Source organism: Mustela lutreola, chromosome 3, assembly GCF_030435805.1.
Source record: "Mustela lutreola isolate mMusLut2 chromosome 3, mMusLut2.pri, whole genome shotgun sequence".
In the NCBI taxonomy this organism is placed as follows: Eukaryota; Metazoa; Chordata; class Mammalia; order Carnivora; family Mustelidae; genus Mustela; species Mustela lutreola.
In genome coordinates this window covers 9,111,127-9,213,799 of record NC_081292.1, presented here as the reverse complement: position 1 = coordinate 9,213,799, position 102,673 = coordinate 9,111,127, and the positions used below count along the sequence as shown (strand labels likewise).

Sequence of the window (102,673 nt, the reverse complement as noted above, 5' to 3'; positions counted from 1 at the left end):
ACTGCATTAATCATATTAATGTGGTGTGGTGAGGCCATGTGCAGATCAAAAAAGAGAAACTGTTAAAACCCCAGGTAGAAAGTCTTTGAACACAGCCATAACAATTTCTTACTAAACACATCTCTGGAGGCAAGGGAAACAAAAGCAATAATGAACTATTGGGATAAGACAAAAGCTTCAAGATAAAAGCTTCTGCACAGCAAAGGAAACAACCAACACAACTAAAAGGCAACCTACAGAATGGGAGAGAATATTTGCAAAATATGTATCTGATTAAAGGTTAGTATCCAAAATCTATGATGAACTTATTAAACTCAACACCAGAAAAACAAAAAATCCAGTCACAAAATGGGCAGAAGACATGAACAGACATTTCTCCAAAGACGTCCATATGGCTCACAGATACATGAAAATATGCACAATGTCACTCGGCATCAGGAAATACAAATCAAAACCATGATGAGATATCACCTCACACTGGTCAAAATGGCTAAAATTAACAATACAGTAAACAACAGGTGTTGGCAGGGATGTGGAGAAAGGGTAACCCTCTTATTCTATTGGTGGAAATGCAAGCTAGTACAGCCACTCTGGAAAACGGTATGGAGATTCCTCAAAAAGTTAAAATTAGACTACCCTATGATCCAGAAATTGCACTTTTAGGTATTTATCCAAAGGTTACAAAGATACAGATTCAAAGGGACACACTGATGTTCACAGCAGTTTTAGCCAAACAAGGGAAGATCCCAAATGTCCACCTACTGATCAATAAGTAAAGAAGATGTGGTACACACACACACATACACACACACACACATGCACACCCCACGATGGAATATTACTCGGCCACCAAAAAGAATCAGCCACCAAAAAGAATGAAATCTTGTCATTTTCAAAGACACAGATAGAGCTAGGGTGTATTATGCTAAGTGAAATAAGTCAGCCAGAGAAAGACAAATACTATATGGTCTCACTCATACGTGAAATTAAAGAAAGACAACATGAACATATGGGAAAGGGTGACAAAAGAGAGAGGGAAAAAAAACATAAGAGTCTCTTACTGATAGAGAACAAACAGGGTTGATGGAGGGAGGTAGGCAAGGGATGGACATTCAGGAGAGCACTTGTAATGATGAGCACTGGGTATTGAACCACTGAATTCTACTCCAGAAACCAATATTGCACTGTATGTTAACTAAAATTTAAGAAATAAATTATCAGAAAGGATGAATACCCAACTTTTGTAGCAACATGGACGGGACTGGAAGAGATTATGCTGAGTGAAATAAGTCAAGCAGAGAGAGTCAATTATTTCACTTATTTGTGGAGCATAACAAATATCATGGAGGACAAGGGGTGTTAGGAGAAGGGAGTTGGGGTAAATTGTAAGGGGAGGTGAATCACGAGAGACTATGGACTCTGAAAAACAATCTGAGGGGTTTGAAGTGGTGGGGGGGTGGGAGGTTGGGGTACCAGGTGGTGGGTATTATAGAGGGCACGGATTGCATGGAGCACTGGGTGTGGTGAAAAAATAATGAATACTGTTTTTCTGAAAATAAATAAATTGAAAAAATTTAAAAAAAAAAAAGAAAAGATATAAATAAATCAAAAAAGAGACACTGCAAAAAGTAGACCCACAGCTCCCTGGGAAGATCACAGAATGTCATGTGGGGTCATGTGGGACACAATGGGGTCAAAGAAGAGGCAGAGAAAGAGGAAGGACCCAAGGGTGAACACCATTATTGTGGGCTCCTTAGGTGGGAATGGGTGAAGGCAGGGCAAGCAGGCTCTGGATTAGCTAGTTTAAATAATTTCGGTAGGCTCCAGGGCATTAGGCTGTCCCTGTTGGTCAACCTGGCCAACTATTAGGATGGGTGTCAAAGCCCAGAGTATGAGAGAGCCATGAGCAAAGTGGTTGGGACTGTGGACTTATGTGGCTGCTCAGGCAAGGACGCTCACTAGCCTCTAGCCAGGGTCCTGAAGCTAGGTCAACATGACCTTTATAAACCATTGCATGACTCAGGCCTTGACCAAACCACCTCCCCTTTTGGGGTCATGGCTTCCTGATCTTTAAAGAATGGACTCAAAGGCATTCAAATTCCCTTGGAGTCTGAAGTGATTCACTTTGATGAAAATGCTTTCTGTTGTCATTTGCAACATCTGCTAGAAATCCAGTGCTTTCCATCTCATAAATGCTGGAATTCTAATTTAATATTAACAACAACATTCAAAATATTGCCAGTATTGTCTGGGATGCAAAACACAATAAATAGGACATGGATATTTGATTTTTAATACAATATCTGGAGCCCTGGGCCACAAATCATGCACCTCAGCATGATTTTCCCACCTAAAGTACAGATTGCAGCTCCAAAAGCTGAGTCCTGGGTTTTCATTTGTTTTCTTACTCCCCAGGGATGTGCTCTTCCCTGTTCGATGGATTCTCCTTTTTCAGGGATAATGAATGTCATTGTCCCTTCATTAACTCATTCAACCACCCAACACACATTTACTGACTCAAATCCTATTTATCAGGCACTGTGTAAGCACCGAGTATGTGAAAAAAGTCCTGAGGCTTTTGGAGACATATCTTGAAAGAAGTTGCTGTGACTGATATCGAAGAGGTTACTGCCTATGTTCTCCTCTAAGATTCTGATGGATTCCTGTCTCACGTTGAGGTCTTTTGTCCATTTTGAGTTTATCTTTGTGTATGGTGTAAGAGAATGGTTGAGTTTCATTCTTCTACATATAGCTGTCCAGTTTTCCCAGCACCATTTATTGAAGAGACTGTCTTTGTTCCACTGTATATTTTTTCCTGTTTTGTTGAAGATTATTTGACCATAGAGTTGAGGGTCCATATCTGGGCTCTCTACTCTGTTCCACTGGTCTATGTGTCTGTTTTTATGCCAGTACCATGCTGTCTTGGTAATCACAGCTTTGTAGTAAAGCTTGAAATCAGGTAACATGATGCTACCAGTTTTATTTTTGTTTTTCAATATTTCATTAGCAATCCGGGGTCTCTTCTGATTCCATACAAATTTTAGGATTATTTGCTCCAGCTCTTTGAAAAATAACGGTGGAATTTTGATCAGGATGGCATTAAAAGTATAGATTGCTCTAGGCAGTATAGACATTTTAACAATGTTTATTCTTCCGATCCAAGAGCATGGAATAGTCTTCCATCTTTTTGTGTCTTCTTCAATTTCTTTCATGAGTGGTCTGTAGTTCCTCGAGTATAGATCCTTTACCTCTTTGGCTTACCTGGTTTATTCCCAGGTAAGATATGTCTCTAAAGGCAAAGGAAACAAAAGCAAAAATGAACTTTTGGGACTTCATCAAGATCAAAAGCTTCTGCACAGCAAAGGAAACAGTCAGCAAAACAAAGAGGCAACTCACGGAATGGGAGAAGATATTTGCAAATGACAATACAGACAAAGGACTGATATCCAAGATTTATAAAGAACTCCTCAAACTCAACATACACAAAACAGATAATCACATCAAAAAATGGGCAGAAGATATGAACAGACACTTCTCCAATGAAGACATACAAATGGCTATCAGACACATGAAAAAATGTTCATCATCACTAGCCATCAGGGAGATTCAAATTAAAACCACATTGTGATAACACCTTTCACCAGTTAGAATGGGCAAAATTAGCAAGACAGGAAACAACATGTGTTGGAGAGGATGTGGAGAAAGGGGAACTTTCTTACACTGTTGGTGGGAATGCAAGATGGTGCGGCCACTTTGGAGAACATTGTGGAGTTTCCTCAAGAAATTTAAAAATAGAGCTTCCCTATGACTCTGCCATTGCACTACTGGGTATTTACCCCAAAGATACAGATGTAGTGAAAAGAAGGGCCATCTGTACCCCAATGTTTATAGCAGCAATGGCCACGGTCGCCAAACTGTGGAAAGTACCAAGATGTCCTTCAACAGACAAATGGATAAGGAAGATGTGGTTCATATACACTATGGAGTATTATGCCTCCAACAGAAAGGATGAATACCCAACTTTTGTAGCAACATGGATGGGACTGGAAGAGATTATACTGAGTGAAATAAGTCAAGCAGAGAAAGTCAATTATGATATGGTTTCACTTATTTGTGGAGCATAACAAATAGCATGGAGGACATGGGGAGATGGAGAGGAGAAGGGAGTTGAGGGAAACTGGAAGAGGAGGTGAACCATGAGAGACTATGGACTCTGAAAAACAACCTGAGGGTTTTGAAGGGGCGGGGGGTGGGAGATTGGGGGAATAAGGGAGGGCACGTATTGCATGGAGTACTGGGTATGGTGCAAAAACAATGAATACTGTTACGCTGAAAAGAAATTTTTTTAAAAAGTCCAAAAAAAAAAAAAAAAAGTCCTGAGACACCGTGCACATCCTCAGTGATTTTAACATCTAGGTCAGGCAGCTATTCATTTCAGCCAACACGTTAGGGACAGTGAGAGAGATAGAGTGGAACTCCAAACATTCTCACAATTGTCAGTTTGTCCCAAAAGAATAGCTACGCAAATTTCTGTATGTATAGGAAGTAAGAAAAACCTTCTGACATTGTAGAAAAAAAAATTGTGAAAGAAGTGATGTATGACATTCGTTTTATGGACCCCCTTCTCTTTTGCATCTCTTTGCAACCACCCCACACCCTCCCACCTCCTACGTCCCCATGGCTGGATTACTCAATTTTAATGTGCCTTTCCCATGGGGGAGCTATCTCCTGAACTCCCGCACTTCCTCCAGCCATGGAAAAATTTACCAAGCCCATAGTTGGTCAACAATGTCCTGTTGGGCAGACAACTTAATTAAATTAAAAAGTCAGACTTGAGTCATCATTGTGATCTTCAGAAGACTAGTCTTTTCTTCTAAAAGTTCGTTTGGGGGGCACCTGGGTGGCTCCGTGGGTTAAAGCCTCTGCCTTTGGGTCAGGTCATGATCCCAGGGTCCTGGAATCGAGCCCCACATCGGGCTCTCTGCTCTTCTCTGCTCTTTGCTCCTCTCTACTCTCTGCTCCTCTCTGCTTGGCGGGGAGCCTGCTTCCCTCTCTCTCTGTCTCTGCCTGCCTCTCTGCCTACTTGTGATTTCTGTCTTTCAAATAAAGTTCGTTCTTTCTTTCTTTCTTTCTTTCTTTCTTTCTTTCTTTCTTTTCTTCTTTCTTTTTCTTTCTTTTTTCTCTCTCTCTCTTCCCCCATCTCTCTCTCCTTCCTCCCTCCCTTCTTTATTTATTTCCCCCTCCTTTCCTTCCTTCCTTCCTTTCTTTCTTTTCTCACTCTCTTTCTCTCTTCCACTCTTTCTCTCTTCCTTCCTTCCTCCCTCTCTCCCCCCTCTCTCTTTCTCTCTTTCTCTCCTTCTTCCTCCCTCCATCCCTCTCCTCCTTCCTTCCTTCCAATACACAAAGGGAACCTGTATGTCCCTGTGTGACAGGAGGGGAACCGGTGCTATTCGCTGGGCATGTACTGTGCATAGAGGCCTGGGATGGGCCTGGGGAGTTTGCTGATCTTCCCAGCATCCTGATCAGGTGGGCACTCTCAGAGAATGACAGAGTGGGAGATGGGGTTCAGAGAGGAGAACATTTGTGAACTGGGCAGATGCAGCCTTTTCAAACTACATTAGCTTTAAAGAGGGCATCAGTTCAGCTAGGGAAAGACAAGTGGGATTAGCAGATGGAGCAAAGGGAATCAGTAATTTCTGGGAAGAACTTTATTCTGTGGGACTCAGAGTTTTGTTTTGTTTGTACTTGATTTTTATTTTCCCATACGTTTCCTTTTCCTCGGGTTTTCATATTTGCTACTTTAACAGGTTCATAGCCCAGATACATAGACTTAGCACCCTGAGCCTCACAGCTGCTTCTGTGCCTGGAGCCTCCCTTTCCCAAGTCACCGTGGCAAGGATTTCCTCCTGGGTGACTCGCATGCCTAGGAAGCTCATGTCCAAACCCCCCTTCCACCACATCTTCCACTCAGGGTCCACCCCATCTCCCAAGCCACAAAGGTGGAGGTGTGCTGGGCTCCTGCCCGCCTCCCTGCCTCTGCCTCCACACCCAGTCACCCCCTTTCTGTGCCCACCCTTCCTCTCTACCCTCCAGCACTGTCCTAGCTCTGGTCCACATAGCCTACCACTGGGATCCCTGTAGCCTTGCTCCACCCCATGTCCAGGAGTCCAGGGAGAGGCTCCTTAATGACTGGTGTTTCCATTTTGGTAAATGTGTTTTCCTTCTAACAAAAGCAAGAAGCAGACACTGGCATGAGGATTTGCATGCAGATGAACTTGGAGGATGAATTCCCAGGAGAACCTGCTCAAGGAGCAGGGGAAGCAGAACAGGACTCAGAAAGAAGCCCTGCAGGGGGAGGCTACTTCAGGCTGAGTCTCCAACCTGATCCCACAGGAAACTCTGAGGTCTAAGGGGCACCCAAACCGTCTGTACCACCAACTCAAGGAGCTGGGCTTCCCTATCCTGTGTCAGTCAGTCCTTGGTTTGGGACCAACGCAGAAGTAGAGGTGAAGACACAGGGAGACCAACTAATTCCCTAATGCCCCACTTGTAGGTGGGGGAAGAGATGGAGCCCAGGCAAGATGACTTTGGGCCCACAGCTTTACCCTCACCACGTTAGCCACCTGCCTCACTGACACGAGGGTTCTGACACCCAGTGCAGCCGGCGGGGTTCACCTAGGAATAATTGGAGGGTAAGAATTGGAAAAAAGTTCTCACTAAAGTATTTTCCATCTATGACTCCATTTGCCAAAGCCCTCCAGGCAAGTACTGGTATCCCCTACCTGACATGAGGAGTTCAGGGTACAGAGAGGCCAAGTGACTTGCCTGAGGTCTCACAGCCAGGTAGTGGCAAAGTCACAGTTCAACCCCAGGTCCTCTGGCCCCATTTTAGGACATGGCAGGCAGCACAGAGTACAACCCAGAGAATGATGCTGTGGCTGGTGAAACTCTATGCTGATGAAAATTGGGGTTCCATGTCCCCCTTTAGTGTTTCCCTAGAACACCTCAAAACACCTTCTCCTCTCTCCTTCTTCCAGGAGCAGGAAGTGGTCTGGCTAAGTGTGGTCTGAGTTCTAGGGATGGGAATGGGTAGATCCTGGGAGCTTGGAGTAAAAGTCCCAGGAGAACAAATGAGTAAGGTCATGTCCCCCCAATACCCCATCATGTGCCTGTTAAAAGGAAAGTCAGAACATATCTCTTCTTTGCTCTAACCCTCATGGGTCTATTTTACTCAGGGTAGAAGCCACATCTTTGTGAGGACCTCTATGGCCCTATATGGCCTGCACCCCCGACACTCGCCACTACCTTTCCCATCTTACTTCTTACTCCACCATGCCCACCTGGCTCTAGCCTCCCTTGCCTTCCTGCTAGGCTTCACACAGGCTCAGCAGGGGTCTGCCTCAGGGTCCTTGCCCTTGCAGAGGCAAGGGGCGCTCTCTACCTGGGATGCTCTTTTCCCAGATAACCACTTCATTCTGGTCGTTATTTCTGAGCACTCCATCTCAACACAATCTCCCCTATTACTTCCCATTACTCCTCTCTGCTTTAATTTCCCATTTCTACTGTAATTTTACTTACTTATCTTCATGATGTGTCCCACCTCCTGCCCTCTGCCCTTCCACCCTCGAAGCTCCCAAAGGGCAGACACTATTTCTCTCTCCTTCACTCACCGCTATATCCTCGTGTCTAGAATAGGGTCTGGCTCACACGACATCTAAGAGGTTTGTTGTCACAATGAATGAACTGTCGTAGGGGGTCATGTCTGTGGTGTTTCCTGCCCCTTCATCCCCCAGCAGGGTGAAGAGCATGTGCTTCTGCATCACGCAGACTAGGCTCGGATTTTAAGAGTTAATGACCCTGTGGCCTTGAGCCAAGAATTGCATCTCTGTGATTGAAAGCCTCATTTTTAAAGTAGTGATTCTTATTCATATCTCACGGGGTCTTGGGGAGACCAAGACATGAAACACTGGTACATGGTATGCACCTGAGCCCTGTGGACTATGTGGTGGGCTGTCTGAGGATCCAGGTTAATTTTAAAACCAGGATAATTTTTAAATCTCAAATATTCACAGACCTGGGTACTTAGCCTCACCTCTGAAATTAGCCGTTAAGTGTGGAAAGAAGCTAGCTGGCTGGTATTACAGCATGAGGTCTGAGATGTTGCCTTAACAGATAATTTTAGTAGACACATTAACAACATTTAAATAGAAATTTGGGATAATTAATGAATAAATGAGAAATAGCAAGTGGAAAAACTTACCCTTTTCTAGGTTTTCTATCCAAAGCACCTTAAAAAACCCTTTGCATAGATAGTTCTTCATATCTGAGATCCAGTTTCCTCCTGACCCCCTCTGTACATTTATGTTGATTTAATACATATATTCAGTAAGTTATATGTAATAAAAAGCCTACTCATAGAAGGGGGCATCACTGCCCTCTCACTGGCTCATTTACCCTGCTTCATTCATTCACTGAACAAATGCTTATCAGATACTACATACGTGCCTGGCCCTGCGCTGGACCCTGCAGGGTTGCAGAAGTAATTAATAGATTGCTTTCATAAAGCTCACAATTTAGAAAGGAGAGATATAAAAACCTGCATGCAAATACCAACCATCTAATACTGGAAATGGTCCAGAGAGCTACAGAAAAGGAAGATGATAATTCAGACAAGAGGAGAAATTGCTTCCAGGTTGAGTCATCCAATTACACGTGATCTTCTTTGACAGAAATAACCCTCTCTCTGCTGGCACCGTGTTCAGTTCCAACAGAATGAGAAGAAGGAAAGCAGAGGATAGTTAGCAAACAGGAAGGCCTCAAGCTTCCCCCACCATGCTGGCTCCTCAGCCCGCTCTTGTGTGGGTCACTGTCATCCTCCTACACGCTTCCCCCAGAGCCTTCTCCAGTTCTTGTCTACATGGTTCTTGGACACAACTGGCCATCTCCTCCATGAAGCTGGTCTTGCCTCAGCTTCTCCTGGTTTGATCCCACCCCGTCCTTCATCCTCTGGGGTCTTCAAATCACCCCCCTGAGATTGTGCCTACAGACCAGGGTCCCTCCCGGTCCCCCATCCTCGGTGTGCCTCTCAAGAAAGAAATCTCTAAGATGACAGAAAATACTGCTTCCTCCACCGGACCATTTATCTCATTAACAGCAGTAATAATCACAGTATTTGTATTCCAGAAAATGCAGTAAGATAAGACTCGGGGCACAGAATAGTGTAAATGGCTCCCTTCTGATGATAAGACAGGATGTATACCTAGCCATCACTTCCCGCCCAAAACCAGGGAGCGTGTGTGCTGTGAGTTCTAAAGGGTGCTTGTTCGAAGGAGGCAGAATGTGTAGAGTTTACTGAGTTTGCAGAGTTAGTTGCACTCAGGTGCAGCTCTTCCAAGTCTAAGGGTATTTAACATCCTGCCGAGGACCCAGGGTGATCCTGGAAGCATGGAAAAAGCAATACCTTACACTGAGCGAAGTTGAAATGCTGAGATTGCCATGGCAGGTGGGGAAGACTCAGGAGAGGGGGCATGCTGAAAAAGATGGACTATGTCTATGTTGTGGAAGACCCATTCAGAGAGCAAATCATTTACCGCAAATGTAAAGAATGCTCGTTGAGAGGGCACTAGCATCCCAAAAAGTGGGAGATCTCTTTGGACCAGGGCCAACACAGGAGGGGCTATGAAAGGGCTTGACCTGCAAATAACAATGGGGATGATGGGATCTTCAGGCAGTAGAGGCCAGCTGGCAGCATGTAATGAGGAGGTGGTAACTACTACAAGGGTCCAAGCAGGAGGGCCTGACACAGAGGGCTAGGGAGACTGTTAATGCAGTGGGGCATCCTTGGGGGCAAAACAGATGGGCAGAGGATGAGAGCAGTACTCAGCCAGTAGCAGAGGAAGAAATCAAGGACCACCATCTGGTAGCTGAAGGCGAGTCATTTCTCCTACTAAATTCCCTCCTTTCTAAGTTTCTCCTTAGAAAGAGAAGCCCACCAGGATCCTGAAGGACTGAATCCCCAAACATATTTGGAGAAGTAGATCCAAACAGGGTGTCAGGAGGACTGTAGTATGTATGTAGATGTGCTGCCACAAGTCCTTTTTCCAGGAAGAGCTTGCTGCCCATTATGGCGGTGTGGTCACATAAACCCTCCTACTAAAGTTTGCTCCTTCAGGGCTTGACTGAGCTACCTCCCCAAGATCACACTTCTCCTAGGGCTGCTAGTGACCAAGGATGATGGTCATCCCACAGTTAACTAGTCCTGGTGAGTCCTCCGTAGCTTTCTCACATCTTTATAAAAGTCCTCTGAAGAAGGACTTCTTGAGTTCTATTTTGAGAGCTCGCTGACTCTGATCAATGTAACGACCCGTACGATGGGTACATCCACGGAGACACCCAAAGAAAAGATTCGGGGGAGGCACATTATGAAGTTCAGTTTTATTTAGCAGGTCAGCGTAAAACCAAAAAAGCTCAGATTACAAACATAAACACAAGGCTGTATTATGTATCCCGCTCGGAGGTTTCTGAAAAATTTCTGCATGTGTTCTCCTCAGCCTGTAGACGGGGGCATTGTATTCTCATTCCAGGCTGCCGGCTGCCTGTCTTAGATGTCACCCACTGAACATGGCACCGACTGGCCATCATCAATCAGCCTGGAGTCGATGTCTTTTCAACACTGCAGAGCCTGCCAGGCTCAGGAACGCATTTGTTCTCTGGGGGCTTCCAAAAATATTGACAGTTCTTGGAAGAGATTCAACACTAATTCTGGGGACTTTCTCTTTTTCTTTTCCATGGTGACAGCTTTCCTGACAGCATGAGGCCAAGCATTTCGGCTGTTTAAATGGTGATTTTTTCTTTTTTTTTAAAAGATGATGATCTCATCCCTGTAGCTCTGTCTGGGTGGGTATGAGTGGCAGAGACATCTCAGATGCCAGGCTGTGTAATGAGCTCTCAGGAGGAGGATGAGCTCATCTGATTGCTAGCATGACTGTGGTCTTGGGGTCGGGCTGCCTTCTGTGTAGCCATGGCATCTGGTTTCTTGCATATGGGCACCTTTGCTTCTGAAGATGACACAGCTGGCATTTAATTTTCCAGCTGGTCATTGGCAGCTCTTCCCAGTAGAAATGATACTTGCTTCAGATGCCTTCTCAAGAGATGCTAGATAATGCCATTCATCCAACGTGCCCTTTACTGTCCCGTCTCCAGACCTTTGCTGTTTCCTCCACCTGGAGTGACTGCTCTACCATCTCTGCGTGTCCAAATTCTAATTATTTTTTGATCGCCATTGTCACCATGCAGTCTTCCCACAGTGTTGGATTTAATATTCCCCTTATCTGAACATCTGCAATATCCTACCTCTGTGATAATTTAGAAATAATATCTGTGTAGCATTTCCACTTTCTAGGCACTTCCCACTCACAGTAGTAATCCTTAAAACCTAGGATGTTATCCCATTAGTTGTTGAAGGCTTGTCCACTGTGGCAATCATTGGTCCACCGAAATTTGCAGACCTTCTCTTGGCACATAATAGAGTCGCACTTTCCTGCTCTTATGAAGTTAAGTGAAGCCATATGGCTTGTTTCAGTCAGGAAAACAAAACCGGTAAGTCATCCCTGGGTTAAAGCTTTAAGAGTCAGGGTCTTTTTTACTCTAGAGCATGATGACAGCAATGCTGGAGTTCATGGCTACTCTGACAGCCTGGATTCATTGCTGAGTGTGGAGATCACAAGGTGGGTAAGGTGGGTGCAGCCTTGGAGATGCTTGTGGGCTAGTGCAGAGTCACTCATGCTAGTGCATTTCTAGGGCTAGTACATGGAATCCTATGTTTAAATGAAATAACTGCTATAATGGAAATATTTTCAGAATTCTGAAAAGACCCAAAACAAGGAATAAATGTTAGCCAGGTACCAAAGTAAGAGTGGGCTATTTCGAGAAGCATGCTAAAGGTACAGAGGCAGGAAAGGAGCTTGAGATGACAGACAAGATAAAGTAAACAAATGGCCTCCCAAGGAGATCATAATGAAAGCTAACACTCTGGTGCTTTTGTGAATGTGTTTCTTTATTACAGTGTCTCGACTATTAATGGCACAAAGGAAGTACTGAGTAAGTGATCGTCCCCATGCCTCCCTTCCCCTGTCAAGCTCTGTATTGTGTTTGAGGTCAGGGATGAGGGCTATCTTCATACTGTCTCTAGAGATGTTGTACAAGGAGACCTGGGTCTATTCTCCCCAACAGCTTCCTCTTGCTTCTTTAGTCAATGCCCTGGTTTAAAACTGTCAATGGTGCCCAGCTACCTTCAGGAGGAAGTTCACTCTCCTGGGGAGACATTCCAGGTCATCCCCAGTCTGTCCCTGAGTTACCTTTCCAGGATCCAAGTGCACTGCATTCCTATAGATGTATGTGTCCTGAACTTCTAGTTCTCTGGGTCTTTGTTGATCATTCCCCCATCTTGAAAACCCTTCATTCAAAGCCAAGGCCATCTTTCAAAGTCCAGCTTAAATCTCGTCTCCTAGGTGGAGCCAGCCTCTTCCCTGACTCTCTGCCCTTTCCACTCCTGCAGACTAAACCTCTCCTCTCTGTTACTGTTCTTTGCTCTAGTTGTTTCCAAAAAGGTTTTTTTTTTTTTTTTCCTTTCATTTTTGGCAGTTTTCCTATGATGTGCTTAGGTGCAATTTTTTCCTTTTATTTATCCTGCTTGGGATTTGTAGAGATTCTAAGATCTCTAGCTTGATGTCTTTGGTCAGATTTGTAAACTTCCCAACCATTATCTCTTTATGTAGTGTTGCTGCCCCATTCTGGACCTTCTGTCTTTATGGGGCTCTGTTACCCTGTCTTTTGTATTTACTTGTCTTTTCTCACTTTTCATTTGATTCTCAATGTCTTTCCATTTACAAGTTCTCCTCTTGGCTTGATTTAATCTTCTGTTAAAGAAGTCCATAGTGTTTAATTTTTGTTACTATATTTTTTTGGTTCCAAAATTTTAATTATCTGATAGTTTCTGATTTACTGCCAAAATTTGCAATCTTGTTTTTTATCTTCTAGATTATGTATCTTTATTTTATGACTCCGTTATTTTTATCACCCATGGTCTGTTTCAGTTTCCTATTTTGTTTTCCATTCATATCAGCTTGTCTCCTGGTGTGTCTGGCTTTTTATTGAGTGCCGTACATTGTACACAAAGCAGACAAGAGACATTGCATGACGATGATCCCCGAGAGACAGGAAGCATATGAGATGAGCCCATGATTGATCCAGTTTTCTGGCTTGGAGAACTTTTTAGAAGACTGCAGGGGGAAATGAAAACCAAAAAGAACACAGAGGTTTTGGTGATCTGGAGCTGCTCCTGTGGGCAGATTTTGTGGAACAGGCTCTCACAGAGAAGAATGGAGCTAGACAGATAAGGAGCTCCGGAAATGTGCACAGGGTCCACTGATGTCTGACCGAATACTAACCTGCCCTTGCACAGTGAATCTCTTAGGAGGGGATACGTGCATTTTGCATGTGGAGAAATAATTATGATCACAAGAGGGACCTAAGTACAAATGGCCACAGATCCTCACACTCTGCCTATTGACCATTGAGATCGGCTCCCAAGCCAACATGCCCTTCTGGACCTGTTTTGTGTATGTCTTGGGAAACTTGGACTCAAAAGGGTCTCTCCTCTACTTGACATGTCTCCTCCACCCCCAAGGCTCTTGTCCCTTTCTTTGCTGATCTAGGTATAGGCCACAGTGTGCTGCAAGCAAACAGTTAGCTGAGGAATCAGTGTCTCCTTGCTGGCTTGCATCAGTTTTTATGAGTGATTCTTTTGGCTCTCTTTCCCTTGGCTTGGAGAATGGGAACCCTCCACATCTTCTATTCCCTAGCTGACAGATAGGTGTGGAGCAGGACAGGCAGAATGTAACCTCTCCATAACATTCCTGTATCTTCTCCTGTCACCTCACAATTCAGTTTCGGCGGGGATCAGAGGAAGTCGCAGTAGGAGCTGTCTTGCTGAAGCGGTACCTCTCTAAGCCACCAGGCGGTGTCTGTTGAGAATGGAAGGTCTTCTGTTTTCACTGGTGCCCTTAATTTTCATTCTAGAAAGGAAAATGAGGTCCCATTCATGCCCTAACAGCATCCTTTTACATATATATCATTTTCTCTGTATTCCATTAGTTACTAATTGATTTTTAAAATCACTGCAATATAGATTAAGAATATACCAAAATACAACGTCACATCCTGCCTCTTAAGACTAATATTTTAATAGAATCATTTTCCATGACTTTTCAAATTCTTTCCGAAAATAGTTTTTGACAGCCCTAATTTACTTAACCCTTTATCCATTAGATATTAGTTGCCTTAAAAAAAAAAATCTAACATTTGTAAGTAGGGCTGTGATGAACATCTTCAAACATAAGACATTTTTGTGTGATTCTGATTATTTCCTGATATTAGATGATCAGAGTTAGAACTTTGAGGTCACAGGGTATCAACATATTTAATATTCTTGCTACCTCTGAAAAATGGCCTTTCCCAAAAGGTTGCAGCAGCTGACACCACTCCAGCACCAGGCAGGAGAAGCCCCTGGGACAGGTTTGAAAAGGAATCAAAGACACACGGGTTTTCCCTGTCCTCAGAGAGTGACATCATCTCTTGGTGTCTCTGCCAAAAACAATTCTCTGCTGGGTGGGCTGTGAAGCATGACTGTGTTTAAAGCCAACGAAAGGCTCTCTGAAAATGGGATTTTATAGTTTTTTCAAGTGAGTGGGAGGCCAGTTGGCTCTGGATCTGAGCTACAAAGATTTTTTTAAAAACGAGACACACATGAGGATTTTCTCTTTACATCTAAAACCTCCAACAGAACAGGAAGGCACTTAGCACTAAATGGTGGTTTCCGAACTGGGTTCAAATCCTGACTCATTAGCTAGATGAATGTCAGCATTCACCCCTGTAATTGTGTTTCCTTCATTGTACATTGAGGTGAATAATACCTCTAAGTGTTAGTGAAGCATAAAAAATAATATCTCCCCCTCAGTTCTCTTCCTTGAATTCTGGACACCAACTGCCTACCCAGCCCTCCTTGGGTCTCCAGTAGCTCTTTACAGCTCAGCATGCCCAAGACCAGGCCCACCTCACCCCTGCCCAAATGATCTCTCCCCGCTCTTCCACACCTCTGTGTAAGTGGACTTATCTTTCCTGTTTCTCAGACACCCCAAAGCCACCTTAGACTCACTCTTTCTCTCTGTCTCTCTCTCTCTTAAACACACACACACTCCATCTGCAAATCCTGATGTGTCTCTCCTGAAAATACACACAAGATGCAGTTACTTTTCTCAACCTTCCCACCACCCTTAATACAAGTCAGCATTGTCTCTCTCTGGCTTGTTACCACCACTTCTAACAGGTCTCTGGCTTTTCCCATTACCCCAACAAAGCAACCAGGGTGGACCTTTCGAAAAGTCTTACACATCGCTCCCCACTTTCAGCTTCCTCCCCGCCCACTTCTGTCTCACTCAGAATGAAAGTGAGGACTTGGCAGAGCCCTGTGAGGTGCCGTATAATCTAGCTCCATTACCTCCCTGACTGTATCTCCCCCTGGAGTGTTCCAGCCATGGACCCCGCCCCACCATCACTCCTCCAAGTTCATTCCTACCACAGGGCCTTTGCACTTACTGATAAATCTACTTAAAAGCTTCTTGAGTCCACTCTGAGCCTAGCAAGACAGTTTATTCTTTGCCCAAATGCCACATCATTTAAAATGTCAGCCCCCATGGTGCCCTGTAGGCCCCACTCTCATTTATTTCACTCCATGTCTCTTACACCAAATGGTTAGCTTATTGCTTATTTATTTTCTGTCTCCCTTTAGTGGAATATAAACTCCCTAAGGATGGAGATTTTTTCCCATTTTGTTTATTGCTATATCCTCAGGCTGGAACACAGCAAGTATTCAATCAATATTTGCTAGAATAAAGTATAGCGCACGCAGTGATACTTAATACATGTTAGTTATTATTATTCTCATCTTTACAATATTAGATTAGCCTCAATTAACTAAATACGTCATGAGGATGTGCTGGTGAACTCAGTTTTCTGGTTTATTATAAATTAAGTCATTGCTGATGAAAGAACACATTTAAAATTATATTTTACAAAATAAACCTTTAAAAGTAAGGACTGACTAAAATGACTTTTACTTGATGACTTACCATCCAAGGCTCATGGAATAGCCTCCATCAGGTCTAATGAAAAAACAATAACAGTTCTTGAGCCCCTTTCTAGCAAGAACTACTTCTGCCTCTCTCTTCTCTGGAGCTCTTAACAAAATCTTACAGAGGGACAGAATAGTGGGGAAGACATACTAAGGGAACACTGCTCACTCAATATCTAAGAAGCTTGATTTTTCCCTTTTGATACAAGCAGATGCTGATAGTGTTCATATTTGTGCTGTGATGGCTGAGCTCCTGATGCATCATCACTATCACCATCATCATAATCTGTCATATCACCATGTCACTATCACCACCACCATCACAATCACCATCACCATTATCAACATCATCACTACCTCATCATCATCATAAACGCCATCACCACCATCACCATCATTATCATCACTAACCTCTCCACCACCACCACCATCATCACCATCATCATTACCGTCATCACCACCATCACCACCACCACCATCACCATCATCATCACTATCACCATCACTAACAGCATCACCACCCTGCCACCATCGTCATCAACATCACCACCACCACCATCATCACCATCATCTCTATCATCATCATCAACATTATCAACATCATCATCATTATGTTGATAACTAGTAGTTATTAATATGCTTACTATGTGCCGGTCACTTTATGAGCCTTTAATTCTCAAACTAACTCTGTTAGATCACCATTATTATCAACCATATTTTACAGATGAGGAAACAGAGACTCAAAATGGTAGGTAGAATTTCTAAGATCATATATCCTGTAAGTGGCTCACCAAGGATCTGTCTCATCTTTGTGGGAACCCAAGTCTGCCAAGGTTTTTACTGTACAATAGCACTTCCCTCAGCTACAACCTTCTTGTCAATTATGTGGTCCCTCTGTAGCCTAGAGATGGATGTTTCAGGTGTTGGACAGATGAACCTGACCTGAGTTTGCTTTACACCTGACCTGAGTTTGCTTTATTTTATAAACATCTGAATGAGCAAATTTTCTCAAATGGGATTTTTAAGCCTCGTAAAGCTTTTAAAGACTGATATTGGCCACTTCGGGAATCACTGGAGTTTATACCAGTGAGGAAATTCACAATCCAGGCTGAGATGCCTGAAGACTTACTTAGAGAGAGTTCCGCTTGTAGGCCCCGTTGAGCTCCTTTTTGTTCCCCATACTAGCACCTCTCCCATCCAGCACAGGGTTCCTGGCAAGTTAGACTCAGCACCAAAAGCAGGGGCAGTGTTTCCATGGTGCCAGGGAGTTGTCCTGACCTGTCCATTAACATAACTCACAATTGATCTAGTTGCTTGGAGACACAACGTGCTCTATTTAAGAGGTGAGCCAGGGACAGAATGATTCCAATTGGGAACAACTAGCTCTGGAAACCTCACACCCTGTGTGTTGGAGATAGTGCAGCTCGTGGGAGCACAGTGATCGGAAGGACACTGGTAGGCAGGGAGGACTTCCCTTCTCTGACCCTAGGATTCTGCTGATGGCTAATGCAGACCTGCTGATATTTCTGCTGAGTTCCCATTCTTGTCTGAAGTCAGCAGCAGAGGGGGTGCTAACTGCATTCAGGTAACACTTCAGAAGGTAATTTCACGCCCTGCCTCAGTGCTGATGAGGCACTATTAATTTGGGGACACTTTAACACCACTTCACTGTGCCAGCTTAGCAACCTGGCTAATTAATAGAAAAAAAAAAAAAAAAAAAGAACAAGGAGTTGACTTAAAGAAACATTGCAATAAAAAATTAAAAAGTCACTGCAAATGTTTTTATACAAGGAGAGAGTTTGGGATTCTTTATATGTCAGTGGAAGTAGGGTTATGATATCTTATTGTATTATCTTATTAATACACAAATATGGAATCTTGAATATTTTTCTTATAAATCAGTATGGTAGAGTGTAAAAGAATCATGTACAGTGGGAAGTGCATGGATTTGAGATAAGACAGATCTGAATTTCCATCCAAACTCTATTCTTACTGAAACAGCATGAAGTCCTTCAGTTCACCTCAGTGAACTCCACATTCCTCATCTATAACTGCAGCTAAGACTTCCAATACAGCAGGTTATTCTGATTGGAGACTGCTGTATATGATGCATTTAGTGTTGTTTTGGTCCCATAGGAAGTTCTTTTTTTTTTTTTTTTTTTAATTTACTTGACACAGAGAGAGATCACAAGTAGGCAGAGCAACAGGCAGAGAGGGGGCGGGAAGCAGGCTCCCCGCTGAGCAGAAAGCCCGATGCGATGTGGGGCTTGATCCCAGGACCCGGAGATCATGACCTGAGCCGAAGGCAGAGGCTTAACCTACTGAACCACCCAGGCACCCCCACCCCCATAGGAGGTTCTTTATAAACAGTCTATAAATGGTAGTCAAATGTCAGAACTCTTCAGACTAGAGAAGCATTCTGCATGTGGAGTCTATGAATTCAGTTTTTTGGACATAAAACACTCCTTAATACCTTCCTGTACCAGGAATTAGCTGAAACTGCAGTCAAGAAGCTTGCTGGGTTTAAGTGATGCTCTGCTGGGCATCGGGGCGTCGGCTGGTCCACAAGAGAACCAGGCTTTCGAGTCCAGAATATCCAGCCTCTGGAGGTTTTTGAGTAGGGCAATGATATGAAATATAGAAACTCTGAGGTCACTGCGGGTGTTGGGGATTCCCTCAAATTGTTTATTATGAGCCAAGCTCTGTGCAGGCTCTGGGTAACCACTCATGGTTAAGATATGGTCCAGCTCCCAGGGAGATGAGGAGGAAATAAAGTGGAATAATTCAGAGTTCAATGCACACTAAAGCTTACAAACACAATAACCTAAAGCAGTGAGTCCTAACCACGAAGGGGATGAGGAATCTTAAGAGAATGTACTGTGTTAGGATATGTGGGGGTTAGGATGGGTAGCACCTCTCTTTTTACTGCCTCAGTTCAGATGCAATGAAAGAGAAGCAAGAATGGACAAAGTTTTCCCTTGAACAATTTTCAGTGGGAAATGATTCTCCAGCCCAAGAGTGGAAATATTTTCTCTGCAAAGGATCAGAGAGTAAATATGGTAGGCTTTATAGGTTATGAGAAACCATGAAGCAGAGCAAAAGCAGCAATGGTCTTTGTGGACAGTGAAATCTGGATTTTCTATAATTTTTTCATATCATGAAATGTTATTTTTTCTTTTGATTTTTTTAAAGCATTTGAAAACATAAAACCCGTTCTTAGTTCACAGTTTGTACAAAAAAGGTGGTGGGCACTTTTGGCCTGTGGGTTCCAGTTTGCAGATCCTTCCTCTCTGCGGCGTCCTGGAGAGTCACTAGCTCATCAAGGTGGTGCCCTCAAGTGGCCAAACACGGCTGGGTCTCTGTCTGGCCAGCACAAAAAATGGCAACATTAACAACAAAAACAGTGTGAGAAAATGTTTATACATATAAAATTTTGCATAGAAGATGTATATATTTATATTTTATTTATATTTATATTTATATAAAATACACAAGTGCATTTTATGAGTGTTGGTGTGTGTGTTACTTGGTTCCACATGACCTTCTTATTCTTTTCTTTGGTAGAGACAATTATAGTAAGTGTTTAATTAAATAAAGGAGTGATTTAGTTCACATTTGGATTGAATTTTAATTTGGACTTTATATGTCTTTGTATTTAACGAAGTTCCCCAGGCAGGAAACATCGTGGCAAGAGGCATAACCCACATGCTATCTGGGATGTTAGGCATCTTCTCCGACGTTCTGAAATAACACAAATTGCCTGCTTCTCAGCCGTCTATTTCTCCCTCAGTGTCCTTCCTTTAACAGCCAGGTCAAGTGTTCATAGTATGAATCAGGCACTGAAGGATATAAATGAAAAACGCAGGTCTTGAATGAATTTGCAACAGGCTTTTTCTTTAAGGAGAGATGGGCATAAGAGCTCCTGCCTCTTCACGCCCTCCCCATTCATAAGGCCAGGCCTGGAAAGCAGCTTTGACTGGGGACAGTTTATTTTTGATAGTCCAAGACTTCCTGTCCTCTAGAAAGTAAGGTCTTAAAGGAAAGAGATCGTGTTGGTCACTGGTGGCCCCAAAGGATTGGAACACTGCTTGCTCATACTAAGGGCTCCTCATATTTATTGGGGAAAGATTTAAGTGATTACCAGTCTAGACTTTTCTGTTTCTAGTTGGCTGAATTTATTATTATTTATATTATTATATATTATATGTTATATATTATATGTTATATATATTTATTATTATTATTTATATTTATTATTTCTCAAATTCTCTAAAAGCAGCATAAAAATGAAAAATTAATATTGACTTATTGATCTGCCTTCCCTTCTCCCCTGACTTAGGATCTAAGATTTCTGAAGAGAGTTAATCACATTCTTCAGCTCATTACACATCATTATCATGTTGTTCATACAAAGCCTCTATATAGTATGTTTCATGTATGCATGTACGTGTGTACATATGTCCATATGCATGTGTATCTGTGTATCTATGTATGTATGTGTCACAATTATTTTCTCTGTCATCCCATGTCCCTAGACCCATTCCACTCCCCCACAGCATCTAATTTAGTTTACTTAGTTTATGCCTTTCAAGCTTTCTTCCTAGAATTTATTTTGGTATATGTGTGTCCTTCTAAAAATTGTGTTTCATTGAATGTGTTATTAAAAAAATTTACAAAGATCCTATGTGCTTTGACTTTCAGGCTATTTCTTACTTCTTTTTACTTGATTCTAATTTTCAAGATCTATGCCTCCACACATCCATCTAGTTCATGGGAAGAATGACGTTCGAAGCATAGGCATCATTTTATTCGTCCGTTTCCCTGAATGGTGGGCTCCTCCCACTCTATCCTACAACAAACATTTCTTTGTGGACCCAGGTGTGAGTCTTGCTGGGATGCATGTTGGAAGGATGACTTCCAATATAATTGATCAGGCACCTATTTTGATGGGCTGTTGCTCACAGGGTACCAATTGTTAGGTGATTCGACCATCACCCTCTCTGCACCAAGAGCTGCAGACAGGTTTCCAGAGGAGAGAGGGTGTTCCCATTTATCCACCTCTTTCTGGCAGTTAATAACAAGTTTTCTTATCTCCTTGTTTAATTGGTCTCTTCTGATTGGCCAAGTGTGCTTGTTAGTGTTTAGATTTTGCCTTCTGTCACTTTCCTAGTCTTTCTTTTCCCCCCATCAGCATAAGTTCTCCATGTCTTTTAGACACTAATCTCTTGTTTCAGAATTTCAAATAACTTTGGGTAGGAGATGTCCTGTCGAAAACATCTTTACCCATCTTGAGATCCTAAATATATTTCCCTATATTTTCTTCTATCTGTTTTATAGATTTATCTTTCACCTGCCCATCTTTAATCCATTTGGAATGTATTTTTATGCTGGGAAGTAGACACACCCATTTTTTTTCTTCCCAACTGAAAATCCATCTTTCACCCATTTTTTTGTGATGCCACTTCTGTCACATTCCATGTTCCCCGGGGTCTATTTTTCATTTCTTTCTTTTGTTGCTATTCCTTTGTTAGAATCACAATACTTTTATTGTATTGTTTAATATGCATTTATGGTTATGGATTAAGGGAATATCTTTTTATATAGTAAGGTAAGTCTGAAATTCATTTTGATTTTTATTTTCCAATTTGTCTTGGCCATTGGCTGACCCCCAAGTTCTTATATTATTTTCATTGGAAGTGAATCAAATTAACTATTGGGGATCTGAAACATTTGTATGTGTCATCAAGCCATCCATGCACAATGGTGTAGACAACCCTTTGGTAAGAATTTCTTTTATGTCCTTTGAACAGAAGCAATTTATTTCTCTATTCTATTTTTGCATGTTCAGGATAATTCCTAGGTACTTTATAGGTTTTGCTTCCAGATGGCAAACTTTTGTTTGTGAATAATAGCTTGTATTCTATTTTACTTTTAATTCACTATTACTGATGTAGAAGGACACTGTTAAAATTTGTATATTGATCTTAAAATTGGGAAGCTTTACTGAACTTTTTTGTTCTAACAATTTGTCTTTCTCTGTTAAGCCTCTACAAAAATAATCACATTGTCTAAAAGTAAGGATATCCCAATACCCCTTATTCCTTTTCTTGTCTTTTTTTTTTTTTTCTTTTTTAATCAGAACGTGCAGGAGCATGCTGAATCAGAACAGGGTAGGAAACATCTGTTTCTCCTCCTGAACTTAAGGAAGTGCATACAAATAAATGATTTTCACTAAGTATCATGATTGCTATAGGTTTTTAGTGGGGAAATCTTATCAGGTTAAAGAAATTCTTTTTCCTAATACCTATAGTTCTAAGGGTTTTTTCCTCTTCAAAAATTGTATACATTAACCAATAATCTTCGACAAAGCAGGAAAGAATGTCCAATGGAAAAAAGACAGCCTCTTCAATAAATGGTGCTGGGAAAATTGGACAGCCACATGCAGAAAAATGAAATTGGACCATTTCCTTACACCACACACGAAAATAGACTCAAAATGGATGAAGGACCTCAATGTGCGAAAGGAATCCATCAAAATCCTTGAGGAGAACACAGGCAGCAACCTCTTCGACCTCAGCCGCAGCAACATCTTCCTAGGAACAACGCCAAAGGCAAGGGAAGCAAGGGCAAAAATTAACTATTGGGATTTCATCAAGCTCAAAAGCTTTTGCACAGCAAAGGAAACAGTTAACAAAATCAAAAGACAACTGACAGAATGGGAGAAGATATTTGCAAACGACATATCAGATAAAGGACTAGTGTCCAGAATCTATAAAGAACTTAGCAAACTCAACACCCAAAGAACAAATAATCCAATCAAGAAATGGGAAGAGGACATGAACAGACATTTCTGCAAAGAAGACATCCAGATGGCCAACAGACACATGAAAAAGTGCTCCATATCACTCGGCATCAGGGAAATACAAATCAAAACCACAATGCGATATCACCTCACACCAGTCAGAATGGCTAAAATCAACAAGTCAGGAAATGACAGATGCTGGCGAGGATGCGGAGAAAGGGGAACCCTCCTACACTGTTGGTGGGAATGCAAGCTGGTGCAACCTCTCTGGAAAACAGCATGGAGGTTCCTCAAAATGTTGAAAATAGAACTGCCCTATGACCCAGCAACTGCACTATTGGGTATTTACCCTAAAGATACAAACGTAGTGATCCAAAGGGGCACGTGTACTCGAATGTTTATAGCAGCAATGTCCACAATAGCCAAACTATGGAAAGAACCTAGATGTCCATCAACAGATGAATGGATCAAGAAGATGTGGTATATAGACACAATGGAATACTATGCAGCCATCAAAAGAAATGAAATCTTGCCATTTGCGACAACATGGATGGAACTAGAGCGTATCATGCTTAGCGAAATAAGTCAGGCGGAGAAAGACAACTATCATATGATCTCCCTGATATGAGGAAGTGGTGTTGCAACATGGGGGCTTAAGTGGGTACGAGAAGAATAAATGAAAGAAGATGGGATTGGGAGGGAGACAAACCATAAGTGACTCTTAATCTCACAAAACAAACTGAGGGTTGCTGGGGGGAGGGGGTTTGGGAGAAGGGGGTGGTATTATGGACATTGGGGAGGGTATGTGCTTTGGTGAGTGCTGTGAAGTGTGTAAACCTGGTGATTCACAGACCTGTACCCCTGGGGATAAAAATATATGTTTATAAAAAATAAAAAATTATATTTAAAAAAATTGTATACATTAAACTTCAACAAAATTTTGCTATATTTATTGCGATGATATAATCTTTCTTTCTTACATCTATTAATGTGAATTAAATAGATTTCATAATGTAAATAGATTTCTTAACATCTGCATTCCTGAATTAAAGGTTGCTTGCTAGCAGTGTGTAATTTTTAATACAATGGTATTAAATTAGTTGATATTGCATTTAAGTTTTATATCCATTTTCATAAATGAAATGGCTCCCTATGTTTTGTGAACTATCTTTATCTGGTTTTGTATGAAGATTGTTCTAGGTTGCATATTAATAAGCACTTTTTTTTTTTTTTTTTTTTTTTTTGCAGGGGGACCAACTGAGATGATAGAGATTGTTTTGTCCTTTGAAAATTTTATAGAATTCTTATAAAACTGCCAGGAGCTCATAAATTTGGTGGTGGGGAAAGGAAATTGTGTAGGGAAATTAAGAAAAGTCTCTCAAATTTTCAAAGTTTTACTGGTTACAGATAAACACGATTTTTTAATTTTTAAATGGATTTTATTATTAAAATGTTTATTTTTTCCAAAATTCCAAGCATATCGGTGTGTTGTTTCCTTAGCATTTTATTGAAAAATTTAAATTTCTATCTTTATAGGTCATTATTTTCCCCCTTTTCCCCTTTCATTCTATATTTTGTTAATTGACATCATCATTCTATTTATTTTCCCCAGTCTTACCAGAGTTTATCCTTCAAGTCTTTTCAAATATACATACTTCTCTACTGTTTGTTGTTTTTCATGGATTCATGGATTTCTCTTATATCCTCACAATCCACTTCTCTTAATTATTGAGTTTCTCAGTTGTGTGTTTTCTAGCTTCCTGAGTTAAATTATAAGTTGTTTTGGTCTTTGACATTTTTCCATGAGTGTACTTGAAGTGCCAAGAAAAATTGAGAAAAGTTCTGAGCTGGGTAAATACGGATTGCTGGGTGGTCTGCCAGCACAGCTTCCTGGGCCATCGCCACTGTCCATCGTCTGATCCACAACTGCGCAAGTCGTAAACAGCTAGGAGTCCTGCAGGTGATGTCTGGTGGACTGCGACTGACCGCTGCCCGGCGGAAAGACCTTGTGTCTGTCTGTGAATTCGTGGCAGCAGAAAGACCAGTCTTGTGTCTTGTCTGTGAACTCTGGGCAGCAGGACCTTCCCGCTTTGCTGCTACTGACTCGCAAGTTCTCCTCAGGACCAGTTGGGACATCCTACTGGCTCGCTTATTAGTGAGTTAAGTACAATCTTTGACATTCATTTATTTATATCCGTAGGAGAGTTATAAATTTACATTTTTTGAAAAATTTTTTAACAAAGGCGATACATTTTCTTCTAAGCATTGCTTTAGCTTCATCTTTAAGATTTTGACCTATGTTGCTTGACAGCTCATACTGAGATCTGCCCCCGTCCGGAGCCTCGGGGAAGCCTGGGCTGCATCAGAAAGCATGTAAAGGGAAGGCCAGAAAAACAGTCACTTTTGAGCAGCTCAAGTACAGTTATCACAGTTCACTGCTGCTCTCAAAGAAATATGTCCAAAGGAAAAGTTTTCCAATTTATTTATTTATTTATTTTTATTTTTAGAGAGAGGACATGTGAGTGGGGGGAGGGGCAGAGCGGGAGAGAGATTTTTTTTAATAAAAATTTTCTTAAAGATTTTATTTATTTGAGCAAGAGAGAGAGATTGATGAAACAAGTGGTGGGGGAAGAGGGGGAGAAGCAAGCTCCCTGCTCAGCAGGGAGTCCTACATGGGACTCCATCCCAGGACCTTGGGATCATGACCTGAGCTGAAGGCAGATGCATAGCCAACTGAGCCACCCATGTACCCTTAATTAAAAAAAAAAAAAAAATAAGGTTTTATTTATTTATTTGAAGTAGAGAATGAGAGAGAATGTGCACGAATGGGGGGAGGTGCAGAGGGAGAGGGAGAAGCAGGCTCCCTGCTGAGCACAGCCAAACTCTGGGCTTGATCGCAGGTCGTGGAGATCATGACCTGAGCCAAAGCCAGACACTTAACCAACTGAGCCACCCAGGCACCCGAGGATTTTTCTTTTTTTTAAAGATTCATTTATTTATTTTGAGAGAGAGAGAGACAGTGTGTGGAGGGAGAGAATCTCAAGCAAATATCCCTCTGAGTGTGGATCCTCAAGCCAAGCTCAGTCTCATGGGATTCTGAGATCATGACCTGAGCTGAAATCAAGAGTCAGGATGTGGAACCATCTGAGACACCCAGGTGTCCTTGGCCATAGGAAATTTTTTAAAAACCCTCTTTTCTATTGTTATCTGCATGACCTAAGGAACATTAAATGGGATCTCATTCATAACTCCCAATAACCCTTCTGGACTGCATCCAAGGATCTTCTAGTTTGTAAGTACTTTTACTTATAGAACACTTCAAGGAACGGAGAAGCAGCCAGTGGCATGTTTGATGACAATGGGGTGACTCCAGCCTCCAGATTTCAGGTTATCCTAGGCATAAGAGAGAAAAGACAAGCTGTCTCCACTGTCTGTATTTCTGACCTACAGAAAGTGGGAATGTGATGAAAGGGTTGTTCTGTGTCACTAAGTATGGAATGATTGTTATGTAGCAATAATAACCAGAATGGGCATTCTAATCTTTTTTTCCCCTTTGGTGGTAGAGATAAGCAGACTCCACAACCCAGTTCTTCATTACTCTGAGTTCTGTCAGGGGAGATCCTGGATCTCTGTGATCTGTGATTTCTCCCTTCAATAGACCAAGGACAAGAAGTGCACTTTCCCAGAGCATCTGATGCAAGATGACGGCCTATCAAGTTGGTCTTAATTTCTCTCTGAAAAGGGCCCCATTTGTTTATAATGACCTCAACAACTGATACTCTTATGAAGGAATAGGTACTGTGTGCTTGGTCCTGCCTTTTCCCCCACCAGTAGGGTCTCCGCTCTGTCCTGGGGCCTTGGCAACATCAAGCTGCTCCCACCCAACCCTGAGAGGGCTCACCTGGGTCTTCAGATCCAGCCATCACCAGCCTCAGCTCAGTGACACCACAACAGAGCATCTGGGCATGTGTAACCCGCACATGGCTCTCATTAATGGAGACAACTCTGGTGTCATGGGTGGGTTGGTACCCAGGGACAAGTGGTGGGAGATGTGGCCCCACAGCAGGATGGGGTTCAGATCTTATCCTCTGGCCAACAGTCCAAGGGGTATTTAAGTCGAGGAGGCATGAGATGGGGATCATGTTGACAAGTGGATGATGGGAGATTGAATGCAAACAGTGGAAATGGGTTTGGAGGTCATAGGAGAAGCCCTTTGTGAAGTAGAATGGACAGGATTTAGTTACCAACTGAATGCCGAACACAGGAATCAGTGCTGGTGTTTTCCAATCGGTGTGAATGGAAAGTGAAGGCATAAAACAAGAGCCAGAGGACAGAAGTCAGAATAAGGTGAAGGGGCAGGAAAAGAGGAAAGAAGTTGATGGATGACCTGAATGTTGGACCAGGTGGAGTCAGGTGAACTTTAGGAAAGCACTGGAGGCCTGAAACGGGGATTTCAGGGACCATCAGCCTGGAGCTGCCAGCAGAAGGCACGGGAATGGGTCCAAGTGTCCCAGGACAGGGGGAGTGTGTACCCACAGGAGAAGAGGATGGGGCTGAAGGGGTCACCCTGGGTGGAAGCCTCATGCGAAGGGTGAAGGGAGAGAAGTCACGGAAAGAGGACGAGAGCTGGGAGAGTTGGCTCTCGGAGGAGAACGTTCCCTAGCACCTGACATGGTTCCTGGCACCTAGCAGGTGCTCAGTAAATGTTTGCTGAGTGAAGAGACCCATCCTCAGGGCCAAGGGAAGCTTACCCCTCACACACAGAAAACACCAGACCAAATGAGAAGAGCAAAAGTTAGGGAGTGGACTTGGAAATGAACAGCTACTTTTGGCTAAGGTCTGCTCTAGGATTGTCAGACACATTGGCCTGACAGGCATCAACTGGATCCAGGCTAGCACTTTCCGTCCAAATGTGTCAGGCAAGCTGTGACAGACCGCAAACGGTGACAGACTCGTGCTGCATGATGCAGCCCCCAATATCAGGTGAAAGGCAGACTTTCTGTGCAGGGTGGAGGGCTGAGGGAAGGGGGGGCACTGCAACCTAGGCCCTGGGCCTTGAGCCACATTGCCCACCTCGTCCCTGTGACTGCTGTGGTCAGCAGTCTCCTGCCATTCACAGGCCACTCATATGAAAGGGCCCCACTTCCAGGAGTGGGATGCAGAGATGGGAACAGCTGGGCCAGGCACAGGGGTACGTGACAGTGGAGAAGGGACATTCTTGCTGTTCAACACCACCTACAGAAAAGCAGGAGGAAAAGTTTGTGGACTGAAGGGCATCTGGGCATCGGGCAGAAGCTGGCATCACGTCAGCAAGATTTTTCTCTTTCCTGGGGCCTCTTCTGCCCCTGGAGGAACGGACGTGGGTGCAGAAGCAATGAGTTTTCCAGAAGTAAGAAATGGGCAGAGGTGAGGAGGATGGTGCAGCGAAGATCTGCAGAGAGAGCTAGAGCAACGGATTCCATAATCAGGATATTTTTGCAAATAATAATCTTGCACCAAGTGATCAAAACAACGCATTTGTGCCTCCCACTCTGCCTTTCTGCCTTCTTCAGTGGAGTGGCCCTGCCCTGCCCTGGATGAAGATGTAGGAAGGTCCTTTGACATTTCCTCCTGCTCTTGGAGAATGGATGACCCTTCAGCGTCCCCAGTCCCTGCTCAGTAAAGTCACCATCCCAGCATTAATGTTCTCCACTCCTCTCCCTCCCCTGCCCCAGTCCTTGTCCCAGGCTGCTGAAGAAGAGGGGACATGTGGCTCTTCTCTCACCCTACTCCTCTGCTCCTCCACCGGACTTCTGGGTCTCCTGCTTCATCCTGGAATCAGGAAGGCAGGGGCAGGCGAGGGAGGAGAGGTGAGAGGACTGTGTCAGCTCTGTCCTCTGCCACCCAGCTCCATCCACCGTCGCCCTCCACCATCCTGGGGACCCTGGGAGTGTGACCTCTCAGGGTCACATGGACAGGCTCCCTTGCCCCTGGATTCTGGTTGGATTTGGCCAGTAGGAAACTCTAGCAAGAGATTGGAGCAGAGGAGGAAAGTAAAGTCACAATGTTTATTCCCCCAGCTTGTCCCTGTGGGCTATATCCCTGGAAGAAGGTCCCAGTTCCAGCTGGATGTCTATTGTCCTCAGCTGTCTCTCTGGGTCCAGGTAGCCACTCCCTCTCTCCCTCAAGTCCAAGGCGAGGAACTGCCAGGACCTTGACTGGTACCGGTTGGATGGTCCTCACATGGCTTGGCCTATCTTCTTTCTGCCAGCCTAGAGGACAGATGAAACTCACTATTCTCCTTCTTGAGGACCTTTCATGGACTCTTCAGAGGCTCCCTGTTTGTCCCTCAACTACATCCCTGGTCCTGGACAGTCCTCTGAGCTTTTTTCCTCAGACCTGCATGCGGTGGCATGCCTCCAGTCTCCTCCCTGGGCTCCTCAGCCCTCTGGATAGCCGAAATAGACAGTACCCACAACAAGCCACATCTGGTCCTTAGAAAAGTCTCAATTTTCCCTGCCCCCAGCCAGCTATGGGAGGGGACCACACTCTCCATTCCTCTGGCACAGCTTTTCTCTGGTCCCAAGGATGGGACTTCAGTCCACGGTCGGTTTCAGGTTTCTCAGGCAGGAGTCAGGCACTAGCTTGTGTATCACCGAACTTCAGGAAACTCTTCAAAACTCCCCCGTACAACCGTTTAAAGGCCCTCTAACTAAGCTTGGACTATAGAGGAGGAACCCCAAATTGGAGGTAGAGTTCACATGAAAGTAACAGCTCTCTCCAAAGACATGTGTTCATCCATCTTTACCCTCAAAGACATCATCCCCCACAAAGCCCCTCTACCTCATACTTCTTTTTATATTTCTAAAGGGAGTGAGTTGTTGTAAGATTCATAAAGTAGGTTTGTGCCTCTTTTCTTTGAAAACATTGCCATGTGAATCATCTCCTTCACTTTGGTCAGTAAAAATCTTTCATATTAGATATTCAGTCAAAAATGACTTATTGAGAATCTCATTCTAACATCCTATTGGGCTAATATCTTGGGTCAAGCCACCTGATCTGAACCCACTGTTCAGATCAGTTGTAAAACTAACAGTGGGTTCAGAAAAGTTAGCTCAGTTTGTTAGTATAATTGATCTGTATTTGTTTGCATCATAAAAAAATATAAGTTCAGTAAAACCCAAGTCATGCGCTTTGGGTTCACCATTATAATCCCTGCACTAGGTCCATGGTAGGCACATTCCTATTGAATGAAAAATGAACAAATGCTTAGTTGAGAGGATTTCTCCTAAGATAAAAAATGAGATGGGTATAGGAAAATATTTGAAAAAAAAATAACCTACAAAATTCAAAGACACTCTTTTGGGAGAAAAATGATTGTCCAGTGGTAGGCTTGCCTTTTAAGATGGAGCATTGTCAGGGTCAGTTCTCCATTAGCTCTCCCACCCATTCTCTGATACTCTGCTTTGCTCAGCCTGCTCCAGTACACCCTGGCTTACTGGTTGTTGCTGAAACCATGTGCTACCTCAGGCCCTTTGCACCTGCTGCTCTCAGTTTTTAGGACACTCTGCCCCCAGGTATGCACATGGCTCACTACCTCATGTTTGGATCTCATTGGAGATCCCTGCTATGCTGCCAAATTTTATCTTGTAAATCTTCCTCCTAGCCTTCTGTTACGAGGCCTGCACATACCCTGGGTGATTGTGCACTGACAAACAGAGTTTTCAGGGTTACTAGACACCAACTCTAAACTGTAGTCCCCAGGAGACCCGAAACAACAATGTGGTCCACAGTCAGGGGGAGGTTGTTTTTTATTTCAGTTGGGAGAGACTGGAATGAGAAAGTTTTATTTTTGAACCTAGCCAATTTAGTTCCTTTATATTTTCTCTAAGTGCTGCCTAAAAATGGACTAATTATTTGAATCTTTTGATTTGGAGCTAAAGGCACTAGTGGTCCTCTGGCATTCTACTGAGAAATCTCTTTCCTACACCTACTCAGGCAGGAGGTACATTTATAATGTTTCCATGTTACCCCAGGCAACAGCTCTGTTAACCTTTCCTCCTCTATGTCCAGGGGTCTCCTTTCCCCATCACTGATGAGTATTTCTTTTCTGTAAGCCCTCAGGACAGCCTCCTCAAGGCTGGCGGAGCTTCTATAGCCTTCGTGTGGAACAACAGAGGCACCCAGCTTAGCTCTTCCCAAGAGAGAACCTGCACAAGGAGTGCAGAGTACAAAAAGCCTCCAGCCCCAGCTGCCTTTCTCTGGTCCTGGAGCTACCTGCCAAGACATAAACATGGCAGGGGTAGCTGGGCTTGGCCGTCTTGATGCAACAGGTTCATCTTACGTGGACGCCTGTGCTAGAGCTCCTGCTGGGCTGGCTGGGTTCTCTGAGAGCTGCACTGTCTCCTGAGGCTCCATTTAGCCCCTCCCCCTCCCCCCTCCCTCCACCTTTCTCCCCTAATTTTGCAGATGTCAAGCCTATATCTATAGCCTTACAGATTCTTTCTTCCTACCCCTGCTCATTCTCCTCTTCATCATTCCAAGGCATTACCACCAATAATCATGAGAAGAAAATTGAAACACTGCTAAAATCATATTAAAGCATACCAATTTGATCCAAAATTACAGTTTTAACTTCTGAGCTTGACCAATTTGCTGAAGTACCAATTTAATAATCAGGCCTTTTATCTCTGACTTCATCTCTCTGCATTAGCAGCCAGTCCTGTGATAGAAAATCAACGTCTTAATGTAATAGTTCTGTGATTTATGGAACATTTGCACTAGCGAGCATTTTATTATAGACAAACGAGTTATAGCATTTTAAGGTATACATTTGAATTTTAAACTAGTTTAAGAATATTCGTGTATAAAGTAGAAGCTCAAACACTGGAATAGTAACATTGATAAATAAGTCTTTGTTTACTCCATAAATGGTCTGCACACACTCTGCAATGAACAGAACAGGGTCTGGTGGGTCCGTCGGTACAGCTTGATGTTTCAAATCAATGGAGGCACTTCAGGGTTGTCTTCAAACTCAGGATCTTCTTCACTTGCTGTTATTTTGGGTTCAGATTGAATTCTTCGGGGCCTGTGTTTTTTCTCTTGAACTATGCTAGCCACATCAGGGAAGGAATGCTTGCTAGGATCTACTTCTAATTTCTCAATTTCCTTGCTTCTACAACAGCAAAAAGAGACAAAAGGAAATTAAGATGCCATTTTAAATGAAATTTCAAACCCATCCATTCATTTATTCAGCAAATATCAGCAAGTGCTATCATTAGAGCATAGAGATACCCGTAGAGCATAGTAAAAGAATAAGAGACTGTCCGTGGTTTCAGGTAGCTCAGAGCCTTGCAGGACCAAGAGTAGAGAAGTAAAGTGCTGTTGTTGCACAGACAGTGAGGGGAGGTCAGCTAGGAGACTCTGCTCACTTGAGAATCTGTATTTATTTACTTTTTTAAAGATTTTATTTTTAAGCAATTTCTACCCCCAGCATGGGGCTTGAACTCACAACCTGAGATCAAGAGTTGCATGCTCTACTAACTAAGCCATCCAGGTGCCCCTCACCTGAGAATATCTAAATGATACAGCAGGCAAACCCCACAGCCAGGATCGGTCACAGACCACTGTGGGCAGGTCTTATGCCTGACTGTAGCTAATCCGGCTCCTGGGCCCTGCTGCTTTGGCGGATCCAGCCTGCATGCAGGGGCATTTATACGCATTCGGATGCCCAGAAAGCTCTGTCCACCAGCTTCCCCAACAAGATCCCACTCCTGCTGTCGGCGCCCAGTCCTCTGGCAACAGTTACATGAAAACACAACAAGAAAGAGTCCCACACCACCATGGTATAGAAAATTCTAGATAATACAGGTCACTGGGCTGCTTCCCTGGCATTTTCAATCCATAGGTCTGAGGTTGGGTCCAGCACTCTCTATTTATAGCAAGTTCCCCCAGTGATTTTGATAATCGGCCAAACTATTTTGGAATCACTGTACTGGTCATCCAGTCATCATTCTGCAGAATATATTACATGCCTCCTCTATTCCAACGCCCAGCCATCCCATGGTCTGCACAAATAGGCTTGTTTCCTGGTAGCATCTCACAGCGCAGCATAGAGCTTGAATAGAACATTTATCACATTATCATGTAATTGTCTCATTATTGGTCTGATCTCCCTACTAGACCAGTATTCTTGAAACAATTATATTGTCCTTTTCATCTTGTATCTTTGGTATATAGCTTTACTAAATACATGTTAAATAAATAAAAGAAAAATTATGGTACTGAGCAATCCTAAAATTAAAATCTTTGACCTACAGAAAATCACAGTCGGCCTCATCCAGGAGCCCCACACTGATGTCCTCAGATGCAATGTATGTTGGGGGGAGGGAGGGTCAATCCTCTCAGGAGACTGTAAACTCTGTTTTTCTGGTAACCCTTCCACCTCTTTCTTGTTGGTTGCCCTTGCCCTCAAACACTTGAAGGCACTTGAGTTTTTAATTTTCCTCAGTATTCTGATGGATACACACGGACCCACTAAAGGAAAGTGTAATGTATACCAAGAATACGAAGCACAAATATTCCAAAGACCCAGACTGTACACTATGGACTATGTAGAAAATTAGTTTCCATAGTCAATAATAAGTAGAGCTTTATTTTTTAATTTCCATGCTCTTATTTCAAAGGCTATCATATCTATGGCTTAATTAAGTAGGTTATCTAAATTCATCTATTATAATTATGCTGACTTTGAGGAAAAGCAGCCTGTCTTACTTCCAGGCATGAACCTCTTGGCCCACAACTTCTGGATCTTAGCAATAAACACTGAACCAAGTCAGAGGCAGTTATCTGCCACTCACCCCTTCAGATGTTGTGAGAAAGAATTTGCACGCAGGACTTTAATTGGTCATGAGTCTCCAGGTAATAGACAGTAAGAAGATAGGCTAAAGGCACCTGCAGATCACACTAATCCCAAAATAAAGAGGAGAGGGATTTTTGTCCCCTGCTGCTCCTCCCTCAATGTCAGATGCCAACAGATACCCATCGCCAGTTTTACCCACTATCTTACTGTCAAAACCAGATCCACTGGAGGCCAATAAGAATAACTGGAAGGCAAAATGAATATTCTCATTACCATGGAAGAAAACAAAAGAAAAGAAAAGGTCTAAAATCACTAGGCATAAAACACATCAAAGATTGATTCCTTATATTAAAGAACATAAGCAAAGGACTTGCTTCTGGTAATATGGAAGGCCAGCATATTTGGACCAAAGACTCCCACCTCCCACTGAAAGCGTCAGGGAGATTATGAAAGATGTGATAAGATAATAAAGAGCCGTAAGGGCAGAATTCAGTAAAAGGAGGAAGGAGGGAGGAAGTGGATCCCTGAAGCCACCTTTGCTCTGAGGGTATTTTCTGAGCCCCTAAAGTGGCCTTAAAAAGTCTGGGAACAGAGGTCAAGGCCCTGAGTATGCCAGGTCGGCAGTCTGACAGGACACCTTCTCAATCAGAAGGCTTTTCTGTCATGTAAGAAAGAATGAGAAGTAAACCCACTCTGCCCACTGCCCCAGGGACTGTGAGGAGAGTGGGAGAGAGAAGGGCTGAGTTGTCACAGTCATAGTTAAAAACCACTGATCTTGAATTCAAAGTGAAGTGGTTCCAAACTAGCCGTGCCTTCAGGTAGGGTCTGCCTCAAGCACATGCCAAAGCTCCCTGGCTCAGCACCTCCCAGGCTTCTGAGAAGCCCCTAAACTATTTGCTAAGGCAATGGAGCAGCTCACCATCAAAATTAACAAGCACCCAAGGAAAAGGTGTGTTTTGCATGAGAACCAGTACAAGCAACAAGGACAGAAATAGAAACTAAAAACTTCAGATTTTGAATATGAAAATATAAATTATGAAACTAATAAAATGTTTCAGATTTAATAGTATAATGTTGAACTTTTCCTCTGGGGTTGGCAATCAGAGATGCCTGCTATCCCTCTCCATTCTACATTGAATACCATACTTAAATACCATACACTTAAAAAATTAATACAATGTAGGTATATTTAACATGAATCTAAACACAGGCCTTGCAGCCTTCATAAGAATTAACTCCAAGTGGATCACTGACCAAACACAAAGTGCAGAACTGTAAAATTCCTAGAAGAGAACACAGGAGAAGAGCTAACCAACTCTGGGTATGGCCATACCACTATTGGTACAATAGGAAATGCATGATCCATGAGAGAAATAGTTGACAAGCCGGATTTCATTAAAATTAAAAACTTTCGCCTCATGAAAGACAATTTTGGGAGAATGACAAGACAAGCCACAGACTGGGAGAAAATATTTGCAAAAAACATCTCACGAATGACTCTTATCCAAAACATACAAAGAACTCCTCAAACACAACAATAAGAAAACAGTGTGACTGGAAGACGGCCCAAGGACCTTCTCAGACACCTCACCAGCAAAGACGTACAGCTGGCAAACTAGCAAATGAAGAGATGCTCCAGACCATATGTCATCAGGGAAATGCAAATTAAAACAACAAGGAGATGTAAGTACATGCATATTAGAATGGCCAAAGTCCAGAACACTGACACCACCAAATGCTGGCAAGAATGAGGAGCAACAGGAACTCTCATGCATTACTAGCAGGGATGTGAAGTGGTACACCATTTTGGAAGACAGTCTGGCAGTTTCTTACATAACTAAACACACCCTTAACCATGCGATCCAGCAGTCGCCCTTCTCAGTATTTGCCCAAAGGAGCTGAACTTATGTCCACACAAAAACCTACACACCGTGTTTACAGCAACTTGATTTATAATTCCCCAAAACTGGAAGTAACTAAGATGTGTTTCAGTAGGCAAATGGATAAATACATTTTGGTCCATCCAGATAATGGAATGTTATTCAGCACTAAAAAGAAAGACACTATCATGTCATGGAAAGTCATGGAGGAACCTTAAGTGTATATTACTAAGTGAAAGAAGCCAATCTGAAAAGGCTACATATTATATGATTCCAACTCTAGGGCATTATGGAAAAGGTAAAACTAAAGAGACAGTAAAAATATCACTATTTGCCAGGGGTGCTGGTGGGGAGGGGGGAGAGGGATGAATGGGTGAAGCACAGATATTTTTAGGACAGTGAAACGACTCTGTATGATACTACGACAGTGGATACATGTCATTGTATATTTGTCAAAACCCACAGAATGAACAACACTGAGTTTGAATCTTAACGTAAACTATGGATTTTGGGTGATAATGATGTGCTTCAATGTAGGTTCAACAGTTGTAACAAATGTACCACTCTGGGCGGATGTTGACAGTGGGGAAGCCTGTGCATGAGTGGGGGCTATGGACATATGGGAAATCTCTGTGCTTTTCACTCAATTTTTCTGTGAACTTAAGACTGCTCTAAAGAAAAAAGTCTATTAAAAAAAAAGACACCAAGCCCAAGAATCGACTAAGATTTATAATTCTGGCTCTACTATCACTTAGCAACTTTGTAATCTTGGGCAAATAAATCTCTTTGAACCTCAACCCATTAGGAATAACCCAATTTCTCCTGTAGTTATTTTGAAGATGAAAGACAGGTGATGGAGAGTATCATATAGCACAGACTAGGCACTCAACACTCAATAAACCCATTCTGAGCAAGTTATGTGTCCCCCTTGATCAGACAGTGTCATGGGACCACAAGAGTTCACAGAATCAATTACCTTTCCCACAAAACCTGATGCCCTCTGGTGCCCGTGACCACAACCTTACTCCACTGATCTTCCCCTCCAGTCACTCTGTCTGCATAGCAAGAGGAAAGGGCCACTCTGGCTTTGAGAGGTGTATCTCTGGGTCTGCCATCCTCCTCTCCCTCAAAGTCACAGCTGTCTGACCCCGTTCCCACATACAGCCTCCATAGACAGCTGTTTGTTTCATGGGATCGCCCATCCAGGGGCTGAGGTGAAATGGATGGTGAAGTTTGACAGTGATTAAGGAGTGCCATGAACAACCTTCACATAGATATGTTATGCAGAGTTGGAAGGTGATTATTTCTCAGAAAAAACAAAAACAAAAACACCAAAAAACAAGAGAGACTTTGCAAATGTAATGTAGGAAGTAATCACCATAAAGGTGATCTCCCCAGGATCTGAAAACGAGCTCCATGCTGTTTGTCGTGACTTGGCTTCCCATTCCTGCAATTCCTCACAAATTGGATTCGCCCTCCTTACATGTGTGGATGCTGCTGGAGATCAGTTATGACCATTCATATTCATGATAGCATAACATTCATTTATTCACATTATTCATAATAGCATAATATTCATAATAGCATAATACCCCTGAATCTCTGTAACTTACGCACATATCTGACAATGGAAGCCACTAAACTAGGAAATACAAGAGTGGGTCTCCAAGGTTAAAACCAGCAGCCCACCTTTCAAAAGGAATTCAACTCCACACCTGTTGTTTAGACAAACCCCATGTGTGAAAGTCCACAAAACTTCCACAGTTGACTCAGAATATATACGAATGCCTGAGTGCTTGTATTATGCAAGATGTAAATATAGCTCTTGTTCAGGTATTTTTGTGATGATAATTTCAGCATATACATTTGTATCACAAAGATAGTTTGCCTGAGTTCAAAATAGATTTTGCCATCTGGATGGTAAGAGTCTGGAAATCATGACAAGTAGAAGGAAAGTCGAAAGGCCTGGGATGTGCATTCTAAGGAAGAACTAAAATGAGGAGGGCTTTGTCCAGAATACTGTAAGAGAGGTCACTGCTCACAGGAGCTGGGCTTTGTTCTGAGGGTCTTCAGGTGGCAGAGCTAGAGTGTTCAGTGGGAATGAGGAGAGGCTTCCTGCCACGGGGGAGCATGGAGATCAGGGAGGGAGCCAAGGGAAAGAAGCTGATGCAGAGGCTCACAGATGACCTGTGAGTAGGAGGTTGACAGGAGGGCACATGATGGGGCCTTTTGGCTCTTGCAGCCCTGAGAGTTTTAGGATCTGTGAAGTGACATACAGACCATGAATGGGCAGCCTGAGCAGCATTATGCACAGGACTCAGCAGAGCTGTCCCAACATGTCATGGCTACCCGACCTTCAGACATCCTAAACTTCTCTTCTCCATTTGCCCCATCCGTAAACTGAGGATGAAACCGGGGAGGATGGAGTGTGTTAATATGGGTGAAGCACACAGAACAGTGCCTGATACAAGGTCACTCAGTCAATATTAGCAGTCACTGGTGCTGACATCACCACTCTTAACATCGTCACAAGTAACTGGGGCCCGTACATACACAGATTTGTTTTTTAGGGATCAAGAGCCCTATAAATCGAGAGTCTACATTTTGGGAAGAAACATTAAAATTCACAGCAGGAATCGTTTATAAATTTTAAATAACTCTATCTTTTAGGGAAGGTGTATTCTAGACAGCAAGTGACAATGAAGAGAACTATAATGAAGTTTAAGAGAGCTGGGGAGGTAGTACCTTCGGTTTGGGCGCTCTCTGCTGCTGTCCGAGGTACTTTTCTCAGATTTGGATGTTTGTCGCCGACCTGTGATTACTCCGTCTACCTGAAATGAAAATACAACACGTGCTAGGTGATACATTACTCTTTGATACATCTTCAAAAACATACACTATCTATATATTTTTAAGAAGCTAAAACATTTTAATTTTTGCTACATATTCCATAAAAGAGTCTAATTTAAGCCCCTGTATGTGGCATAGAAAAGTTGTATCACAAATTGAATCTGTGTACAATACTCCTGCAAAGCCACAAGCAGAGGGAATACACTGAATTAATTCATGTAACAAATATTTTCTGAAAGCAACATGCCAGACACGGCTTGGGAGAGTGGGTGAGGATAGAGATGTGGCAGAGACACTGCCCCTGAGCTGTCCCACTCCCACACACATGTTGCAGCAGGAAGCACACTGAGCTGGAAGCTCAAATCCCTACCTTCCCGGCACATCGGACCCCATGAGGTATGAGCTCGAATGCTTGTTTTGGGTATAAAAAATTCTGTAAAAATTCTATAATTCTTCCACTTCCTTTAAACCAAATAAGCTCAGTGCTAAGCATGTTGGGTTCTCAACAAATGAAACTGATTGATTTAATTTAACAAACATACAGCAAAGATTATTCACACCCAGCACCTTCCCTTCGGAAGCTCATAGGTACAAACGTGTGGGGGCAGAAGAGAACATGGGACCACTTACTAGACCCAGACATATGCCTGCCAACATGAGGCAGTTCACGTGTTCTATTTAACCCCTCCCTCCAGTATTCCTGAAAGGATTATTTGTAGGTGGAGAAAAGGAATTTTAAAACTCCTCTACTCGTGTTGTTTTGGTCCACTAACCAAGATGGGAGCCTCTGCCTTTTCTTTCCAGGGAAGGGAGAGGTCTGGCATATGTACATTCCTCCTCCCAACATAATCACTTTTCTTTAGGGAAAAATTACTTCAACTTACTGGCCACATTTCACTGGTGTGCAGGGTCACTCCTCCTCTGCAGATGAGGGACATCTACTGCCCTTTCTCTTTTGGGCCTGAGACTTTTCTTAGTGACAGGAGTGGTCAGATCCATGAAGGAACAGACTAGGCTTGGAATTCGAGGGTCTGGTCACCATCCCACTCTCATCTGCCAGCTCAGGCAAGCATGTTGGACTCACCGTCAATGTTTGGGAAGACAATCAGGAGCCCTAAGGTAGCGTCAATCTTAAGGCAGATTCTCCAATCCAAGTTTTACCAAACCTCTGCATCAGAGTGCTGGCCACTTAATCCAATTACTAGATGAGGTAATCTGTTTCCCATTTGACTAGCAATTCTTGATTGCATGTCCTATTGGTTAGAGTCCCAGAAAGCCTATCCCATTGTTTTTCACATGAATGTTTTATGGAAACATAATGTTTTAGGAAATGTTCCTAAAACAAAATGTTTTAGGAAATGAATGGTGAATGAAGAAATGTAGTAATGAATCCTAACCCGAGGGATGATAGAATCAAATTTGGGGAGGTGAATGCTTGAGGGAGAACCATCTCTCCCTTCTATGTTTTGGTATAAGAACCAGTGTTTTAGACAGTTGTGTATTTATCTATCATATTTGACAACAATTCAGTCCATCTGTGGGTGTGTTTTTGTGCCGCTCCCTTACGCAGAGGAGCGTGCCCTTACCTTCCCATAGAACTCATATGAGGGAGGACCTCTGTGTGATGCAGAAAGGAAAGATCTGGTAGAACCCGACCCTTTTGGTGTGTCTACTGAACAAAAAAAATACCTGTAAGTACCACACATGGCCAGTCTTGTGCTGAGACCCTAGGAAGAAAGAGCAGTGACTACTGCAGGGACCAAGGACACTACATTTCAAGTCTGGAAGAGTTTGTTAAAAGAGGTATTCTGAAGAACAAAAACTTATAGAAGAATACTGTGGAAGAATCATCAACTAAAGCTACCAATGCAACACTTACTGAATAATTACAGGAGGTGACTCATGGAAAGTTTTGCCCAATGAAGCAGATTCTATTATCATCAAACACGTTTTTTGTTTTTGTTGTTGGTTTTTATTTGTTTTGTTTTGTTTTGTTTTTGAGGAAATTGATTCTAACATGGTTTATTTGCTATGTTTTAAAATCTATTAATGTCAAAATTTTGTCTTCCATTAATTTCTTGTTGGCTAATGACTGATGCTATATTTTCGGATGTTAATGTTGGTGAGGTATGTGTTTACACTATTTTAATATGAAAACTTAACTGAGTTTTCTTCTTTTTCTTTAACTGAACTAGTGTGATGAATACAAATAGTTTCCCCACCTTCCTGGCCTATCCTTGAGGACACGGAAACGTTCAGTAGCTACTGAGCCTGGTTCTGGTTTATTAAGCCATATTAATATCAAACATGAAAGAAAAGACACAACTGAGGGCATTAAACAGAGACAAGTCCAGTTGAGGGGAGCAGAGGGAGAGGTTGCAGATGTCAGGGTAATGAAACTGGCCCCTTCTTCCTGCAGTGTCTTAGGGAGGCAGGAGGACCTCTGGGAGATGTGGCTGCACCATTGGGTGGAGCAGCACTGTCCACTGGAACTTTCTGCAATGATGGAAATGTTCTGTACAGCCCAACATGTTGTTCCCAAACATTTGAAATATGGTTAGAGCACCTGAGCTTAAAGGTTTAATTGTATTTAAATTTCAGTAATTTTAACTGACCAAGCCAGAGAGAGAGGAACACAGTTACTGTAAGCCTCAAATGCATATGTGGACTGCCCAATTCTTCTTCAGGGTGAAGGACATCCATCCATACCAGTTACTCCTAATTCATCTCTGGTCCTTGACTATGTGGTCTTTACAGTTCTGGAAGTCTCTGCCCCTTCCTCAACATGCCAGAGAACTGGTACCCTTATGAAAGTGGGAGAACTTGGAGCCTAGGTCCCAAATTGATCCTGCTCCTGGCTCAGCTCTTCCCTCCCCCTCACAGGAGGCTGTCCCAAGGCATGCCCTCAGAAACATGCTGCACACTCCTCTCCATCTCAGATCTGTTCCCAGGGAGCAGTGGTACCTTTGCAATATTTTTTTATTTTTTAATATTTTAATTACATTAAATGAGGCCAATGTTAGTTAAAAAAAATCATTAAATTGTCAGTTTTAAGAAAAAAGCTCTTGAGCCAAAAGTACAAATTTTGTATTGCTTCACATTGTAAATGCACTAACAAGAATGGGAGCATATGCATAATTAGAGTCTTAAAACACCCCATTTCTAACACTGTTATTTGTCACATAATAAGCTCAGACAAAGATTCACTGTGTTTATGGAAATGCAAATAGAATCACAAATTTGGAACTTCTCTTCACAGAGAATTTGCTGTGCACCAGAATCTAAATGTGTTTCTTATTTTTAAAAGATATTTTCAGCTTATTTAGTTCCAAAGATTCTTTTAAGTTTAAAAGTTAGGAGGAACTAAGAAATCAGTAAGAAAAATATTGACCCCCAACATTCATATTAACATGAAAATTCATCCTAACACCGTTATTATATTAACAGCAGGTAAAACACCTCTGATCTCCCCCAGCAGAGGATCGCAGGTTCAGGTCCTGAAAACTTGCTGGTTGTTTTCCTACTGTACCTGCATTGCTCTTCCTCTAGGAAGTGATGTTCATCAACACTAACATTTTAATCATTTGTACTAAGTGTGTTTAGGGATGACTGATGGACAATCTGTAAAGGCCAAAATATATTCAATAAATTAGATCATGAGGAATAATGGTTTCCTGAATCCATAGAAAGAAATGTAATCAGCTTCCTGAAAATTCAATTGTGGGACAGGCACAGAGGTACAAATTAACGTTTTAATGATGTGATATTACTTTAATTCTCATAGAGTCATGCAATTTCATGCAGTTGAAAGTTGAGAGTGAACATGGAGGTAGTAACCAAGTCCCCTTTTCTATAGAAGGCAAATGTCCTTTCTAAGGCTTTCCTGGCATATGACTTTCCAGCTTTTGCTGAAATCCTACCCTGGGATGGAGTCTCATAACTTCCTGGGGCAGCACCCAGCACTGAGGCAATCTCTCTCTACTATTTTTATTTCATTTCATTTCATTTCGTTTCATTTCATTTCATTTCATTTATTAAAGAAAGGCAAACTGCCACATGCAGCACCTCATGTGGATATGTCTGGAGTCTTGGAAACATGACTAGCCTATGTTCTCCTAAAAATGGGCCTTGAGAGCTTGTTTGGAAGACCCAGCAGGGGAGCACAGATATTCCTTTACCCTCTCCTCTATCAGGGAGAGTCATTCTCTTCCACTGAGCCTGCAGCTTTGGGGGGGATGCACAGGGGGCAGTGAGGGAGGAAGGGAACACCACCTGGCCACCCAATCAACCCTGGCAATAAATGGAGTGACAGATGTCCTAGTCTGATCACCCTCACATCCTTTTTTTTTTTAATAGTTTATTTTTTGTTTCAAGTTTTTATTTAAATTCCAGTCAGTATAATATTAGTTTCAGGAGTAGGATTTAGTGATTCGTCACTTACACACCACACCCAGAATTCATCCAAACGAGTGCCTTCCTTAATGCTCTTCCTCCCTCTAGCCCATCCACCCCCTCCCTCCAGCAACCCTCAGTTTGTTCTTCAGGGTAAGAGGCTGTTCTACCATTTGCCTCTCTTCCCCCCGCAAGTTCATCTGTGTTATTTCTTAAATTCCACATATGAGTGAAATCATATGGTATTTATCTTTCTCTGACTGACTTATTTGGCTTAGCATCACACCCTCTAGTTCCATCCATATCATTGCAAGTGGCCAGATTTCATTCTTTTTCATGGCTGAGGAATATTCCATGAATCAGTTTTTTTCCATTTACCTCTACTTTAACAAAATGCATATCATTGCTTTCCCAACTCTAGAAAGTTTAATCACTAAGATAATGAAATCCAGACTGGGTGTGCTGGGTAAAATTCAAGAAACAGACACAAAAGAGAGAAACCCAGCTCTCAATCCTTATCTTCAGGTTGAACCATATAAATTACAAATACCTAACTATTTTTGACCTACAAAACAGTGATTTCACATGGTTCAACTTGTTATTTATATAAGGCTGAATATGAATGAGCAAACAGTCACTCCATTTTAGATGAAGACTTGATAAATTAAAAGAGCACATGGATGAAGAACAAGTAATCTAACTAGAAATAATTATCGAGGAACAAAATATAAAACAATCAAACTTCTAACTTTTTCTTTTGAATTTACCCTGGATTCTTACAGTCTTTGGGAAAATCAGAAGTAAATTTCTCTTTTCTTATATTTTCACCTGTACCATAGTTTCAACTATTACCTCCATCAAATCTTCTCAAGGAATATTTACTGAGCATCTACTATATGCCAAACATAGGATTAAGTGGTAGACATGAAATGATAGATTGAAAAATTATCCCTGATCATCTCAGGTTAGATAAAGACACATAAGCAATTAAAACACACTGGAGAAAGTGCAACTGATAGATATACTAGTGTGGAAGCCCAGGGAAGGGAGGGATGTATCCTGATGACATGGGGAAGGCTTCCTGGAAGATGTGAGTTTGATATGAATTTTAAAGAATAAGCAGGAATTTGCCAGAAGATGGAGATTATGTGGGAATGAAGAACACTAGAGGGAGAGAAAGAAAGCCTGAGTAAAGACAAGAAGGTAAATGACCACATAAACTAGTACAGAATACTGGGCAGATAATCGCTGGAAACAATGTGAAGAACCAGGCAGAGGTCAGGTTTCAGGAGACTATTTTAAGGTGCTTAAACTTTGCACAGGAGGTGATGGAAATCTCTGCATTTTTCCCCCCAACTCAGCAAAACAGCAACATTCTTAATGTACTCTTTATTTTCATTAGTCAAAGCGTGTGATGTTAACAAAGTGATTAAGTCTAGGGGAGTGTTAGTTTTTGAAAGAAAGTGTTTCTTTCATCATGAGATAAAAATATACTTTTTAAAATATTACAGTTAAATTTCTCCCTCCCTCAACCCAAACTTTATTTTGAAAGTACTTCTAACATGCAATTTTGTTGGGAACTCTGTGAACATGTGTCTTGGTCATCCAATTATTGTCAAAATACTGCCATATAAATTATTGTCTAACTAATCTGTTCTTCTGGGCTTCTGTTTGCCTGTCTACTCCAGATGTGTGTACATTTCTCTAGCTTCCTGCTGTCCCCCATGAAGGAGGTTTTAGACTCTGCATTCAGGCTCACAGAGCACTTACACATCCTCTTAAAAGGCATCATTTGCACGAAGCACAATGCATCACTCACAATTTGCCCCTGTGTGGAGAATAGGAAGGTTCAAATGGAGATCGGCTGTTAAAAGAATTTAGCGTTGATAATTGACTTTCACACTCTTCAGGAGAGGCTTCTGCGGTATTTTTGTGAGGCTGTGATATGGAATCCAAACTCACCACACAGGTGCTGAGCCTGTTTGCTGTTGTATGCACTTGTCCTGTTTCTGCTCTGCTCTATACAGATCAGGGAGATGGACCTCCAGGGTTCATCACTCAGCTTCCCATGTCACATGGCTTCCAGCTGAGTGCGGCCAAGGGGAAGCACAGAAGGGAAGCTGGCAGACTAAGAAAGAGGCCCCAGGTGCCTCTCCCACAGTCCCTGTCTGTAACAATGACTTGTTCAGCGGAGGTAGAGTCTCCTCTGTGGCTGCCCAAGAGGTCTCCACAGGTCTGGTTTCTTCCAGGTGACACTGGTGCATGGTTTCCGCCAATAGCACCTCCTCCCTTGGTCCTGGGAGTAGAGGTAGCCACCTGATGTTCCATGTTTCTGGGTGGTCTTACTCTCCTTTCTTTGGCATCCTAGATCTTCTGTCACCCATGTAATACATTTCCTGATTTACTCCTATAAAGTACACTGCTGTATAAATCTCCTGTATACTTTTCTAGTACTTAAGTATTTCCTGATTTTTTATTAGACCCTTAACTGATTTACTCCATGTTTCTCACACCTCCAGGTACTTGTTACAACACACATTTCCACAACATCTAATTAGAATCTGCCGATAGTGGCCTGGGAATCTAGTTTTTTAATAACCTCTCTCCAGGTGATTCTTAGGATCAGACAAGTTTTGGAAACAGACTTACTGATCCCACTGCTTTGAGGCTTTTCTGCATGCGATTCATTTACACAAGCCACATTTATAGGGAAAGCCAGCCATTGGTGGGTTTTAAGCACAAGAATAAAATGATCTGATTCATGTTTTAAAAAGGTGACTTTAGCTTTTGTATGAGGAAGAAATCAAAAGATGAAAAGCACCAGAAGCAGGAAAAACAGGGAGAGGCCTGTATGAAGTGGTCCGGCAGGGAGATGACAAGGGCAGGAGCAAGGGTGAGGTGGGGAGACAGAAGGGAGTAACAGAATCCAGGATATGTTTGGGTAGTAGTTCTGACCAGGTGGCTGTGTGACGGCAGGAGGTAAATCGGGGATGACTTCCAATCTTTGACTTGGACAACTGAGTATATGCTGGTGCCATCTTCTAGGACAGGAATGACTATGGCAAGAGCAAGTCTGCAGAAAGAAATTAGGGGCTTATTTGGCCATTTGAAATCAGTCGTGCTGATTTATGCATTCAGTTTGCTTGTCATTTGACAGGTTCACATAAAATGTCTTTGATTCCAAAGCCTATGCAATTTGCTAAGTTTTACATTTTTTACTTTCCTTTTATTTTTCCTTTCCTGTTTTTTATTTCCTTTGAAGTTTAATAACATTTCAGGATAGCATCTTGAATTTCTCAATTTATTTATTGGTTTACCCTGTATTTTATGCTTAATATTGTTTTTAATGACTGGTAGTTAAATGTAATGTCTACAATTTTTTCTTTTGGAAATGAAAATGAGGTTTTCATAGGTTTTCTCTATTATGAGCTTTTAAAGTTATCTTAAGTATATTCAAATAATAAATGGTCTCAAGTTTTTGTTGATCATATTTATCAAAGACAGAATGTGGTCATAAATCTTCTAGTGGAGCTGATTCTGTTTATTTGTCCTTATGTTTATAAGGCCTTGTGCTTTACACCCTTAAATAATATACAGTATGATGAATATAAGGCAACTGGATCTTTATTTTATGCAATATTTTTATTACTATAGAATTTTTATTCCATTTTGTGCTTCTTTGCTTTAAATTCTATCATGTCTGATAATCATTTTGCCATAAATAGTCTATAAATTTTGCTTACATTCACTTACTAAAGCTGTGTTCATTCTTTTCTTTACATATATCTTGGGTCTTTTAGTTTCAGGTGTGTTCTTGTGAACTAGCATAATGGATTTTATATCTGTTACCGTCTTACAAATTTTCTGATTTTATGTTTCCTTCCTCTGTTCCTAACTGTTTTGACTTTTGTTTGCATTTATTTTCTGTAATGCTTTGTAACTTACACATGTTAATTCTACTAATTTTCCATGAAAATATTTATATTAAATTTCAACATGAACACAGTGTACTGTTGGACCTAAATGTGAGACCTTAAAACATAAACATCCTAGAAGACAGCACAGGCAGTAATTTACCTGACACTGGCTATGGCAACATTTTTCTAGATGTCTCCTGAGGCAAGGGAAACCAACAACAGAAGTAAACTATTGAGACTTCATCAAAATAAAAAGCTTTCGCACAGCAAAAGAAACCACCAACAAAACTAAAAGGCAAGCTACTGAATGGAAGAAGGTATCTCCAAATGGCATATGCAGTAAGGGGTTAATACCCCAAATATATAAAGAACTCATACAGCTCAACACCAAAGAAACAAACAATTCAATTTAAAAATGGGCAAAGGACCTGAATAGATACTTCTCCAAAGAAGACATGCAGATGGCCAACAGACACATGAAAAGATGCTCAACATCACTCATCATCAGGGAAATACAAATCAAAACTACAATGAGCTATCACCTCACACCTGTTAGAATGGTTGAAATCAAGAAGACAAAAAAAACAACAAGTGTTGGCCAAGATGTGGAGAAATAGGAACCTTCATGCACTGTTGGTGGGAATGCAAATTAATACAGCTGCCATGGAAAACAGTATAGAGTTTCCTCAAAAAATTAAAAATAGAAATGCCATAGGATCCTATAATTTCACTATTGGGTATTTACCCAGGGAAAATGAAAACACTAACTTGAAGAGATATGTTCACCCCTATGTTCACTATAGTATTATTTACAATAGCCAAGGCATGGGGGCACTTGGGCAGCTCAGTGAGTTAAATGTCTAACTCTTGATCTTGGCTCAGGTCTTGATTTCAGGGTTGTGAGTTCAAGCCTTGTGTTGGGCTACCTGCTGGTCGTGGAGCCTACTTAAAACAAAACAAAAAGTACCCAAAACATGGAAGCAACATAAATGTCCATCAACAGACAAAAGGATAAGAAAAATATGGTATGTATATGTCGTGGAATATTACACAGCCAGAAAAAGGTTAAGATCATGCCATTTGAAACAAAATAAGTGGACCTAGAGGATATTATGCTAAGTGAAATAAGTCAGACTGAGAAAGACAAATACCATACGATTCCACTCATCAATGGAATCTAGAAAAGAACACATGGATAAGCAAACAAAAAGCAGAATCAGACTTATAAATACAGAGAACAAACTTATGGTTGCTGGGGGAAGGTGGGTGAGGGTTTGGGCAAAGGGGGTGAAGGAGAGTGAGAGATATAACCTTCCAGTTATGGAATGGGATAATTCAAGAAAATAAAAGACACAGCACAGGAAATACCATCAGTGATACTGTAGTAGTGATGTAACGGGAGAGATGGGAGCCATACGTGTGGTTAACATAGCATAAACTTGCCAAATCACTAAGTTGTACACCGGAAACTAATGTAACATTATATGTTAACTATACTCAAAAAAAGTTCAAGATATATATTTGGTGGCTGTGGAAATGTTCATATGCTTGTTCTACCCACTCCCAACTTCCCTATTTTCATGTTTTAATCTAAGTTTGAAAAATCATACAGCTTTCTTTTTATATCATCTTCATTGCTTCTTCCAAGGAAAATAAATTTTTGACCCATTTTAAAACCTCATTTAAAACCATGACAACTGTTTCTATAAGATTCTTGAAATACTGGAGAAAGATGACAGCCTCTCAGTAGTAGAGGCCTAATGGGTGAGGGGTAATGAGGATAGCGAGGACTGGGAAATGAGACGGGCTCCTTGGGTCTTCAGTTCAAGCAATATTACAGGAGGTATAACAGACTCAATCCTACTTCTGTAAGAAGATACTCTTGGATACCTAATGCAGTGCAAATATTCCTTTCTCTTTGCATTTCTAAGAACCTATGAGAACACACATATTTTAATGAGGTGCTCATTAAAATATATGGAACGTCTGAATGAATGGATTAATGGGTGAATAGATGGATGGCGACTGCAGAACTAATAAAACTAATAGAAAAGACCCCTAGAGATGACTGTTCCTGTCTCATGTCTACAAATGGGGAAGAGGCAGGAGTTCTATGAGAGCTGAAGCTTCATGCATGCTGGGCCCTGTTGGTGCTGAGTCTAATTGAAGAAAAAGGCATTTGGGGAGCCTTAGGAGATCCCATAGTTATGACACTAGTCTCTGAGCCACAGAATTTCAAATTTAAGCAGAAGGATAGGGAAGCTAGTTAAGAAGAACCTGAGCCTGTTTGAAATGGAGACTCAGGAACTGGGGCGAGGGCAGAGCTGGGTATGAGGAGGTCAGACTCAGCAGGGAGGAGACCGAAAGAGGGTCACAAGAGACCTACTTCCCACCTGATTCACACGGTGCTTTATTCATACTAAGTGCTTAATAAATCTTTGATGAATTCAATAAATATTTTAATTGATTAATAATCCAGTAATTGTCTGAAGTTTTTCATAATTTGGCAGAAATTTTTCAGAGTTCTAGTGCCTTACTTCCACGTGTGGCAACAGATACGCGCTAAGTACTTCCCTCATCTGATACGAATAACTTCAATATAATTTATTTATGGGTGTAGCATGTCTTTTCTCTACCAGCATTGTGCTTAAGTATATGCATGTGATGTCTTCACCCATGCCTCATAAGTAATATCTGAAATGCCTAAGTCCATTAGATTCCAGCCCATGGTGACGTGAACCACTTGTCTGATCTGGAAGGGAGGGGAGTTGAGTCCAGTTACTGAGGGAGAAGTACTCAGCAATGAGGCCCCAGCCCTCAACTTACCCTCTACCACTCCTATATCAACTAAAGAGGAATTGATCACCTGAAAATTTTCCACCTTCTAACATATTCCTGGTGTTTATAATTATTAGTTAACCACAATTCTAGTATTGAACATTTGAAAATGTGAGGTTGTCTCCCAAAAAAGATTAATATAAACTTCAGAATCAATATAATTTTTAATTTTCCTCTAGCACTAGAGGAAGTTAATATATGTCCAAATTCGTTGTTGATATTTTAATAACTTCATTATTTCTCTACTGTGCTCTATTGACTTTACTAAGAGAAGCATGTAATTCTCTGAGTCTAATAAAAAAGATTTCTCGAAAGAAAAGATCTTTTTTCTATTTAAAGAAAGATGATTAATCTACAATATTAAAAAAAAATACTTAAATTACCAGAAGCATATTATTTAAAAACCTTTGAAGAGATGAAATAACTGCATAAGTTAAACATTTTTGAACTATCATAGAGATAGAACTACATTCTTTCTCAAATACTACCTGGTCAAAAATTTAAAAAAAAAGAAATTGTATTTTGGAAAAAATGATCAGAAAAATAAGGAGGATAAGAACACTGGCTTTGATTCCAAAGATACCCAAGTGATCTGAGGAAAATTTTAGAAGGTGCAATTACTGACATTTATATGTAAAATCAATATGACAGTTGCATAAGACAGTTACATGGCTCTGAAATAAAAGTAGAATAAATCTAACTATCAAATGGTTCCTCCAAAATTCTTTTATACTTGTTAATGCAATCTTATCTGACAGCTCCCTATGGATGATCATCTTCACACAACAGCCTAAAATTGAAAATGATATTTTATTAAGTCAGGACAAACATCAAGGATGATAATGATGTTTCAAAAGAAATGAAAATATTCTTTTACAATCTTGCTAGAGATAGTCTCAGTGGGAAATATCCTCCATTGACATGAAAGAGTCATGGTTATTCTTGCCAGCAGTAGTTCAGAGTGCTGGGGATTAATATCACCCCTTTCCTCCCACCCCCATTACAGGGCACAGCCATCAACAAAAGGTTCTCAGGGTTAGTGTAGTGCTATCCTAGATCATTCCCCCTTTAGGCAGAGTTATTTGCAGTATCTCCTAGAGCTTTCCCACTGGGGTAGCTAGCTGGCAGTCCCTTACCACCCAAGTAAACTGCTGTACTGACATCTCTATATTGAGTTCCACTTCTGGGAGATCTCATACCAAAACATTGTTTTATAATCTGTGTCTCATAATTTAATATCTACAATTACTGTGGCAATCATAAGGTTTTCCTCAAGGAGGAAAAACAGCAATCTGGCATAACCAGATTCCAAAAACACTGGTGGTGTTTCTACTGGATCCCATTCAGGTCTCTGTGTGTGCCTTATTTATCTTTGACTGGGTGCTTGATACTTACTAGAAAGATAGATACACACACACACACACACACACACACACACATCCAGGCATGGTACTCATCTGGGACTACCTTCACTTAAGTTCAAGGCTCAGTTCTAGAGCCATTTCAATGACCCAATGATCAACAGACTGCTAGATCTTCTAAGGATTAGCTGGCTTCTTACACACCTTACTCCTAGGTTATAGTCCTTCAGAGTCATAATCTAAGTGGGTATGGTTTACTGGACTCCCTATGAATGGACTTGAACTTTTTTCTTCTCACCCCTGTGTGGCCATTGAAAGACATTTCTTTTGGATCAGTGGATATTAACCATACATTATCATATTGGTATTATACCATTAATATGTTTAAAATAGGTAGTTCATCTTCCTAAATTTTGCTCAGCGTGATTATTGTTCCCAATTACCATGTTGGCAATCAGCAGATGCTGTAGCTCTAGATGTCACTTAAAATCACAAGCTGAGATGAAATTAACATAGGAAATGAGTATACATAGAGAAGAGAAGGGGTTTAGTAACATGGAGGTGACTAGAGATCTCAAAGAGATGTATCCATGGAAGGGTGTGGGGGGGGGGATGAATGCCTAGTTGGAGCAGGTATTAGACATTATGAGGAAAGAATTAAAGCTACAAATACATGTCTGTTACATGGGTCTTGCTGTAAAGCAGATGAGGGCACTAACTAGAGGGAGATGCTTTTCTTTTTTTTTTTTTGCTTTGTTTTGTTTTGTTTTAAAGAAGGAAGATGTATTAGCATGTTTTCTTTTTTTTTTTAATTTAATTTTTCAGTGTTCCAAGATTCATTATTTATGTATCACTCCCAGTGCTCCATGCAATATGAGCCCTTCTTAATACCCACCAACAGGCTTACTCACCCCTCTACCCGCCTTCCTTCCAAAACCCTCAGTTTGTTTCTCAGAGTCCACAGTTTCTCATGGTTCATCTCCCTCTCCCATTTCCCCCAATTCACTTTTCCTTTCTTCGCTTAATGTCCTCCATGTTATTCCTTATGCTCCACAAGTAAGTGAAACCATATGATAATTGACTCTCTCTGCTTGACTTATTTCACTCAGCATTATCTCCTCCCGTCCCATCCGTGTTGATACAAAAGTTGGGTATTCATCCTTTCTGATGGCTGCATTATATTCTATTGTATATATGGACCATATCTTCTTTATCCATTCTTCTGTTGAAGGGCATCTTGCCTCTTTCCACAGTTCGGCAATTGTGGCCATTGCTACTATGAACCTGGGGTACATATGGCCCTTTTTTTCACTGCATCTGTATCTTTGGGGTAAATACCTAGTAGTGCAATTGCAGGGCCATAGGGTAGCTCTATTTCTAAAGGAATTTCCACACTGTTTTCCAAAGTGGCTACACCAATTTGCATTCCTCCCAGTAGTGTAAGATGGTTCCCCTCTCTACACATCCTCTCCAAAACCTGTTGTTTCCTGTCCTGTTAATTTTTGGCATTCTAACTGATATAAGGTGGTATCTCAATGTGGTTTTGATTTAAATCTCCCTGACGGCTAGTGATGATGAACATTTTTTTCATGTGTCTGTTAGCCATTTGTATGTCTTCTTTGGAGAAGTGTCTTTTCATGTCTTCTGCCCATTTTTTGGCATAATTATTATTTTTTTTTGAGTGTTGAGTTTGAGGAGTTCTTTATAGATCTTGGATATCAGCCATTTGTCTGTAGTGTCATTTGCAAATATCTTCTCCCATTCCGTGGGTTGTCTCTTTGTTTTGTTGACTGTTTCCTTTGCTGTGCAGAAGCCTTTTATCTTAAAGAAGTCCCAAAAGTTCATTTTTGCTTTTGTTCCCTTTGCCTTTGGAGACATGTCTTGAAAGAAGTTGCTGTGGCCAATGTCAAAGAGGTTACTGCCTATGTTCTCCTCTAGGATTTTGAAAGATTCCTGCCTCACGTTGAGGTCTTTTATCCATTTCGAGTTTATCTTTGTGTATGGTGTAAGAGAATGGTTGAGTTTCATTCTTATATACATAGCTGTCCAATTTTACCAGCACCATTTATTGAAGAGACTGTCTTTTTTTCACTGTATATTTTCTAACATAAGATGCAGAAAGGGGAAATTCAGTGAACAAGTAGAAAGAAGGGAAAATCATCAAAGAGAAAAAAGAAGGTCTTTCAAGAGCCGGTGGAAATGGGATACCACACATACATGGAGAATGGGGATAGACAGCTCGTTCATGAATCAGTAAGGCTGAGGAGACCAAGGAAGGGAAGATGTGATGGTTGGAGTGTGTGGAAATGATCTTTTCTTGCTCCTGTTTTTTCCATGTTGGAAGTTTGAGAAATGAGCTGAGGATAAGAAATAATGTTCTGAAAAAGTAGAAGAATGGATGGAACAGGAAAATCTAGCAAGATGAGCATAGCACCCTCACTGCAGACCCACTTGAACTAATAATCAGAGAATAGAAGTTAGTTTATATTGGGTATATCATAAGTACATTTGGGTAGAGAGAAAGTATTGAGAAATATGTGTCCAACTAATAAGGAGAAGGGAGTTTGAGGCTGTCTTTTAGGATTGTGGTCTGTAATATTGACCTTAATATGTGACCTTCACCTCCAGGGCTCAATACACCAGAATCAAGGAAGATGTTCACCAACTGAAGCTGTAAATATAATTTGCTGTTCAGTTCAGATAGAAACTTCCTTAATCTCAGTTAATTATTCTGAAAAAAACCCCCAAAGGAAATCATGAAGCGTATTCTTGGAGTGCTCCTGTAACTTGTCAATTGAGAGTCTAGATGGGAGTTTAATTTAATGACTTGAAGCAAGCTTCTCAGTGAATACAAAATTTCAGTTAAATCTTATTAAGCTGGACTGTAATGAGATCATATGCCAAATATTCCCAGGCTGATTGTGGTGGTAAGATTGTTTATGTATGTATAACTTAGTCTGACCACACATTTAAGAAGACATATTGAAAACCAAGCATACATCCATAGAAAATGTGATGGGGAATAATTTCACTCAAAATAGGAAGAGAACAAAATGTATGGTACCTAAAAATAAACCTCAGAAAATCTGTAGCAGTTCTGGAGAGAAAACTACCAAAAACAAAAACACAAACACAAACTTCTGAGGGACAAAAAGAAAGAATAATAAGTGGAAAAACATACATTATTGGAAAAATATAGTTTTGATTATGTAAATACATGAATTCATTCCCATAAAAATCTACAAATTCAATGAAATCTCAATAATAAAAATGTTGACTAAAAGAGAGAGGAATACTATTAATTAATGCAACATCAGTCACCAATAACAATGAATAACATGAATTAACAGTGAACAGGAATGTATGTTCCAAGCTCTTCTAACATATGTAAAGATTATATGTTGATTTAGATAATCCTCAAAATAACCTTTTATGGTATGAATTATTACTAATATCATTTCATGGACAGGGTGTCTGAGGCACAGAAGGATTAATAATAATAATTAATACAACTCTTGAATAGAAGTACCAGGGTTTAACCTGGGTTCTCTGGCTCCGGAGCCCCTTCCCTTAATCACCCACCCTGCTTCTAAATTTCAATGACAACAAAAATCCCAACAGCATTTTTGGAAGCAGAATTAGATAAAATTTTTATTTTTTTAAGATTTTATTTATTTATTTTAGAAAGAGAAAGCAAGCATGTGCGATCAGGGGAGGAACAGAGGGAGAGGGAGAGAGACTCTCTAGCAGACTCCCTGCTGAGTGCAGGACCTGATTCCATGACCCTGAGATCATGACCGAAGCTGAAATCGAAAGCTGGATGCTCAACCAACCGAGCCGCCCAAGCACCTTGAAATTATTTTAAAGTTAACCTGGAATAATATGCATGGAAAAGTAATGAGGAAATGGCTGGGGGAGAGAATAATCAGGGAGAAGATTCATGTTCCAAATGCTAAAATGGATTTTAAAGATGCTTTCAAGGTATTCACTCATTAAACAAAAACTTACTGAACTCCTTCTCTTTGCCAGGTTCTGCTCTAGGTGCCAGTGGTGGAGTACTGACAAGAACAGGCAAAACTCCTGTACTCATGAAATTTAGATTCTTGTTGTGGGAAACAGACAAAGTAATAGAAAAATATATAGTCTGTTACAGGTCGTGATACATTCTATGAAGAAAAATCCAGTAGCACCAGGGATAGAGAATGCTGGGGTAGAGGAGGAGATGCTTTCTAAATATGGGAGTCAGAAAAGACTCCATTGCTAAGATGACATTTGAACAGAAACATGGAAAAGTTGAGAAAGCAAACCATGAGGGTATCTGGGGAAATGGCATTCCAACAGAGGGGACAACAAGTACAAAGGTCCTGGGGTAGAAGGAGGCTTGCCATATTTGTAAAATAGTGAGGAAGCCAAGGTGGCTGGAATGACCAGAAGGTGAAGTGGAAGAAGATGATGTCAGAAGGATAATGGCAGGGGGAGGTTATCAGGACATTTTGCCTTTACCTCTGAATGAAATGGGAAATGTTACTTGGTCTGACTTACATAGATTATAAAATGATCATTCTGGCTGTTGTTGGAAAAGGAATTACTAACTCTTCTCCAAAAACGAGTGAGTTCCTGGTTGACAGATGACACCCAGCGGCCATGTTTCTTGACTGGATACATCTAATGTGATAAGAGGCCACACACTCTAGAATTGAGATTCTCTCCACCACTCACACCCCAGAGCTAAGACTAGTGAATAAAACAGTGTTTATTTAGTTTAGTGAATAAAAAGAAATGCCACCAGACGGTGGAACAGGACTGAGAAAAAACCTGATGAAACAGAATGTTCCCTACTCCACTGTTACCTGGGAAGTTGATCTTCTATTTACTGCCTGATGCTACCTTTCTGAGAGAGCCAGAGTATGTTTTCATCCACTATCCCACTCATCAGTGCTGGCTGAGACATCAACCCTTGAAGTCATGGTGGAGGAGGTAGAGTTGGGGATGGCATTCTGGGAGAAACAGTACCCACAAGTTAGAGCATGAGATGATGGGTGGAGCCAGAGGAATGCTAGCAGCGTGCTAGGGATTGTGATATTTGTGTATTAATTACAGCAATCCACAGGATATGGACTCAGTGGCAGATGTTGGGAAGCATCTGGTGTTGTAGACAGCATGAGGGGAAAGCCTCTTGGAAATGTGGAGCTGAGCTGAGAAAACCCTCTGGCATGTCAGTAGCAAAAATGTCACCATGACCCTTGTGGTAGGGGGCAGATTTGGTGAAACTTGCCTAAAAACACTGGGTCTGCATGGATCCAGCCTCATTTAGGAGTAAGAAAGGAGAAAAAAACAGATCAGTTTGACATCTATGACAAAATGCTGAAGGAGGCGTGTAATAAGAAATAGCCTAGCACTTTGTAGATTCAATTCTAAATGTTATGTCCTTGGAAAATGTATACAAAGCTCATTCTTGAACTTCCAAATAAACACACTAGAATCATCACAGCATAGACACAATCAAAAAGGTCAGCTCTTTGCAGTATTCTTTACAAACATTATCACAAAATGGGACAACTAAATATCAAATCTGATCTTTTCATTTATTTAGAATATCTGAATATTAAAAACTACTGAAGGGTCACAGTAGAGATTTCTGGAAGTATTGGGTTATTAGTATGTTAAGTATTAGCAATGCTATTTTATGAACAAATCAAAACTTTACTGAAGTGTTTACCTGATTTTTACAAAATGCTTTAAAATTCCAAGATGCTGCCTCAATAATTTTATAATGTAGGCCAGACTCCACAATTCTACAGTAAGTGAGAAGCCTGGACATATAAATAGCTGAGTGGTTTGAACTTCAGTACTTCAAAAGTTTCTGTCTTTAGGAGATGTTAATTTTCAGTAACACATACTTTTAATAATAAGCATAAATAAAACTAGAGTTCTGGCTTTTTAACTTTCGATGATTTTTAAGAAAAAGTTTTTGTTCTTTGAACTTTATAGTCCTTGCAAATATCTAATTCATGAATGGAAACCAACTAATTTGGGACAAGAAATTATTCTCCAAAGGTTGTTTTCACTATCTTTGAGTTTCAGGTGTGTAATTTAGTGATTCAATAGTTAAAATCCCAGAGTAGAACATAGGCGGTAACCTCTGACATTGGCCATAGCAACTTCTTATTAGACACATCTCCTGGAGGCAAGGGAAACAACAGCAAAAATAAACTATTGGGACTTCATCAAAATAAAAAGCTTCTGCACTACAAATGAAACCATCAACAAAACTCAAAGGCAACCTACAGAATGGGAGAAGATATTTGCAAATGACATATCTGATAAAGGGTTAGTATCCAATATGTATGTACATATACATATAAATAAAACTTGTAAAACTCAACATGCCTAAAACAAACACTCCAATTAAAAAATGGGCGGAAGACAAGAATAGGCATTTCTCCAAAGAGGACATCCAGATGGCCAATAGACACATGAAAAGATGCTCAACATCACTTACCTTCAGGGAAATGCAAATCAAAACTACAATGAGATATCACCTCACACCTGACAGGATGATTAAAGTCAACAGCAAGGAAACAACAGGTGTTGGTGAGGATGTGGAGAAACCCAAGAGGGTTCCCCTATCTACCTTTTAAAAGTGATAATGATGGGATGCCCGGGTGGCTCAGTGGTTAAGCACCTGCCTTCAGCTCAGATCATAAACCCGGGGTCCTGGGATCGAGTTCCACAACAGGTTCCCTGCTCAGCAGGGAACCTGCTTCTCCCTCTGCCTGCTGCTCCCCCAGCTTGTGCTCTCTCACTCTCTGACAAACAAGTAAAATCTTAAAAATAAATGTGATAATGATAGCAATATATAAAGGAATGACAAAAGGAAATAATTTAATAAATAATAATTTAAATGAAATGACAGAGATAACATCAATGTTACTTTAGCATCATAGTCTAAAACCTTAAAAATATGTACCTCTAAGGGGAAATGTTATTCATAGTTTATTACTGAGAAAAAAAAATAGAACCATTCTGAGTTCTTCTATGTAAATGATCTCATTTTCAACCACACACTTCCAGAATTTTTTCTTTAATGAGCTATTTTCTATACTTTTTACGTGTATTTAACATGACAAATTTAGAAAGATAAAAAAACAAAAAGGATAATGGAAATAGAAGGCTGTTTGTATTTAAAAGATTCATGAGCAGGGACAGAGGAGGCTTTCTCATCAATCGTCTGGCACCCCCGCAGAAGGCGCATAAATCATAGATCTTGATTTTCTTTTAGGAAATAACAGTTATCATTTAATCTTTGGTGTTTTAGTTAGAATAGAGGTTTCAAAAAAACAAGAGAGACTGCTGATCATAGTGTCATAGAAATGTGTCTATCAAAGCACTGGGGTAATTAAGTTATCTCTTCTACTCCCCTATAGGCTATTCTAATTAGCATGCAACCACTTCCTTAATTTACTGTGTCACCAAGGACAATGTGATTCTGACCATTGTGTTTATTATTTTACTGCCTGACAGCAAATTGTATTTGCTGTTTTATTGACTTGGGACTAAAAATGCATTATTGATTACCCATAATCAATCTGTTACAAATCTGGCTCTGGGAAAAGGAAGAATTAATAAATCATTATAGAAACTTATTGGTTAATCAAGTTTATTCTCAGCGGCAGACACCCCTGCCCCTGTTCTCCTGCAAGGGCAGAGCCTCATTTGACTGCTTCTCTACTCTTCCCCTTTGAAACCTGAGTACTGGGGCAAAGCTGACCCCACCCCAGGTCATGGAATGAGACATCAGTAACCAAATATACAATAATAGAAACCAAACAAAGTACTACCATCCCTTTGGCCAAATATTGGTTTCATTGCCTAAGGTTAAGCTAATCAAGACTTAATTGGATGTGTCAGCTAAATTGGCTAATTAGTCCAGAGGAACTTCCATTCCATAGTGATGGGAAAGCTTCTCTCTCTCTTTCCCTGACTCTCTGATTGTCTGTCTTCGTGCAAGGTAAAGCGAGTAAGCATGCCACCCCAGTGGCTACTCACGCTCTTCTCAGGAAGGAAGCCAGCTAACATATTGGAAAGGCCCTGACCCTCCCCTGCCTTTTCATGTCTGTTACAAGAGATGAAACACTTCTTTATGGTTAAAAGTACCAATCCCTGTGTAATAGGTGTGCTGGTGGTGTGTGCCCCACTTGGAAGGACACTGGGACTTATACACCCCAACTCCCCACAACACTCTGGCTCCAGAGGCAAGAACCACTGGTGGAGTGATGGCAGGATGAGCCCCCGAAGGTCCCACCTGCATCCGAATCTCAGCTCTCTGTTCACACAAGTTCTGGTTCTCCTGCCTATGTGGAGGTGAGTAGATTTTCTGGTTGTTTCAACCAAAAGAAGTCTTATTAGCCCTGACAGGTCACGTTCCTTCAGGAACCAATATATCCAGACATGAATTGATCCACGTGACCTTGCCTACCTTGGGCATGCAGATCACCAAGTGCCCTGTCGTCTGAGATCGTCTGGCGGTGCTGCTGTCAGGCTTGACTTCTGCAGGGAGGACAAGCTGGAATGGCTGAAAATAAACAGGAAGTGTCCCGGAGAGGGAGGGCATATTACACAAGAGGGTTACTTCGAAAGGTATTTTCAGTACCAGTTCAAGATTCTCCATTCCATTTTTTAAAAAGATTTTTATTTATTTATTTATTTGACAGACAGAGATCACAAGCAGGCAGAGAGGCAGACAGAGAGAGAGGAGGAAGCAGGCTCCCCGCTGAGCAGAGAGCCCGATGTGGGGCTCAATCCCAGGACGCCGGGATCATGACCTGAGCCGAAGGCAGAGGCTTTAACCCACTGAGCCACCCAGGGGCCCCTCTCCATTCCATTTTTTAAAAAACACATTTAGACTTAGTAGAAAAAAAACATGTCTGGGTGATGCTTGATATGCATGAACTATTTAACCTATTTTAATAAATGGTCCAAAGAACAGTCATCAATCACAGTGAAACAGTCACTGGTCCATTTATGTTAACATAGCTAATAATAAAGAACTTACAGATAAAACTTCTTGTCATAAACCATCAACATATTTCTACTTTAAAGCCTTCATATGACTCCTATGAATGCTCATAACCAGCAAAAAATACTATTTCGGGGCATTGGGGTGGCTCAGTCAGTTAAGCGTCCTAGTCTTGATTTTGGCTCGGGTCATGATCTCAGGGTCGTGAGATTGAGCCCCATATTGGGTTCCAGGCTGGGTGTGGAGCCTGCTTAAGATTCTCTCTCTCTCTCTTGCTCTGCACCTCCACTCTGCTGGTTTTCTCTCTCTTAAAAAAAAAAAATACTATTTAAAAAATAATAAAATTACAGTTGCATAAATGAAATCACTCACAATTTAAATTGGGCATATGATTTGAATCTAAGTTCAAACACAGGCTATCACACATATAACCACCTTATCAGCTCTGAAAGGAGTACTAAACACAATAGATACAAATTAAAAATGTTAATTTTATGGAGCTACACAGTGGTTAGTCAACAACTAATCTTGCTGTATACCATTCCACCGTGTAAAATCATGTGTGAAAAACAGCTCTCTGACTGGGCCTCTTTTCTTCTCTTTTCATATTATGTTAACAATTTTCAAGGCAACCTAGCTTACTTTGAGGCTTGGCTTTTGAAACTAACAGTCCACCGCATTACGCTCACCTTTCCTTTGACCATGACCCGAACATAAGTTGGCTGTACGTCAACATCAATTAAAGATGTGTCCATGTACCTGCAACACGAAATATACCAAATCTTACCATTTTCAAAAACATTAAGTTAAAAGAAGTGCAAATAAAAACTACCATTTCCGGGATCATTTTAAATAAAATAAGCTTCCAATTACCCTGCTCAACAGGTCTTAAGTCTTACATTAATCCCTAAACCAAAGGAAATTCAATATATCAGCAATTTCATTTTTAGACCCACAAGTACTCTTGGCATTGATTGCCCCTAACCTAAAAATATCTGCGGCCCGAAACACCAGAGGTTTGCAAAAAACAGCTTGCCATGTTCTTTCATGAATATTTTATTTTAAGCCCCTACGCCTGACATGAATAGCCAGGAACGCTGAATCCACGACGCTTGGGGCTTGCAACCAGCCGCTCCTGCTTCCTGAGCTGTTCTCCCTCCCCTGCAGCTGTTCTGCCTGGAAGACTAGCTCTGCTTCTCCCTGTGAAGCCCCCTCCTGCTGAACAAGCACAGCCTTCCATCTATGGCTGTGGTCCCAGGATCGGGGTGACAGTTCTCCTCGACTTGAGGAACGAGTGAAAGAGTCAGGCTTCATCTCGCTTGTTTAGACAAATAATCAGACATTGTAGAGTTATACATTTAACAATACTGATCACAAACATAAGCAAACGCAGGGATGATTCAAAACTCGCACACGTTAAGGCAGGTAGAATGAGACCAGGGCTACAGGCACAGGCTTCAGTCCCACGGACTGTGAGGAAGGGTCTGCACCCCCTCCTGCTCCTTGGACCACATTCCTCAACTGCTCTAAGCCCAGGTTCTTCATCTGGAAAAGAGGATGCAAAGTGCCTGTCCTCTAAGATTGCTGTGAAGACACAGGCTGAGTGCTTAGTGCAGAGTTGGGGTGAACATAGTATGGTTCTATTTTATTTTTTTTTTTTTTGGTTCTATTTTATTTTTTTTAATAACAATTCCTGTAAGAGTAAAATGCATAGGCAAGGTTTCTTAAAACCTCATGTTGAGAATCTACTCTGTTAATGGATCACATTCTCTTGCCCACACACAGAGCTGCCTAAAGTGTTCATCTGCCCCTACATCCAAGGTCTTGGCCTGTGCTGGTTTCCTCCACCTGAAATAATCTTCTGCTGGTTCTCGGAGACCACTGCTTTTCACCTTCAAATGTTAGCTCATGTCACCAGTTTCAGTGACCATCCCCAACACTGCTGACCACCAGACTGCTCACTCACACTGTTGGTCTCCACTCCTGAACGCTGGCCCTTCCTGTACAGGATGCTTCTCTCTTTGAAATTACTTATTAGATGTTTGCCTGTTTATTGTCTGTCTCCCCACAGGGCCATAAGCTCTAGGACAGCAGAGACTGTGTTCAGAACATGCCTGTTTACAGTCTCCCCATGCCTGGTACATAGTAGGTATTCTAAGATATTTTCCGGATAAAGACAAGAAATGTATATGAATGAATGAATGAACTTAACTTTCATACATCCATGTGCCAATGAAGCTAACAAGGAATTTTAGTGTCATTAGTTCAGACAGAATCATGGGAAGGGAAGGATTTTACTACCTAGACAGGAGAAATTTCACCACTCCTTGAAAAAGTACACAATGGGGGATGGGGAGAGTTTTCATGTGAGGACTGAACAAGAGAGCTCCAAAGAGAAAGGGGTATACATTCATTAAGCTCTGGAAATACAGCCTAAACACAGAAAGGACTTAGAAAGATGAAACAGAATGTTTAATGAAACACAACAGAGAAGGAGTTTGGGTTGCTGCAGGGACAGAAGACGAGGGATCAGCTGGAGAAGAGCCACAAGCCTTTTAAAGGCAGGTGGGCTGGCAGCACCCGGGGCAGAAGACTTAACAGAAGGTGGAACAGGGTGTCTCAGCACGAGGAGGAAGGAACACACTAAGAACTAGTCCTTCCTCACAAGAGCCAGAGTGGAAACAACCAAATGTCATGTACTGGTGAATGGATGCACAGAAATGTGGTCCAGCAACACAATGGAACATTACTTGGCCACAAACTGGAAGGAAGTTCTGGCATACTACAACACAGACAGACCCCAAACACTTGACACAGAGGCAGAAGTGATTCCACTTATATGAAGTACCGGGAATTGGCAAATCTACAGAGACAGAAGGCAGACTCATGGTTTCCAGGGGGAAGGGAAATGGGTGTGGGTTTCCTTTTTGTGGTGATGAAAATGTCCTGGGGCTCAATGTTGGCAACGCAGCACAGCCTGGTGAAGTCACTATGTGCCACCAAATCTTGTCCACTTGAAATGGCTGACCTGGTGAATTTTAAGTGACCTGTATTTTACTACAATTAAAAAAACAAAGAGTTGGCCCTTGGCCTATTGAGTACACTTTCTCGCTCCTCTGATTACTGTATTTACTCTTACAAGATTCACCCTCTGGAAATTTACTCCCTTCTAGATAATTTCAGGATAACAATCCCTCTGTTCTTCATAAAATGTCCACTGGGTTTACTGGGAGATTGGATAAGATAGAGCACACAAAGAAGGGCTTCAAAAGAGAAGGGACTTTATCATTCATGCTTGTAAATGTCCTCTGGCTCCCATGACAGGCATTCATTCATTCATCACTCAAGCATTCATTCATTCCTGAGCTCTCAGCACTCCAGGTGTGAGGCATTGGTGTTGGCACTGGAGAGACAAGGAGGGAGGAACAAAACAAAGTTCCCGCCTTGCCCACACATTTTTTAAAAATACAAGGAAATATCTTTTTGGTCAGGTAGAAATCAAAAAGCAGGAGAGGTGGAAGGAAGTGCTGGGGCAGGGATAGGCGCGGTCTTAGATCCGATGGTGAGCAGAGGCCCACAGGAAATGGGGCAGCAAGCCTTGTGGATGCCTAGTGTGAAGGCACACGGGCAGAAGGATGCATGGGAGCAAAATCCTGAGGCACTGGTGGGTCCCAAAGAGCTGGAGAATTAGAAAGACTCCATAAGTGGTCACTGAAGTCAGAAGCATGAAGGGCAGTGAGCCAAAATCTAAAATCCTCAAGGAATGAGGCAGGATAGGACACAGCCGGGGAAAAAGTTGTCTGCTAGAGATAAAGAAGCTGCAGGCTGTACCCGTAGGTCTCTAAGGTGGGACTGGAAGGTGGGGGGCACCACCTGATGCTCACTATTATATCAAAGTGTTTTGGAAAAAAGAAAGAGAACATAAAAGTACAGTGGCAGTACTGAGAGCCGAGGGGGTCTGCGGTATCAGCATTAGGAAGCAGCAAAGCTCTGAGAATTATTTAAACTCTGCCTTGGAAGAAGAGATCACAGAGTTTTTAGCCCTGGGATTGTGGGTTTATTTACTTCTGCTTTTCTTTTTCATTTTTATACTTTTTAAAATTATGGTATGTTCTTGGTCTTAAAAAAAGAAGGACGTCTTCATTTGGCAAACAAAACTCCATTTCAAAATACTTCAGAACTCAAGAGATGGCACTGAGTATGAAAACAGGAAGAAATGACATTAAATAAATCCATAATAAAATGTCCTTACCTATAGACAGCAAGGTCCAAGATGATCTGGTTATGTTTTTCATCATCTTTCAAGGAGAAGTCAAGTCTAAGGAGCAATCCGTTTGAGGGGAAGAAAGATGATGTCTTTAGCAATATTGTATAGATAACCCACTCCATTATCAAAAGTAAACTTGGTAATAATTATATAATAATCTCCAATGACAAAGTTATTTTGGTAGGTGAACAATAAAATGTCTACGTTATTTTAAAAATTCAACGGAAACCTATAATATATTCACAAATTATTTGTTTACATTGTTAATGTGTGAGAATCCTAAGGTAAATAACAAAAAAATTAGCATTGGTGCAGACACAGAGACATCTGGTGGTTAAAGCTTTCTTTTCTATTTCATTCAAGTTTGTTAGAAGCAAGCTAAAACACTAATTATTTATGGGGAAGTAAATGTTGTATTTGCCTCCCTGTATCCAGCATTCTATCCCTTTGGTTTGTTTCTTTATTTGATTTGTTTGTTTTCTTTTTCCTTTTAGGTTTTATTTATTTTAAAGAGAGAGAGAGAGACAGCATGAGCAAGTGAGCATGAGCAGGGCGAGGAGCAGAGGGAGAGGGAAAGTAGACTCCACCGTGATTCCAGAGCCCCAGTGCAGGGCTCAATCCCAGGACCTGAGATCATGACCTCAGTGGAAATCAAGTCAGACGCTTAACTGACTGAGTCACCCAGGCACCCCATCCCTTCTGTTTTAAATAGTCCTGTCTTCCTTCTTTCTCCGTGCAATCTTTCTTTTTTTCCTTTCATTGCTGACTTTTGCGTCACCCTGGAAAATGCTACGACACTGCCCATGATCTATCACCTCCATACAGATGATGAAACAAAGGTTCAGAAAGGTTGACCCAGCTGGAAAAGAGGCCATATGAGCCTGGAGAGGCAGGATTTCAAAGTCCTACCTCTGGGGTGGCTCAGCTAGTTAAGTGTCTCAGGTTCTGATCCCAGGGTCCTGGGATCAAACTCCTCATCAAACTCCTTGCTCCAGCAGGGAGCCTGTTTCTCCTTCTCTCTCCCCTTCTGCCTGCTGCTCTACCTATTTGTGCTCCATCAAATAAATAAATAAAGTCTTTAAAAAAAAAAAAAAAACAAGTCTTATAATTTTCAACTTCCTAGATATAACTTCCATAGTGACAACATACCATTCAGAATTATTTGGTTGATTTATTTTGAGCACTTCGCTGGTCATATTATTCCATAAAATACATAATCCAACAATATTAAAGAATGTAAGCTAAATTGTTTGGAACGATGTGGCCGTCAGCAGAATGTCTGTGTGTGGCCGTCCCTCTCGGTGCTTTCAACAACCCAGCCTTGCAGGACTCCTTCAGTTGCTCAAATGACCCACGCATTTGTGATCTCATCTCCGGAGCTTTCTTATGTGTTGGCCCCTCTGCCTTGATTGCTTATTCCCCAATTGTCCAGCCAGCCAACTTGAACTCTCCCTTCATATATCACTGGAAAGGCAATTTCAGAGAGTTTTTCTATGGCAGAGATCGCTATTCATTCCCCACGGTCCACTTCCCCTTTATCCATAGTAATAGAACCCGTGATCTTAATGAGGAACATGCTATGCAGAATAAAGACAACACTCTCCAGCCTCCCCTGCAGCTGGATATGGCCATGTGATTTAGCTCCACGAAGGAGAGCACTGTATGGTTCTCTCTAGGAATTTCTGTAAAGAGAGGGAGTGTGTGCTCTTTCCTCCTTCTCTTCGTCTTCACCCAGCTGAACAAAGAGATTATAGGAGACCAAGAGAAGAGCCACAGAGACTACTTGGCAACCTGTTGTAACTGCAAGAGGCAGATGACAGGTTCTCAGATGGTAAGATGGAGTTAGTGAGAAGCAGTTGGATTCACGTAATATTGAAGGAAGAGATAGTAGAGTCACTGATAAAATGCCAGAGAGAAGAATCAAGGATGGATCCAAGGTTTTTGGTCTTGTTAAATGGGGGGGATGCTTGCTACTGAGTTGGAGAACACTGGGGGACAAGCATGTTATGAGGGAAAGTTGTAGTGGGCATGGGAATTAGGACTTCTGTTTCTGTCATGGTAAAGTTATAATACCTACTTTACATTCACATGGCGAGGACAAATAGCTAATTCAACGTCCAAATCTTGAGTTCAGGGAAGAGACTGGTCTGGTTATAATGTAAAGATAGTGTTTAAAGCCATGGAATTTGGTGAGAGCCCCACAGCATCAATGTGAAATAAGAAGGCAGCTGAGGAGTTGGCCTGGGAGCACTTAAGTACATCACAAAGAGAGTCCAGCAAAGCCTGTGAAGATGAGCAAGGAGGAAGGTCAAGGAATCAGAAGCAAAGGGAAGAAACTTCTAGAAGAAGGAAGGTAATGATGGAGATGCCTGTGTGGCTCAAGTCATGATCTCAGGGTCCTGGGATGGAGCCCAGGCTCTGTGCTCAGTGGGGAGTCTGTTTGAGGATTCTCTTTTCCCCTCTTCCTCTGCCCCTCCTACCTCTCAAATAAATAAATAAACCTCTTTTTAAAAGATTCTATTTATTTATTTGATAGAGAGAGGGACGGCAAGAGAGGGAACACAAGCAGTGAGGTGGGAGAGGGAGAAGCAGGCTTCCTGCTGCGCAGGGAGCCTGATGTGGGATCGATCCTAGGACCCTGAGATCATGACCTGAGCCACCCAAGTGCCCCTAAAATGAATAAATCTTTAAAAAAAAAAAAAAAGGTAGGTAATGATCAATTTGGCCAAATTTGCTGGGTCAAGTATATAGAGCCTGAGATTTGAAATGAAGTGACTGAACACAAAAGCAAAGTGAACATGGACCATGGGGACATGTGACACTGAACACAGACATGATATAAACACAGGACACAGAAGTGATGTGAACATACAGAAATGATGTGACTACAAAAGTTTTAGGTGACAGAATATGCAGACATGGTTTCAAGGAGAGTGAAGTGAGGAGCTGGTGACTGAGTCCAGCATCTAAGTGGCTTGGCTACTAAGTGGGGACAGAGAAATAGGATGGTAGCTGCCAGGGGAACTAGAGAAAAGGACGTTCTTGTTTTTTAGGATGGATGATATCACAGTGTCCGTAAACTGATGAGTGGATCTAGTGGGAGGGTGAGAAATGATACAGAAGAGAAGGGGGTCTCTGCAGAAGCAAGCCGTTGACCGGAAGAGGGGTGGGATCAGCATGCCGCAGAGAGAGTGACTCAGGACGGGAAGTTCGCCCCCTGCCGCAGGAGAACAGAGAATTTGTGCTACACCCAGAGACACTGATAAATTGGATGAGAAAACTTCTAACTGCTTCTTTTTCTCTATGGAGTAAGAAATCAGTTCCCTAGTTGGGACCACACAATGGAAGTAAGAAGGGAACAAAAGGGGCGAGAGCAGCCTATGGGAGACCGCACGAGTGAATTACCAACAAAACACAGTATGACCACCGGAAGTCCACTGGAGGTCCAGGGTCGTGGATTTCCAGTAAGACCAGCAAGGGAGCTGGGAGTTTTCCTCCAGGCATGCACGAGGGCAAGTGCAGGAAGGCATGTCTGATTTAAATGGGGTTGAAATGAGGAGGGAAGGAAAGAAGGACGAGAGTTGAAGGTCATGTCAAGAGCGAATCTCTGTGACGAACGATCAAACCGCAGCAGAGTGACAGAAGGGGAGAAAATGAGCGGCAGGGGGCAGGCAGAAAGCCAGGAGATGAAATGGTTCTTGATCTTCATGGGCCAGGTGATTACTGGAGCGCAGAGAGCTCCCCAGGAGCATAGGGGATGGTGCCCAGTGGGACACTCAAGGGAAGATTCCAGAGGTGGAAGAGATACAGAAGATGGCAAATCTGAGAATAAAAGGGAATTGGGTGGCCGGACTGCAGGGGAGATGATGGCGGGGAGTGAGGTGGTAGAGGGCCAGGAAGGCCCAGGCTGGGGTGGGTAGTCTCCATCGAGGGCGAAGTCACACGACTGACGATGGGAGGAAGGGCAGAGACAAAGACACTGGTCTGCGCGCAACAGTCTTCTGCAGTGAGTGGGTGGAGGGTAAGCGTAAGGATTGGGCAGAAGTAGTCCATGACTGCAGAAGGGCAAGGGTGGTGTATCCAGATGGCCTGTGCTCCAAGGGGGGCTGGGAATATTTGGGCAAGGGAAGAGAAATGGTCTGAAAGTGGCTAAGAGGTACAGCTCTCCTAGAGGTAGATGTCCTACGGAGAATAAGGGAGGCAGAATCCTTAGCTTCCATTCATGAAAGAGGATAAAAGGCGTGCTGAGAGAAAAGGCTGAGGATAGAGGCTTTGCTGAGGAGGCACGAGTTCCAGAGGGCATGGTAGCAGGGAAGGACGGGTCAGGCAGGAGGAGGAGGAAGAGAATGAGGTGGACGGAGAGGTGCACAGAGCCATAAGGGACTAACTTTCTGGGAGGTGACGGATGACCCAGGACGGGGAGGAAGGGTGACCATGGCAGGAGGAAAAGTAGGTGGTAGTAGGGCAGGTGGGAGGTATTCAGTTCTTCACGGATCCCCCTAACCAGAGTTAGCAGTCGGGGCAGGTGAAGTGGTGAGTGTGGTGTGAGGAGAGGTGGTCTCACCGGGGTCCCAGAGAGCTCTGAGAGACTCCCTCAGGCCCTGCCACAGGCTGAAGGGAGACTGCCTTCCAACTAGATTTCGGAGCTCAATGAATGTGGACACCTGTCACAGTCACTGCCGTATCCTCATGTCATGTCTTACGCTACATTAACTTCTGCAGGATAAAGAAGCGAGGTGTTGTGCGGCAGATATAAGCTTGATCATGGAAGTCACTAAAACTGGGTTAGCATGAGCAAGGCAGACACACCATCCATTAGCTTGGGCAAGTCACTCCACCTCTCTCAAGCTCAGGTTTGTAACCCATGAAAAACAAATACTGCCTGGCACACGAGATCACCAGGCAGACGGAATAAATGATGCCTGGGGATGATCAAGACAGTCCCTTTCTCCTGGGCCTCACATAGAAAATGAAAGGGAAACAGACAGCCTTTGAGCAATGAAATGAAGCCAACGAGATTTAGTCCAAAGGGTTTTTGGTCTGTACTTTGGCCACGAAAGGCTATTTATTTATTTATTTATCTATCTATTTATCTGTTTATTTATTTATTGGCCTTCTTTCTAGTTTTAACTTTTAAGACAGCCAGACAGGGTAGATATTATTAGACCTGAGGATTTCTGGTTTGAATACTTTCCTTCTCTAATTAATGTCATTGAAGTATCTATATCAGGTTCTTTCCGTAGCCCCCCAGTGCTTTGGAGACATATCCCAGAGTGGAAAGCAGACACACACACAGGAGAGGTACCATAGTCCCAGCCACCCTGTTCAGGGCAGAGCTTTAAACATCAATAAACATAAGAATAATTCACTTGGAATTTTCAGGCAGAAAACTGGATATGGTCCAAAGTTTCAGGGGATATATAAATAACTAGGATTTCCATATGTCAAGATCATGTTTGGAGTGCCAAGAAAATAAAATATAACATTATGTACTTGAAAACATTATAGATGCTCTGCTTTCAAATATACGCGCAGTGACATTCTTACTAGGCTCATCAGGCTTGTTAAGAGCATTTAAGATACATTCTCAACACAGCAAACCTGCAAGTGAAAATCATCGTAATGACCACCAGCAAATGTTCTGCTTCTTACAGCATCTCTTTGGTCTCACGTACTTGGGATCATTTACGTTCAAGGCCTTCCCATCTTTAGTGATCAAAATCCTGGGTGGTTTCACTTTCTTCTTCTTTTCACTTGGATTGGAGATGGATAGAACAAGGGGCAATGGGGAGAGAGAAGAATAAAGAGAATTAAAAAGGAATATTTTTGTGAAACAGTTTAAGAGAAATTGATGAGATATCTGTGAACACATCAACAATTCACTGTTCTGAAGCCCATTCTTTTAATGTTATGCTGGGAATTGATAATCAAACCAGATTTCTGCATGATTGCATCTATATCTGTAAAGCAAAAATGTGACCAAGACAATTTGGCAAATAATTAAAAAGGGGGGGGTGGAATCCCTCCTTTGTGTGAAATATCCATGAATATTTCGATCAGTCTACTTTATGATTATTTTCCCAGATAACTGTCAATTCTCCATTTGTGTCTACATCTCTGCGTTAGTTAAAATGGTCATTTTTAAAATGCCAAGTAGATTGTATTCTATAAAAGTAAAAATACCAATACTTTAGAATCAATGCAAAAGGATGTTTATCACAGTCTTAGCAGTGGCAAAACCCCAGAACTATGATGAATGCCCTTCAGTGGAGGAGTCATGGGCTCCACGGTGGTATTCATGCTATAAAAGAGGTTGCAGCTGTTAAAAAATGTGTTCGCTCTTTATCTACGGCTCAAAAAATTGATGGAAAATGTTGATGATGTATTTAGTGAGCACAAATTCATAAAATATAAATCCATTTTTGTTTTGTTTTGTTTTAAGAATTTTATTTATTTATTTGACAGAGAGAGACACCGCGAGAGAGGGAACACAAGCAGGGGGAACTAGGAGAGGGAAAGCAGGCTTCCGGTGGAGCAGGGAGCCCAATGTGGGGCTGGATCCCAGGATACTGGGATCATGACCTGAGCCAAAGGCAGATGCTTAGTGACTGAGCCACCCAGGTGCCCCTCCATTTTTTTTTTTAAAGATCCTAAATCATACATTTGCAGAGATGATGTATACCATTGTAGAGGGTAGAGAAGGCTCTGGTGGGATTGACCCCAGCCTGCTAACACTCATTACCTAAAGAGGTACAGACAAGAGGAAAAGAAATGGTTTAGAGAGGAAAGATTCATGGGATAGCATGAAAGAAAAGTGCAGAATGTAAGTTCTAGCTATTTAAACATTACCGAAGATCTATACAAACTTCCTAAGGCATACATGGACAAGCTTTGGAAGACCAGATGGAGAAATGTGTTTAGTAAATGGAACTGTAGGCAATTCTTTGCCTTGAATTTCTCTTTTTTTAATACAGATTTTGTATCAGTCAACTTTATTTTAAAATGTAAATTTATGCACATTTTTCTGCATCTTAAACTGGGTCCCCAGGTCCAATAAGTTAATATGTCCATGCACCGCATTATTCTCCATGACCCAGGACAATTAAGGGACATCCAGGAGAGGCAAACATCCCAGGGACCAGGGGGACTGAGTACACTACCGCATACAGTATGGAGTGACTTGCATTTCTATCCATTTTAGCTGTACTTTATTTTAGGCTGTTAGGGGAGAAAAAAATGTTTCCTGGTTTCAGGCTCAATCCAATGTATTACACAATATACTTTAATATATGGACATTTTATCTATGTACACATACATAAATATGATATGTATATATGCATGTACATTGCATATATGTTGGAAAGATACTACATATTATAAAAAAACATGTCAAACTTTCATTCCAGAACTTTCTTAAGTCTACAAAGTACTTTTACACATTGGCTCATATGATTGTCTTAACAACACAGCAGGGGAATTAAGGCAGGGATGAGAATCCCTGTCTAGCAGATAAGGAAACAGATGAGCAGTTAGGTGATTCCCAGCATCACACAGACAGTAGGGCAGAGTCAGCATGTGAGCCCATGTTTTATTCCAGTGCTCTCCCCAAAGCATGGGGTGGCCTCTCTGTGTACAGACTACCATATTTTATAAACAAGAATTTGGGGTAAAATTCAATTCTCATTTTGATACCTCCCTATCATCTAGCTAATGAACAAAATGGCATGAAAGCAGAAGTGATTGCTAATAGTATTTTTTAGTCTTTTAGGTTCTCGCTTTCAGTCGATAATTACAGGGAAAGACACTGTGCTCCGCTGTCGTAACTGCCACGCAGACAGCGGTGTATCAGAGTTAAATGATCCCATTCCCAGGCACAGGAATTAGAAGTATTTCCATAAGTGGCACATTTTATATACTAGGCCTGAGCAATGACATGAAATGACATAGGGCTTAGCTTTTAAAAAGCCTCTTTGAGAATAACAATTTAAGCATTCTAGCTTCTAACAAATCATCAAGCTATATCTAAACAATTCAGAAGTGAAAGCATACGGTGGAGTGCCTAAGAGAGTTGTATTAGGAAAATAGAATGCCCAGTGAAACAAATTTCTAATTTCGCAAATTATAAGATGCAAAGGAACTTACCCCACAAACTGCCCTTTTTCTCGGTGGTGTGATGATCATTATCTCTAACCCGGGCCATACTTGTATTTGATTCACTGAAAGTTGTTAAAAAAGTAAAGACATCCAAACAAAACTACCTAAAATGCCATCATTCATGACATCCTAAGGAAGGGAGTCTGATATTAACAAGTGTTAATAGATACAATGCAACAGGGAGCTGAACTTGAAAGCAAAGTCAATGTGTGATGGCTAGCAAAGATTGAATGCAGTTAAGGAGTAAAATCATGTGCAGTCATGAAAATATAATCCCTTGGAGAGCATTGCATCTCTCTCAATGATAGGAAAAAATTAAATACCTTAATTTTTCTTGGTCTTTTCGCTGTTTTTCCATATGCCTAAGTGTTTCCAATCGAGATTCAGGAGTAAACAAAGAGGGCTTGTTCCAGAATTCCAGGTCATCTTCACTGTCCTTGGACTTTTTTTGGTTGCATTTCCCTTCTTGTCCTTCTGGCGCCTGGACATGGCAGCTGCTCTCTACTGAAAAGGGGCTGGAAGAACAAATAGATCCAGAGCATGTAAGACCAATACTGGGTATCATGGAGTTTTGTGCTCAATACTGTCCCTTAAATCTCTTACACATTTTTCATAAGTTATCTTCTTACCTTTGAATGACAAAACATGTCTACAGCCATACCACCCTGAACGCGCCCGATCTCGTCTGAATGACAAAACATCTCAGAAAGAGTGCCTATGTAAGCCAAGGTAGACAAAGGTACTGCCCCAAATGGGGTAAGCCCTTATCATCTAACACGTGTCACACTGCAGTGATCAGACAGAAGGGCTCCCAGGTCTGGCTGACATGAGTCACCTGGGGAGCCTTATGAAGAATACAGATATCTAGACTCCCACCAGAAATTCAATAGATGTGGGACTGGGCCCAGGAATCTGTGTTTTATGATATTTTGCAAGAAGCTCTCATGATCAGACAAACTCAGGGACCACTGGGCCTTCCCAATGACCCCACCTCCATTCTGGCACTCCTCAGTTCCACCCCCCACACCGCTCTCAGAGAAATCTTTCCAACAGGCAAATTAGATCAGATTATGTCCAGGTTCTTTATTGATTCTCTATCTCCAAAATTGCCTAGTGGGATATATAGGCTCTTCCGTGGTATGGCCTTTTATGGATCACTTCTGATGTCATAGCTTTAGATGGTAACAGTGCTGTGTTCTCTTTTTTATTCATGTTCTGTGGATTGTCTGAGTTAAATGATGTCTCTCTATGACATCAAATGGGGCATATGGCATTCATTCAGTGTGGACTCAAGAAATATTTATCGAGCACCTTCTGTGTGCCAGGCACAGAAAATGACACTATTTTCAGGAGATGCTACTCTAGCAGAGGAAAAATGACACCAGTCAAACAGTAAACACTGAGAGATTCTCTCCCCTCACCTTGCCCTGCAACTTAAACTCTGTTTCAAAATGACATTACATGAAAAAATCCACAGGAAGCCTTCAGCACCAAGTATGGCAAACATTAAGTACTCATAAATGTTACATTTTATTGTTGGTACAGAAATGAGATGACATCAAAGGCTCATTTAGTTGACCTTCAGATAAGATGCGATTTGAAGAGATGGACCAAAAACACTAGAATGGGAAATTTAAACAGTATAAACAGAACACAGAGTAAGATTCTGCTTACACTTTGTTACATATTACAAAATGTAACTATATAGTTTAATAAGCAAAATAATGCAAATTGCTGAAAACAAATGCTTCGCCGTATAGCTATAGTTCTTTATGGTGTTGAAAAGCCAATCTATTAAGGGGATCTATAATATTCTCCAACATTCTAGGTAATCATCACTGAAATAATTGATTCCATTTTCAGTTAGTTAAAAGAATTTGTTTTTTCTGGAAAGTGACTAATTGTTTCACTTTTATCTTTTGCGATGTAAAATAAAATAGTAAACATAAAAATAATTGCACTTAAGGAAAATTATAGAAATATCAGCTAAAGAACTCAAGTCTCCAAAAGCAAAATGCATGTAAATGCACACCGCTGGGTGATGAAGCAAACTGAGCTCATTAGGATACGAACAAACAATGTGCTCTTCAGCCACTTCCTTCAAAGCTGTGCCCTCAGAACTCTCTTCCCACTCCCGAGCACATCCCACAGCCTGAAGTCCCCCCCAAGCACAGTCCCATCTCAGCTAAAGGTGTTAAAGGCCTCCAGTTTAAATAAAACTTTACTTCCATTCCAGTTGAAGCCCTTCCGCTCCCTCTCCAAACTCCTCCCCTCACCCAGCTCATGACTGGCCTACGCATGCGGAAAGGGGCATAGGCTACTCCAACCCATCACTGCTCATCTACTCCTTCCCCTTGTTTCCCACCTCACTGGCTTCTTCAGGTCCCCCTGACCTCAGAAATTTGGGCCTGGGACAACAGATAGGGAGAAGGAGGCAAATACATCTTCTAAGACAGATGCTCTTAGACCTTGGCTGCTGGCTCCCTCTCCAGGGCTGATGCCCACTTACTGGCTTTCTCTTGTAGGCACGTATATTGGTTCTTGGAGACATTAGAATAGCCTTCCAAGTTCATATTCCCTATCCAGCTGGTCATGTGTGACAACGCCTCAGCTTCTGCCACTGACATCCACCCCACACTCTCAATCCTACCGCTCTCTTGGACAGCAGCCATTCAAAGACAGTTCAAGTACAGTTCCTTCCACTGTATGTACTTGGCCCATGGGATAGCCACAAACCCTTGTCATGACAGATGCGTGGAGTATAAACTGAAGCCACTAATGCCCACTTTCTTGATCCTTCCGCTCTAGGCTATTCCAGGACAAAACTCATCTCTTCAGTTCTCTCGAGGCTAGAAACAGGCTTCAGAACTAGTCAAGGGATGAGATGCTTGTCTCCCTTCTTGCAGCCCTGGCATCTTTATGGCGTTTCTTCTTACAGTCTCGAAAGTGGAGTAGCCCCCTACTCTCTCTGACTAGGCTAATGATTCACTATCTTGATGACCTTCCTCCAGAACCTCTGGGTTTCTGTCCAAATAGGCAGAATGCAGTCAGAGGAGCAGTGGCTGAAGGAGGAACCAGTCAGTCCTGTGGGGAAGCAAGGAGGCACCTGCAAGAACCCCAGCTGTAGGCTTCTACTCAACACAAGAACAGATCATTTTAAACATTTGTGAACTTGTATAAACCAAGAAGAAGAAATGACCCCCAACACATTTTATGTGCCTATTATAGCTTTGATGCAAAACACTGGGGAAAATACAATGAAAAAAGAATATTACAGCATAAACTCACTTATGAACATAGGTTTAAATATTATAAGTAAAATATTAGCAAAATGAATGCAGAAATCTATTAAAAATATGCCATGGACAAAAATGAATTTATTCTGGAAATTCAAGGATGGCTTAATATTGGAAAATTTATTAATGTGAGTCAACACATTAACAGATAAACATGGCTATCACAAAAGAGGCCAAAAAGGTACTTCGTAAGATCCAGGATCTGTGATAACAGATCTTCATCAATTTGTAATCAAAGGACACCTACTTAACTCTACCAAAACCTCACAGTGAACACCTTACTTATGATGAGAAATTGGAAAGATTCTTTTTATAGTCAGAACTAGACAGATTCTCACTCTTATTGTGGCTATTCCATTCTATACTGGAGGCCTTAGCAGGCATCATAAAGAAAATTTAAAAAAAAAAGCAGAGGGATAAGGATTGGAACATTTTTTTAAGTTGCCATTTATTGGGAAAAAAAAAAGTGTGTTCTTCTATATAGAAAACACAGGATCACCTACAGACTAATACCACATCTTTTAAAAAGGTCAGCAAGATTGCTTAATACAGTATCAGTATACAGAAATCTTTTGTCTCTTTATACAACAGCAGGAACCAATTACAAGAGTATTTTAAAGTCCCATCTACAAGATACTTGGAAATAAATCTAATAAAAATGGTGTAAAACCTCTATGGAGAAAATTACAAAACCTTATTGAAGGACTCAGAAGAAGGTCTAAATAAACAGAGAAAACTATTCAAAGTTCAGCAAGGAAGGATCAAAATCAGGAAGATGTCAACTTTCCCCTAATTAACATATAAATTAAATGCAATTTCAATCAAAATTACACTAGGGATTTTTAGGGAATTTGAATAGCAGATTCTAAACTTACAGAAAACTAAAGAGCTAAGAACAGCTGAGATTAATTTGAAAAATGGGAATACCTCCTACCAAATATCAAGATTTACCATAAATCTACAGATATTAAAACCATGTGAAGGTGCATCCATGATGCAGTCTAGGGAGCCCAGAAATGGACCCATGAGTACATGAGTAGAGGGTACATGGTAAGGGTGGTGTTACAGATCAGAAGAATAGCATCTTTATAATGGCGCAGACAACTGGCTACCCAGATGGAAAACAACTGGTACCCTACCCCACACTGTAGTCGAAGGTTAATTCCCCATAGACAGATAAGACATTGGAGTAATGGAAATTTTCCACAAACGAGTCCAAAAAATACAAAAATAAACAACTACATTACTATTTTTGAATTCTATAAAACAGAAGCACTTATAAAAATTAAAGGCTGGAAGAAGATATTTGCAAAACACGTAACTCCTAAAGAATTTGCACCTAGAATATAAAACTACAAATCAATAAGGAAAAAACCTTACAACTTAGTTAAAATAGGCAGAGGACCTGAAGAGAACAACTATGGATAGCCAATAAAAACAGAGGCAGACATCTAAGATACAGATTCCAGGGTCCTGGGATCAAGTCTCGAATCAGGATCTTTGCTCAGTGGGGAGCCTCCTTCTCCCTCTCCCTCTACCTGCTGCTCCCCATGCTGTTCTCTTCTCTCTCTGTGTCAAATGAATTTAAAAAATTAAAAACAAACAAGAAAATTGGGCAATGAATATACAGGTTGGGGGGGGGGGAAATCTCCTAATTGAGGATGTGGAAACGTCTCTGCTGAACACGCTAGAGAAGCTTTCATACCTGCGGGAGGAGACATGTGCAACATTGTCTGAAGGAAATGAAAGCAGGGAAACAATCTAAATGACCATCTGATGAGGGATGGCTGGCCGGGGCATCTCCTGCTGAGTTCCACCAGGAGGGCCATGCAGGCAGTGAGAGCCAGTGCACATTCTGATCCAGCAGGGCCAACGGGTTACCAGCTGTCAGATATTGTGAACATCACCATCGGAGATAAACTGAGTTATTCATCCAGTGGAATGTTATTCCCCAGTTAGAATGAATCAATAGCTCTACCTGTCTTTCTATGCAAAAATTTCAAACACGTAACACTGAAGGAAGAGCAAAGTTGTAGAAAGATATTGTTTACGCCAAAACACACACACACACACACACACACACAGCCACTCTTGTTCAAGGAAGCATAATTACACTGTAAATATATTTCATATATATATGGATGGGATCACATATACCACATATGCACTTAACTTTCAGGATGGCAAACCCACTGAAGATGAAAAGAAAACAGCATAGACTCTCGGGGATATTTTATTTCTTATTTTTAAAAAGATCCAAAGCAAACATGTAAACTATTGATATTTATTAAATCTGGGAAGAACTATAGTGTCTATTAATTTTCAAAACATTTATTTATGCCTCAAATATCTTATAATTTTCTAAGATTAAGAGATTCTGCTTTCAAAATATTTAAAGCTTTCACTATATGGAATCAAATCAACTGACTATAGCTGCAAGTCATTTAAAATAAACGAGTGTAAAAAATTCATGCTTGTATAAAAGACCAATTTAGAGGCTTATTAATCACATTAAAATATATTCATTATATAATTCACAAAACAGAATATTTTATGATGCAATCAAAATTATTTGACTTATAATAATGTGACTTACATTTAACTTTTCTAAAATATCCCCACTATTATAAATCAAAGTACACCTGTTCATTCATCTTTCCTGTACATCTTATAGAGATTTGTCTGCAGGATAATTTTAAATGCAAATTAAATTTGCCAGCTTGGAAAGGCATTTTTTTCATAAGGAAGGAAAACCTCAAAGAATTGACCCAAATAATGAGACGTTCCCACTCTTTCCTCCAAAATTCACATCACAATTTACTCTTCAAATCAGTCATCTGAAATATGATACCGTGAACACTTTGGGAAGTGAGAATAGTTTGCTGCTTTTAACCAAAGTTGAGGAGAAAGTAAACTCTCATACTTCGGTTGCGCGTAAAGTAGCACTGATGTCTGCATACCTCTGTCCCTCAAAGCCCAGGTAACTTCTCGCCTTCGCTTCCTTTTCCTCCTCTTCCCGCAGGTTCTTCTGAGCCTCTTCCTTGTCTTTGGCTCTTTTGAGGCAATAAGCTTTCTCTTGCTCTCTGATTTGTTGTTCAATTACTGGAAAATTCTGCAATGCCTGAATCCTTTCTGATCGCTCTATTTCCTTACCATCCAACCACTTGAATAAAAAACAAGCAACATGGTACAATTATTCAAAAGTCACAATATGAATCAGCCCCAAGTTGACTTTGAGTGGAATATTGTGAATTTAGAAACAATAAGTAGTATACCATAGTGATAAGCACAGTATTTAATGGGAACCATCAGGAATTTTGATCAAAATCATTTATTTAGTTCAATTAACAGAGTTACAAAGTATCTTTTTTTTTAAAGATTTTATTTATATATTTGACAGAGAGAGATCACAAGTAGGCAGAGAGGCAGGCAGAGAGAGAGAGAGAGGAGGAAGCAGGCTCCCTGCTGAGCAGAGAGCCCGATGCGGGACCCAATCCCAGGACCCTGAGATCATGACCTGAGCCGAAGGCAGTGGCTTAACCCACTGAGCCACCCAGGCGCCCCGAGTTACAAAGTATCTTTACTGGTAAAATAATAGGTACGTCTTCTGTTGAAACCAATTATTAATGACAAGCTCTCAAAATATATTGATTTTATAACTTGGCACTATTCCAGCAACGCCAAATCCTCAAGTCAAACCACAGCTCCAAGTATAACAATGACACTTCGCAAATGCTCTCTACAAAAAAGGGCCTGGTATGTTACACAAAGTTGGGCTCTAATACAAACAGGCACGTGTTCTAACCTTAACAACAAAATCGAACACACTATATTGTTAACTGTTACAGTCATTATTTATATCTGGAGTTTTTATGGTGATTTTCCAAGCTGAAATATTGGAACAATTATCTGGATGGGCCCAGTGTAATCACAAGTGTCCTTATAAGGGAAAGAAGGAGATCAGGAAGAAAGAGTCAGGCTCAGAGTCAGGGAGAGCTTAAAAGACATACACAGTTGGCTTTGTAGATAAAGGTAGGGGCTATGAGCTCCAAAAAGTAGATGCTTTTAGAAGCTCAAAATGCAGGGAAATGAATTCTCCCCTGAGGTCAGCAGAAGGAACACAGCCCTGCCAACACCTTAATTTTAGACATCTGACTCCAGAATGGTAAGAGCACAAATTTGTGTTGTTTTAAGCTACTATGTTTATAGCAACTCAGCATCACAACAGTAGGAAACAAATACAAAAGGAAAATCATACAAAGATTGGGTAAAACACAAATTTAAAAAATTAATCAGGATCAGTGAAATTATACATCAAAATTATAATGTTGATATTTGGAAAAACAATTTGCAGTACATTCTGGATATAAGGACTCACATGGGCTGCAGGTTTCATGCACCTGGCCAACAGCTGTCACAGCTGCCGGCTTGAATGCACAGTGGCAACAGGGGCCCCTGCATGCTTCCAGGGAAGTGGCTCACAGTGGTATGCTACAGGATCCATTTCTATGATATTCTGGTTCTCATCATTCATGTTTTTAGTACGTCAGCATATGATGATGATCAGCTTGGGTTATGCTTGAGCTAATATATCATTTTATTCTAAATATATATTCCAGATTCAATTACCTGAGTCACTCATTCTCTTAATCAAAAAAAAAAAAAATTACATTAGAAGAAATGTGTTCCATAAATCCATCAACCTCGACTATGCAGAACACAGCCGTCTAAAAACAATGTCCTCTGAGAATAAAAGAAAATGCCTATCACGAAGTCAATGCATTCTTGCATTTTCTTGCAGAAGCATATGGGACTTATGCAGGTCAGAAACTCTTGGAATTACATGAAAATTAGCATTACTAGTTGAATATAATCAGGTACATGATTTCTCTAGAAACCATCTGTTTTTCCCCAGATTTCAGAAACATTAGGTGAGGGGAGATACGGCATAACAGGTTAACACATAGAGCGAAGGCTCTCCAGTGAGGTCCCTGGACCAGCAGCATCAGTGCCAGTGGAGATTTTGTTAGAAATGGAAAATCCTGGGTGCTACATCAGACCAATGAATCAGAAACTCTGGGGTGTGGCTCAGCAAACACCACCGAAGAATTCCAAAGAGTAGCAAAGTCTGAGAACCACTAGCAGAGAGAATGAGCTAAGGGAAATCAATGCAAGAAAGTTGTAGAAGCACAGTAGTTTAAGAAAATGCTATACAGAGGTACACAGCTCATCACCTCAAAAACTCTCAGCTCTCAGTTTGCTATTAGTAATGATGAAAGCCCTCCATGACTATGTTTGCATTCATCAAGAAATAGTTCAGCTAAGCCCTGTTGTGTTTTGAATGAGAAAGGAGAAATGTATTTATTTTCCAAAAGTTTATTAAATCCATTAAAACAACTTCAAAGTTTCAGTAAACGGAAGGATTAGTTCTGATTTTCTGGAATATTCCGTTCTCTAAAACCACACATTCCCTGACAATGCTGTGAATAAACATGCAATATAACACGTTGCTTGTTTTCATTTCTCTGAGATTTCTGCATCATTAATATGAGCATACCTTTAATTGCTGAAGGGTTGCCACCACGAACTGCCTATAGCCGTCAAAGTCAGCACACGGGTTACCCATGAGAAAGAGCTCCTTCAGGTGGATATTGTGCTGTAGGGTTTTAATGCTGCTCAACTCTCCAATGAAATTTACAGTCAGGTCGAGTTTTGTCAGCCATTCGCATCCTGTGGAAAGAAGTGAAAAGAAAACAAAGCAAAAAAAAATCACACTCGTAATGAAATGTGTACAACAGCTCAAAGCAGGAACAACAGTTGCAATATTTTAAGTATGATCATTAATTACAAGGCTTACCAAGAAATACGTTTTCAGAAATACCAACTCAAAGGGTAGCCCTGACTCGCTTTTCTTTTTTTTCTTTTTTAATTTCATTTATTTATTTGACAGAGAGTGAGAGAGAACACAAGCAGGCAGAGCAGCAGGCAGAGGGAGAGGGAGAAACAGGCACCCTGCCAAGCAAGGAGCCCGACATGGGGCTTGATCCTAGGACCCTGGGATCATGACCTGAGCCGAAGGCAGTTGCCTAACCAACTGAGCCACCCAGGAACCTCCTGACTCGCTTTTCTATGTGCATTTCCCCTTGTCTCTCCAGCCAAGGGAAATCACTTTCCCTGCCCGATCTGCAAGCCCTGGGCTGGGTAACATGCGGATTTGGTCACCCTGTGCTACTAGAGAGGACACGACATCAGAACAAAGGTCCTTCTAGAGAGGATACCAGCACTCTGTCCTGAGGATTTTGCCAGGTGGGCAGGACACATCTCTCCATGAAGGGTGATGGTGGGAGGGGTCTCCAAAAGGCATAGCATTTCATAAACCTTAGGCATCAGAATTAATATTTACAAAGTCACACTGAAGGGACAGAATGACTCCAAGACCACTAGGAACTGTACTGGAGGTATCAACAACAGTAAAGAGTTAGAGTTTGGTCCTCAGAGGAGTAACAGAAAAAGGATGAGTCACGGATGCAAAGACGGTAGATCTGCCCCATCTGCCTACATTGTAGAGAGGGCTGGATGCCACAGAAATCTGAATCAACTCCCTTTCCTCACATCCCATGGGAACCTGAGAGTTAGGAATACTCTAGTATTAGGCAGATCGGAGTTCACATTCCATCTTGGTCACATCCTTGCTGTGTGATGTTGGATAAGTTACAGGCTGCAGCCTTTGCCTCTGCAGTTTTACAAACAGCATTGGTACCCAGCTCAGGGGTTGCTATAAAGACAATGTAAGATGATTCAGGTGAGGTATTTAGCACAGTACCTGTCACCTAAAGAGCTTCAGCAAACATTAGCTAGGATGAGAAATGACCCAATAAGCACTCTTAGGATTATGCTGGACAATGTAATTATGGGGGAAGAAGGATGCTTGCTTTCCCATGAGCAAAAGTTTGCAGTTCCTCGGTGTGGATTTAGGAAGAGTTGATCTGATTTACACAGCAGCCTCTGCGAGCTAGGTTCAGTAGAAGGCTGTCTTCCTGTGGCTGGCTCACGCTTGTTGGATCCACCTGGCAGAGTTTGCATCCATTAATACCTAGAGAGCCATCTCCAGCTGAAAACACAGCCCTGCCTTGCTGTGCACCATTTCTTCAAATGTCTACATGCTCCGGCCCTCCCATAGGCTTCCTGATTCTATCTTGCTTTTCTGTTGTTGTTTTGGGGCTGTGTAACTTAGGGCAAACTTGCAAACTTTGGTTCCTGATACAGTAAACTCACCAGTATGATCTTGATTCAGGTGGGTTCATAGCTCTGCAATCACGTCACCTTGGGCAAGGTTCTTATTGTTAAAGGCTATACAATGGAACCAGCTTCATTAAATGTTACTGTTTCTCTCTTCTTTACTCTTTCTTGATGCTAGCACCTGACTCCACCTTGTCCAGAATTCCATGTTTTCTTCCTATCTTGTCATATCCCAAACCAGAATCTTCCAAATAAGATCGTTCTGCATTAGTGCTTCCAGAGGGAGGGCCTCACTCTCGAGTCATCTATTCCTGGGTTCATTCATCCCTTCATTCAGGAGTTATTCCCCAGTCCCTGCTATGACCAAGTTACTGAGCCAGGACTTCAGGATAAAGGGCTAAATATGGAGAAAGATTTTATCTAATATGGAGAAAGGAGAAAAAAGATGGACATTCCAGGAAAAAAAAAATTGGGGGCAAAGAAGTGAATCTGCAGAGGCAGGCAGAACCAGAAGTAGGCAATGCCTATTGTTATAAGCCAGCCTACATCGATATGCTCTGGTTCTTTCTCCATCCCCATTCATTGTTCGACCCATTGGTTTTGGCTTCCACCCTCAATATTCTACTAGATTTGCTCCTCTAAAGGTGATAAAGGATATCCTCATGTTGATAAATCTAACAGACCCCTCTCAATCCATTATGTCACTAGAACAGTCGATGCTTATGGCACGATTGACCATGAATTCTTTTTTTTTTTTCCCCAAAGATTTTATTTATTTATTTGACAGGGAGAGAGAGATCACAAGTAGGCAGAGAGCCAGGCAGAGAGGGGGAAGCAGGCTCCCTGCTGAGCAGAGAGCCTGATTCGAGGCATGATCCCAGGACCCTGAGATCATGACCTGAGCCGAAGGCAGCGGCTTAACCCGCTGAGCCACTCAGGCGCCCTGTCAAGTACACTTCTTAACCGACCATAAATTCTCTTTGAAATGCCTCAGTGGTCTTGGGGTTTACTTTCTTATAGATAGGCCAAGCAGAAGAACAATTAAAATTTAATCTTTCCTTGTTCTCTTTTATAATTCAGCTTATTACTCTTGGTCCCCTTTACAGACTTTTGCGCTCCATCAATGGTAACATATCCCAGATTTCCATCCTCGACCCAGTATTCTGTCTCATGTTTCTCTTGATGACAACAGTCATGTTCCCAATTTCTGATGAGTCCTGAACAATGACCTCACATCTGACCATTGAACTGAATGTCATACTCCTATTTCCAAATGCCTGCAAGACATCCTATTCAATGTGTCTAAAAATGAACTCTTCATGTTTTCTCTCACTCTCCACTCCTCAAGACAGCCTTCCTGCCTCCTTGATGTCTACATCCTATTAATGTCATCACCATTTTGGTGTCAGATGCCAAAAGTCAAGTCATAACTAACTTGAGTGTTAACCTAAATTGTGCTTTAAGCCCCTTCATTTCATCAGTCACCAATCCCTGCAGACCTCAACCCCCACATTCTTCCCACCTACTTCTTGTCCACTGTAATCCTATTACCAACAGGCCGGCTCAGGTTCTTGCCCTCTTGTGTATGCAAAATGGATTATATCCTAAGTCATCTCCGCATATTTTGAGAACAGGAAAGAAGGAAGGACAAAAGGAAGAAAACGGTGACACTTACAAGACTCCAACATGTTCAAAAATTTACGTATTTTTTATTTTGCTGTAATGTTGTAGATGAAGAACCTTCCAAATGTTCATTATATTTTTCAAAATGATAAATTTTAATTGTTCTTCTGCTTGGTCTATCTATAAGAAAGTAAACCCCATCTGTCATCCTAACAAACAATTCTTGCTGAACTGGGCGGGCTTGAGAAAGCCTCTTCTTTGGAGTTAGGTACTCCTTCCTTCAGCTGAGGACCACAGTCCATCTGTTCTTCGACGATCCACCTCAATGGCTCATGGTGGTGAGAAGGTCTTCACAACTGACAATGTTGATTTGCCCAGGGGGAGCCTCACACCCTGAGAAACCCACTCTCCTTCCAGGTTAGAATGGTAAGGAAGAGGGATAGAAAAAGAAGGCAATATATCATATCCCAGTGAATCCAAAACAGAGGAAACAGTATGCTAGCTCGTTTTTGCCAGCCAGCAAAACAAAATAATAAGCAAGCAAAAATCCATGTTATCTTTAAAATTATACTGAGAATTACTCAAGTGGGTGAGACGAGTCATCTTCCTCCTCTGACCTTAACCCTAAACAGAGTTCATACTTACCAGCAGACAGATTTGCAGCCTCCTCCCTCCCTACTGTCCATCCCCTCAAACACCTCCTCAAACTACCCTGCACCCAGTGCCTCCTTCTTAGAGCTGTAAGGTGGCGCTCTCAAGAAGTGCCCAGGTAGAGGCCAGCAGAGGGCTGCGGACTACAGTTCCCAAAGCTCAAAAAGACAATAGTGACGATGCTGCCCTCTCGTGGCAGAAGAGCAAAACACAGGAAAACAACTTTCCCAAGATCCTTCCTTAACCAAAACAAGTCCTGGACATACCAACTAAGAGTGAGAGTTTTAATTATTTCTCTGACATTACAGACTGACATTGTACTATCACAAAACATGCATACACAATAAATTTTGTTATTCCACTTGTTCACATGAGACTGCAGCATTGGGCTATAGAGTGGCGGCTAGAGGAGAAATTCTGCATTTCTAATGCAGAAAAATGCCCATGATGGACAGAATCTTCCCAGTTCCAGCACTGAAGACGGCTTTGGGGCCTTTGATCATGACAGCATTTTAGGTTTTGAGGATAAAAATTCGGAACGTATGATGAATAATTACATCTTGTTGCTGTATAACCTTGAGAGTCTCCAAAATACCCATTTCTACACTAGGAGGCAAACAGGCTAAAATCCACCATACCCTAAGTAAAGTCTTCCTAATTTTAGTTATTGGCAGATGGGAGTGGGGTGGGAGAGCAGCTCGCCTGGCTCTGCTTCATGCTCCTGTACTCCAGACTCAAGCCTGCCAGTGGCCATGACCTACCCACGCTCACAGAGCCCCCAGTAGCCTTGCCAGCCGAGTGAGAGGCCGGATGTGGAAACAGAAGCTCACAACCACAGAATGAGCCCGCACCAGACACCTAATCAGCCAAATCCATCATGATTATGAACAGACACCAAGTGTTACCAGGCATTAAAAAAAAATAAAATAAAAGCACAAAATAGAAGCTTGCAAAGTAAAACAGGAAACCTTCCAGAATGTAGAATAACAAGACAAAGAGGTTTAAATAAGGAATACAGAGTAAGAGAAATGGAAGATCAATCTAGTACAAGAAAAATCCATTTGAAAGAGTTCTAGATGATATAAGATTAAAGAGAAGTGATGGGTATGTCTATTACCTTGACTGCAGTGATGGGTTTCAAAGTGTGTCCATAATATCCAAACTCAACAAACTGTTTACATTAAATACATGCAGGTTTGGTATATCAACTATACCTCAATAAAACTATTTAAGAAAACACCACTATGCACCAAAGAACACCATCAGAATTGACAAGAAAACCCACAGAATGAGAAAATGTATCCACAAACCATATATCTGACCAGATTCTACTATCCCAAATATATAAATAGGCTTTACAACTGAACAGTAAAATGACAACCTAATTAGAAAATGGGCAAAGGTTCTGAATAAACATTTCTCCAGATAAAGTATACAGATGGCCAATAAGCACATAAAAAATGCCCACGCTCATCAGTCATTAGGTACACACAAACCAGAACCACAATGAGACACCACCTCACGCCCACCAGGATGGCACCTATAAAAACAAAGATATAAATACAAACATAAAATCACAAGTGTTGGCGAGGGTGTGGAGAAGTTGGAGCACTTGGTAGCCATTGGTGGGAATGTAAAATGGTGCTATTGCTTTGGAAAACAGTTAGGCAGTTCCTTAAAAAGTTAAACAGAGGGTTACCACGTGACCCAGCAATTCCATTTCCAGGTGTATACTGAATTAATTGAAAATACACATTTATGCAAAGATTTGTACATTAGTGTTCATGGCAACTTTATTCATAACCAAAAGTGGAAACAACCCAAATGCTCATCAACTAACAAGTGGGCAAACAAAATGCTATGCAGCCACACAATGGAATGTTACCCAGACACAAAAGGGGAGGAGGTACTGATACATGCCACAGGATAAACCCTGAGAACATCACGCTGCAGACAAAAAGGACCATATATTGTCAATTCCACTTTCATGAAATGTTCAGAATGGGAAAATCTGTGGAGACAAGGAGTGGACTGGGGCCAACACATACACATACACAGGGTGTGGTATGGAGTGATGGAATGTTCTGGAACTAGTTAGTGATGATGGGTGTACCATCTTGTGAATACACTAAAAGCCACTGACTTGTATATTTTAAGATGGTAAGTTTTATGGTATGTGAATTTTGTATCATTTACAAAATAAATCCTTCAAATATTTCAATTAAGAGACATTTTGGGGAAAAATACAATTTTCCACATTCACCTTATTTTTTATTGAGAGATAATTGACATACATCATTATATTAGTTTCAGGTATACTACATAGTGACTCAATGCTTGTGTAGTTCATGAAATGATCACCACCGGAAGTCTAGTTAATATCTGTCACCTTACTGAATTACAGAATTTTTTCCTTTATGGTAAGAACTTTAAAGATGCACTCTCTTAGCATTTTCAAATATGCAACACAGCATTACTAGTTATGGTCACCATGCAGTGCACTACAGCCTCATAACTTGATTATTTTATAGTTTTAAATTTTGTACCTTTTGACTTCCTTCATCCATTTTGCCTGAATCCCCAACCGCCACCTCTGGCAACCACCAAATCTTCTCTTCTGTGTATCTCTGAGCTTGGTGTTTTGTTTTTTAGATTTTGCATATTAGTGAGATCATATAGTATTTGTCTTTGTCTGACTTATTTCACTTAGTGTGATATCCTCAAGGTCCAACCATGTTGTTGTGAAAGGCAAGATTCCATTCTTTTTTATGGCCGAGTAATATTCCTGTGTGTGTGTGTGTGTGTGTGTGTGTGTGTGTGTGTGTATGTGTGTGTATCACATTTTCTTTATCCCAAAAATACATTGGTTCCTTCTTTTGTGTGATAAATTTGAGATGCACTAGATAAATTAAATGTAAAAAAATACAATAACTAAAACCAGAACATAGAATATTCATAAACTATAAAGAAAAAAGACTGATAAAGTTGAGTATACTAAAATGTAAGACTTCTGAACAGTATTAGCATCATAACTGGAACAAAAGAAAAGTAGTCGACGCAAGACAAAATTCTCATACATACATAAAGGATTAATATCTTGAATGTGTTAGAGCACATTTAAAAAAAAAAGATAAATCAATAGAAAAATGACCCAAAAATATGAAATACAAATACTCAATAAAAATCAGAAGGATTTGGACATTCAATAATAGTGAGATCCAAATTTTAAAATTATTTGATAACAATGTCTTCCCATTTAAAAAAAAAAAGATAGCTTATAAAAAGTATTAGTGAGCTTGAGTACAAATGTGTCACATGGACTACCAGTACAAAAGTAAATTGATACAACCTTTTCAGTGAAAAATTTGGCATTATTTTTCAAAAGGTGTATATTTAAACCCACGAATTCCATGTCTAAGTGTCTGTCCTATAAAAAAAAAAATACACATGCACACAGATTGAATTGTAAAAGAATCCTCATTGTGGACATGCTTATTATAGCAAAATGCTAGAAACCACCCAAATGTCCGTCTGCAGAAAATTTGGGAGATAAATCGGTGTACCACCATTCTGACAGAGAGCCCCCACATTTCCTGGATATCAAAGAACAAGGTAATTTCATAGACGAAATCAATTTTCAAAACAATACTCATAGTATGATCCCATCAATACAAAGCAAATGAAACAAAACTACCTTCTACCCTTGGGAAGGAAGCTGGGTTAGGAGGGGTGAAGTGGACTTCCATTTTCAAATTTATGTACTTTGTTATTGTTTGAATTTTTATCACAATAATTAATAAACAAAAGACTTAAATATTAATTTGAAAAGTGTGCCTATTAAGTGACACTGTTTAAATTTAGTTGCAAGTCTCAATTTTAATTCATAATAAAATATCAGAAGAAAATTCTTACCTTCTAAGTTTTCAATTTTTTCGATGTTGTTTAAAGCTAAATTCAAATATTCAAGTTTCTTGAGTTTGCCAACGTTTTCTGAAATATACAAAAATGTAATTAATTAACCTTCAAGATAAAAGCTATTTTTACATAATCTGCTGTGAAAATGGTATCAGGAATCTAAGCATTAGTATGGTTATGTTATCAAAACCATGTTGCTTTTCTTGTCTACACCAGGTCTTTAGACACTGTTGGTTATCAAATGCAGCATCATTTCTTCCTCCATCCTTCCTAATAGAATACACTTCTGCTTTTGTCTCTAGCCAGTTGTAACTCCGGGGAGTTTGACTTAACCAAGCTGGGCCAGTGCAATAGCAGGTCCCTTGCGAAGGCCAGCTCAGGAGTCTAGGCTTCAGCCAGCCAGCCCACAGCCATTTCCTGGCAGGTAAGTGACGGAGAAGAACACATGCACATCAATGCTCCCAGTCAAATGAGAGGCACTGATCTATTATACCCCATGCCTGGGGACTGCCTTTTCCTTTCTCCTGCTGGATGTGAAAAAGGAAGAAAGTTATATCCTGATTGCTACCAGAGTCATCCCGCAGACATGAGGAAACCGGCTGTAGGATGGAGCCCATACTGGACTGGTGGAGCAGAAAGAAAGAATCACCCAACATTTAAAAACGCTAATAATGCCATAGCTAATATTGTCGAGGGCTTACTATGTGCCATGTACTTTTCTAAGCATTTTGCATATATGACATCATTTCATCCTTATAATAACCCTAAGAGGTAAAAATTACCGTTGGCTCCCTTTTACAAATAAGAATACCAAGGTGCATGGAGGCTTAAGTGGGTAGAAGAAGAATAAATGAAACAAGATGGGATTGGGAGGGAGACAAACCATAAGTGACTCTTAATCTCACAAAACAAACTGAGGGTTGCCGGGGGGGAGGGGGTTTGGGAGAAGGGGTTGGGATTATGGACATTGGGGAGGGCATGTGATTTGGTGAGTTCTGTGAAGTATGTAAACCTGGTGATTCACAGACCTGTACCCCTGGGGATAAAAATATATGTTTATAAAAAATAAAAAAATTAAAAAAAAAAAAAAAGAATACCAAGGTGCAGAGACTTAACCCACTTGTTCAAGATTAAATGATGAAGCCAGGAAATTTGACTCCAGAGCTCGGCACTAAATCATTACACCAAACCTTAAAAGAACAGTCCTTTCTAAGAGGACACGAATGTGGGGAACCCTGCTAGGGAACGTGCGTGGAAAGGACCCCTCACTTAAATAATGCTCCTTCCGCCCATTTTTCACTGATATGAGGAAGATCAAACAGGATGGCTATGGTCATCATCACCCTTACCATTGTTACATTTCATTTAAAATTTATAAAATATCATGTATTTGTTCACATAGACCTAAGAATAACACTTCACCTCTGAGCCTCAGTTGACTCATTTTCTAAACTGAGGATTTTAGAATAAATTACTAACATCTCTCTCAGCAATTAGATGATTATAAGTAATCCTGATGTTTCTAGAAGGTTCTCCAGGCAACACCTGAGCATTCAATCGTCAACAGATATGTGGAGCTCTATGTGCCCAGGATTATGACCAACAGAGTGTGCAGTCTGTACCCCCGAACAAAAATATCTGCATTTTTATGTTATTATCGTTAAAATGGCCAGCCTACAATAAAAGACCTGTTCCTTCCCCACATTTGTTATATGTATATCCCTCTAAATGTGAAAAGAGTCTTTTGGTAGGAAAAAAAAAATTTGTTTGGGAAGGATTTCTTAAATTATCCCTCAAGAATAATGAGCCAAATTGGTCAGGGGAAAAAAAAATGGCTCTACAGATAAAAATGTACAGCGCCTGTTGGATGCAGGAAGGGAGTCTGCCAAACTATAGTTCTAGCCCAAACCACCCCGGAAGCAGTTCTCACCAATTGCTAATACCAGACCCACAGACTTGAGGTGGACCAAAGTCATCCCCCAGTGTAAGCAGCTCTTCTGTTACCTTTAGGCCTTGGGCTCCCTGGGAAGCCGTTACAAATGCAGATTTGGGGAACTGGCCCCCACAGGTTCAATCAGTGGGAATGGGAACGGGATGGAGCTGGAGCCCCACTTTAACAAGACCCCGGAAGGTCCTCAGCTCAGACTTGCTGCAACAACAGTAAGCAAGCACAGCCCCGCCTCCCACCACCACCTGCCAGCCCATCTGCATCTCCCAGCAAGAAAGAGTTTTAGAAGAGCCAACTATTCTGCAAACTTCTACCTCAATGGCACCAGAGCAAGTGTGAATCCTAGAGAAACACTTTGGCTTGCTAAATGAGCGCCTGCATGCCTATGGGTGGAGCGGCACTGAAAAATCCCATTATTAGGATTTAAAAGAGTGTTTAATTTAAGAATACTTTGGAAGCAAAAATTTAAGCTTTCTCGCAGTTCTGAAAAGGCCTGAAATACTATGCTACTAATTAGTAATTGTGATGGACCCAGCTGTGGAGATTAAAATTTCGGGAACTCTTTTAGATCTGTACAATTAGGACGGCTCGCTAATGCCCCCTTGCATAAAAGCTGGTGGTTTTCTGTAACAGCCTTTTTAATTGAACAATATGCCAGAGTTTCTAATTTCTGGTAAAGTGAAAGATGCCTAAAATAATTATCTGAAGAAATGTAAAGAATTGTAATAAATCTTCAAAAAAAAAAATAATGCAAATTCTAGGCTTTTTGCAACCCGAGGACCAATTTTCAATTATCCACCAAATCAGGGGCAACCACCTCCACAGGGTTTCTCAGCCTCAGGGATGAGATCTCAGGGGTATCCGGGATCTCCTATCGCTCAGAGTCTCTCAGGGCTACTAAGGCTGGGGGGGGGGGGCGGTTCTTTCTTGGGGGGGGGGGGCGTCCTTGTACTACAGGAGGGTTAGCAATGTCTCTGTGCAGTGTAGGTGGTCGCACACCCCTCCCCCCCAACACACCTGTCACAACCAAAACAGTCTCCAGAGGTTGTCAAGCACCCTGTTGAGAACCACTGCATATCACAAGGGCAAGTTCAGACACAACCTAAAAGCTGACCTCTGGCTCCAGTGCCTTGGCCCAGAGGGGCTGGCGTTCTTCTGCTTCCTAGACACTAAGCCCATCCCTTTCCCCCAGCTCCCAGCTACCTCCATGTGTCTAGCCTGGGTAAATGACAGATTTAACAGCGATGGTAGCAGCTATCATCTGAGGGATGGTTTCTCGTATGCACCGCAAGGCTAAGTGACCTCAACTAATTTCACACAATCTTCAGAGGCTGAGGGAGGGATCAGGCCCATCAAGACCTGTGCCTCCTCTTGCCACTAAACTACAGGTTGCTCTATTGGGTGTGGGAAATGCTCCTGTATCTGGTGGCAGGACACCCTCAGAGTGACTCCATAGGCCTCCCTTCTCTCCACCACTTAACTCTTTGTTCCCCATGGAATTGTGGGGCGGCCCCACCTGGCTGATGGATGAGCTGGGAGAAGGAACTAGGCCTGGCCAGCCACACCCCTACACTCTCTCTGGCTCCTGGGGTCTCCCTGCCTGCAGAGAGTACACACTCTCGTCCCCTATGACCATACTGCCCTACGCAGGGCCCACATACTGCCCAACCTGCATGCGACCAGGTGGACAGATGAAACTTGAGGGCAGTTTTAGGAAGCCCTTTTGGCTGAAGGCTAAGCCACTTTCTCCAAAAGGTTTTGTGAGTTTAATGCTGATGTTTTGATCTGTCTACTTGTCATTTCATTCAAACTGGAGCAGTGAGCAGGGGTGTAGGTGCGCATCCCTTTGATAACTCATACACAGCACAAAGCCTTGCACATCCATGTTCACCGTAACCACGGCAGAACCAGCCACCCCAGGGAACCTCTAAATGTGGTCTAACTTGTACACAACGCTTCGGTTCCATGGACCAATACAAAACTATGATGAATGCTTGGCCTCTATTCCACTTTCAAACTTTGACAAAACCAGGCTATAAATGAGCAGGTCAACAATCGTGCTCCCACCCTTAAGGGCCCCTTGGCATCTCCTTAATGGCATCCCTAGCGACCCTTGGGCAAGGGGACTGAGCAGCGTGGGAGCCCCAGGAGAGGGTCCACGCACAGCTTCCGGGAGCCGCCGCGTCTATTTCCCCTGTATGGCTCCTTTTCACCCAGGTTGTCTTCTTCTAAGAATCATACTGCCCTCCCCAAAGTTCTCCCATTCAAAATGTCAAAGAAACTGTGAGCACAAAATCCTGAAGACTTACCAATTTTTCCAATGAGGTTATTTTGAAGATAGAGGATTTTTAAATCCCGGCACCATTTGTCAATGTGTTCTAGCTTTTCTAGCTCTTGCTGATGCAAGGAGAGTTCCTCCAGGGAAAAAATCACACAGTCATTGTGCGCGGCATTCCGTCTAATAAGATCTTCTGTGACTGAAAGAAAATTTGGTACGGATTACATCTCCGTCCCTGTGCACGTGAGGTTATTACATTACCAGTTAGATGTTGGTCCTCCAGGCCCCAGGGGTTTTCAAAGGGGAGGAGAACAAAGAGGAGCTGCCTCCTGCTGGGGACACCATGGTGAGTCAGAGAGCTTTTGTTTTATTTGTTTTCTGGTTTTTGTTTTCTGTTTTTTGTTTTGTTTTGTTTTTTTGCACAGGGTCTACCTACATTTAGCTGTCTGGACCAGGACAGAGTGGGAGGGTAATGACCTTGAGAATGTTGATATGGAATCCCACGGTGGTATCACATTGAACTGGATGAGACCCACTAAGGAGACCAAGACAGGACCACTTGGACAGAGTGGCAGGGTCTGGCTGCCAGAGGGCAAGACTAGGACGGCATTGCCCACCATTCAGTAAGGAAAGGTCCATTCATTCAATTGACATTTATTAATCTCACTAAAAGTGAAAAGACAGAAGCACCCTAGATATTGCACTGTGATCTTATACAGCATCTACCCTGCGGTCTGTCTCCGGGAGGAAGAAAAGGAGTCATTCTCAGGAGGAGGGTGAGGAGAGTCTCTGGCCCTCTGGCTGGAGTGCCCTGCAGCACAGGGGCTGTCCTGTTAGGGGGGCACCAAGGGGCTGAAGACAATGCCCTGGTCCAAGGTTGGAGCCAAGAGCAAGACAGGAATCCCCTTCCCAGGGCACGCTCAAGTTAAAGACGTGATTCCAGTGGACAAATCCTGTGTTTTCTGGTGCTACTAAAACCATAATTAATGCATTGTAATATCCACATGTTAGGTGGACAGTGGAACATTGCATGTCCAGCCAGAGAAACAATAAAGATTCATTTATTGCCGCTTATGAGGTGCCAGGCACTGTCCAAAATGCTTTGTGTGTGTTCATATATGAGTATTTACACTCAGCAGATGAGTTAAATAACTTGCCCAAGGTCTTGATGGGAAGTGCCAGAGCCGAGTTGTGAGCACAGGAGTCTGGTGTCGACCACCAGCTGTCAGCCACTATGCTACACCGCCCCAAACAGGAGCAAGGAAGAATGTCTCAGGACGTCCCAGGCTTCCTCAATGGTACAGGTTCCTCTAGCTAAGACCGAGTTCTTTACAGCCGCTCACCTGCCCCACTTCCATGCCCCATCCTGAAAGGGGGAGTTTGCCTTTAAAAAAAAAAAAAAAAAAGTGAAAACAGGTCCGAACTCGATCATTTGTGTGCAGCTAGCTGAACCCCTGCTATTTCTGGTGGTAGGAGACAGGGTTGCATGACAGCTCTTTGGAAGAAAGACAGGGGAAGTGTAATGGTCCAGAGATTCAAATACAGTACACAGGGAATGTCCCTGCTGTTCCAAGCCTTGGCTCAACTAGCTGGCAGAGCTGGCTGCATGCCAGGTCCTGGGGAGGGGCAGGCCAAAGAGGCAGGGGGGGAGGCTAATAGGGCAACCCTGCCAGCCGCAGCTCTCTGGAGGCCCTACTGCCTACTGTTCTCTGCTGCCTCTGGAGGCCATGGCTAGCAGGCAAGCCAGCTTCAGCAGAAAACAACTTTCCGGAAACCAAACCTGTAAGAGAAGGGCATTCAAACTACTCTCCACACATCTCACTACCAAAGTTGGTTCTAACAGCTTAAATCAATTGATCATGAATCTGTGGGTACAGCCAAGTTGAAGGCACTGTGAAGCTGCTGTGTAAAGTCACATATATTAGTTGTCTCTGTAATCATCTCCAAGAATTCTCTTAGTAAGGATGCGGCAGGGAATGGGGGGTTGGGATGGCACAATCGGTGTTATTTAAGCTACCCTAAGGAAATGCAGGAATTATTCACTACTACAAATAAGACTCTCAGTGACCAGTGGGGTATATGTAACATGAACTATACTAATCCATGGAGTAGAGGGTTGGGTTTTGGGGGGCCTTGATGTCATCAGACCTGGAGTCAAAGGGACCAGAAGGATGTGTCTGTCCAGAGTCCAGGCCTTTCCTTCTAGAACATGTCCCAGGTAGAAGAACAAGAGAATTCTCTCCCCAACGGGCCCCAAGCCTACCTCCACGCCCAACACTGGCTGTTTCTCCCGGTTCATTCCTGAAGATATCCCTACACCCTGGAACGTCCAAGGAGTAGCTCTTTTCTGGAAATGTGGATGGGGATGTAGGCAGGAATATCCACCTTCACACAGGGGCTTGAGGGACAGGACAGAGCCAGGAATGGGAAGAGAAGGGAGGGGTGGGCCAGGAGTCCGCTCTCCCCAGATGCCCTGCCTACCCGCCCCCAGCTCTGGCATGGAACCCAAGGAGTAAACGTAGCCTTTTGAGCTGTTATAAAGATACTCTTGTCAAGGGAGGAAAATGCATTTTATCTGGCTGTTTGATTATAACTTGACACATAAACATCCATTTTATTCTTTCCCTGGGTCACCAGTTGCCCTGGAAGGCCTAGAGGAACATTCATATTGCAGATATAAACCCAAGTTGAATCCCACAGCAGCCGTCATCTGTAAGTATGGTTCAGTCCGATGTGTTCAGGGGAATTCTGAAAGCATCTTTTTAAAGCATCATAGTGTCCAGCCTGGGACAGCTACGTCAGCATCTGTGCAACCCACTGGGAGCGGCTGGGTCTCAGAAACACTAAAGGGATCATGGGCCACTCCAGCTCTACATTCTTAGAGGCTTTTCCAATTTGTCCAACCGTAAATACCAGCATGTTCCTCTACAGACACCAAATAGCCTTCCTATGTTCTCTTGCTACACCTTTCTTAAAATTAAGAAACCTTTCCCATTATGCTACTTTCTGTGTAATTTGATCACTTTCATGCAATTGTCAACTCCTCCCTTTCAGGGGCATGTAGATATTAGGAAGGAATTACATTGATCTGTATCTCCTAACCACCAGAATTAAGATGATAAAAATCACTATCAGTTAAAAGGGATGGGAGTAGAGGAACCTTTGCATGAATAACTAATTTGCAAACACACACAGGAGAGGAGGGTCAACAGGTGATTCGGTACCAAAGGGAAGCTTGTCCAACAGCAACGTTCTATGCAATTAGGACAGATGACAAAATGGAGAATCACAGTGGAAGGCAGTACTGCTAAAGTCTGGAGCTCCCTTTCCTCAGCTCTTCAATAAAAGCCACTTTCCTGAGCTCTTCTACAGAAACCACTGTGTGGCCCCCCCATTTATAGCACTCGGGAAACTGCTGTTCTACAACGCTGTCCCCACCTGCAATGACAAATATCAGCGAAGAAATGAGTCCTGAGAAAGAAACGTGGAAGATGATGTACGTGGTCGGTGGGAATAAGAGCGTTCCAATGCTTGTCAACAGGAAAGCATTTTACAGTTGCACACACCACATCATCTAGACCAAACTCACCTTTACTCCCAGGAGCACTGCTCACCTTTAGAAAGTCCTACTCCACATAATACATCACTGCATTGATAAGAAATCATCCCAGGGATTTAAAGATGCTTTGGAAGCATTAGGATGTCACCCTAAACTCGTTTCAAGAGAGACGGTATTGCCACGCCTACCCCAGTGGTAGAAAAACATGCCCAAGTACTCTATGAAACACAGTGCTTTCATTGGAAAAATTCCAATAGCAAAATCCTGACCCGATCTGGCTCTGAGAAGCGTCTCATCCACAGAGGGTGCTAGCCGAGACCTGTAGGGTGCACAGAGGCTGAGAAGAACACGGACACTTTAAACACAGATTCATGTTTATCTCACTAATTGGAATGGTACCAAGGAATCCAACCAAAGTTTTAATCAAAACTCATAAGCCAGCCTACGCTTCTTTTCAATGCCATGGGATGACTGGGTTTTCAACAACTTAAGGTAATGGCAATAAAATGACTCTTTGGGGTGGGGTGAGGAGAACAGAAGGAGAAGGTTTCTGGCGTACTGGCGGTTGTCAGGCCACGTTGTTTCTACGGAGCTTTTCAGTGTATTGAGCAAAGTTCTCAATAATGAAGTATTGTCAGAGCCAATCATGAAGTATTCATTCATTCCCAAGCTTTATACTACTATGCTTTTTAAATAGCCCTCTATTTCTCACTGGGTTTGAATAAAATAGGTAGTGTATATTTAGGGCAGATTTCACAGAATTTGTAAACACCCTGAAATATATCTGTGAAACAGAAATGTAACAGAGATAAAGGGGTGACAAATAGGAGAAGGTCACCTCTTGCAGCATTTACTTTTTCTTTTTTTTTAATGTTTTCAATGGCCACTTTTAAAAATAGAATTACTCATTCGCCCTGCCTTTCATGACGGACTCAGGTCATCATAACAAAACACCGCTAGTCATACTAGACCCAACCCAGTGATTCATGTAGAGTGCCATGAAAGAACATGCGTGCAGGGCTATGGGGCCGTGACAGAAGAACACAGAGAGAACAAGGAGTATAAAGTATAAAGGGGGGAGTGATCAGTGTTACTGAGTGGCAGGAGGAAGATCACAAGAGGCACCGTGGAGAAGAAGCCTGAGCTGAGTTTTGAAAGGTGAGTAGGTATTTGTCAGATAAATGGATGAGGAAGGGGTGCTCCAGGCTATGGTGGATGCTATGTTGCCCAGTTCCCTCCTTTAAAACTGAAGGACTAGTTCTTCTCACTGCTAGGAGTTGTGCCAGCAGTCTACCCTCAGCTGCCCACTGTCTTTGCAAGTCCCTCGGCTGAAAAGACACCTCAATCAACGTCGTGGTCCCTCCCAGGAAAGCCTGTATCCAATGACAGTTGATGTGGGCTCTAAGAGCCCAGCCCTCTCACCCTACCTTGGGAAAATCGAAAGGTCCATTCCCAGTTTAGAGGTCCTTCAGTTTCCAGGTTGGTGAGCGATGGCCTTTGTTTAAATGCACCACAGCCCAGCATCCTTCCCTAGCCAGTCTTGCTGCTGCCTTCCCTATCCACTCCACTAACACTCCTAGTGAACCTCCTGCACACTAATCTCCATCGACAGGTCTGCTCCCTGGGGAACCCAACCTGGAAGGGTGGACACTGAAAGTGGAATGCGAATGCAGATACTAACCAAGACGGGCTTCTGCAGTCAGAGTCTGCCGCCTGAGGGGCGATGGGGACAGCACTACCGGTGGGAGGGGGAGCACAGATAGTGTCTGCCACCAGGGAGCTGCGGGACGTTTAACACTTGCACAGTGAACTGTGTCAATCCATCTGGAATACCATAACACAAATACCATCAATTAGGTGGGTTACAAATAAGAAATATTTATTTCTCACAGTTCTGGAGGCTAGAAGTCTAAGATCATGGCACGGGCAGATTTGGTGTCTGGGGTGCCCGGGGTGCCCGCTTCCCCACCGATGGGAAGCTCTCATGGTGGAAGGAGGAAGCTAGGCCTCCGGGGCCTCTTTCAGAAGGGCAATAATCCCAAACATGAGGGTTACCCCTCATGACCTAATCACCTCCCACGGGCCCACCTCCTAATACCATCACTTTGAGGGTTAAGATCTCAACATATGAGGGGTGCCTGGGTGGCCCAGTCGGTTAAGCATCTGACTCTTGGTTTCAGCTCAGGTCATGATCTCAGGGTTGTGAGATGGAGCCCCATGTTGGGTGTGGTGCCTGCTTAAGATTTTCTCCCCCCCCCCCCCCGCCCCAGGAAACAAACAAACAAACACATAAACAGAGGGAGGGAGGGAGGAAGACAGTGGGAAGGAGAGAAAGAGAAGGGAAGGAAGGGAAGAGAAGAGAAGAAAAAAAGGAGAGATTTTGGCATATGAATATGGGGGAACACAAACATTCAACTTCTAGCAAATAGGATACTAATGAAAGAGAACCCCCTGCATGGTGTGACACATCAGGCAGTAGAGAACTATGGGGATAATCATAACTTAAAAACTTCAAAGGACAGGGTGCCTGGGTGGCTCGGTTATTAGGCATCTGTCTTCTGCTCAGGTCAGGATCCTGGGGTCCTGGGATCGAGTCCCACATTGGGCTGTCTGCTCTGTGGGGAGTCTGCTTCTCCCTTCATATAAAGAAGTTTGCTTCCTGAAACCAAAGAGTAGATAGGGCAGAGAACAAGGACCAGGACTTAATCATAAGAAGAACATGGACTTCAGGTTCCAGACATGTTGGAGTCACAGGGACAAGACTGAACTCCAGCCTAAAATGACTAAAATCCAGAAAAAAAATATGGAAAAAAAAACTGGACATCAGGAAATCCACAGGGAAATAAGAAAGTATTTTGAACAGAACAAAAAATGAAAAGCCATATCAAAATGTGTGGGATATGGCTAAAACATAAGTTGGAGGAAAATTTATAGCACTAAATGCTTAAAGAAAAGAAAACAGTCTCAAACATTAGCTTCTTCCTTAAGAAACTAAAAATGAACAAATTAAACCCAAAGTAAGCAGAACATAAATAACAAAGATTATATCAAAACTAAATGAAATGGAAACAGAAACAATTGCAAAAAGTCAATAAAAATACTTTAAAAAATAAAATCCGTAAACTTCTAGCCAGACTGAATCAGTGAAAAAAGAAAAGATGTAGACTGCCACGATTAGGAATGAAAACATGTCATATAGATTATATAGTATTAAAGGCTAGTAAGAGAGTAATATAAATAAATTTATGCTAATAAATTCAGGAACTTACATTAAATGGGAAAATTCCTTAAAAGTCACACACTACCAGAGCTCACATGGGAAGGAAGACACAGATAAACCAAACAGCCCTGTATCTACTACAGTAACTGAATATGTAGCTCAAACCCTCCCACAAAGAAATCCATGGCACAGATGTCTTCACTGATAAATTCTACCAAGCACTTAAGGAAAAATAATATCCAGTATGCCCAAACGCTTCTATAAAACTTAAGACAATTTAAAAAAATTAAGAATACTTCCTGAGATAATTCTACGAGGCCAGCATCACCCTGAGCTCTAAACTAGACAAATACAAGGCCAAGGCTGACCATGGGAGATGCTGTTCTAGACCTGGGCTAACTGATAGAAACTGGGATGTCAGACAACTTTTGAAACAAGGAAGGCAAGGTAGCATTTAACTTTAGAAGTTAGGTGGACAGATGTTTTGATGAGACAAAGCTGGAGTTGTGGCTGGTGGTCCACATCCATGGAGGGCTTTGGAGATGGAGAACAGAACACGACATTCCTGAGGACAATCCAGATGGGCGGCCAACAAGGGCACTATGCAATCTGTACAAGGACTGATGCCTGGAAGGCTAAAGACAATTGCCTCAATAAAAATTTACAATTTCTTGCCTAATTTCCAGACCTCCGTTTTTGGACCTGAAACTAGGATTGCCAGATTTAGCAAATAAAATACTGGATGTCCTGTATTTTTATCTGATAACCCACCAACCAAAAGAGAGGCTGGGTCCCCAAGAGTACAGGGCAATGATTCACCGAGTCCTTTCCAAAAGGACTGCTGGCCCTTTCCTTGAGTAACAGTGCACTGTGGAAGGGGGAATACCAGATCACGTTGACACCGGCTGGTCACAGGGTCTGAGTTGTTATTAATATCTGGAAACACAAAGCATTGCCAAGTATTCTTATCAGAGTGAGAACACGTTAGGGCCGGGGAATAAACGGAATCACGCCGATGTCCAGCTCACAATTCGTTAATCCATTAACAAATGTTGACGAGTATGTGGATTGTTTCCATTTCTTAGCTACTGTGAAAGCAGGTGCTCTAAATGTTCATACACAACGTCTATGTGGACAAAGGTTTTCATTTTTCCTTCGTAATGTCTAAGGATTACATGGGTGGGAAACAAAGATTTCCTTTAATTTTTACTGCTGTTGGCCCAATTTTTTTTGTCTCTTGCTTTAGAGAAGAGGGAATACTGGTTAAGCATACCCACTTGGGAATGGGGCTTTTACTATGTACAAATCATCTGCCCCTTCACCAGACTGTCCCCTCTTCCAGGGCAGAAACCCCATCATCCAGGACAGTCTCTCGATTTAAAAATGTTAATTATGACACTTTTACAGTAAGTGGGCAATTAGGCGGAACAGTACAAGATTGCCAGAGATGAGAGGAAGATCGGAAACGGTCTGGCGGGCAAACAGTTCAAGCCAACGTAAGTGACCGTTAATCCCATCACCCTGCACAGTGATGGTGTGTTTGTAAGCATGTTTAGGACACGTAACCAGGTCAGCGAAACAAGCCTGTTATTGCTTCGGTTGTGGAGATGAGGTTTAGGCCCAAAAGGATGAAGAAGGCTCTAAGTCTCCAGGCCAGTGGGTTGCGGGCTCCCTCCAACCCCGCTCGGACCGCCTTCCGCAGCCCGGGGAGACGGGGACCCGCCGGGGGCCGCACGGGGAGCGGCGAGACGCGCGGGCCCGCTCCCGGCCCCGGCGACGCCAAACCCTGCACCTTCCACCACCCCGTCGCAGGAAGCCCCGTGCCTTTGTCGCCCGCCCCATTTTATAGCTGAGGAACCCGCGTTTCGCAGAAGCTGAGCCGCCCGGCCGGTTGGTGGGCGGAGAGGCAGAGGGTCCCGGGGGGGACCCGGGTGCGCGGGCCGGGAAGGGGCGGCGGGGCCGCGTGTGTCCCCCGGGCCCCGGGACGACGCCGGGAAAAGGGGACAATCGAGGGCGGCTCGTGGGAAGGGACGCTTACTCCGGCCCATGGCACCTCTTCGGGTCGCGGGCCCGGGAAGCTAGATCCGGACCCCGAGGGCTTCGTCGCACTCTCAGTCACGCCTCTGCGCGTCCGCCCCGAACCTTGGCCGCCATGGCAACGGGCGCTCTACGGCGGCCGCGCGGGGCCAGGCTCGGCCGCGTTTCCCGCGCCTCGCGGGAGCCGGAGAGAGAGCCTCGGGGAGAGAGGGCTCGTCGCGTAGACGCAGGCTGTCCGCGGACGCCTCGTTCTCTTCCCCGTCCCCCCTCCCCCCTCCACAGACTGCTTCCCTTTCCGCCAAGTCAACATCACGGGCTCGCTGTCTTCCTAGTGGATCTGCCTCCCCGGGGGGCCTCTCCGCCTTCTCGGGTCTGCGGGGTTACCGCCCTCCGGAGC

At 42.0% G+C, this 102,673-nt stretch overlaps 1 protein-coding gene across 2 annotated transcripts; it reads right to left on the bottom strand.

Annotated features, from left to right (window-relative positions):
• Nucleotides 1–31,760: 31,760 nt before the first annotated feature.
• On the bottom strand, nucleotides 31,761–102,445 carry DNAAF11 (dynein axonemal assembly factor 11). Of its 2 annotated transcripts, XM_059165602.1 has the most exons (12): nucleotides 102,278–102,444; nucleotides 93,492–93,659; nucleotides 89,232–89,309; nucleotides 81,364–81,536; nucleotides 78,767–78,969; nucleotides 72,834–73,025; nucleotides 70,031–70,108; nucleotides 64,341–64,406; nucleotides 60,778–60,847; nucleotides 59,549–59,644; nucleotides 38,457–38,542; nucleotides 31,761–32,145 (listed from the first exon to the last, which is right to left on the bottom strand). In XM_059165602.1, exons 1-12 carry the CDS (start codon nucleotides 102,285–102,287, stop codon nucleotides 31,968–31,970), a joined length of 1,398 nt encoding a protein of 465 aa, XP_059021585.1. In that variant the 5' UTR covers nucleotides 102,288–102,444; the 3' UTR covers nucleotides 31,761–31,967. The 2 variants fall into 2 exon arrangements, with proteins under 2 accessions (XP_059021585.1, XP_059021586.1); XM_059165603.1 differs by lacking the exon at nucleotides 59,549–59,644 and having other exon boundaries at nucleotides 102,278–102,445.
• Between the last annotated feature and the right edge of the window lie 228 nt (nucleotides 102,446–102,673).

What these genes read in the sequence shown, in the direction of transcription:
- DNAAF11 (XM_059165602.1), bottom strand. An exon ending in AAAAATTGAAAACTTAGAAG is followed by an intron (nt 81,537 to 89,231) that starts GTAAGAATTTTC and finishes TTCTTTCCACAG; the next exon opens with GATGCGAATGGCTGACAAAA. An exon ending in CAACCCTTCAGCAATTAAAG is followed by an intron (nt 78,970 to 81,363) that starts GTATGCTCATAT and finishes TTTTTATTCAAG; the next exon opens with TGGTTGGATGGTAAGGAAAT.